General features: G+C 40.2%; 3 protein-coding genes and 4 long non-coding RNA genes across 13 annotated transcripts in view; 4 read left to right on the top strand and 3 right to left on the bottom strand.

Moving 5' to 3' along the window:
* The window catches only part of LOC111263835 (malonyl-CoA decarboxylase, mitochondrial), a 10,067-nt gene extending 8,656 nt beyond the window's left edge, over positions 1-1,411 (bottom strand). Inside the window, exon 1 of one of the 3 annotated variants that reach the window (XM_022839247.2) lies at positions 1,273-1,411. The gene's annotated coding sequence lies outside the window, so the exon portion shown is untranslated. Of the gene's footprint in view, positions 372-1,272 lie in introns of those variants that run through there. The other 2 variants (XM_086969822.1, XM_022839244.1) reach the window with 2 other exon arrangements.
* Positions 537-13,761, top strand: Sec6 (Exocyst complex component Sec6). 4 transcript variants are annotated; one of them, XM_022839240.1, is made up of 13 exons: positions 537-618; positions 2,223-2,494; positions 4,253-4,459; positions 5,041-5,370; positions 5,602-5,805; positions 6,078-6,239; positions 6,410-6,665; positions 6,963-7,149; positions 10,076-10,159; positions 11,536-11,777; positions 12,199-12,392; positions 12,654-12,796; positions 13,040-13,761. In XM_022839240.1, exons 2-13 carry the CDS (start codon positions 2,399-2,401, stop codon positions 13,197-13,199), a joined length of 2,265 nt encoding a protein of 754 aa, XP_022694975.1. In that variant the 5' UTR covers positions 537-618; positions 2,223-2,398; the 3' UTR covers positions 13,200-13,761. The 4 variants fall into 4 exon arrangements, with proteins under 4 accessions (XP_022694975.1, XP_022694977.1, XP_022694978.1 ...); XM_022839242.1 differs by lacking the exon at positions 10,076-10,159; XM_022839241.2 differs by lacking the exons at positions 537-618; positions 2,223-2,494 and adding an exon at positions 2,995-3,124.
* A 21,879-nt stretch (positions 13,762-35,640) lies between these two features.
* LOC111263831 (uncharacterized) lies at positions 35,641-41,563 on the top strand. Its single transcript, XM_022839232.2, has 6 exons — positions 35,641-35,888; positions 36,082-36,137; positions 37,566-37,783; positions 38,413-38,445; positions 39,312-39,461; positions 40,907-41,563. Exons 2-6 carry the CDS (start codon positions 36,116-36,118, stop codon positions 40,955-40,957), a joined length of 474 nt encoding a protein of 157 aa, XP_022694967.1. The 5' UTR covers positions 35,641-35,888; positions 36,082-36,115; the 3' UTR covers positions 40,958-41,563.
* A 39,066-nt stretch (positions 41,564-80,629) lies between these two features.
* LOC111263851 (uncharacterized) lies at positions 80,630-106,942 on the bottom strand. 2 transcript variants are annotated; one of them, XR_015312460.1, is made up of 4 exons: positions 106,081-106,942; positions 105,838-105,948; positions 82,220-82,460; positions 80,630-81,164 (listed from the first exon to the last, which is right to left on the bottom strand). It is a non-coding gene; the product is annotated as an uncharacterized LOC111263851 (long non-coding RNA). The 2 variants fall into 2 exon arrangements; XR_002682505.2 differs by lacking the exons at positions 105,838-105,948; positions 106,081-106,942 and adding an exon at positions 82,736-83,111.
* Positions 106,943-110,944: 4,002 nt separating this feature from the next.
* LOC147753032 (uncharacterized) lies at positions 110,945-124,117 on the bottom strand. Its single transcript, XR_015312459.1, has 3 exons — positions 123,881-124,117; positions 111,525-111,580; positions 110,945-111,346 (listed from the first exon to the last, which is right to left on the bottom strand). It is a non-coding gene; the product is annotated as an uncharacterized LOC147753032 (long non-coding RNA).
* On the top strand, positions 120,886-122,899 carry LOC111263849 (uncharacterized). Its single transcript, XR_002682503.2, has 3 exons — positions 120,886-121,102; positions 121,276-121,341; positions 122,133-122,899. It is a non-coding gene; the product is annotated as an uncharacterized LOC111263849 (long non-coding RNA).
* Positions 124,112-128,478, top strand: LOC111263850 (uncharacterized). Its single transcript, XR_002682504.2, has 2 exons — positions 124,112-124,861; positions 128,289-128,478. It is a non-coding gene; the product is annotated as an uncharacterized LOC111263850 (long non-coding RNA).
* The last annotated feature ends 15,701 nt before the right edge of the window (positions 128,479-144,179 follow it).

Raw genomic sequence — 144,179 nt, 5'->3', positions numbered from 1 at the left:
ACACCCGCGCGCGCATATGCACACGCAAAAACTGAGTGAAACTTTTTGGCGCGCTCTAGTTGACGGATTTTTTTTCAGGCTGATAGAATGGCCAGGTGCTATACGTCAAACTTTGAAGTTGCACACTTTGTTTTAATTACGTTGAGCACTGCGATATAAGACTTACGACAGATGGAAGCAACAAGTCGAAAGAACTTTCGCAAACACCTAAGTTGGCGCGTATAAGGACTTATTTTGTCATATAGCAACCAGATCACAGACAGCGACTATGGTAGGTCTATTTATCTATTTGCTATCCCAAATGACTCTTTTTCACTTAGCTTAATTTATCTGCGCCCTTATACCCAGCAGCACCATTCACCGCAATCAGCTGTGCGAGAGGTGAGTAGTGAGGCCGGCATGTGTGCTCACGACCACCGCTACAGCAGCCACAAGCGGGCAGGCGGTTGTGTAGCCGTGGCATTCTTGTATTGGATTGGGGATCTCGCCAGCAGCCCAGCCGTATTGAACGCGGCCGGCGTACATAACAATCATCACAACAGACGAAATGTCTGGTCGCCATCGAAGGTACTAGGCGGTGTTAGTTGAACTCAATGATCTGGTAACGAAACATTTGAGGTAAAAGATTCAAAACTTTATTTGTTTCTCAAAAGTATGATATAGTGAATGTATTCTAATATCTATTTGCCGCACCAATCATCGAGTTGTTTTCTTTTGCAGCTTTCACATGATGCAAACAAATCGTGAATTTATGAAATAATATATATATATATATATATATATATATATATATTGAACTAGTCATACTGAAATGTGTAGTACTCAGCATAGTTTAGCTTTAACAAACTACAAGGTTAAAACTTCGTGCCACTCGTAACATTCAGTTGAATTTTCATCACTATGCTTAGTATCTGTACGCAGTCAATCTTTTGGGCTACGGGTTTTGTCCAGGCTTGTTAGCTCCTTTTAGCTCTGGGGAGCCTTGGATTCATTGAAATATTTTGATTTTAGGTGTTACGAAGGTGACATATTGGGTATTTCCCTTGTTTATCTACGATGCTTTAGATCTTTTGCATTTTTGGATTAGCTGACAATAATTGACGAAGGTTTTGAAAGTCGAAACACAAAACGATTGTAAATCTATCAAATGTTGCGTAGATATTGCATATGTGGTACACTTACGTTCCCTTTTTCGTTCGGTTTAAAAACATATTAGGATAACGAGGAGGATTATTCTCACGCTTCTAAACACTTTTCAAAGTTCTTGCTCACCTGATTGTCTTTTGTGAGTTCTGCTAGCAAGAAAGAATACGTGAACGTCGGTAACTCGTAGGGGGTAACATTACTGCTAAGCTGGACAAGTACTAGCAGTATTGTTGCACGAGGACTTGATAACAAGATATTTCAATAGTTTAGTAGTAACTATCACTGCAACAGTAGATGTCGTTTGGATGCCTGCCCAGAGAGTTAGATCATACAGACAGATGGAACCTGACTAGTTAGCTTGCTAATCTGAATGACTGTAATTCTGGAGGCAGCTGCCTTGAACCTCTTTCCTAACCAGCGTTGTCCAAGGTCTGAGCTAATCATCTGAGAACTTGCTATTCATAAAAACAATATAATTATAATAGTCACGATGATATTGGTATTATAAACCGTTGCTTTTTGTTGAGATACCTTGGCATCAAGCTTTATTCAAGTGGGTCAAATTAGAATAAAGGGCTTTTTGCAACATGCTATCTACTGTAGGCAAATAACTGAAGGGTTGAAAATGTTTTTTGTGTTGTTTCGATCTTCGCTTGAGAAAGGGATGGAGACGAATAGAAAGTGAGGTAGTCGCCTGGAAAACCAACAATAATGGTCAAATTATAATTTGTCGAAATTAAATTATCCCTTATTAATGAAATTCAGATTTACTGGTATTTGTTTAACAATGTTACATTGATATACCCACCGCTTATAATGTATCACCGATAGTAAACCAGTAGAGCAATGCTGTCTAGATCTTTTTGTCTGGAATAAGAATATGCTATATCGAACCTAAACGTGACTCCCAAATTGGCATGTAACATCGGTTCTGTTGAACTTTTATAGCTAGCCACCTAAAATTTCTACAGGTATGCGGTGATGAACAATATCTCGCCATTACATAGACCTACAGTTTACAAGGAAAACATTATTGAAATACATTCTATTCATATTGAATTCAATTGATCTTTCAGGCGATCGTTTGCTCTGTATCGAGTCGATCTCAAAAACAAAGACTGCAGTATATACGCAGGAAGCTCTCAGCAGAGTGCTGCATCAGACTGCTATAGACGCGCTAGTACTGTCCATTTAGCAAGGAAACTGTGGCATTGCAATATAGGCAGAGCTAGATTTGGTCGCTTATTTCACAATGATCTTCGATATAATGAAGCAGCAAGAAGAGGCTAAGGCTGCGGCCCTGAAACACGTAGTTACGATGCTCCAAATACCTGATCAACTTGACAAAGTACGTACAGAAAGTAAAAAGCTTATTTTTTATTGTTGTCAACATATGACGAGGTTTTATTATTCCGCTCAACATCTCTAAGCATAGACACCGAGTACGGCTCTAATGCCTCATTTTAATCGTGCTCTATTAGTTTAAAATTAATCTATACATTGTAGAGAATAGAAATGGAACATTAATGTAACCGAATGGTAGGTAGAGCTATGTTGAGGTTTGCCATTATGCGCTGCTTACAAACACGTCCAGCGAAGGATCGCATTAAAGTCACCATATAAACCGGGCTTTTTCCTGTTCCTGGTGATATTCGTTCATGAATTTAGTTTCATATTTTTATGTGAAATATTGAAAAACCAGCTACGGCATGATTGGCCTGGATTTTTGCTAAAAGCAATAACGCCATGATTCATACACATGATTTATTAGCTGAAATGTATCTAGCAACGTAACCATACTAATAGCGCGTCACCTATGAATTATATAAACAAAAGGAAAGGTTCGTTACGACTTACGAAAGCAACAGAAAAGGCGCCGATGTGAATGTGCTAATAGACATCATAGGCACGAAACATCGCTTGGGGTCATCTTGAAGATTAAATGGACAGCGGTCACGAAGGCGACGATGATTCATTCGTGAGTATCTGTGGGGCTGTCAGTCACTATGACGCAACGTTTGTTATGTTTTGTGTACCATTAGCGTCACCACTGTTTTTGGCATCCTAATAAACTTAATGACCAGAGCAAATAATCTATGCACTTACTGTGTACACATTCACACCGCTAAGTTGTAACTAGTAAATTATTGTGGTCGATTTGATACGAACTGACTTCTCGATATAAGTAGATTAGGAATCGAAAAAAGACCGTGTCGCTGGGATAACAGATTATTCACCAGTTTGTTTACGAAGCTAGCCTGGATCGGTATAATATTGAGTAACAGGGAAAACCCCCCGAATCGTTGTTAGAATCTCATTTGCTAACTATTTTACGTAAATACTAAAGATATCATGCACTAAACCAATAGTGTCATTCTATGCACGTCCATAGAATATTTCGTGCAGGTGACTTAATAACTTTCTAATTATTACTGACGGCTGTCGGAAAAAAACAGTTTAGTGCTCAGCTTTTTCGTCAATTTCTGTATGTGCTGTATAGCTTTGGAAAGCTCTAATCTAAAAGACAACGTTTTATTTAGGTCATAAAATATTCCTTTAAGTTCTTCTCTACCCTAAAAAGAGGAGTACATGAGTTAAAAAAAAGAGAAAATTTGCAATAACTATTTTTGCCGATGTTGGAATGCCGCCGAAGCAACCTAGGACGTTCATTTCTGCAACAAAGATAATTCTACAGTTATGAATGCTCATCTAGAAGCGGAACCCATCGAAGTTTAATAGCGATTTTGTCAGCAAATCACTTCTGAGTGGCACTCTCAGCTAGAGAATCCTTGTTTTACTCAAAGCCGGTCGATACCCTTTTCTTTAGTGGAAGATCAAACATAAAAGAGGTCAAAAATACATTTTTTTTGCTACCAGACCTAGCGGGTATCGAGATTTAGCTTGAAATTGATTAAAAATTGTGATACATCGTGATAAAAGAATCATGATTGTCTTGCTACCTGAACGTATTTAAGGAAACAAAAGCTTATTCTGTTTTCATACTGAAGCTGAGGGGACGGTGCCGTGTGATCATCTAAATGTTTTTTTTATTAGAGATGGTATATACTTAATTATTAATTATGTTGAATTGTTTGGCTATGAACAGGTAGAGCAGCACCGAAAACGAGTTCAGCGTAAAAAAGCGTCCGTAGAAGCGATGCTCAAGACAGCGGTCCAATCACAGTTGGAGGGTGTACGAACAGGCATTCTGCTACTGGCAGCTGCCAGAGATGATGTAAACGATATACAGAAAAAGCTCGATGAAGCCGATACTATTTACCAAGACCTCTCCAAACTGGCCGTCCAATTACAGGTCAGTGCGTTTCCTTTAATGTCATGTTGTGTTTTAACATCGCTATCAATCAAAAACCTACTAGTAATGATCTGTACATTTATTTCTAGTTATAGTTCTTCATTGCACAGATACGTTCTACAGACACATTAGCACTTGTTCTGACTGTTTCTTGTTCTAAACTGGGTTTCTCTAATTCGCGCAAGCAAGCACCTTTGTTCAGCAATTCAATAAATATTTTAATAAGTATTTTGCTTAAATAGGATTTTAGTAAGAAACTATTCTAGCAAAACATATCGTTTTAGCGTGGCAGTCGTGAAACGTACTAGTTACCCATGGGATATAAGAACGAACGTCACAAACGTTTTCCAGACGACCAAGACTCGTAAGCAAAATACAACTGTGGGGCTCTCTTATAGACAACGTCGTTGAATTCCTTTCATGATTTTTTTGTGACTTCCAGCATTAATGTTGTTTTGCAGGTCAGACTAAACATATGCAGCTAATTATTTCTTTAAGGATTATCCTAAATTGGACTCTTATGATTAAAAAATCGTTTGACAGTGCTTAAACTGCGAAAAACATTTTTTTGTATTGGTCAGGACGTTCGCGAAGAGAGTTTTCGGCATTCACAAACAGGTACCCTAATGGAACATCTGAAACACATCTTCAATGTTCCTGGATCTATAACTCGAACCCAGGATCTAATTCAGGATGGCAACTTACTTCTCGCCCATAAAGCGTTGTCGGATCTCGAATGTTCTCGTGATGAGCTTCTTTACGAACTGCATAAACAGGCTAATAATCAGGCCAGCGACCGAGCGATGCTCAAGCAGTATTTCGCGGATGTGGAAAGGCTCAGTGACGAGTTAGCAAAACAGTTGTGGTTAATTCTAAAGCGCACGCTTAATACAGTGCGTAAAGAACCGCAGGTTTGTTATTCCTTTTTGAAGATCTGATTATTCACGTAAAATAAATGTAGAAAAGTAAAATGCAACGTAAATTTCCAATTCGTAAAAATTTGTAAATCGCATAGCTACACTAATATATTAGCCAAAGTATAATACACCATGAGCATCGAGACAAAAAAATCTTGACTTGGCCTAAATCCTACATTTATGAATCTGGCTTATGCATAATCGGCCTTGTGAATGATTTAATAGGTGATCGTGACCGCCCTACGACTTATCATGCGTGAGGAATGGGCTGATGAAGCTGCGCTGAAGCGCCAACAATCTACAGGATTCTTGCCGCCAGGACGACCTAAATTGTGGCGGAAGAAGGCAATCGAAACGTTGGAACAAAGTGTTGCTGAAAGGCTAGAAGGGAATCAGATTGAAGTGCGCAGCGAAAACAACATGTGGCTGGTATGAAGAACCTCTAAAGAGTCTGTAGTCCAATCAAATCGGTTCATTTATACGAGTTCTTAAAATGGATGTATTAGACAACAAGAACGTCGTTTATACTACTGGTAAAAAGCAAATAATATACATTTTTTTTGGCTAAAAGTAACTAGACAGTACCATGTGGGTTCCAACGTTATGCAAACAGTGGCATAAAGTCGCCTCATGCGACGATAACAAAAAATAAATCGTCTATTTTCTAACTTTTTTTTTGTAAAAAACTTAATGCTTGACAGGTGCGCCATCTTGAGGTAACTCGTCAGCTCATCATCGAAGATTTGAAGACGGTAAAGCACCACTGCACGCCATGTTTCCCTCCGTGTTTCGATATCTTCAATGAATGGGTCCGAATGACGCACAACTGTCTGTCACAACGTCTACAGACAATAATATCGCAGGTAAGGCTTGTTGAAGAGGTTAGCGTTACATATAAAGAGTATCTAGTACTTCTCTCAGCCCTACATGAAGTACTGAATTCACAACTATTCATCAAGCCATAGAATGTAGCTTAAGCTGCCAACGTGGCTTTTAGCTATTCTGAATGCTATTCTTAAGTATTACATTTCAGGGCCTAGTGGACAGTGAATACATTCATGTGCTGCAATGGCTTAATACCTACAACTCGAGAGACCTTATGGGCCACCCGGATCTTCACGTGGACGTATCTCGCTATGAGGCGCTTCTTCCAGACTCAACCATTGAACGCCTAATGGAGCGTTATTTGGCTGGGTTGAGAACAAAGTTTGAGGAGTGGCTTCGCAATGCTTTGTCTACCGATCATAAGGACTGGCAAAAGAATGAAATGCCCGAGCAGGACTCTAACGGTGTTAACGATTTGATATCCATACTGTAGTTCATAGTTTTGCTCCTACTTTCAGTATAAAAAAGTTTCCAATGTTTCAGAGTTACTGTACACTTCAGTTTAGTTCCTAGAACCAGAGTTGAGCTAAAGGTCTGGCCATTCCAGCTTCAAAATTATTTGGTACGATGACTCTTATATCAATCATGAAATTTCCAGGATAGCAGAGTTACTAATTTTCTTTAGATTGAGAAGTTCCTAATATTAGCCTAATAATACGCACCTGTTATATTAACGATTGTGAACGTTCTATTTATTATAGGATACTATCGCACAGAAACTCCAATGTTAATATACCAGATGATCACTCAGCATGTTGAAGTGGCGCGAACCGTGTCACTGGACTTGGTTTCTCGAGTCCTAAGACTTGCAATGAACCGGATGGATTATTTTCTCAGTCAGTATAATCAGCTTGTAACAGACTACAAAACAAAGAACTTTGAAGACCGGTGAGTATTCAATCCACTCATCCAGTTTTATTTATTCACCTTTGCTGGAAGCAGTCAAAAACTTAGTAAATACAGATCAGCAAAAGAATACTCCAATATTAGAGAGGGCATGTAGGACAGTTTGCATCGTATGGGTTATACGAGTCTTGTTGAGTTTGCAAAACTAATTGGAGCGATTTGCCTGTTGTGCTAGAGGTGGTCCTAAAGGCGAGCGGCACGATATCCGTCACAATTATCCCCGCATCTGGAGCATTTACATGTACCATGCATCTCGTAGAAACCTAATTTTTTACAAAGTCTATGGTGGAGTACATGTACGCTAAAGTGACGATATGTCTGTTTAACCGATTTGGCCCCTTCCACTCATAGTTCCTCATCCAGGAGTGGCGAGCTGATTAGGAGATGTGTGAGGCAATTTCGGGTTACTACTTGTAGTCCCACTGCTCCATTGAGGAAAGAGACTTTAACACGGTCTGAGTGTTCAACGTCCTCCGCTGTGAAATTTTATCAAATGACTGATATCTTATACGTTACAATCGGAACTACGTTGAGGTCGAACAAGCTGAGAGCGGTTGCAAGGGAAAAGCGATGAGGGATTTGCTAGGCCGACACAACCTTCCCACATCTTTCCGTGACGTGCGCAGCGCATTTTTGCCGTTCGTAGAGAAGAGCAACCCCAAATACGGAAATATGTTTAAGTATGCGAGAGGTCGCTGTTTTGTCTTCCTTATTGGACTTCATCGTCTCCATTTTATGGTCAAGTTTACGGTCATTCCCAAATTTGTGACTGCCGCGTGGAGCCAACCTAGAACTTGTTGCACTTGGAACCTCTTTGGCCCGTATATTACTAAATCACTACATACAAGATGGTTTCGACTAATTTTCTCGGCTTTCTTATTTGATCAGGAAAGTAACAACAAGATGGGGAGCAGGAGTGGGCTTAGGTCGCTCCTACGAGCCAGACAAGCTGTCTGTGTGAAAAGCGGCTGCGATGCCACTTCGTCGTCGACGATTATTCTGTTGTCCCGTATAATCGCAGCGAGAAACTTAAGCACATTCATAGGGACATCGAGCTCAGCCAACGTGAGCATGATTTTATTTTTGCACGCCAAGCCAAAGATTGCCTTGAAGTCAACGAATACCACGTCTTGCGCAGCGTGGCCAGTGCTTTCTTGATGTCAACCATCATGATCCTGCATCTTGTTTTTGTAAAGTACCCTCTTTGGAACCCGTTGAGATAGCGTGTACCCTTTTTAAGCAGCTGTCCAGGTTCTTAATCAGCAAACCAGTGAGCAGCTTATAACAAACATTTTTCTTCGCCATTCTTTGTCATGATGACGGCGCTGATTTACTGTCTTTCTGTATAAGGATCACTAGCTGGGTAACCTCTCTTTTACTGCGCTGGAAGTGTACCACTATATAAACATTTAATAAATAGTGCCGTCCAGATACTCGTTGCATACCCTACCTCAACCAGCGGCTTTCTTATTGCGTAGGCTTCTAAGAGACTGTACCATTATCTTGTTGAAAAATATCGCGCTGCATTCGGATTTCCTCTCCTCACATTGCAGCGAAAACTGCAGGGCACCGTGCGTGACATCGTCGACAAGTGATTCATGAGATGAGGGTTTAATATGGTAAAGCGCCGAACTGTCGTGATGCGTTAGTGACTCGTATAACTGACGTTTTGAATCAAACAAGTTTCCAGCCGTTCAAACTATTATTGCCTTTGTAATGCATATGCTTTTCGATAGATAGCCTGAAAAATGGGGGCTGAAGGGTAGAATTCGAAACGTTAGGCACAGGGAAAACTTTGTGGATGTGGTCTAGGAGCTAGTCTGCATCTAAGTTGGCGTTTGACGGTCCGCGCAGGTGGAATGTAGACAGCGAGATCTATTATCATAGGTATGTGAGCACGATTGCTTGCTTCCTGTGACAGGAAATGATATTCGCCCTGAAACTTTCTTTAACCCTGGCTACACTCGTCGGAAATATTTCGGTGACCGAATTTCCTGCATATCATAGGAAAGTCGGTGTTAAGGTAGGATTAAGGTCCCAGCAAGCCCGCGAACATGTCTAGAAGGGCGTAGTATGGTTCGAGTTCGTCTGGTTGACGCGGATGTTAAGGTCACCGGTAATAAGCAACGAAGAGGTAGAATGGGGAGACAGCGCTTCCAGACCAGTGGCGAATTTTTCTAGTGCTGTGTCCGTTCAGTCCGAATCAGTCTATCGGACATAGGTTTATGCAAGACGTAATCGCTGGTCACGCGAAATAATCACGCTACTCTCTACTAGGCGTGAAATCGCTTGTACTATGATCGTAGGAAGCTCATCCTAAAATGATCCACTAGGGCCGCCTGGCTCGTTGCTTTTCGTTGCAAGGCAGTGCACAGAATAGAAACGGAGTAAGCAAGAAGGCTAATTGCCCAAGTCTTCGTTTGTACAAAATTATCTACACAGTCCAGAGGTTCCGACGAGAAAAGCGCCAGAATTACAGCCCCCTCACAGTTCCACTGTGTAAGTCTTAGCGTCTAGGTCTGATCTCGCTGCGAGTTCCGTGATCGACTTCGCAAGCGACTGCGGTGATTCGCGGTATCGCGTACAGGAATTGGCTTTCTAGTCGTTGATGCTGCTAGCACTTGGCTTATGAAGTCCTCGACGCGTCGGCTGTAGTCCAGCTGTTCGGCTTGATACTTTCTTTCTAAACAACGGTTCTTCAACGGTGAGTTTGCTTGGTGGTGACTTGCTCTTTCGAGGTAGACTCAACTGCTGGAACGTTTGGCTCTAAGAGTCCGGTTGAGCTGGTTGGGTTTGCTGCTTAAGCCCCCTCGCACTGATCTCATCGATGGTCTTTGGGTGAACATCTTGTTTCTCATGACTCTCTCGGTTGTCAGGATTGTCACGCCTAACTTTTTTCTCATGGCAGTGTTGCAGGCAATCTTCTCGGCCACTTCACTTCTATAGCTGTACCGATCACGCTCAACGACCGGGCGCTGTTATACAGAGAGCGGTAAAGCCGAAAATTTCGTATATTCTTGACCTGCTTTTTTCGCAATAATATAACTTGCCGCTTTGCAGTCCTAGCCTAAGAAGCGAACAGAAAGCACACGAACTTCTGACTCGGAAGTTGAGGTGATTAACACCTTTGAAAAACTCTCCACCTTGCCGACATGTCTGTCCTTTTCAAATTCCATGCATTCATAATAACCAGTCTGTAAAAACACTGCAACTGACTCATCGTTGCTTATAATATACTTCTCTGCTTCACACGCTACATTGTCGATAACGATTTTTAGCGCCATACGAGTAGTCACTAACGATTTCTAAGGAAGAATCCTTCTCAGAGCGGGCCCGATAGGCTGCACAAGGTTGTCGCCCATTACTAGCGCCGTTTTTTTGTGGCGAAGGAGGGGTCGGGTTGTTCGAAGGTCTGTCGGATATGTATTGTTCTATTTCACTCTTAGCCACCGTTCCCAGTGCTAAATTTTTTTGTTTCGCTTGAAAATTTGAGATTTGATTTATCATTTATGTGAAATAGAAAAGCCAAAAGACTTAATGATTTATTCTTCAGCGCACATGTCTGAGCATTTCAGAATCCCGTTAATCAGTCTGATGTTAGCACTAAGCATACTCTACAACGCTATTTCCTAGACAAGTCGATTGTTGTTGTCGACAAGCCTCATCACTAGCCTTAGAGGCTGCATGTCTTACTCAGTTACATTTTGAACAGCACACATAAACGTTGTGTACACTTTTGCATTTCGCTCAAACGTTCACACTGCCTAGCCGCGATGAATGCGATGGGGAAAGTGGCCTTTTTCGAGAATTTGAGAGACATCGGCAAACGTAGACTGTATATCGCCGATTGCTTCTCTTGTTGTTTTTAAATTTAAAGGACCATCTGTACATCTGGCTTGCATTTGTTGGTTCTGATAATGTTACACCTGAGGTGACGCGATATCAGTTCTCATCAATATAATAGCTGAAACTTTCATTATGTGATAGAGTAAAGGAAAAGGGTATATTTGCAGTGGAAATTACATAGTGTTGTAATCATGAGACGGGTGTGAGTTTAAAGATATTTTTACTTTTCTAAGACACTCCATGATGCTCTTGATGGCGCGCCTTATGATGTTTGACATATTTGCTCCCCATACAAAAGATTCATAAGCAGAATCCGTGATCACAGTTTTTTTTTTCAAAAATTGATACATATCTTGCACAAACCTCAGAAACAAATCAGAAATTGCGATTTGGCTTAGTGTCTTCATAAGATGATTTCTTTTTTGGTAGTTAATGTCAAATCATTTATTAACACTTTAGACGGAGATTATACGTTACGCGTACGTACATTTACGTTATATAAATGCGTTATCGGTTTAATAGGTCCCTCTTTCAGTCTTACACTGCGTACATGATCGCCATCGCCAATAATGCAGTTAACATGGAAACGCTACTGACGAAGTTGAGTGACGGTGAGCCGCTAGGAATGGGTCTGGCGGACAAGTTGCGCGAGCTAAAGGATAACTCTCTCGACTATCTATGCGAAGAAGTGCTCACTGATATAAAGGTTCTTATGCCGGATATTATGACACGTAAATGGCTCACAAGGGAAGCGCAAACAATAGGTAAACTATCTGATACATTAACGAACTTGTATCTGTTTTATTATGGCGGTCTATTTGCCATATATTTTATTGCTTTATTGAGCGAATGGTCTGCTGCATTATGCCGGATATCTAGGTAACTGCCGGATATAACTTATTTTTGTTATGTTTCTGTATTCGGCAGCTCAAATTTCTATTCCTTTAAATACTTTTTATTCCTTTAAATATGCAGTGAAAGCGAGCAGCGATTACGATCCTAGAATAGATAGAAGCATCATCATAGACAATACAAATTTAGCTTCCTTAAATTGGTTGGGACAACTTAACCAATTTAGTCCAAAAGAGTCCAGTTTTATTATTCAAGTTATTTTCTATGTCACTAATTAGTTTCAAAGGTGCGGCCATAATAGGTTTTTGTGCATGGTTTGGATAAATTTTTCAGAAACGGTAACGGTAACGTTGGCGGATTATGGAGGCGACTATACGGCGTTAATTGAATATCATACACTTATCGGCAAGATAGAAAAAGAGGTCGCCGCAAGTTATGTAAAGGCAATTTGCGAAAAGAGAATGTCATTCCGAAACTATGAAGAACGAAGAGCTGCTGCAGAGCTGATTCTGAGTGATACCGAAAAGGTTCGTTAACCTGAATCATTTGGTTCGATAAACCATCACATTTTGGTTGAAAAATCTGACATCATCAAGTGAAAGCCATGCTTCGACTAACAGCTCATTAATAGAAGATAAGTGGACCACTCATTTATCTACAATTTCAGTATATAATATTAGTAAAAAGAAACATATATTGAGGCAAACAATAGGGCAATAGTAACTTGAGTGCTCTGTTAGGATAGAAAATCGTATGCAAAATCAAGGTGACGTTTTTTTGGTTTGCAGCTTAAAAAACAGTTTGCAGATTTATATAAAAAAAAGCCCTTAGGGGAAGAAAAGGAAGAGGAGTCAAAATTGGACGTTTTGAAGCTTATGGCTGAAGTTCTCAAGATGAAGGACAGCTCACTCCTATCACTAGAAATGAACGGGTACGGTATCATAGTTAGAAGTGGTCAAGTATTTATGGATAGAAAAATATACATTCATTGAGAACTCATACCTGCAGTGATCTGACCACCTTTGTTTATAAAAAAACAGAATCATTACTGATATAGCTTACTTCCTCATTATGGAGTAAACGGTGATCTCTAAATGTACGTAATAGAACACAGAGGCTTTATAACTATGTTACTTAGATCTAATTTCTATGTTCAATTCCGTTTCTACTACAGATTGGTTAAGAAATTCCCCGAAGTATCTGCTGATGAACTGCTGTCTCTGTTGGACCTACGTGGTGACATTTCGAGAGTCGATGCTCGCCAGCTTATCATCGACCTTAAGCCGGGTGCGGCAACAGACCGAAATATATTTTCCAACCTTTTGCCTCTTTAAGCGTCATGCATATGTAGCATTGTTACAAAAATCGGCCAATTTTTCTAATGGAAAGTGCTAGCTAAAACTAACCTACCTAAAATTTGATTGATCCGAATATGCAAATTTATCCAATTTGATGGAAACAAGCTGTTTTTTTGATAAATAACCATCGAGTTCGAACTGCGCGACAAGCGGCAATTACTAAAACAGACCAAAAGGAGTTTAAACCCATGGATTTAGTTATTACAATTTTGTCATTACTTCTGTCTTTAAGTAACTGTCTTTAAGTGCGACTTTGTATTTCGGAAGCTTTCTTTATAGGCTAGAGGACTGTACCAGATCTGTCAGAAGAAAAACACGAAAGCGGTGAACGAAAGAGCTACCCCTTTTTAATACGCTCTTCTCGTTCAGTTCATGTACCGCGACATTAAAACAATTTTGCTATGTGAAAGGCTTTACGCCAAAAGAAATTACGTCACTTGTGGTAATTTAATAATATATGATGTAATCCATAACCGTAGTAGGTCAGGTATTCTAATGCTGATGTCAAGTCTAAATAAAAGCTTTCACTGAAGTTTAATCACTTGCTTTTTATTGGGTGAAAGCGGGGCACATTGGGTGAACCTTTATTCCAACTATGTGTAATACAATGGTTGATATCTCCTAAACTAACGAATGCTAAGTGAATATATATCTGTGTTTATACGATATGACTTTAATACTATAAATCATAATAGGCAACGCTGTTTGCGAGCCTACATACGCTCGGATCTGGTTTCATCTGTAAAAACTTTTTATTTCGTCACTGATCGTCCTCGCTGTAATCGACGCAACTACAGATTGCCGTAGTAAAATCAGTATAAACAATTGTTACTACTTGAAAGGATGCAAGCACTATATAGATTAATTTCAACCGAACTTTTGTTAGCATAGCTGGTATCGCTGTTCATGTTTCAGTAATTTCGGGCTGAATTGATCTTTCCTTTATCTATCCAAAAAAAAAGAGTAATGTCTATCTAAAATCTAGGCTTTCGGCTCTGCTCTGAGACATAACATTATCACGAATATTATGAATATAAGTGATGCACTATACTAAAGGCAATTTATGACAAGATATATATCTCGATGGCTCAATAAAATCTACAACATTTCTGAAAAAGTAGGCTTTATTTCTTGTGTGTTTCCGCGTCTACGATAATTCACTTAGTCTGTCTACATCTGGCGCAGTTTGTAAAAGTAAACCGCTATATTATTATTGCGTTTTGAAAAAGTTGATAAAAGTCGGTGTGCACCGCTCTTTTTCGATCTGAAATTAATGAGGATGTTGTAATTTAGTTGCAACCAAATGCACTAGCGGACCTCGCCGCAGACTTATTAGTTTAAGAACTATGGAATGAAGGACTTAACGTAAAAGGAACGGTATATGATTGAGTACAATATGAGTTCAGCGAGAGAGAGAGAGGGGGGGGGGGAGCAGAGATTAAGAAGCGGCAGATCTAATGCAGACTCGCGTAACTTATGTACATTGCTACCAGATATAGAACGTATGAGTGATGACTGGACTGATGTTGAGCGCTACTGTTAATTCGGCGTATGTTTTCTAGAAAACTACTGAGGTACTGAACCGATATCATCAAAAGGAGGTTGTGAATACCATACAGTACATGTCTATTAGCTCTATAGAACCGAGCTACCTGAGCGTAACACATTTCGCAGGTAGAACTTTGTATCACGCTAGACCACTAAAGGTTTAGATTTTTGCGACCAGATTATACGATGTGGGCACCAGTGCTGAAGCAAGGACTGCAAGTGAAATTCGGCCACAAAGGAGTAGTATCGGCTAAAGGAACGCTAAGCGGCAATAAAAGCCAAATGTATGCTGTACAGGAAGCAAGCGGCCATACAGTTTGAAGTCGCGTGAGCCGGGCCGTAGAGATCTCATTAAGAGCATCCGACGACGGACGAGAGGGGCAAAGGTATGAAAACTGTTGGTGGCCAGAGACCTCGGTACGCAGTCGTTGGAGGGGGGTGCCCAAGCCGAACATTTGCAAATTTGTATCTAGTAACGTGAACTTTCAATTAAATTTTGTAACCAGTTATTAACAAACTATTGAATGGTCGAAGTCGCACAAAACTGAATATTTGTGAGAGTGAGGTAAATGATTACTTATTAGTTCAACAATACGCACTACAACGTTTCCTTTTTCTCTAGCCTGATCCTTATTGGAGCAACAACGATCACACTCCAATTATATACACACGTAATACTGTCGCCTTCGCACGAACGTTCGAAAAATGTCTGTAAAAGTTTCCGCGTCATTCTAATTTTCTAACAAAGTTCTAATTATCGATTACCAAAATAGATTTTCGTTGTCACTGCTCGACTGAATAGCTTTAACCAAGTCTCGACATTATTAATGATATCGAAATTTCGCTTTTAAGAAGATTCATTATTACCTGTATCTGTTGCTAGTTCACTACTTTACGTATTATTCCTGTGTGCCATGCCTACAATGAACTCTTTAATAAAGTAGATAAATAAATTAGACCCATTATTTTCTCGCCAACATTATATCATTAAAAGTACAACAATAACTATTGTTGCACCACTAAAAGCCTGGGTTTTTGTTAATTACTGATTTCTTGCGCTTGCCTTCAAATAGTGTCATCTCGTAGTATCGTTTTTTTGCACGCTTGATGTCGAGGTCCCTTGGACTATGCACGGAGCTCACAGGCCAGCCCTAGCGAGCGTCCCATTTGGTTACTTGGGTGCCTCCACAATATAAGCAAGGCGAATTTAGACATTTGGGCCGTCAGCTATGAGAGAAGGGGAGTTTTTTTTACTTCTCTTGCTATTTATAAGCACATCTGAGAGAACTGTGAAATCTCTTGAGAAAAGCCTTTGCCTCTCCTATCGAAAAAATGGGGAGATAATGAAAACACAAATGACGGTTTGGCGATGTCTAGACTTATTACCGGGCCAATCGTTTGGAAATAAAAGCATATGTGCATACTAAATTTTCAGGCTAGTGCAGTATGCGCAAAAGTATACAGGTATAAAAAGATGATGCCTGAAGCCATGTGGAAAACTTGTTAATTCCAGAAGGAAATTATCGAAGCAAGATGCAAATCCAGACTTTGAAGTGCGGCTGTAGTATGAAAAACGGGAACAGTTTTAAATTGCTTTGGTTAATCGATTGGTTTAGGTCTTGAAGGTAAAAATACGAACAGAAGATGTTTTGTATGCATAGGTCTTTCTCTTTTCCTTAAGGTCCCCAACATTTGTCAATGTGTATTTGTTAAGCTTTACCTTTGCGTTATTAATGCCTGTACCAATAGAGCACGAACTCACTGTTAGGAATAGTGTGGTTCGATTTCTTATTTATTGCGCTAGTTATATATTCTATCAAAGGATAACCAGGTGCCCCTGAAATATGAAAATCGGCTAGGTCGAATTTCGCAATTATTTGTAAGGTCTTACTCATGCCCGAAGTAGGCTGTAGGCAGAAAGATTAGTTTAAGTTAAAGAAGACGGTGCTTTATGTAGATTGCCCTTGTCATGTCTCGTAGATACAAATAAGAATTTTAAGCATACAAAGCAATAGTTTTTAGTTATTTGTAATGATAAAGTAAGTGCGGATAAATTAATAGAACTCAAGTTCAATCCTGTCAAGCGTTACCTTTTAAACGACTCTGAGACTTTTTTTTTATTTTGTGCGAAACTGTAGTACATCGCATAACGTTCCTCGTAAATGGCCAATCTATTTCGGCCACAGGGTTAAACTACTTCCTAAGATAAGGCATTTTCGACATAGTGTGCCGTAAGGTCTTTCCTACCTTAATTACTCAAATCCTTCAGTAATTTGCTGTTGTCGGTTTTAACGCGCGTATCTCGCGGCAAGTGAGGCATCAGCTGGCTGCGAAACATTAAAGGGTAAGCATTGGAAATCTGTCATGCTGGATGTAACCAGCAGAGCGCTTGACTAGAGATAAAGTGATGCTTGGGATCCCGTAAACATGGTCCGCGCGGTGAACAAGTTATTTCTGCAAATGCTGATTGACCTAAGTGTCTCTTAATAAAGCAGATATTAAAGCAAATATCCTCCAACAATAGAGCTAATTACTCGTCTTACAAAAAAAGGAATAGCAACCCTTTGGAATATTCATGTTCCATATCCATTGGTTTTCAAAGCTGTGACCAGCTGAACTTCTATTTTGTGCGATAATAAAGCTTTGAAGGGAAGAAATCAACTGAGCCGAAGCTAAGAGATAACATTTCATTTGACTCGTTTTCTTTCCTTTTGTTCGAGCCGATTTGTGTTATTTTGGCATAAAAGGCTATTTCAAGTAGTAACATTTCGAAAAGCTTTGCTTTTATGTACCAGCGATGGCCATATTTACTCAAAATTAGTACATTACCAAACAAACATCATCTAAATTTGCACCTTAATACTCGGAGGTACCACTGGTGTTGAAAGGCAGCTGTGTGCATTGAAGGACGTTCGTGGATCGGAACAACCCTCCAGAGAAAAACGACGACGTTGACTGGCCACAATGTAACGTAATCCGCAAAAATTCGAGTAAAAGCTAGTGTTTTCCTAAATAATATGTTGCTAAAATCCTGGAAGTGACCATTAGTAAAACAAACACGATAAGACTCAATTATGATGCATTCAGCGGAGAAGAGATTTACTGCTTATAGACACCTTCAAGTTAACTTCGCTTTCGAACCTGTGACCGCTGTTGCTAGATAATATAGCAATCGGTTTTCACGCAGACATACACAGGTCACCGTGTTCGTCATTCGGTGTGACTGTGCATAGTCTAGTTTCGTCAGGTTTACTTGCCTGTTACCGAATTCTATTTCATAGTCTAAATAATGCGAGTGTATCGTCGTTTTTTTAACAATTATCGCAACATCCGTCCGAGTCACAGCTGTAAATTTTACTAGACGATTCCAGGGTACGCTTGAATTCAATTGTTTCACGTCCAAAGTTACAGAGTCATGATATGGGTTTTATGTATCTAGCTTGTAATGGAATAAATACATAATACAGGATATTGATTGCCACAATTAGAGCAAACTGTTCTCGAGATAAGAGAGAAAGCTGAATGGAGGAGGTAGAAAAAGCAAACTGCACAGGCGTTTAGTTTATGTAATATTATTCTTTTGATCAATCTGTTGTTTATTATATGCATTACATCTAGTGATATGTTGCGGACTATTTCAAATTTCAAAGGTAACCAACTTTGTTTCAATCTACTGTTAATAGTAAATGCCGCTTTTATATACAAAGAGAAAGAACTACCAGCAAGAAACAAATGCTCATGGCTGAGGAAATAATAACTGAAACCAACGAGTGCATCTGAGTATATTTTCACTAAATGATTTTTAAAGTCATCGAAATATTGATCGCTTTATATTGATTAACGATTGAGCTCATTTTGCTATCCGGAAAACCTACATCTCCAACACGCCAGCAGATTATTAATTATTATCTTGTGAAACTTATTTTATATTCACATCGTATTGTTCTTATGATGCGCCGACCTTGAGAGATAAACACAAACGTATAAAGGAAAGACACCCAACATAAGGCATCGTAAATGACAGTCAAATTTAAATAGATGATGTCTTTTTATTTTGAAATGGTGAGTAAACTTGACTAAGGAGCAGCAGTCATCTGTAAAGGCAAAGCTCGCCGTTGTCACTTATTTTCCTCGAACCGAATTGTGATCTTCAAGAAATTGGTAAGCTTTCTGGCTCGAAGGGACAGACAGATCGTGGAATGGTTGGTGATAAAACCGATAAAAGCATTTGACGGTTTAAATTAATAGAACTGGTTCACTCTGAGAAAAAAGTCGTCCCCAATATGGGAAGTGCCGCTCCCAAAATCGGCAATTCGCAAATTTGCCACCACGTTACTTCGCGAACGCTGGGCGAGACCGTTGTGGAAGATCCATCGACAAACACTACTGATTGTACCGGTTATTTGAGCTACTTTAAAACACTTGTGCTTTGTTTGATTGTGGTGATCCTGCACCGAAAAGGCTACGACTCTGCTCTAGTCAAAATTTCAACGTAGCGAATGGTAAGACATCGGCATAGAAATACAGCGCATATGCCACTTAGTAGAAGGCCTTTTTCAGCTTATTCCCAGTGCTCCCAGGTCTCTTCCTCGCTTATTAGTATCCGGTTCATCAATAATTAAAAATCGTCCCAGGATAAACCAGCGCAAAGCGCTTATCGCATCTAAGTAGGAACTGAACTTGGCTATTTTAATCGTCCCGTATTTTTCATCTTCGTATTGTGTCGTACTAGTAAAGATGTTTTCTAGAAATTTCTGACTCAATTTGATTGCATTATTTGTAAGCATAATAAGGTAATTCAGTGGAACAAAAATACGAACTCAAGCTGTAATTGTGCCATTTTAAAACTAGTAAATTCAGACTGCTTTGGTCGATTGGGGTTGACGTAGCTTCAAAGGCGGAAACTTGAAAATGATGTCCTGAAGGATCATCGAGCTTAATCTAAAATTTAGGCGAGAAATTGATGTTCTGAATAGATCGGCGAGAAACGAACTAGTAAAGTTATGCGACTAACACACAAACTTCAATCGATTCAAAGTTGGATGCTGTTGAATATCGCTTGGTGATGAGCTATCTACCAGTTGTGCCTAGTTAGCCTCCTGCACGTTCAAGCACACGCGATCGCACAGGGCTTGTCAAAGCAATTTGTGCGGGACGAAGAACAGCCAGATATTTGTATTCGTTACCTGTTTGTCCACGCGTTTGATTAGTTGTCCCCATTGTTTGAACAATTTGAATGCCCATAACAAACGCCATCACAATTACACTGTTGCCATATTCTCTTAAGACAAAGGTAATAGCAGACGATTTTCGAAGAAACGGCACCAGGTATAACATCAAGTATGTGTACTAATTATAATAATATAGAATTGCAAGTAATATAGAGAGAACTCGTTAGAACTTCACAAATGATAAAATGTGACGATAATAACATAAACGATATCTGGAAGCACCAAAGTATTGAAGCAATTTAGAGCGACCTTCATTGAGAGGCTAACTGTTCAAATGAAATCTCAATGTGTCTTTTTTTGCGATATAAACTGAAGATTTCTATGAAAATGAGTCTATTGCATTGAGATATATAATTCGAAGTAACCGAAGCGAATACTTTCACACGCATATATATATGTATATATATATGTATATATATATATATATATGTATATATATATACATATGTATATATATAAATGTATATATATGTATATAGAAAATTTGTTAATTCTTCAACGCGAGCTTCTGACTGCAAGTCAATCGTTCTGGAGTACGCAAAAAGTTTATCTGACGTGAAAAAGCATTCGAGGCTTGTCTTTTGTGCATTTATTATGAATGTGTTTAATTCTCTTTATTTGTTAGATTTATTTTCTCTTGTTCTACGAAATGTGCTGTGTAATATTGTTGTACTATTCTATTTTATAGAGGTAAAATTATTAGAGGTTTTTCTAGTCTATTTCTGTTGAAATAATGATTTTAGAAAATGTTACCTTCTACTTAGGTAGTCATTTCGGGTGAGATCCAGAACCACACCTGTCGTAAACGTGAGTATTTTAAAGTGCAAGCACATGATCTAAGGTCATTCTTGCTTAACAATGAAAATACACTGGTATTTTTCATTACTTCAAAGTTCATATCCCAGCTACTGACTCAGAAAATGAGTGACATTAAACGGGTCTGTCGTATAAAAGCAACAAGTACAGTGAACTCTCTCTGCCTCGCGACGGTGCACGCTTTTTTTGTGGTCGAGGTTGAACTCGAAGGACAACTTAGGACGTTTGACGATACCTCTGTTGAAGGTTACGTTTTGGTTCTTAATCGCTGCTTTGAGATAGTACTCTTTTGCCCGTTATCTGAAGTTGATGAACTAGATGTTGTCGTCTGGGTAAACAAGCTCAGACGCGATGTGAATAGCACATTAAGTTACTAGCATACAGCAGACTTTGGTCAATTAAAATATCTATATATAGCGCTCTCTTTACCCTTCTATTTTACTACAAATTTTAGATACTGACCAAATAAAAAACAGTAGAAAGACTAACGAAAGAGATGACTAAGACACGACGTAGTTGTACCTGTTTTTCCAGACAGGTGTAATTTAGAGCTATGGCCAGTGAACGACCTGAAAGTTTGACGTTCATCAACATTTGCTATCACCATTGTTAGTGAACCAATTGCTTTGCTTATATTTGATACTGCCTAACCTGTTTAAGTGCGAGAAGTAGCTACGAAAAACCCAGTGCCCAGTTCAAATGGACTTTATTCTTGGATTGAACCTATTTATAGGAAACGCGTGCGTTAATATGTGACAGTTTGACTGGGTATGCAAATTCGAAATAAAATATCACGTTGCGGGAACCTGTATTTTTTAATAGGACATCCAATGACCATTAGAGTCAAGAAGTTGAAAAACCTATAAGATCATCATGTTAACTTATTTAACTTAATTATACTAAACTGCATAATAACGTTTCGACATAAGAGTGCAATATGAATTGTGCTCTAATCGATGACCGTCGCCGCTGTGGTTGCGTGAATTGGTGTCATGTTGATAATACTTTCAATGCTAATGCTTTCCATGGCCGTGGCCAAAGGCTCTGTCGTTATGGCCGGCGAAAGGCTGCTAATTTTAGTTGTTAACGTTGCTACTGTTTCTCCTGTTGTTTTTCTATTGGAATACGTTATTGTGTTGGTTATGTAACGAGACAAGTTTTTCATAGGTTTGTCATTTCTATTGAAATGTTATTGCTTTCCGCTGAATAAGATTTTACTTTAAAGAAGGTCGAGCCTCTCTCATCGACAGGTTCGAAATCGGAGTTGGAGGAAATTGGCCTGCTGACGATGATACGTTACTATCTGCATTGAAATGATACGTTGCATTTGTACGGTGCAGAAATTCGATTGCGTACTCCAGTAGTATATGGCCTGAACACCGATTCGTCTATCGGTATCTTATCTATATGCGAACAGATTCTTAGTTTAAAAAGTATCGGCGGTGCAATGAGCTGCTTGGTATTAATTTCGATCGCGGCGTCATTTTTCTGCTTAAAAGTTCTATGGGAAGACCAGCTTCCCTGACCCAGATGCGATACGTGTATGAAGCTGCTGACGGGCGTGGAAATGTCGTTTCTAGGAAATAATCGATGTTGTTCGCGGCAGTTGAAGTGATAGGTGATATGTATCTTTGAGATATCGCCATATAACTTTACTAAAGCTTTCTTTAAATGTGTCAGTTTAAAATACACATTATTTTCATCACTTTGAGCTACTCTGTATACAGTACAACAGCTGTAGCTATACAGGGAAAGATACCGAGGAACCGAGAAATATGGCAGTGCTAGTGTATTTGTATCGATACTTGAACGCGATAACCTGTCATTCATTCACGCTAAGGGGAAACTAGGTGCCTCGTCTCTTTTAGTACATAAAAGGTCTACATAAAGTTTAGCACATAAAGGGTTATCAACATAAATCATTGCTCAATGATGTAACGTGCCTATTGGTTGCCTATATCCAATTCAGTAAAATTAACTATTAATCAACATTACGTGCCGCTGTCAACTATGTTACTTTTGTTTGAAACATTTCTATAAAATGAATCTTTTGCCTATTTCCAACAATTAAAATCGAATCTAGACAAAATGATGTTGATGATTAAAGTGATACCTTTAATATTATAATTCCACCAGCAAGTTAGTGTATATGTATATATAGCGTTTCAAAAAAAGTGTACATTGTTTTCTACGCTATGAATATCTTCCCTAGATAGATCCTTCCTATTTTAGAGACAGCATGAAAGCCGGCAACGATATAGAGCGTCAATTCTGAGCAAAAAAAAAAATATGTAATTAGTCCCGTCGATGCTTGGGGTCCTATGGGAAATATCTGACCTTCGAAAACGTCACACCGTTTTCGGTTATAATAGTTTGGTGTTAGAAGAAAAAAAAACCATGTCTTTTTGGCATCGGCAGTGACGGATCAAAGTACGCCCTCTACAATAACAGCCCGCCAAAGGTTATCTAAATTTAAACGCTACAATCTGCATACGCGTAACTATGGCTTAAGTCTGTCTGTACGTGTGTAATTCGTCTTAGGCTTAGACAGTTTCATCTTGAGATGCGCTGCGCCGTTACATTCGGAAACGGATCATTCCCCCATACAGCATCGTTAAAATCTGGGAAATTTGTTAAATAACAGCCGACAGTTTCTGACAAGTTTCAAATAGAAAATTTTCTTTTGCCGTTTTACTAAATACGGACATAACTGATTTTCAAAAAAAGTATCCGCTTCTTCTATGGGTCACAAGAGTAAAATGGTCTTTGCCTACGAACGTTTTCGAAAATTTGTCGATATGGAAGTTGGAAAAAATAGGATTTGCTAAGTGCCGCAGAGTATTGGGTTTAAAATTACACGTTCCAAGAATAGAAAGATTGTTTATTGAAAGGTTCGCGCGAGAGAGGTCCGTACGTAAAGCAGAATTTGCATCAGATAATATTTCAACAACACTGCAGGTTGACTTTATATGTAGGGCTAAAGTAAATTTGTGTACGCTTATGTAACAGAGACTAGCTTCTATAAGGGGAACAGTATATATGCACTGTGAGAAAGGATTGATTAGAACGAGAGGACGGGACCGTGGGAATACGAGGGTAGGCTAAATACAACAAAATAAGTAAACGATTGAAATGTTTCAATAGAAAGCGAGCTGCTTGCTAGCACCGAGCTAAAGGTTAGGCTGAACATGACCAATAAATGAAACTTGGTAGCCGAATAGACAATGGGGTTACGGAAGCAAAGCGGTACAACCAGATTAACCGAGAAAAATATAATTACTGAAACCTGCAATACAATACCTTCAAACGAGTAATTAGACTATAGTTCGTATTATATATTAACTATAGTTTGCAGCATAAATAAAATTTGTCAGTACTAAAAAAAAAGGAAGCATTTATTAGAACACCCGCTAGGGGTTATTGGTCACCGATGGCGCAGTGGCGAATCTATAGTTATGGAAGTACGAAATAATTGACACAGCCTTATTGGCATATTCAGTTTACGGTAATTGAGTGGGTGAAGCATGAAAATTAAACAATTAAAACAATACGATCGGACTGCTACAATGAAGTAACGTAACAAAAGAACGTAGTAAAAGCGTGTTTGCTAAAATAGGATAACGTTACGACTGTAACAGAGCAGCAATTGCAGAACTTTGGTTCAAGTTGAATAAGCTCGAACTCTCTTAGAAATCAATTAAAACAAGTAATAAGACCGAGTTTATGTCGGATGTACATCCGTATCGCAGATCATGTACGAGAAGCAGATCTATCATGTTCAACATAAAACAACAAAACAAACACGAGCGAACGCCGCTTTTGTAGGATGCTAACACACGGGTCGAATGGCGAAAGCCAACTGGCAGGAGTCTAAAAATGATCTTAAAATTTTCTAACGGGCCGTACTAAGCGCCTAAATAGAGAGAGAAAAGGCTACACACGAAGAAAGTATGTTAAATTCAACTTGACGTCAATATGGATTTATTAGTAAATTTCTCGATAATTATTCTAGTATAATTCGTGTAATAAATTTTAGTAACAAAAGTAGGTCCCACCAATAGGTGTGCTACACATTTATTAAGTTCTAAATTGAACACGGAATTCGAAAAGCGCGCCTGTTTATTAACTCAAAATAGCTTCAGCTTTCCTGAAATATGGCTCCTGTGTATCTTACACTTCCCGAATAAACAGCTCACATACTGTTCGAGCCACAATTTTCTACAGGACTTCCGCGTGTACGATTCTGCGGCAGCTGAGAAAGTATGCGGAGAATCTTAGAAATTTGGTTTACTTAATTTTCTTCTAATATACCGCTTACGTTTTCTCGTTACTATTACTATATTATGTTTTGGTATGTGCTTGTAGATGTGACATTGAATTTGCGTAAAAGAAACGGGATTTTGGGGTACATTTCCTCGTAAGAGCTAGTTAGAGTAGCTCACAAATGGATTTTATGTCACTCGCTCTGCTTAAATGTCGACTTTCATGAATATGACATTTCAGAAATCTGCAAGTTTCGCGTAGATAGGAAGGTATATTGCTCAAATTTATAGCAGAGTCTACACGTATCAGCCAGTATTGCCTAGCCGGTAGTCGGGTATTTCCGTTTGCACCTCCAGCTGTCGGCTGGATATTAAAAAATACTAAAACAAGGAATGGTAGGGTCCACTGTGAAATCTTTTGTCTTCCTAATTTTCACAGCAGCCCTCCATCCGTCTATAGCATTTTGGCCCAATTTATAAGAAGCAATTTTTTCTTATGATACGAAATAACTGCATGAAGACACCCATTCTGGCTGCGTAAAACGAAAGCGCCCATGCAGCCGTAAAAAAATACTTAAACAATATAGACAAAGAACGTAGTCTGAATTTTCTATACGCTAACGTCTCTCTGTCAAGTCACGCATTATCAAGATCAAAGTCAGTTCCCGAAAACCGCGATAGTCTAGTCGATGCAGAACTCAACGGGGTAGGTACACAGACGAGATATAGTAGTCGTGGGGTAGTGTTTGACATTATCCTGTTGCACATGTGCAAGAAAATTCACCAACTAGATTGTACAACATCCATCCTTTGAAAATCCTAGTTATTCAGAAACTGGTCTACGATCCGACCTCTCTGAGTTACTAAACGCTTTTTCCTAGCGACGGGTTCACCAGGGAAAGTTTGCTTTCGAAGCAAGGTAACAAATTACCAACAGACATAGTCGTTCACATAATTAGGATTGAGTAATCGCGTTTCACGAAAACACTTGTGTGTCCCAAATCGTCAAGCCGTTTGGATCGTGTTCGAGACATAGAGTTATCACGAAGATGTTGGGTTTCCATTCGTGTGAAACGTCGTTAAGATGAGCACAGAGCAGCTCCTTTGACCATGGTCCAAATGTCTCCTTCTACTACAGGCTATACGTCAATTATAGGAATAAATACGCTGGCCGTCTTTCATCTTCTGACACTATGATTTGATGATGGCAACGGTGATTTGGCAGACGATTTTGAAAATCAGGATTGGTCTAACGCTGATGTCTACGATTGACTTAGCGGCATCCTACATCGTATAATCTTAGTTCCGTTAAAATATTCCAACTAAAAGTTGTGTCAAGATGGTCGCAACAAATCACGCTTACCACTCGTTCTCCGTCGTAGAGTGTAAACTTTTTTTTAAAATATTTCATTCGGCGAGCTTACTGCGGTAAACCAACTAATCTGCATGAGAACTAACATGTTTTGCTTTTTTCACATGATGGCTGATCTGTCATTAGATAGGTTGACTTGGTGTTAATGAAAGGAGAAGACGTTACGCTGTGTTAATCCTACTGCACTTTCTTTTACTAAGGCCTTTCGTGGACAATAGTCACAATTAATTTGACATTACCCTTAGTTCTAGTGCAGATTTGCCGAAGGAAAGAGCTTCTTCTTCTAGAACATGGCCTATTTATTGGATTTGATTCAGGAGAAAAATATAGATCGTATTGTTAGATCGATTGTTTCATTTACTCTAGACCTGTTGTAGGACAGACCTGTACTATAGAAGACAATTATTATAATAAAAAAAATAAATGCTGTCGTGAGATCCGCTTATATTTGAACATGTCGAAGCCTCTTAGGTATTTCGATTGTAGCATGCAATAATAGAGTAATTGCTCTTAAATAGTCAACCAATTATACTGAAAAGGGCATTTTTTACTCCTATGAGGCTATTTGAAAATGCATTGCGAAGACTACATTCTGCTTGGACACCTGCAATAGTTGAAAATAAACAGGCGAAATACTGGTGATAAATATAACGTAACTTGCTAACTTGTAGAAGAAGAAGAAATAAACATTCTGCGATAGAGGACATCTCAAGCGATTCGAATTAAGAATCAAAAATATTATAACACGTTATGAATATAATTAGATACTTTTGACTATTTATGCAGAAGTTCAATTTTAATATAGTAAATATCCTCTGGAAATTAATTTATAAACGGGGTTGCCACAGTGGATGAAGAGCATATATAGATGGGATTGAATCTAAATATATATTCATCGCGCCTTGTTAGTTTACCAAACCTCATCTTGGGATCAGCTACGGCGCTTCACTGAAACACAGTGAAAAGACAAATACATGCCTATGAGGATATCAGTTGTTTCGCTCGAGGTTCACGCAAATTGTGTTGTTTCAATTGTTTATAGGCTCAGCAGAGTCATTATATACATGGACCATCCAACACTACAGATCGACTGGACAAAAACTCTACGATGGGCGTAGGGACGAAAGATAAACAATTCAGGATCTTTCCCGAGCTTGAGTTTCAATACCATTTCAAAGAACAATATAAAATACAGTTCTATATCTTCTTGAAAACGCATTTCGTCCTTCGGTGTTCGCTATTTTATTATATAGAATTTACTGTAACACTTTCGCCGTATTTTGGTATGTTTGCGTACTTCCTTGAGCACATGTTTCCTGCAATATATTTCTCACAAAGAAAAGAAGCCCTTTTTGCTCTGAAGAATAATGGTCTAATGACGTGGCTATCATGAGAAAAAATACTTGCAGGCCTTGACGTTTACGCTGCTTTTTTTACGGCCAACAGAGAAATGTTTTGCAAACAGCTTTGGAACCAGCCAAGTGAACAAGGTAGTAAAGCAGGCCAAGCTGCGAGTGAAACCAGCGATAAAAAGTAAACCGATCGGTGCATTCATCATTGTTGCAAATGATACTTTTCATGTAATAACAAAGTTCAGGTTTATCAGATATTTAGAAAATAGGACAAGTAAACATAGATATACGACTAACTTTTCTAAAGAAATTGAAACCTAAATTCTGTGAAATTCCTCATATAAAGTTCTCGTCTCAACCACAGACGTAGCGAACTTACACAAAAGGTACTAGAATGGCGTAGCTGACAGCGCATTGAAGACAGCTGAATAAACGTTGCTGACGATAATTGAAACAATTTATTGACTTGCAACAAACAAATACAATTACCTTAAAAGATTCACTAGAGACACATGTGATCACAAAATGGTGGATATTATACATCATTGAATTGATTTCTATATTGGTATAGCTGCACTGAGGCCAACTGTATTGGCTTAACGGGTTTGGACTAAAAATTGCTCTGGAGCTCTTAAATTAAATAAGCAAACAATACGCATTGTCAAGTCGGAAACTATCGTCTTCCGATACGGCAACGTAAAGAGGGTGTATATGATAAATAGAGAAATGTATATATACCTAACAGTAATACAATAAAAAATACAGTTTGATTTAAGCTTTAGTAAATGTAATGATAAAAAAGGGTGCTTAAAATCAGACAACGTCATGTTATGCTTATTACACTGTGCTTTTTTGTCACAGTGAAATCGAACGTCTGAATCATACATAGACCATATCTTGAAACCACGATGACCAACTACAATCTACCTCGCTTACATACAGCTTAACGGGCTTCCGCGAAAACAGTAGAGGCCTTTTAGTAGCAGTTGTATGCGGCTGCTTTCTACGCTGTAAAGCGTCGCCTTGTCCTTCTTTTTAAGACTCCTTCTTTTCCAGGCTACTTCGCTGCTGGCAACATATCCAAGAACAAAATACATGACAATAAACAAACAAGCTGAAGCTAAGAAGGGATCTAAGCAACGATAAAAAAAAGAAAAAGAAAAAAAGCTTTCTTCTTCACAGCCTCTTTTTCAGCAGTCAGCGCCTATGAACGAGCCAGCAACTGCGAGAACGGGCTAACGCCAGCGTCAACAAAAAAAACCCCTCAAGAGAAACGCACACAGATCGACAGACGGAGAGAGCAAGAGAGAGTTCGGCGAAACACACAAGTTGCCGCGTTTGACGTCCGTAAATAAAAAGGTGAAGATGCGCGAGACACATTATTCCGGTCACGTCACGTTGTCTCAACAACAACCTTCGTAGCCCTGGCAACAACGACGACAACAGAAGAAGAACGAAGCGTTCTGGCTAAGGAGACTTTCCGTCTGTTGAACAAGAAAAGCAGGGCGTGTTTGCGCAATTGGCGCCGGAAGAGAACACCACCGAGCGATGACGGCAGCAATACGGGTGGCAGCGACGCTTGTGGCGACTCTACTGGGGTTGGCACTACGCTGTGGTAGTAACAGCATTTGAAAATGAGGGAGGCGAGGCGCAGGACAGGAACAATGAGCTGAGGTCTATCTATGGTAGTCCCAAACAGAACACGATGAAGTCCGAAGCGACAGAGATATCCGAAACGATACTGAAGGTGGAGTCTAGAAGAAGCTACGACTTTTGTTAGGGAAGATCATGACAACCTCTGATTATCAACTTTCACAATGTGCTGTCGTTCTCTGAGAGTCGAACAGAAAAGAACCCGAACAAACACAAGCACATGCAACGAAACTCACTGCCACGAAGTAATCAGCCGACAAAAAGCCACCACCAAGCAATGTTCGTTGCCCCGGGGCATAAGCAATAACAATCAAACCACGGAAATAGCAGCAACGCGAAAAGCATGGATGAGCCAGGACTTTACCAAAGAAAAGCGTGGAACCAGATGAAAACTGAGCAGGTGGAGGAACTAGATGACAGAGTGACGCAGTTAAAGGCGTTGTTATAACAGGCGCAAACCAATTGCGAAAGGAAGAATAAAGAAGACAAGGAGACACACAAACTGGTAAGGAACACATAGTGGCACATTGAAATCAACTGCCAAGACGAGACCTGAAGAGATGCCTAACCACAACAAGAATGATATGACGTTTCCGAAGTAGACGATTTAAGTGGGTAAAAATGAAATGTGGCATATAGCAAATCATCACAATAGATGTGAGAGCGTCATATTCGGACCGGCCACGTATGTTGCAAACGGGTCATAACCCATTTTAGTGAGCCATGCCAAGTACAATATGATGCATAGCAGTTAGGCAGCGATTATTACTTAAACTGAAAAGCTACACGAAATAGAAACGTTTAAAAAGACATAAAAAGAGTAATATAACGATTCTTTTTTACATATTATGTTTTCTTTCAAATTTTCAGTGTTTGTATTGTCAGTGACAAAGAAACCACACTTATGGGTGTGACGTAACAAATAACGTTGACTGTTCAGGTTCAGCGAATGCAATTTATTCTAGCCACATTCAAAATCCAATGCACGTGTCCTTCCTTGACTTATCCGTACTCGTCAATGTGCAATAGGTCCTGCCGCATACTTCGGCCTCAAGTAGTATTTCAACGTCGACGCACGTACTGGCTACTCATCGGACGTTTCTCTGTTTTCATTTCGTCATCCCTTGACAGACTTTCTGACTTCCTAGCCAGTTGAGAAGCCCTCAGGACAACCAAGAGACAATTTGCATACGATGAACGTGGGAGGCACTACTTTGCAAGCCAGCTTCGACATTAGTCAATCAGGATAGGAAAAGTGGTTGGTTGCTGAGGCCTATGCGCAAGTGACAAATTGGAAGCGACTAGTCTTCAGGGAGGTTCTCGCGGAATGCGACCCAGACATTACAATGGCAAACGTGTGAAGGCGCTAAGAGGTTCTTTCACAGAGGCATAGAAGTAGCTTCATTAGCTGCAGTCGGTGACGACCCACAAAATCCGAAGGGTACACGCCCATAGATGTTACTTTATAGAGTAGTCGTACAGGGCTAGAAAATGTTTGATAGGTGTCTTCTGCCTAGGAAATCAGGTGAGCGAGAATCGCTTGTACCACTCATAACGTCATGAAGAACAAAAGTAACTTTGTAGATCTTGTTTTCAATCACTTGACCGACCAAGAGACTAGATTCTCAGTTCCTAAGGCCTACAAAAAATGTGATATCAAAACTGTCTCTTAGTACTGCTCATGTACATATGTTGAATAGCGTATAAAATTGCCCTAAACACTTTTCGAAAAACGAACGTTAACAAGAATAATAATCAAAGTACAATGTAGTGATAAACGTGGAACATGAAGCTTCTTTTAGTTACCTTGTATATTTAAAATATGTTCGGATATTTTTCAGCGTCGGCCGATGTGCATTAAGGCCACACGATGACCTGAGTCATAGCTAAGATTCAACGACACGTACTATGACAGCTCAAAACTCCAACTTACAAACTCACCTATCTACGTACCTTTATTCGAACAGATCTGGAGCCGAACCCAGTGAGCCTAGCTTCCAATTTGACACTATTAATGCAGTTAAAAGAAAATCAACCTTTTATATTTAAATAGGGTTTATAAGCTTGTATACTTATATGTTCTAATAGCATATAGTATCTGAATATATGTCTTTAGTAATAATAAAATGCTTACTTAGGCAAATAGTTGCTGTTTTATATCACTGGTTGCCGAAATAGTAATTTGCTGTCGAACCCATTTTTACCTTATTATAAACGTCAGTCCCATAAGCTCAAAGCTCATTCTCTGTTCGTACAGACTATCTAATTTTAGTGACAGCATTATAACAGGACACGATGCAGTAATAAAAAATAATTGGAAACTATCCAATATGAATGATCAAGTGTCCCGAAAAAGAAATCACTTATGTTAACCGTTGAACTACAACCAAAAAATATTCCCTTTCGCGATTGGAAGGCACAGCCTTTGACCTAATCCTCGCAAGGCATCGGAATTACGCCGGACGATGCAAATGACTATTGAGATGGCATCATTGCATGCCTGTTGATCGTCACAGAGGAGAACACGGCAGATTGCCCAGTGAAACCGTGTGAGAAGGAAATGGGCGTACACGGTCGGATAAACATATTATTCTACCGATACATGTTTACTTTACAAGCCGACCTGCTAGCGTAAATAAATTATATTGTGTTTTCAGCGTCCTCTACCATATTAGATCCTACCGCCAAAAAGAAGGAGTCCTAACGGAAATGCACAAATTCATTTGAAATTGGTCTGTCCAACGACGCGCGCAGACGGTGCCATTTTAACCGCGCAGGTATACTCCAGTTTCGGGAATGAAGCGTTTAGGCCATGAGCAAGGTTGGAATCGTTCATAAAATAACAAAGGAGAAATAGATACGCATATTTTGGGGGCCAATCAGCGCGGTTTCCAGGGTGAATAGCTAGTGATTACAGGGGTTCTCTGGCAACAACTGTCACCCATACTGAGCAGCACTCGAATGTGGAGAATCATATGCTTCTCAACATTGGCCCATTCTGGTCATCTTAATAAAAATTTCAATAATCGTACTACGCCATATTTAACGCCACCTTCATGGCCGTTACTTTGGGATATAGGAACGGCGAGCCGAAATGAAAGTCTGTAAGCTGCGATTCTTTGCGCACAACGCCATTTCCGTCTGCACTAGCCATTTGTTGTTTATCCAAATCTGATAGAGGATAACTAGCGCTGCAAAGTGCCCGACCGTTGTTAGCGGACGTTTTGGCGTTACATGAACTGACTACTAACTACTGCGAGCAGACGCTCTAAATTGCATGTTGTGTAGTACGTTGGCTTTGAGGGTTTCAAGCTATAGCCTTGGTATATTCTGTGCAGTGACGCCAGCAAAATAGATACTTTGCAACGATAGCTGCTATTCTTTAGCATTCGCTTAAGCTAGAATAACAGGTAGAAAAAACCTTGCGAATGTTGTCGACCCGCATGGCCAATTAATTAAATAACAGAAAGCGGGCAAAAAAGATGAAGCCAGAATGTCGTGGTGTCACACGAACAATACGAGGCAGTTTCCTTAGAACCAGCTAGAGGCAGCCGCACAGCGTTTTATGCATGACCTCATCATATCATAGCCGGCGACAACAAAGAGATTATTAACGAAACAAGACATTACCAAACAAGGACATTACCAAACAAGATAGGGCGGCTCGACGGAAGAACCTGGTCTGCCTAAATCGTTGAGAACGCCATTGTCACACGAACAACTGCGACGCACCGATCAATAGGAAGGCTCCTTCGCTTGAAGGTCATCGTCGCCAAAGCAAAACATGTAGTCGAAAGCAGCTAAGAAGAAAAGAATCCCTAGGCTTAAAGAAAAACATATACGAGCCACACACAAAGAGATACAGTTACATCGCAGCGTACACAGACCCACATTCGCAGCGTCACGCAAAAACTTGAAACGCTCGTACACGACACTCGGTGTTTAAGGGAGAAAACAAATCTACATCGGCCTTATACTATTGATCTTCTCACGGGCGGCCTCAAGGCATTATATCGGTATCGCCTTATACAAGCACACGAGAACGTCGAGTAATCAATATTACTTTGCAATATACAGACGGTAAGCTTTGGTGAAGGGAATAATAATTCGATACTATTGTGCAAAATGGTTTTCAATATTATCGTACTTCTAAGGTCCTTTAGTGTATCTCACAACTTTCAGCCTTGAATTCTCTTTGAACACGGTTATGGAAGCTTCTACTGTACTATCGAAGTTTTACAATGAATAGTAACTATATGGCGCACATTATATATAGAGGAAAAAAACATTCTTAATACAAAGCTGTGTCGCCAATGAACAAATCAACACAAAATATACATACAGTATGAAACTATATGATATTGAAGTGAAGAAGGGGGCACATGTCATAAAGGAGACTATCAGAGCCATAGCGCGGCTCATTGACACAGCACATAATGAACACTGATCGTTTAGCTTTGTTAATTACTCTATTTGTTTATATAATACTATAGAAACAGAGCTTTTTTTTTTTTCGATAAACACTAGGTTCTAAATGCACACGTCGACTAGACACACATGTAGTGAATTTCCATGTTATTAATATGATTACATTGTCTCATTTTTTTAGTTTCAACTCACGATGGCTGTTTGAAGGAATCTTACTTGATTCAGGGATGCTTCGATATATTAACCAATCTATTTGCCATTTTTAAATGTATTGCTTTTGTACGTAACAAGCTTCTCTATACTTCTGAATATGGTCTAGGATGTAAGCACTTTCTTTACTCAACTTGTTTTTACTTTATTTAAAAAAAAAAGCTGGCTAGCTCGCCGATGTGAACTTCTTAAATTAAAAAGTTTGGCGCCTAGACGTAGGCGAATCTGTACATCATATGATGTTTACTATATCCGTTAATGAGGCCGTCGGAGCAGCTTCAAAAGTATGTAGAGGATTGCTCAATGATGTTGAGCTGCTTATTTTTTGCTTGAATGAAAATAATTTTCTACAGCGAAATTTTAATTGTAGAAATGCAGCGTTTCACGTTCTCTGAGATTGGTGGTTCTTCGTAGATCGATATTAGATACGAAGTTATTAGATCACCTAGCTCGGACTATACTTTCCCTAAGCATTATCAGCGGTCTTCTTATCTGCTAAATTTTTGTATTCCCCGTTTTCGTTGTCCACTGAGGAAATGCGTCACATATCCGACTGAAGCACGGCAATCAAAAACATTGGATGCAGCCATAAAAATCCACAGATCTTGCAAGCTGCACTGCAAGGGGTCGACCATTTGACGGTACCCGACCGGACCGAAGCCCCTGGGCTGGTTATAATATATAGATTATGGCTTGTAACTCCTTTATGTCGCCACACTCGTCAAATGCCGATAAAATTGGATAACTTTACCGCTTGGATTCAAAGGGATGTGAAACATGTGTTGCTCTATCGTATATACCGGGAGCGGTGCTATACGATCGGGTGCTAGCTTACCTAATAGATAGTAAATGGACAATTAGAATCTGAGTTCATGGTTTGTCATTTTATCGAGGTCTGCTAGCTGACATAATCGATAATCGATGGTGGACATACGGGCCCGCAACTTGAGATTTGATTAGCTTCTTTAAATTCTAAGTTAACATTCGTTGCTCTCGTCTAGAAAGCATTCGATGCTGATCTGATAGTTGTAATTTTCTACATGTTATCTACGTACAGGTAAAAGTCGTCCTTACCATGGGAAAGATGGCCTGACACGAAGCAAATTGTTGCGGTTGAGTTAAAATTCAATTTTAATTTTCAGAGAAGAGAATCCGCCAGCTTGCCACCGCTTACCCCCTTATGGCCCCACACTTCTTAATCTTCGCGCACGAGAGAATTTACACCGAATAGCATTATGGGTTTTGTGCGTATGTCCATGTCGTATGTTACGCTTACGGTATGCGTGCGAGTTAGCCGTTACCCATCTAGTGCTTGCCTCGCACGTAACGGCTAGTTCCCCCTTCATTGTCGATTGCTGTGGTGATGGTAATAGTGCTGCCATTGGTTCAGTTCACCACCGACCGAAATCTCGCATATCTTCACGTGCACCGAATATATACAGAACGTTCTGAACCTACAAAGAGCGTAAAACTCTGCGCCCCTGGCCACGCTTGGCGTCATCTCAGCAATGGGCACAGCTGGCACAAGTTGATTCGGGTGCGGCTAGGGACCAACGAGGGTGCCGAGAGCTTGTGGACCATGCACTCAATAAATCTCTGTGCTTGCCAGCGCGCTCACGACGTGCGGGATTAAAAACGTACTCCTCTGTACAAGCTGAGGTAGCCCTCTGCATCATATGTAGGAACGGACCGAGTGGTACTACGGAGGTCTCGCAGACTGAGGTCCCGCAGAAGGTTGTCGAAATGGACAGGAGCGAAGGTGAAAAGGCGCTGCTGTGTTAACGTGCGACAAGGTACGGTACTCAATAAACTAGACGTTCGCTGCGAACTAATTATAATTCAAGTTTAAAAGGAAGCTTTTTATCAAAATGCTGCTGGCTATAGGCATGACTGCGTCCGTGTGTGTGAGCGTGCGTGTCTGTGTCTCGCGTGCGGCGTCTGCCGCTGTGAAACGCTAAAAGTTTGGTTTGAATATGATTTTTCTAGGGTTTGATGAGCTTCTCGACAGAAAACGACGACGATGGTTAGACTAAGCTATTGTGGTAAGTGTCACTATATATTACACCCCTGTTAACAGCACAGTCTTCATGTTCCATGGAAAGTCCAAGAAAAACCGTGTAGCATAAGAAAATATATCAATGTTGTTTTTCGGAGCAAACAATTATTGGATTAATCATATCACTTCTTTGAGCTGTATTACATATGCTTAGCATCCGTCTTTTGCGCCTACCTTCCTAGGAAGACATGTTTTGCATAACAAACATCCTATACAGTTAGCTTTATCGTTCCTTGCTATTTCTAGACCTTTCCGGTAAGGTGTCTTAAGTTGAAAACATTAAACAGCGCACTAGCTATATTAGAGCTATATCAACTGCAAAAATTACCTATTGCATGTAACAGTATTCGTCTCCGTAGCAGAGGATTCACGTTCGTTGTTACATCTGGATACTTTTAGCATCAACAGAGGCGCAAACGACTGTATAGGTTATGTTAGGAGATGTTGTTTACACATTAGCACAAATATGGCACGGTTCCTACACAAATTCTATGCCACTCACCTTGTAAGAATATGTAGTGATCTATACAGTGTGTCAACAAGCGGATAAGCTTCAATTGTGAGCGAGAGAACCTTTCAAAAAATCACAAACATGCATAATCCGAAAGCGTTTGTAACGTTCTTTAGTCTAAATATCTCCTATTGCTTTGTCAAAGTGATTTGGCCCACAAATCTGCATCCTGTAAAATCTAACCCGTTTTGAAAATCGGTGATCTTAGCAGCTTCTCTTCATCCCTTTGTTGGCACCAGTCACTCGTCGTAAATGAAAGCCAGAGCTCAACACTAACGAACTGTTCATCTTTTAACGATTGCTTTGTCCAGTGATAGCTCAATTACGAATCCTTTGCCCCGTGACGCGCCCGCTCCAATATAACCCGGTAAAATGCTCATTAAACGTTAAAATCCTTTGTTGGGATAGAATAAAATTTGCCATGGAAATATCCACACATGACATCTATTAGACATTTCCATAGAATAAAATGTCCTATGGGAACTCATGTCAATATGGAAGGTTCGTTGACGTTTGCTTCGTTTCCTCTTTAATTATATCGATCTCTGTGACTGTCATGACAAATTACTGTCTGAGCCCTTTGACTAACTGCAGCTAATTTTCTCTAATTGCTATACTTTTTCACAGAGATTAAACAAAAATTTGATGAGTTAGCTGTAGTAACAATATCAAGCCAATGGAGTCATGATTGATAAAGTATAAGTGTTAAAGAGATGCGTAGGCGTCACTCTCTCAGCAAATTTACTAATAGTTCCCACGAGTGTATGTCGATATATGAGCACAGCTATCTAATTATCTTTACCGTACCGTTCGTTGGCTCATCCGTTACAAAACGTTGTCGGATAATTTGTATACTTAGCTTAGGTGCAGATTTTACGAGTACGATACCCGAATTCGTTTCAGGTCATATCGGTGGTAGGCGTGTGAAGACGTTTTGGTTTTTGCGCGTTCTATCACTCTCGCTTATCTTTCCGCTACCTAGTCCGGTGTCGTCGAACGTGCAGACAAAAATTACTCTGCTCAATTGCATTTCGCAGGAGCTGCCCGCCACCGTATCGCCTCGCTTTCAGGAATGTATAGAATCGGCGCGAACGTCAGGCACTGTCTACCGCTTTATAATTGTATGGCCAATATAATCATAATTATACCTTTGAAAGGACAGAGAAATTCAGTGAGTCGCGTCGGCTATCCGTAGAACATATAAAACCATGTCACCGCTGGCTGTAAAAGCTATGTATCATAGTCCGACCCGTCTGACTATACCGGCATTAATGGTTCTTTTTTAATCTTTAGCTTCGTTGAGCTCTGGCTGCTTTCTTAACTACATTCTCAGTTAAAACCGTATAAGCCTAGAAATAAGGTCGAAAAGCTAACGAAGTTCCCTCAATATTCGCCCTGGATTCCTGCGGCTCGTACGTATTGGGCCTGGGTGCGAGATATGCTTTCAGTGATCCGCTCAGATTCATTGGTCCGGGACGTTGTACAGCATAACGGCCCTGTATTGCGTGATCAGAATGTAGTAATAAAGCAGAAGTCGCTTTACAAGAAAATAAATATTATTATGATGGCTTAGTGAAGTTCTACGAAGTGCTTGTCTTTCGGTATCTCTTGATGCACTTGTTATTGATGTCCTGCGTTTTCGTCAAGACAAATTATAATATTTCAAAACTGACATGTGAAGATTCGATAAACATAGATTTCTGCAAATACCATACCATAATAAAAATAATTATATATCGTTTGCGGACAGGGTTTCGAGTGCATCCTTCGACTCGCTAACGCGGTAAGTAAGGCTCGATTGATTTTCAAAATCATCGCATAGAGCGCAATATCATCAAGACGATAATGGCTATAGATCACGTAGCTGCACGTGCATAGTTTCCGACGATAGCAAGGCCATTGAGGACATATAATATACTTATCACTTCATTCATTATACAAGCCTTTCATCATCTGCACACTAGAATATCGCATGGTAAGGTCTAAAGATATGGATGAGTTTGAGAGTGTAGTTCATTACCTAGCATTCTAGGTATCACTGGTATTGTCGCTGTCATAATTATTCCGCTGTTTGTTTTGATGTACTTCACACAGCTCCACGAGACTGGCTAGGATAATTTATTTGGCGCATAGTTGCACTGAGCCAACCTAGGTTATTTTATTCATGTCCCTAAAAAAAAGGCTTGCCCGAAGGAAGGTTCTGTGGCGGATTTTGATCAGCCTTTAGTGGTCTGCGTTTGTCACAGATCGAAGCATTCCTGTAACTTAGTCCCTGAGGGCATATTACTCCATTTCCTGCAGGTCGTATTAACAGGAGCTTAAGGCTCACTTAAGCTGACTAATTCAAAATGTCTCTGTTGCCTAGACAACTGCGGTCGAACTCTTCATTCAGTGGTAATTAAAGTCGTACTTTTATAAGCGACGATCTCGGGAATTGAAAAATCATAAAATTTTATGTGCTTGTACACCTTCCGTTCCCCATGAGTAATTTTCTTCTGTGTAAATAGTGGAACCTCACGGTTCTGGAGCGCCCAGATTGACCAATATTACTTGTGACAATAGTGTCCAAATAAAGAGGATAGTAATATTATATAAATTGTTAGTAAAGATCTTGGTGTCTTCTCCTACAACCTTTTGGAGGTTTCGTAGATCCGACCGGACCGTAGCGTGAACGTGGGCACGCTATTTACGGCTGTGGGAGACTTTAAAGGAACACGGTTCGAGAAAGCAGCGTTAGAGTGTCAGGCCCCACTGCCCGCCATGAAGTTCACGATTTGTATGTTAGAACACTTCCGAAAGGTAATTTATTTCGTGCCCAACATACCATTGACTCTTAAAAATTTACGTTAACATTCGACATCTTATGAATTAACTTCTAGTGGGTTCCTTCTAATCTTTGATGACTGTCTTTTGGTTTCGCAATACAAGTTGCCCTGTAAAGAAATAAATATTAAGCTACATATACTAAACACGTATGAGAAATATAACAATTTTAAAAAGTTCCCTTAGTTTACGCCATGTTTTTTAACACTGTCTACCGCCGTAGTCTAGGCGTCATCAGCGTGTAATTTTAAATAGGCTCTATTTCAACTGATGAGATGACATTGGCCGCAGTGTATGTTTATAGGGTCTGACGGTCACACATTGCGAAGTCAAGGGAGACGTCTCCAAGTTGCTATCTTACTGACTTTGCATATAAGAAAAATTACGAATTAAGGCACCTGATGAATTCTTCTAAATTATTTACGGGGAAGAAGTCAGTATCAATGGCGCGCGGCCAGCTACAAGTTAATCTAGAAACAAATTGTTAGCCTCGTACGTAACATGTGTGCAAAACTCTTGCCCGCGTTCAAATGCTAAACCTGAGATCGAGCCCTGTTAAAGGTCAATGGACCTGAGCATTTAAAGCTGAGGTCGGTATGTCGTCAGACCATGTATCGTTCTACCCAAAAGCAGTCTTGCATTAAATCACGGTCTTTGTTAAAGCACTGGATAAATAAAAACTGGCCGCAGGGATCTTCGCTGCCAAACGAGCCTATCCCTACCGAGAGCGTCGAGTGCAAACTCTGCTAATGAAGTCCTAACACGCATATCGAGCAGAAACGTCATGTGAATGACGTCGTGTTCACTGGGTGCTGTATTTCTTACTGGGCAATTTGAAAACGATGAAGTCTCCATTTCGTCAGCAAAACTTCTTCTTTGATTTAAGACAATGAAAGCTACACTCCAGTAATATCTTATCCTTAGACATATCCTTAAGGTAAAAAAAAAAGTCGACCTTACTCTCATTAATGACAAATGAAACAAGCATTCTAATAGGCCGGCCCCTGATGCTGAGCAGACGTCCAATCCAGAGAGTATATAGAAAAGTCAACGCTCTTATGCGATTATAGGCTGTATAGTGTAGGTGGCACGAGAAATTTGCCTATATGTAATCATAGTGAGCCGAGTATTGCTAAATTATCAATAGAGAAATGAGTAAGTAGGACTCGCATCTATGGCATAATGCAAGAAGGGTCAGCTATGTGAAAAATAGTTTTCAATCAATCAATCAATCCAGTCGTCTTCAACCCCGCCACCGAACCCCCTTATCGTTCTGAGACTAAAATATGCCCCCTGATTTAATCACGTCGATCATGTTGATTTTTTTTATACAGATTAAATTCGATTTTATAGCCTGATCTTTTAAATTAGGTTTTAGCATACATCTATACTTATTTTTTCTTGTCTTATTAAATTGATAGCTCTGCAGGAACCGCATAAGAACTCATCGACCTTCGTTGAAGTCTGGATAACAAGGACCGATTTCGAACTCCACGGCTACAACTGGAACGCCGCCTAGAAAGAAGATGCAAATGGAGACTAGGGTAGGCTAACGGTCACAATGTGAAAAGTAAAAGTAAACGTTCGATTACCCTGTTCGTGGTCGGAATTCGATCAGTGATGAAGTGGGCAAATTGAAAATGCCATGCTAGTATAGCTAATGAGGTTCGTGCGTTATCGAAGCGAGTTAATCGTTGAACTATACGCATGTTACTAAGGATTTTTACATTGCTATAATTTGTTGCTAGATGAGTTAGTAGCTGCTTGTATAGGGAGAATGCGTAATGCACAATATAGTATTATATTAATCCTGGCCTACCAATCCAAGCAAAGAACGTAATTAAATAAGTCAAAGGACATCTATGGATATCAGCGACAATACTGAAATGTAACGGCATCTAGCTGGAAGCAACAATCTGGTTAGCTGCGACCGATAGCCCATTCGAAATATATCGTTACTAATACGCACCCTAGTAAGAGTCATGCACAGATACAGGGAATACCAAGGCCACCCTGAAAAACTACTATTCAATTGTTATGCACGGGCCCCAGTATTGAATAAATTATTTTGAAGCATATGATCATGTCAGTATGTTCTTTATCGTTGGTAATAAAGACGGGAGACGGGATTAAGACTTGAAGTTTAGCCACCTTAACGTAATTTGGCAAATACTAGGTTAAAATAGGATAGTGAATGATTAACTTTTGTTGCTTGGATAGATCAGGGGTTGCTCGACGTGCTCCTGCTGGATCAGCCCCACTAGCGTTGCCTCTGATCGCTAACCAACTGAAACGCGTTAACGCTTATACTGTCCGTGACAAGTGTTATTCTAAACATTTGCCTAAAACGAAGGACGGTCGCCAGAACATACATTTCTGTTTGATATTTACGATTAGTGCATGAGAACCCGGCTAGCAGGAAAATTGTATTCAGCAAGTTGAAATTTCCGCGTCGTCTTTACTAAGATGCTGTACTTCGAGAAATATCTAAGTACGAGGTAGGACATCCGCAAGTGGCGATTGCTCGAATCATACCTTTGTAGATTTTCAAAAATATATTTAGCTTAAGCTACGAAATGACAGTTAGCCTTGCCATCTCATGATCGTCGTTTCTTCTGTCACGCATAGCAGTGGACCAGCCTTCATATCTTAATATGCAGGAGCCCAATAAGACTTTTCCTATCCAATATAGGTAGCTCTGTAAGGGTCGATGTCTTAGCTTTGCAAACCAACCTTTTTTTTCCGTTAGGTTTTGGCTTGCAGGCTATATTGTCCACACAGAGGCCCCATAGGGAGGCATGGGCCCCGCCACTGTACATTTTGGTAAGTCAATCATCTGGTTATGAGCACGTTACCTTCAAATGGCCTAAGGTGTGAAAGAAATACGATGCTTTACCACGTCACCCTCGAAAGCCAGCTAGTAACCTCTTACTAGGAGGTAGCTGATTTCTTTATTCACTATTTGTAGCCACGACCTCCTTGTAAGTCACCTGTCTCGTTGCTAGACATGCTCAAAAGGCCTTTACATAGGACGACGCGACGCTTTAAAGCCAAACGACGAAAACAACATTCCATACAAACATCGAGTCGGCGATAGCCCATAATTGTACTTTGCCATTAAGTGATCGCATCTGGTTTCTGCAACTCGACTTCAATTACCTATTTAGTACTGGTAAAACTCCTCTGTGCAAAACTTTATACTGTTCCATGGCCTCCTGTGTTCCTATGCTTCTTTGGAGGCTCTTAGCTTTTAAGTGTTTGTTCTATTCATTCTCGATTTTCATTTTCAGTATAGTATTGCGCGGTTGACGCCGTGATCAAGGCTATAAATCCTAATAGGCGGCCATCACTACGCGATATGCCAGAAAAATAATTTGTTCCTGTTTTGTTCGCATTCAGAAATTATACCATTAACTCGGTGTGTGCAGCTTCAGTTTCTGGGAGACGGTGACGAGGCTGGCGATTGTCGCCGTCGTAATGATGGGTCTATGCTAAATCGGCGAGACAGGAGGACCGGAAGCAGTGGTTGTGGCTGTGGCTAGAGAAAGGCCCGCGACGCGTGGATCAGTTATGACTACTGGCGCCGTTTGGCTTCGGCGCTTGTTTAACGTTAATTGGATTCAAGTGCACCCTTCCGTACAATATCGCCTATGAACAAGCAACTGGTACGCAGTGCTACGAGGCCTGTTTTGCATATGCATCTAATTCTGACGGAATAGTTGGAGTGAGAAAGTCCTGAGAGCACGCAACATGGCGATGCGTAAACAACGTCTCGACTTAGCTGCGCTTGGATTTTTTATGCAATATAGTATATAGTCGTTAGGTGTATACCGCCCCAGTTAGGTTAAGGTGGCTGCGTGCTAAAACATACTTGACAAACTATTGGATAAGCTCAGCTAGATCGATTACAGCCATTTTTACACTATATTACTTCTAATGGTTCTATAAATAAATGACAATCCCTAATTGATTCGCGCTCAAGGAAACTGAGACAGTCTAAAAATGATGTGCTTAAGAGAATCTACCTCGACACATTCTAGTCTTAGCAAGCCATCCGAAACACCCTGAACCCTTTCAGTTTAAGACACTCTATGAAACACACGTCTATGATTCTGTATTTAGTTCGACGGCGCGGGCTCGCACAACGAGTCCCGTCACTAACGTATTCGTCGGAAATAGATATCTGTTCTATTACAAATGAGAGTGGTTGAAGCCTTTATTTATACGAATCTCTCTTCAACCGTTTCTCTCGGTTGGAATGATCGTTTTGGGCTTTTGGGTCTATTGTGCAGTTTTTGCTGAAATGTTAGATTCGTGCTGATAGATCTACCCAAAATGCTAGATTACATTCAACAATGTCCCATCACAGCGTTAATATCAATATCAATAATGATGAATGATAAGTGATCAACACAAATACGTTCTATGTACGTTAAGTTGCGAACTTTGCTATAGCACCACTGTACGCGAAGTCGCCATTACTAGGTTACTGATAAGAGTACAGCAGTCATCTGCTAATAAATCTGAATTGTGTTTTATTATTCATTAGGTATTATCTAAACAAATATGATTGTAGGGCAAGGGTATTTTGAAGGACGTATCGTAATCTGCCTGATATCACAGATTCGAACGACTTTGTGCAATTCACCTAATGAAGACAACATGATCGACCAACGAGGACCTAATGGACATGATCCATGAAGATATCACTGGCCAACCGAACTAGGCTTCAGTTGGTGAGATTTTGAAGAATTCTAAGAAATGAACGCATAAATATAAGCACTGCGTTGCTAAAAACGTTGTCAAGCATCTGAAAATGATGTATTGTGTGATGCTGTACGAGTAGAATCTGGGGGAAGCGACCTTCAGGCTAACCGACACGAGTTCTTGTAGGACTAGGCCATTTCAATGTTAAGTATTCTTCTTACACCGTTTAGCATTGGCACTCGAATATCCGAGCCGTTCAACTAGCGGAATTTGTTGTTAACCTACTTAAGTGGCCTAAAGGCGATCCTTGTATGGATATATGTATGGAGACCATATATGGATCCTGCTTACTTTTTCGGAGTTTGGATGTAACTGTTACGTAAACGCTACCAGAATGCCAGTAATGCCGGAAAACGCATACGAACTTTGCGGAGTTGCAAAACTAGATGTGAAAATAATAACTTGTATTATATTGTCCTTAGTTCTGAAGATCTTGGAAGCTCAGAAAGATTTCAGGCTAAGGGTTGAGGGCGAAGGATCGCCTTCAAGATAATTTACTTTTTAGAAAATTCAGTGTCACCAGTCGTCCTTGAATATAATGAAATATCAATCAATTATCACAGCGTATGTTCCTTGCCGTAATTTGGTAGGTCGCGCGATCTCGAACAGCGATGCAGTCTGTAGCCTAGTTAACTGGTGAATCTCGGTACACCCTTCTTTTCCCTTCTTTAATGATATTATCCGCGAGGAAGCTTCATACTCGTTACGAAAGCAGTGTTTCGTGGTTAAAAATTACGTACCGTCTCGTTATTGCCAGGTAAACTTGCACATGATTTGATTTAGTAATAAACAAGTACGCTATAAGCTGACTATTCAAGTCAATCGCTTTCTTCCCGAATAAATCTGGCTGTTCAATGATGCTTAAAATAGCACCTTTATTTTAGACGTTCCGATGCTCGCCAGTCGAAGGTCAAATGCGTAAACCTGATGGCCGACATTCTATTATATAGCGGACACATTTGGCTCAATTTTCGGAGGTGGATGGCGTTAGGGGTATCTAAAACTGAATGGGTCATTGAGCTACATACTCGAACAATGGAGGCTTGACCAAACAAACAAAACGTTGCCTCCCCTCAACGTTTCGTTCGATGACTATTGTTAAAATATGGGGTTTGGCATATTTCATTAACTGCACGCTGAGCTTTGTTTACGACCGTTTTGAAATAAGCACGCTAAAATGCACATGGACTTTAAAATTTGGTACTTTCCGTTGTGCGTCAGCCTTCACTATTCGGAACGATTGACTCAAGAGGCGAGTCGCATTTATTGTGCTCAGTATAGTCGAAGAGAGGCTCATACTGATTAAAATGTTCCATTTTCCCCATTCAAACGCTTCTCGAAAATGGCTGGATCGTTTTTATGACTGACTTCTGTGACTTCCCCAATAACAGACATTCAACGGTGCTCATACGGAGACGCACAACATAAGCCTGTATAAACGCTGAATTTAAACGATATATTGCAGACGTGTCTCAGCTGTTGTAGCGTGAGTCTGTTTCTGTTAGTAGACGCTCGTATTCTTTCAGTGTCCAAAATGAGTTGCGTTTATGCAAATAGCATTGTTTACGTAATACACCAAGCCATTATGAAATCAACGGGATATGCCAGCAAACAATGCATTTTCGTGAGGCGTTTAAGTTATCTAAATAATAACAAATGGCTTTGAAAGTGGACATATGTTCATGGTGTCATTTTTTTTTAAAATTTTGTTTCCGATTAAAAAGGAGACAATTATTGCCGATGTGGCAACAGCTGTTCCCGTTCTGTTTGGTACTGTATCGTGTACAATGATAACATGCGTTACAATTAGAGAGACAATCCGGGTACAGTGATTCGTCTATCCGTTTACCTGCTGAGAGTTGGCTTTATTTGAAACTGATTCAAATCTCTTAATAGCTTGCATGCTATTTAGTTAGTTTAAGTATGACTTTTAATCAGCACACAGACGGAAAATGAGTCTCAATTTAACCCTCTTTTAAGTCTACTAGCGACTGTTTCTGTTCTCAGAAAGAACAATTCGAAGACAAACGGTGTCTTGTTAGTAGTTGTAGCAGTTCCGGTTGTGCGACGATACCTGTTTTGCCACTGGTGAATTCAACGGGCGTTATTTTTCTGAAGATCTTTATCGGTCGACTCATCTAATGTAACTTTACAGCGTTTCATTCGTAGCGCGGCTTTTTGTCTTTTGCAGGGCCGAGGCGTCAATACACTCGTCTCTGGCCTAAGTTGAATGTTGACGATTCGCGCTCCCTAACGCCCTTAGCGAGCCGTTATGGAAAGATCTTCTTTTCGAATTGCTACCCCACCAGAACAGTAGCAGTGCACACATCATTCCAGGTAGTAAAAATAGGATCTAGACGACCCAAGCCAGGGCAGAATATTTCCGACTCGTTTGTTTTCTCACTAAACCACCGACTCCGCCATTGTCCTTAGCAAAATGCGTTTGCGTCCATTAGCACACAGCGAGAAATATAGGGAAAGTGAAGAGTCTACGAAGAACTAAAGCGCTGCATTATTATCACTGTATTCTGACCAAAGTATACGGGGAGCGTAAACCGATTACCGCTGCCATTTGAATGTCACGGGACTCACAATGCTCACATTGGTTATGTGTCGTATGCGTTATATGCTATATAATTTACTCTAACGTAACTTCTATATTGTTGCGCGATAAACTTATTCATCTATCAAAAAAAAAACCACACGTTTATAGTGCTGACGACTTGATTCGTATAGAGGTAAAGCGACTTTGGTATCTTCCATGAACTTGTTTTACAGTTGACTATCTCATTTGAAAATTTTCCTGTCATTAAGTACCGTGTCTTGAGAAATTCATCAGCGCTATGGGTAGTATGCCGACTGCACGTCATCACGAAGAGTAAATGTAAGTTCAGTGCACAAATCACAAATAAATGTTACGTTTCCTGTGCTAAGGTCCTAAGCTACGAACGAGGCTCAGTGTTTCTATATTCGTTAACTCCTTCGCTACGCCAATTTTAGCCAGACTGAACTTTTGGTTAAATTAAGCTGCATGGTTGATCCGCTAACAAGGAGTGCTTGATATCTATACGTCTACCCGCTGTTTATCTGCTGCTATTCATGGACAAAGTTTCTTAAAAGCCATGAGTAAGGGCTACAATTAAAGATTTATTAGATTAGCCATTTATTGCACCGGTTACCTCCTACTAAATGCTGCTATGCCACAAGATATGCTTGTTCTATATCATGGTAGTTAGACTATCCATAAGGAACTTCCTCCGCCATGTCCTGTTGACACTTGTGTTTTTCGGAAACTTGTCCACAAATGTATACCGAAAAAGTCGCTCTGAGGCGCTGCATAAAACTAATTTATTATGCGGCAGGTATATCCTCATGACTAGAAATTTGGCGGACTAAAGCTTAATGCTCATTGAATCTAGTAAACTTGTTTTCATTTCCCCGTCTCGCCACTCTGTCCGTACTTCTCATAGCATGCCTTTTGCAGTGACCGAAGGTTTAACGACAAAAGGAATTACTTTATAGTATCGTACCTACAACGAGTTATCTACCAGCATGACTTTCATATGAAACACAGGGTAGTACACATACAGGTCATCGCTACTTGTTCCCAAACGAGCCGCTTTATGGTCACGATCGAACGCTATTATTTACACACACGCCGTTTATTGCCTTGGTTTAGAACAATGCCTAGGCCGTTCGCCTACTATGTTAACGGTTTGACACTCACGTTCTTGCAGACGTCCGCCATACCTATTACGAAAAGTAATATAGTACGTATTCTATTGGGTGTGTGTTCGGGCAGCTTATCTCTAGATGAAGTGGGTTGACCCGAATCCCTCAGTCGACCAGTATTTTGTTTATTTACATAGTACAGTTTAAATTTAATTGTATGTTGGTAAAGTCTAACAATTCTTTACCGGAAATCACAATCTTTCTTTATGCTCAGTTGTCGATAAATAAACGATAGCCTCGCTTTAAACCTTACGTGCATTTGTAAAGAAAGTTAAGAAGTATTTTCTTAGCTTTCTACGCACTGTGTGTTTCCCAGAACGAAACGTATTTCGAGTTTTCGAGCTTGTCCTATTTGGCTTAGTAGAAAAGCAGTAACTTAGAAGTAGAATTAACATCAACGAAAATAGCCTTGTAGTTCGCCTCTATATCAAGATCCAATACTGAAAAAGCTTTTTATTTCCTCGTATATGTACTAATGAACTTTAGTGCCTGTAAAAATCAGGCTCAAACGCAGCGAAGGACAGGGTGGGGTCGAGGTGACGCTCTGAACTTCTAGTACTTGATAGAAATTTATTCGTATCGTTTTTTTCTTCCAAAAGATTATGTTAAAATATATTCTGAAATATAACGAAACCTTCGAGCGAAGTGTTACTATAAAGATTTGTTCCTTCAAACAGGCCACAGTTCTTAATCGCTTTGCTGCAAATAACCGTGCAGTTCTAGTTTGTACCCAAGCCCAAGTGAGAAGTCAATGAATCCGTAAATGTCAGCCAGCCTTCTTGACGGCTGTCTGACATATTATAACTATCATCGAAGAACATAAAATCGGCATTCGGCGACGACTAACACCTACCCTAAGTGGTGATGGTTATTCCGATATCCACGATCTGTCGATACCGTGACAGAGCGCAACGAAAATGGTGTGGATATATTTGCATCGAGGCTTATGCTAGCGTTCTGCCTGTGAGGGGCAACGGATAGCAGTCTGATGGGTGACGTCCAACGGACAACGAACGCAGGCTTCTGTTTGGCCAGCTGAATAACGGAACATTTAGGTTCAAGATCGAGCACTGATTTGAGGGGCGATGGATTTCTTGCAGCTCAATTACGCGAGTTATCTCTGTTTCTGTGATACATTCAAATGATGTTTCCGACATCTATAGGGAAGAATAGACGCTTTTTCGAGCGATAAAGGCCGGCAGGACATAGAACGTCTTATAAACAGTATAGAAATGATTTCTTGACACGTTTAAGACATTCATAGAATTTGGCGAAATGCGTGAAATAAATGCTCGGCATGGCCTTACATCTTGCTGACTTTTTCCTTCGCTGTTTTATCGATTAAATGTCTTACTTTCTGTCATCTTCCGTGACAATTACTATTGCGTAGCTATTTCCCATATGCCTATTTAGTAACTATGCGTGTTATAGTTTCCAGGAAGGCGTTTGTGTTTTTATGCTAATCTCTATTTTAATTTATAAGCAGATTACGTAAGAGAACGCACGGCTTTAGTGGACCACCGTAGCCTCGCTTACCCTCCATGATCCGCTCTGGTAAGCATATGCTAGGCAATGTGTCTTTGACCTTCAACGATTGTTTACGCTCATGAATAAAATTATCATTTATGAACTATAGCAACATTACTCATATAAGCACTGACCACTATTTTCTTGTTTTGGCATCGAGTAATACTTTTCTGTTTTGTGTGGGCAGCGTTCCAGAGCGGCTGTTTGCGCTACCTTCGAAGTTGGTACTGTTCAGCATTGTAAATAGAGGTGTGTTAAAGTAAATCTCGTGGGCTCGCTGCGTTAAGGCCTGCCTTCATCCTGCAGTGTCACTCGACGATCCGGTTACAGCGTGAACTGTTTTGTTGTAGCGGGTGTTTTGAAAATGCTCACGCAGCAGTATATAGCGATTATATGATACAACACCTACGCGATTTGCTACTGAACCAATCGATTTACTTCTACAAGAATTCTCTGCAACAAAGAACACTTCTTTTTGGATGCAATCTATGTTTCTGTTACATTTATATTCTGTCAAAAAAAAAATACTCGTAATTTTTTTGGTAAGGCTTTTAGTAAACACTGAAGCATTCGAAAAAAGCGTTGTCTACTGGCGAGCAGATCCGGATACTTTCATCACATCATCGGACACGCCAGAATCTGTTGCACGATTGAATTATGTTCTTTACAAATATCATTTAGATTAGTCAAATAGATTGGTTTGTACCCGTTTTATATCGAGGCTCAATTCCGAATCACTAGCATACCGAAACACAATTACCTCTCCCCGTTTACACACAGGAAAGAATTTTAGGCTATATTTTCTGTGAAACATCATTGAGGGCTTTTTTCTTCCGACCAAATGGCGTCGAATATTTAAATTGTAATCTAAATGGGGAGAATCACCTTTAGTGCAGATGGAAAGTTTGGGATATGCTAAATTACGCCGGACTTCATATTTCCATAGTAAATTGATACTGATGGTTGAAAACTCCGGTCGAAAGCTAGACACACAGCGCTTTGTGTAAAGGTAATAGGTTTTGATGTTAATCCTTTTTCCTCTCCTTTTTGAGAGGAATTTTCCGTGTGACGGCATCGTAATAGCCCGTTTGCCTATTAACCAGGAAAATGCACACTTCGTTTTGTACACGCAGTGCGACGAAACGTTTACTCGACGTAAATAAGTTGAACAAATATGCGATTACCTTTCACATTTCTAAAACAGATATTCTTAAGTTATAAGAGCAACACTGTCTAAGGCTCGGAGTAGACAAGGTGTACCCGTCCAGGGTCGACCCAATTCTTGCATTAAAAAGTGGTCAACACCGACTTAAATTACAGGTGTCGTCAATGCGTTGGTCGGCTCAAGGCAGGGTCGGAGTACTCATACCGGTACCCAAAGGCGAAATCGAGTTACTCACGTCCATTAGGTGGTCCATTAGTGATTAATTACAGGCTTATTGACAGCCCAACCAACGTCTAGATTACCCGGCAGTGTTTCGGCACCCTGGGTGTCAGTCGACCCGTTTCTCTGTTCTTGAGACATTGTGAGATAAGCCGACATACTTGATCCGGTTCAACTACGTCCCGGGGACAGAATCAACATGTCAGCCGAAACTCACAGCAAGCAATTGATGTTCAATATCTACTGTGCTATGCGAAGACCTACTTTAGATTTTTTACCACTTAAACTAAAAAAGACGTCTTTCACAGGGTGGAAACTATTCTAATTACAGCTGTCGATCATGAATCTGGGGCATTGCACTAACCTAAAGAAACTTCTAGAGGTTTGTTATTGACGTTAATTCATCGGCTTGTTTGTGCTTCCTAATGAGCAGATGATAGGGGGATGCAACGACAATACAACAATGCTTGGAAGCAATGTTGTGCTACAATAGCGACTTTCTTCTAATAAATCCGTTGAAAAGATAGCGTTCCATTTGGCCAGAATGTGTGCTAGGGTGCATGCGAAAAATTTCCACTGTCAACCCCGTACACAGCCGAAACAATAAATATAAAACGGCTACATATTAGCACGTTTCAATCGTACGAAATTAACGATGCCACAAAACAAAAGGAAATCATGTTTTGCTCGACAATTCTCAGCTTTTTATATTCAGTGGCTACAAAAACATACGGTCCCATGTGATTTAACGTGCTATAATCTTTATTATGCACCTTAGATGAAAGAATGACTTTCTTTATTTCCACAAACCCATTCCTTTGCTTTCATTTTCCTGATCTTTTCTGAAATTCCTGCTGTGCTCTTTCTGTTTAAGAAAAACTATGCTTCGGACAATTGAAAAACTTCAAATGAAAGACATCGCAGTTTGTCTCCTCTTCGTTAAAGTTATTTAACTTTTCTTGTAGGGGCCTGAAACCTTTCAGCATCGATATTGTCACAATTGACAATAATACGTGTGGTACAATGAATAATAAATGAGATTTACGGTCGTTGAATATAACAACTGCAAGATAAGATCAAATTTAAGAGTTTAAATGACTTGGAAAGTCATTGAAATTTCGCTAGGGATACGACCGGAAATCTCGTGATACTGAGCTTGCCGCCAATCTGCTTCGCTATCACAATTGTCAAGTATCATGTCATATTTAGCGATGTCTTGGCGTCGTCATGTACGATGCTACAATTCAAGATGCTCTCTTAGTACTGTAGACTTAAAAAAAAAAAAAAAAAACAATTTCTATTTATGTTGCTAAATATTGAATTGAATTGAGTTAATCAAGGAATATGGTTTTGGCAACGCGAGGAAACCGCCCTGAGTGCCTCTATTATGAACAGTCATGCATGAATGATTTCTGCAAAGCCTGTTCACTACCAAAAGGAGTACACGCGTGCATGTATCGGAGTCTTGCGTAATGAATGGGCCTTGTTGAGTACAATGGAGTAATAATTTTAACCCTAGCTCATAAGCTAATAACCCTAGCGCATAGAATGAATGCGGAATTGAACCTAGTTGCGAGCGATTAGGTAGTGCTTTTCAACATATATTTCATAGTCCTGTAGCCACGAGGCCAAGCGAGCGTCTCACGGCGTTCGTAAGAGCCGGAACTCGCAAGACACTCCAAGCGGAAAACATTGCTCCTTTATTGAGTTATTTTCAGTACATTACAGGGCACCGATCAATGAAAATAACCTACGTGACTGAATGTAAGAATTCGTCCTCTGTGCGGTACAGCAAGTAAAAGATCTCGGCATGCCAATGCGAAACGAACGAAATAATTTCTAACAATAAGATCCGTTTATTCTGAGATGATAAATTAAAGCGAAGGTATAGGTGGGAAATATGGCGAACTTTGGCGGTTCAATTTAAATTGTGAAATAGTCTGGACTGGAAATGTCCATAAAAAGCACAAAGTTTCTTCATGTAAATTCTCTTCAGTGGCTTTCCTTTATGAAAGCTACTTAGTTTAAATATCGCGCTATGCTAATAACAGCACATCATAATACCCTTATAGAAAACAGCGAGGTACAGAGGTTTGACATGAATTATAAACATTTTCGTAAGTTAAAAACGAGGCCTGTTATTAGTTACTCGCTAGCAAAAGCGGGAGAAGTTTCAAAATAATAGCTGCACGCTCTTAGATAATTTTTCAAATGTCGAGTGACCCCAGAAAGCGTTGTGTCGTCGTCGTCGCCGTCGTCGTCCCCCTCCAGAAAAGGAATTGTCGATTGTCGTAATGGATAAGGCCTGCACCATTCGCGGAGAAGTATTTTGTTGAACGACGTACTCGTGCTGTACGTTAGAACGAACATGATAAATATTTTTTAAATAAAATTCTCTATATCTTGCTCTATTAAACCATAATGCTGAATTTCCGAACTTATTGTATTTAAAGGAGTCGCAAAGTAAATCCAGCCAACAACACCTGAGTGTGTATTCCGTTGATTTAAGTTAATCAATGCAGATTTATAACAAACTGTGTACTTTACTCTTATATTGTTTTGTATTTTGAGCGATTAAATGAAGAACGTCTCTTTTTGGTCGGTGTAAAATATTATAGGTATACACTTGCTTACGACCATGAGCGTACGTCTCGAAAAACGACAATTTATACCTTTGTCACTCGTACTTAATTGCGTAGTGACACTTTTTTTGCCTTCATCTATATTTTTTCGTTATACCTATGAGTCCAAACAACAATATAGTTTTTCTGCAAACATTCTTATTAAGGAAGCGACATCTTCTGACGTGCTCGCTTCAAACGAAGCTCAGTATTTTCCGGAGTAGCACGCTGATATCGTTGGCCCTAGTTTTGGCTAGCGTTGACTAAGGATCGCTTCTCCTAAACTGACAATGAAAATTTCCAATAGCTGCGTATCATTGGCTTAGAGCTAAATCTGCTAATGACGGGTTAGAAAACGGCATTTTGAGGCAGCAAGAGTAAGGCTGAATATCTTAGATTCGAATTTTATCAATGATGAAAGCAACGTATTAGCGTACATCTAGTGATAATTATATTCTATACTATCCGGGGTGTTTTCCAGTACTGCGGAGCATATGGTGCATAGTATATGTAAAAAAAAATTAAAGAATAGACTAACAATACTGGCGAATACTGTTAGTCTATTCTTTAATTAACACACGGTCTTCTATCCCAGGGCCCGCAGTTCATTTACGGTCAAATGCTTTCCCACGTATAAATCAATTTTCAGATTGTCTTTAATATTAGCGGAAATCATCTTTTCGGCAGAGTCGATGAAAGCCTTTTATCAAACACAACCAAAATAAAGTATTTCTTAAATAAACAAGTATAAATTTAACCGGAAAGGTTGGATGTTTCGTCATTCGTGATTCTTAATCATTGTAAGATGGTAATGCTTGTATATACAGTATTCATACTACCGAAAGGCATTTTCGGAGCCCCGTCGTCATGCGAAGATGCAGGGCTCCATTTCGGTTGCAGGAAGTTAGAACTCAGCAGTCCGTTTGCTGTATGTGTCTCACTGGGGAACGTACGTTTCCCTACCTGAGGTGGACAGTGCATCTCAAGACGTTTGTGTTAAAAAATTGAACATGCTCACATAGAGTAAGGTAAGGGTCACCGTCTTAATTACAAAGCACATCATCAACCATGATACTTCGATAATGAATCCGCGTTCATTAGCGCTGCATTTACTCTACCTGTGAATGTTAAATCTTCTACAGGGACTTCCAGGAACGATGTCAATTTGTCTAGTTGCCCTCAAAATGGAAACGAGCCATGCGTCAATTGCATTTTCCCTAGGACTAAAAAAGCAAATACATTTCCTAAAATAGGTACCCCGAATCTATTCGACATACGAGCGTAATGGACTATAAACATGTCTACTGATGTTCCCTACATTAGCTCGGTGCCTTGATAAGGGTATTATGAAACGTTTTTAGGTCAACGGTCTCCTAATAGGGCCGTGCGCAAGTGTACTTATTTTTAATATGTGTTTGGTAGTATCTTTGAAAAAGGAGAGACGAAGCATCGTTCGTGGGAAAAAATTACTTTGGAACCTCTCATAGTACTACCTACATTTCGCCGTACTGAAGTTGAGCAACAATCGGCAAATTGATGCATAATGGACTTTCGGAGGAGATAGCGGTAATCTTTTGGTCACGTCTTTCAAACGTTACTGTAACAGTCGTTTATAATTTGCACGAGTGCAGAATATAGCTGTTCAAAAGTCCTTTGGAAAATAACCACTAATATTTTCGAACGGCCTCCGCATCATTTCGTTTAGCCCAAATTCCTTGTGCTAGTATAGTATTGGTGTCCTGATTGTATCACTACATGTCCTTCCGGTGACCAGCCCCTTTTACAGGACCGGTTCAGAGTTATTCTATGCGTTTCGCCCATTATGTGCAAATCTCCACTGCTAGCTGCCGCTAACCGAGTCAGAAATTTTGGCTTTTAATAAGAATTATAGAGATGGCAGTGCCCTGATTATATGCAAAAAATATATTTTTTGGAAAGGCTTAAACAATAGCTTAAAATTTAGTCTAAAATAGAAGAAGGTACCGGCCTATTATTTTACGATATCTTTCTTTGCTTTTTTCTTTTTTGTTATTTTTATTTCCGATTGATTCGTTTATCAGAAACCGTAGCTAGCACCCTACATAATGAATACAATATTGATGGATATTTCTGGCTAACGATTAACAACGGGGTTTGTTGGATCACGACTCTCACGGCATAACATGTTGCCTAGGAAAAAGAACCTCTATTATAGGCAAATTAATTGTTCTTTTTGTCAAGTCCGTGAATTTGTTTGTCCACATCATATTTTTAGCAATGTCTGAGTGAATGATATCTGATCAGAAATTATTGTATTTAGTAGAACTATTAGAGAAAATTACAAGGAACATTTATCACTTGAGTTATAAAGTTATCTTCTATCGGCAATTTCCAGTCAACTGCAAGGTAGTAGCAAGATGGTAAAACAAGTACGACGAAGAATGTTGTAAGCTTGAAATGATATACGGTCCTATATGCGATTCCACTGCAAATAGTGCCGTTGTCAGGTCGTAATAGCTGATAAATATCGTCAGGCTCATATTACTGTGTACAGACACCGACCTGTTGTTCTGGTCCTAAAATGCTTTACTGCGAAAGCTGTCCGGCTTCAGATAAATCGACATGCTGTAAGGACAACAATAACGATGAGTTAAAAATACATCTATAAAGTCAAAAATTGTTTACTATAGAGAATTTTTTAATTTTTTAAGGCACATTCCTAGTCTCTCCATGTACAGCCGAGTCGGCTGAACGTTCGCAGGGACTTCGCGAAGAATCGCGCATTCGTCGCAATGGCGATAAACAGCGGGGCCAACGTTTAACTATAACAGATTGCAGTCAGTCGATTAAAATCAAAAAACAAATGATTTCAAGCGTCGTATCATCGACAAACGAAAACATTCTACAGCTGCTGAGAAAATGGCCTCGATAATCAACAGACAAGTTTAGAACGTTCCGACACTTTGGATAGAGAAAGCTGCAGCTTGATTAGTTTTATAGGACCGGCTCTGTATTGTGAAGTACATATAGAGCACGAAATCCAAGTTAGTATCAGAAAGGTCCATACATGCCTGCTAGATTTGTCTCACTGTCGAGCCTGCTGTCGACTATTTCACACGTTTAATGTGCCTCTGATAGCGTTTACGTCCACGTATTGAAACCTAGCCATGCATACTCATCCATTATTATGATCCGATTGAAAAATAAAATACATCTGGACAGATCGTCAGAGGCCTTATCTAGACAGCGTTGGGTAGACTCACGATGCTCACTGGGCGCTCGCACTCCGTCGCCCTAGACCTTGATTGACAGTAGCATTGCTTAAGGGCAGCAGCTTAAAAGAGCGCCACAGCAGCTGTTTATTTAGGTGTTATTATTCCGCTGATACATTGGAACACGACCGGTGCGTAATACGCCGAGGAAATCTTATTTAATTCCACACTGCATATAACGATGTAGGTTGTTTTTTGTTGAACAAAACTACGTAATACAGTTGTACAGAATACAAATGGGAAGCATTCAACAAATATCAAACTGCTCGACCGATCTAAATGGTCGAATGAACATGAAAGGTAAGATGGCAGTGAGTTGCTAATATTGCTTTTCTATACTTCTGTTAGGTTTTCACAACTAAATTTACGGCGACCAGCATAGGCCGAATCGAACGCTTGTCGCTCGTAAATGTTGCTAAAGTAATTTATTGTAACCAAGCTACTTTTCTATTTTATACTTCTTTCGACAGCAGCTTAGACACAATGCTTAAGAAAACTATTCAGCAGAAAATCCATCACAAAAGGTCAACACTTAATGCATATCATTAACCTTGCTAAAGATTGTTGTTAACAACAATAGTGTTTGAACACAAATGGGCAACTCTCCCCTCTTGTAAGCTACTTGAGCTTTTAAATGAATTAGTGTGATATGAAATGTCGTTAGTGTAAAGGAAGTTGCGCCAGCTTGAATAAGTCTTATATTTATGGGAGATGCAGTTGTGTTAACTCGAAAGAACAACTTCCAGTAGAATCTGCAAGTTCCCCGTGTGAACCAGATATGCTCAGGTAGAGAATACCTAGGAAAACTTCTCCGCTAGATTTTGTGGAACTTAATAAACGCTTTAAATGATTCGAAGAGAGGGCAAAACAGGCGAGGTATTTAAACGCAACCCGTAGTGTAAAAACACGAATAAGCAGCGGAAAAAAAGGAAGACAACTATGAACACTCTACTTCATTTCGTAATACGTGTGCAAGGCTAGCACGTCTTCTGGTTGACACGTTCGCATCTCGGTGTTCTCAACATCGACAAATCGACGATGTTTGCCGTGTGAGACAGCAGCGGCAGCAATAGCTCAGTGAAAAGGTGATCACTGCGGTGTCTAGAACGCTATGGATGGTTTTCCCTATTTCCAAATTCAAAACGTGTGGGGAACAACGCGGATTATGTCGGCTGGGGTTAGAGTGGATGCATTGGACTCGTAAGGGCAGCATATGCACCCCTGCAAAGGCAAACATACAGGTTTTGGTAATGCAGAGTGGATGCGGCCATAAAGACAACCTAGATCTTCTTGAACTTCTAGATAACTGACATCTTCTAGACTGACCATCCTCCAAAGGCACGTTTTCTATGGGAATTGGAGTCAATTTCGCAAGAAACGCGGTTTACGTTTTCCGACAACATCATGTTTATCAAGAAGTAAGCTAGCCAGTACAAAATAATGCTTTTAAAAAAGGGAAAAATTCAAGAGGGATAACCGTTAAGGAAAACGCTAAGATGCTATTTTCATAGAAAGCGGTTAACAGAGCCTAGCCTTCTCCTGATAATCAGGATTTTTCGTATTTATTCGAGAAGCAGAATGAGACTTAACCAAAAAAAGAGTCGATTATTCCCACAGTGACGCCGCACTCAGGCATTATTTCGAAAAACACAAGCTTGTGTGCAATATTTTGGTCTAACGAGTCATTGGCGTTTGTCGACTCCTTCCTTATTAATCAGACTGCGGCGTGCTATAGTTCTAACAAAAATCGACTTGAAAGCAAAGCGTATAGTTGTTGCAGCGTCCAAAGCAACCCGATCTGATCCCAGATTGCTGCTGGTGCTCAGACCCTTATCGGTACAGCGGGAGATAGATTGAACGCGAAGTCTCAATTGGAGACGAGATAGTATGAAACAGACAGTACGAAGGATAGCATGAATACGCTTCTACGACATCGCGGTTATAGTAGAAAAGAATGAAACCGACTTCCTGCTCTGCCCTCTCTAGACTACCCTCACCATTGTTCCCTGTCAATCTCTCTGTTTGGTCCACGTTTCCTTTGGCAATTCAGACATAGGAAACTAATGTCGGAATACGTAAAAACCCCAGTTTCTTTCCTGTTCTGATTAGCATTTTAGAGCTTCTATCTTTCTACAGCAGGCTCAGAAAGCGATTATGGTGCACAGGGGCCGGTTTGGCCTAAAATGATAGTAAAAATCAGGCTGCGGCCTTTTTTCTTGAGAAATGTACTACAGTGTTCCAGAGGATTGATCATCCCCTCTTTTTGGAACGAGTTTTGTATAAAAGGTATTATATATGAGACCCACGATGTACATGGGTATGCATACGATTGACATAATTAACACTAGTTATTCACTGACTGGGGCAATTGTATTGTATTTTAAGCACAAACCACTGTCCAGTAGTATATATTTGTTAAGCCGTACTAAATAAGGTAAGGAGAACGATATTGAACAACAGCGAATAATGGTATTTTACAGTTTCATGCCATAAAGGTGTTGTCCCTTTGGAAAAAACTTGGATACTAAATGACTCGTTTGTTTCTTTTTGCGTAAGAGGAAATAAACAACCACGACTTCCCCAAAGAAGTTCCCGTTTCCTTAAAAAGCTTTAGAAACAAAAAAGAAGGTCAGTTGATGGAGTTTTGACATTCATAATTATTTATGAACTTCAACCCTAGCGTTACCCTGGACCGTGCTTAGAAAAATTGAGAAATCTGCTCTGGAAAAAAAATCTACTCCTTCCAGAGTAGAATTGTCTTTTTTTTAAGGTACAGTTGAGGCTTGTGTCTGGACTCAAGCTAGTGAATAAACAGCAATATATAATATTTAATTTGACTAGTGGGAGCTCATGTCTGTTCTCATTGCAAACAGATCGGCTTACATTGAAAATATAAAGATAGATTACCGGTAAACTGTGACTGTGCAGATTCAGGGTGGTGTACTACATTTCCGTAATACGTTCTGACAACCCTTCTCTAGCGTTTAACGCTAACTGAATATGCAAAATCCTAAAAACAGCAAGCGTACTTCAGATATCCGCCTGACTGGGTACCTAGTAAAAAAAAAACGTGTCCAAAAAATTTACGTACGACTACTATAAAATTGAATAACTATTTTTGGTCATCTTTTGCTTTGATGAGATTAGTCGTCTACGGACGAGGTTGTAGAAATCCTCGTCTGCCATACTGTGTCATTTAGTCAGTGCTGCATATTAAACGCCAGAGAGCTTACGGCCAATGGAAAAGCCTTTTTTGGTTTCTGTTTCCGTTCCACGGCATACAGTTTTTTGGGCTCTTTGGAGAACCCCTATAATTTGTACCTATTTCTAAGGTATCCGAGTTCTTGGTTTGCTGTTCTCTTAGGCTGCGTAGCGAGTCTGTGTTTGAATCAAGTGGACGAGACTTTGAAAAATTTTGAACAAAAAAGTCCTCGGTAAGCCGTACGGTTATTGCAAACAAAAAGCATTAAAAGGGAAGAACGTTCCACTTGGGTGGATCCTGCTTAAAATGGACTATTAACTTGATGAAAAATAGAAATATTGTTTTATGAAAGGGAAATATAGCAAGATATCGGAGCTTTCTTCATTCGTAGACACTCCATTTACATCTACGTCAAATCAAAGAATCTCCAGTTTTCAGATGCGTCCTTACAAAGTTGGGATTCAACTATCCGAAGATCTAGCGTGTGATAATATGTTTCGTGTGTTAATCACAAAAGAAGCAGGACAACTCTGATTCTATTTTTAATAACATCAGCTGCATAGGTATGCTCGTTCATCTTTGTTTTATGAGCGGATAAGTTAAAGGTATTTATTAATTTTCTATAATGTTTTTAATTAATTAATAAATTTTGCCATTTTGATGGAAACCGAAGCTTCTCTAAGCAAAAAAATTGTGAGACGTCAGTCTGAGTTTTGTCTGATATTTTCAAGAGTATTATCGGCTCTCTAACTCTATACCAGCGGCAGGGCCCTTTTATTTCTGCTGCGTGGAGACGTTCAGACCAACGTCGGCAAAGAAAGCTCTTGCTCTTTTCGTAGAGGTATTTTAATCACGTAAGACGCATTGATTTTCGTCAGGCACTCATGGCCATCTTGGGGACCATTTGCCCTTCCCTGTACTTACACAGTAAAGAAACGCAAGTAAGCTAGCAGATGGGTTGGCACATTTTTCGAGTGCATGAACCTTCTGGTTTTAGTCGCTGAAAAAGTCAACGATTAACGCGATGCAAAGCTTCAGTCATTACGAGGTCTAGAACGTCAAGCCTGGATGTGTTAAATCTTTTCGAGGCTACGACTCCTGGCAGGATTAGAATTTTTGGACCCCAGAGAATAAATGTAAATCCTCTCTTAATCAATGTTAACCAGTGCCGCGGCTTTATTGTGTCTATAAAGGGATTGCGGATATCATTGTACATTCTAATTTAATATTGCACATAAACAAATGATAAATGTGTTTCAGTATTTGTATTGGCGAGCATTTCCCATTATTGAGATCTCCCTATCCATACTAAGTAGTATTTCGATCCTTTGCGTCTATAAGCCATCTAGGGGTAAGCAAATACCTCAATAAATTACAACCCCACAGGTGACGCACATAGTCGTCTCCTTATGTTAAAAAAATTGGTTAATTGTTTATTAGATCATGAGGTAAGTTTTAATGTGATAGAAAAGGATTATAATAAGAACTGCAACGATGATTTCCGATTTGCCTAACGTTAGTCTAAGGACCTAAAACGCTATTTTACCTATATAATACATGTCCCGCTGGCGAAAAGCGATCTATAGAATTGGTATCAGCTGCGAGATAGTTCAACCTAGCATATATTACTTCTGATTTAAAAAATCCCATTATAGCATTGTAGCTAAACTTTCCATTCGAGCCTGAGTTCTAAGATGTATCTTCTAATCAAGCCTTCTCGTTTTTGTCCTAAGGCTATCATTGCGTGTCCTTACTTAAGCGCTTCAGATAGTTCTAGAGGGGTAGCTCTGTTTGCAGAGCAGCGTATGCATTCTGGTACTCAAAGGAGATGGTTTCCACTGACCCTAACATCGATGACACGTACACGAAACCTCATTTTAACTTCCAGAAAAAATTCAATACGCATAGCAAAAGTATCTCGCACAAGTGCGTCTACATGTATGTATAATATGATAATTGCTGCGAACTAACACTGCTTTTTTTTTTAGCTGAAAGAACGAACCTTGCCGAAAACGATATTGTAAAATTTCTGCAACATTTATTCACTTGATTAGATCTAATTTCGTATCTCCGCTCGCCTGATGTCACCACAATCGTCAAGTCTACAGCCCGACATAGAAAAGCAATACCATTTGTTTACTTGCTTGTGGGCTTGATGTTATTGACACAGATTTGGCACACGCGCGAGCATGGCAGGCCCAGAGCTGCAACCTTCACTAACCAGGTATTCCCTTCGAGTCAGCGGGGCACATGGAAATCAAGTTTATTCTCCGGAACGGCTTATCAGGAAGTCCAGGGCGGACGGGAAGGTGGACATACGAGGGCTTTTAGTTCCGTCATGTTCCACCATTTCTCATTTGCCTGACAGGCATGCATCGCCAACACACAGAAAAAACGTTGAATAATAAATCCGTTATATATCTAGTTAATTTCGTTTTCGACGATTTTGCCTTCTATTGTATCTAACCCTTTCCACATCGTCCATTTGTATTCTCATCTCGAACTTTAAAGCTTTAGTGCAAGTAACTAGCGCGAGGGTAGTCATTCTCTTATTCACGTTTGCTGTACCACGCTCATAAAGATAAGTTATGGTGGGAGGTATCACAAGTACTGCGAGATTCCGTTGGCACACAGTGTACTTAGGCTCGCCTTCGCGCGGTTTAGTCGCGTTAGGGTCGCAGAGTAAGCATTTACATTTCACCTGTGCGTTAGCACGAATTAGGTAGATACAATATGGAAAGTTACATAGCGGACGAACCCTTTACACATCGCATTGTCCGACATATAGCCAACAACTATTGACCAGGCGTTCGTGTCTGAAGCCTAAGCCAGTTCAGATGCTAGCACAGCATGAGTTACAACGAGTGGTACGATGGTAGAACATGGCGACAGCCTATGCTGCCGGAGGATGTGGCATGCATGATATAGGGTTATTTTGTTAGGTAACTACCGATGGGAGGACGAAGGCTATTGTCGACCTTCGGGTGCATCAGAGCGGTCGAAGACGAGAGGATAATGCCAGTAAGTATAGGGATCCTGGTATCAGAAGGGCGCGGGTCGAGAGCGAGAGCATAATGGTTGTTGAGATGGGAGAGGCAAGTGGAGACGGCACAAATAGCAAGAAAGAAGTGAGCCATCTCTAAGTAGACTCAGGCTTAGATCTGAAAGCTGGGAAAGGAATGAACTGGTGAAATCAATAAGGGCTGATTTGTTTACGTGAGACAGTATGCCAGCAAGTGAAAGGGACTAAAGGCATCCTTTCTAGGGCAGGCAGAAGAAGTCGAGTGTGATGACGCATCTACTTTTTAAAAGCAGGCAAAGAACAAAATATAGTAGAACGTTTAATTAAATATGTCGTGTCCAAAGTTTTGTCACTAAAGGTACGAGGGGCGAAATGAACACGCAAGGGCAATTGACACAAAATACAGCGCCTTTAACTGTGGCTGTTATATTTACGCAGTTTGAATGGGTGTATAGTGTAAATTTCAACAACTCTTGTCGGCCTTCAGACTAGGATTCAGATTGAAAGCATACAATTTGGCAACAACTAAAGTGATCTTTTTTCGAAATGAAGGAATAAAGTATGCGCTTTGATACCACAAATGATAAGTCGCTGGTTACTAACAAACGCTTTTGTTGAAGTGCTCCCGTATAGCTGTTAAGTGGCTTGCGGATCAATAAATAGATCTTAAGTACATGAAGCTAACTAAAATGATTCTATCAAGCCAATATTACACTTAGCTTAAAGTTGAAAACCAACTTATATAAAAATATGTGTGTCGCAGGACATCATTGACAATGGAGTTAGGTTTTTTAAATTGCCGTGTTTGTACTGTTAAAATAATTGAATAATACAATATTGTTATACAAATCATTGCCAATGTGTCCGGTGCTATTTTGAGGTGCAAGCGTTTGCTAGACCTCATTTATTACTTACAAAACGGCTTTTACCGAACAGTTTTTAACCAGAGATTAGTAATGTGTATTTTTCTTCTGATATAATAAAGCATATTGTTAATATGGAGAAAGGTGTGCCTAAAATTCAGCATTGTGTTGTTTCGTGAAGTGAAACATCGCTGTAAGTGAAGCTATTTCGTAAAACTACTGTTCCCAAAAAGACGCTAAGTGAAGAAGGGGTGGCCATAAGGCCAAGCGTTTGCGCCTCACGCCACCTCTGGTCCTGAGATTTTCAAGGGCCAGAAGCTGAGAGACACCTTTGACATAAGAGGGCTGAAGCTAAATGTTGGTTTTGTTAATTTAAAAATGATGATTTCGACGTTAAAGGCAATAGTTCAGATGATATGCTTTATTTAGTGGCATATGAAAAATATTATACATTATCAATTAATTTTCCGATTTCTAAACAACGTATATTATGTCGTGAGAGATGCATGACTCAAGGGTGTCCTGTACAGACAAAAGCAAGGTGCCGTTTTTTCGCCTAAAGTCAACTTTTATCACAAAAGTGGGAGCAGGCCACGGCCCTCGTGGAATTTTAAGTTATATATTTTGTTCATATAAAAAACCCCCCGTAGAAATTAATGTACTAACATTTAATTTCTACATCAATCCTCCATGTTACTGAAAGAAGAACGTATTTATAAATCAATATAATCCTACGTAACTATCATAAAATATTGAATTATTTATTATGCTGTGATCTGCTAATATTTGTATTGTTTAGTTATCAAGCAGAGTTGCGCATTGCGTTTCTTTATCAGTGGGACTTTTGCAACGTTTCATCTGGGAACTGTTGGGTGTGAATAAATTTCTTCGTTATCCTTCCTTTTCTCGCTGCCAGCCGGCCATATGAATGCCATTAACGTCGCTCCAAGGATACCAGTGCTGCTAGCGAGGTTTGTATCTCTTTCCCGCCTCGTTAAACTGTGTTAGCACTAACTCATTTGGAACGCAGGACGTGAGAGAAGTGAAGGCCTTAATTTCGAAGCGCGATGGATTGAAGGAAATTCTTGATAGCCAACGGGCTTTCAGAAAATTTACACCTGTCTCGAATACTCTATAAATCTTACAGTGAATTATTTGCTTCCAACTGGATAACTTCGGAACTGCGTTCACTCTAACGGAAAGGCACTAAGCGCATATCTCATATTTTTTTCACTGCCGTATAGGAACTGGGGAAACACTATGTATTTACTATGAGTTCGTATATACACGAAGAGAATTATGGACCTATAGCATATCGGCTATACGAAACCGTTCGAGGCATCTAGCTATTCTACGTGTAAGCTCTTCCATTAATTAAATGGTAATCAGATGTTTGAAACACCGTTGATTTCAAACAGATGCAGCAACATTGAACAACCTGCATGACACAATGTTCTTCTTTTTTTTTTTTAAATGTTTAATTATATACGGGCTAAAACGGTTGAGCTACTTCCTATTCCGAAGTAAACAACTGGGACCACACTTTTAAAGCTTTCTCAGGTGACCGTATTTAAAATTTCTGGGTTATACTAGACGCGGACCACACAACCTGAGAATAGTTTCACACGGGGGTATCGTTCAAAGCTATCGCACCTCACTGTTAAAGACAATGTTTCTAACGCCCGTAAAAAGGGTGGTATCGAATAGGCTTTTAGTAAATTTAACGTCAAACATTTGGAACAAAATTGTTTGCCGACGTTTAGATATGCAGCGATACTCCGTTTAGATACAGCGATATAAAAGTTCGATCTCATTTTTCAGAATTGTGTGGATCGCTGCATTTTTTTTTTCAGCTGATGCATCAGGTTCAAACATCACGAAGAACGCAACATACGTAGGTCCAATATATAATGTTCTTGTACTGGACTTTTCTGAAGACCTGTTGATGTCCTTGGCCGCACGCACTCATATCGATCAGTATTTACGAACTCTACACTTTTGTAAGGCTAATGCATATCGCTCGAGGGATATTTAATTCAGGTAACAAGCAACAAACGAAAATGAAGTGGTATATACAACGCAGTCGATCACTCGTTGGACCAAAATGCCTATTGATGGGAACTAAGCGGAGGCCATTTCCGAACTTTGTCGACAGGTCGTAGTCGGCTACCATATCATCATAATAGGATATTGAATAGAGCTTATCTATATCCACAGAGGTGGTGATTTCGTTCCATAAGATCCAGTCAATTCCACGCGACGTGTTACTGCTAAGACAAATATTGGCAAGAAATTGTGCGGTAATAAAATCTCCCAAATACAAGGTGTTTATTTGTAGTCAGTTGCTATGGTGGTTGGGTATTTAAACGACAAGCAGCTGACCCCGATGGTAAAGGTGGAATGTGGACAACCTTGGCATTCAACACCGTTCTTCTATTGGCCTTATTTACTTACTGACTTAAGGATAGATATGAGACGACCGTACAGATTATTGTGTTGGCAAAAAGGCCGAAACATATCAATACAGCTTGAAGATCAACAATATCTGTAGATGCTGTGCATAGGCTTGCTAAACAAAATACGTTACACGTAATGGTTGGGAATTATGCTCCATTTAGGATTCTGCTTTTTATTCTTATTTCAAATGGGCGTTTATCGATTATTGTTGTTGACGTATTGGCTAAAGGTGTATCTTATGGCGAACCTTTTCAAAATCTGTGATGCTATTCCTCTTATAAGATATATCCAACGTCGACGCGAGAGTATCTTCAGTAATCTACCGGATTCTAAAACAAATTCTCCAGATACGAATGGTTCAAGCAAATACCGGGCCCGGCTACTTTCTGGCCAGCATTTTCGCACGATGTGTTAGATGCAATCCTCTACAAGTTAGCGTAGTAATTTCCTGTTTCGGGGTTAAATATGAACAGCGAGACTTTCTACTCATCTCCGCAGAAGTTAACACACCAAACGTAACCGACGTGGAATGCAACTTTAGGCGTGGTAAGTAATGCATCCTATGGCTTGCTCTGCTGCCTGGTGCCGTAGCCCGTAAATAACTGCAATGGTGGAACAATGGACCTTCAATAGCGATGATGCTATTGCCCACTAATTAATTCCTGTATTCTGTTGAAAAGTAAAACCCAGTATTTGCGAACTATAGTCCGTTCGATAACCCGTAATCTGTACTGGGATATTTAGGCACAGACAACACACGGGCATGCATATTTGCATCGACGTGCCCTCGCATGTGATGAAAATGATCCTTGATGATCAACCGCAAGCCATCATCCCGTAATCGGCCCTGTTGTCACGCTGCTTCATTGTCATCTAGACTACAATGCCATTTTTCAATGAATATTTTTTTGTTGCGTGTATATGCGGTCCTCCTGTTAGCACTTTTCTATAACAGGTTTGAAAATTTCCATCTATTTGTCCTATTTTGGCTTACCTATTTTTCACAATTCAGCGGCTGAATGAAAACACATGTTACTGTGTAGTGTGTCACGAATGATCTCACTGCTTATGTACTCTGAGCGAAGAAGCACTCTTACACTAAAAAACAAGCCAGAACAAATTATATATTGTCCATTTGTCACTTAGGATAAGGTCATAGGCATTTGTATAAACTGTGACATAGGAGCACCTTGATGATAATGAATGTGAGTATGGTTCTTTTTTTTTTGACGTTCGAGAATCCCTATCGGTTTGTTAAACGATTCGGCAACAAGCCCCAAAATGAAAGGTTGCTTCGGGCGGTGCTGGGGTGTTGATGTTGACTTACTGATAAGCTTGACCTGCTCAGTTACCATCGGATAACTATACTGGTACGTACACAAATAAAAAGATGCGAATTAAAGCTGAATGTACACATACACGCATGCACACCTACGTGCACAGTAGGTTGCTGCATGAACCACGGTTCAGCCGAACTGTGAACAGCTCAGTCCTGTACAATTCGAGTATTATGAGGGTAAACGTATTCCTGTAGCGTCGGTTCGAACAGGAACGATCGAAGTCTTTCAGCCTGAATAACCGTATGCATATGTTTATCGTTTCATAGAGTTGCCTTATTTAAGAGTATGCGCCTTTAATGGCGATGTACAAATTATGAGCATCGAACAATGTAAGGATAGATAACTTCTGATTAAGACAATCTGCTTGCATAAAAAGTGCAGAGGGCTATTTTAAATAGGCAGTGGGATTTGGGAAGATGACATGTGAGAACTTAATGCTTTAACTTATCGACTCCAATATTCCTTAAAGAACTTTCATTGCAAGCCATGGCTACTTAAGCAAGTGAAGGCACGATGCATGCCCATTTAAATGGCAATACGGAAACGACTAGTCTACGTGCTTCGGATAGCGGAGTCTTTCATGCTGTGTTCACACAAATCTTACAAACAGGCTTACGTATGCAATGGCACGTCTCACTTAGAGAATAAGCTAACTTCAAAAAAACTCTTTACTTATCTATTGAATCTCACTTTATTATCTGACTGATCATGCAGACAGTAATTAATAACACAAATATGGATTCCCATGGAACTGAGTATCGAAAATTTAAGTGCGGTAACAAGTTTTGCCCTTACTACAAAACTTTTAGCTAGTACAGTGGCGTGACATTAATTTATGGTGAGATAAGCCATTTTCATCTATTTTCTAGTATCAATGTCAATCCAGTAAGGCTTTGTTAGCATTAAAGACAACGAGCATGCCTACTTTTGCTGTCTACCTCTTTTAATATACTTTTGGTATCACCTGTTCCTTGTTGGAAGTTCCGATTTAAGTACAGGCACAAGTTGATCATTTATGCAGAGCTAACAGGCAGATCCTGCTTCGCTCATTCTCAGAAACATTTTCAAACTCTACACAGTATTGTACAGAAGAATAGGATTATATGGAGTCGTGTGAACGACTACGAGTTTTACATTCAAGGCCGTTTTAGGCCCAAAGTCAGTACTTCCTCAAAGTAGTTAGTATGTAAATCCGGGTCTCACTTTTTAATATATTCTACGGTACTGTACAGTTTTGGCGAACGTACCACTACTAAATTCATAGCTTCCACTTACTTCAGTAGTGGGTCGGAAATAATTTTAATATTACCTCGACTTCAGGAGAATCCTGAAGTCAACTATAAGCCTTTACGCGTGCCTATCCATGTACTATCAAGTTCAATTGATTATCATGCAGAAACGATCCGATGGCGACAATCTCAAAAATGGATTTTCACTTAACTTCAAGTGAATAATTATTGCCGCAGAAAAAAATATGCGTTTAACCAGCAATCGTTAACTTTTTTTCTAATCGAACCAAGAGTGACGCCAACAATATATCTTTTCAAACAATTTCAAGCCATCTAAAACGACCGAAACTATTGCAGTCGACACTTACTTGTTCCATAAATTTATTATTATTTTAGAATAGAAAAATATTTAGTATTCTTCATATGATGAACAGATCTAGCAATGATTTAACAATTTACCTTCACGAACGAAGGGAATTGGTGATCGATAAAAACCCTATACCGTACCGTTCCGTTATCTTCCCCTCTTCAGCGCTCATATCCGCTTCCTAGCTTCGCCTGCGCGAACTCCTTATACAAAAGAACAGGCGTTAGTATCAATGATAAACGACCGACACGGCCGCGAAACCTTTTGGTGCCTTAACTGACAAATCCGAATTAGAAAGATGACCGGATTTGCAAGTCATATCAGAGCTGAAACTAGTTCCGTATTTCTGCCATGAAAGAAGAATAAATACATATAACCTAGTGCTTACAAGGTGCATATGAATATACCCTTCTGAATGAATATTCATTTTTACAAAGGGTTCAGTTTTTGGGATGAGGATCAATGCATGGGGTCGTTGTACTAAATCAGTACATCGCATTTCCTTACCGTAGCTTGACTTCAATGGAACCGACATACTGTATGAGCTGCAGATCTAACCTCTGTAAGTAGAATTTGCTGACACCCTATTAACATTACTTTTACAATAACTACCATGAAAATGTTTTTGAAGTCGTCATTGTGTACAAATTACACAGCAGGTCGTTACTCTAGTGAAGCTCCGCTGCGGTAATATACTATATCATTCTTATGACTCTAATCTATATAGTTATGCCCATTGGCGTTACAGTCGTTTATTTCATTGTTTCTTATTGCATTTGAATCCGAGTCTTATTCCTTATCGTTAACATTTAAATTATTTTTAGTCAGTCGGCCCAACAGGAGATGGGGTCATACGTATAAGCCATAGGCAGTGGCAGCTTACCTATTTAAAGGTACAAGCGTATCTATACCCGCACATTCTGGTTCTGATTACAGTGTATATTTGGCAAATACCCCCGTTGAGAGAGACCTTCCACTTCTGTCGATACAACCCTTTCTTTTTTCCTCCCTCGAGCCTCGGTACTATGTGGTTTGAAGTCCTAACGGACACCCGGAACATTACCTGAGCCTCACTGGTCGCCCGACAGAAACGCATACGGCACTGGATATTTATTAGCAGCTACAAGAAGATAACAGCAAAGGCAAAGTGGTTTACAATAGTATTCGTCCACTGAAAGAGCGCGAAACGTGACAGAACCCGGCGAAAAGGTCTGCAGTGTCGCCCTTCGTCTCAGCTTTACGCGTTGTCGCCTTCCGCTTCTGCTGCTCGTTCCATGTGGCTAGGGCAACGTATTGGAAAAAATGTTTAGAAGCTATAATAAACAAGATAGCAGTTCGATCAGAAAACAGCAAAGATATTCTACAGCAGTAGCACACTTGACCCGTGCCGCCCCAACAAAGGCGTTAGTATTTCTTTCAATATTCCCGAACTTTACATTCGGAACCACGGTTAAGCATAACATAATACGGTTCCACACAAGCCCTATGTATACCCATGATCTCTAACATACACCTTACATTTTTTTTACCATTTATTGAGGTTTCTATTGAATCAGACAACATCGGCATAAAGTTCAAAATTAGAAACACTGAATCACTGTCTGTGTACCAGAAAAACGGGCGAGGAAGAGGGGTGAAAAAGGAAAGGGAGATAAAGGATTACGTAGCGGGTCGTAGGATGCGCTTGCATTTTGCAAAATACAATCATGCAAATACGTAAGTGTTTCAATTTACGTACACCACATTTACTTTATTAATATTGGTCAATATACCAATCAAGAGTAAATCAATTTCTGTTTTGTGAGAGAATTATCTTGAAATGTGTAAAAAATATGTGTGAATTCAAGATAGCTCTAGCCGCTAGCTTGGCTATGCTATAAAGCATTTAGCCACTAACTTATACATTGTCCGTTTTCAACAAGCTGTTTTTTTTGTATATACGGCGTAAAGTAGATTTGCACACAGAAACCAGTATAGAGTGGATGTATATGTGCAATGCAAAAACAAACGTGGATGGTGGGGTATCATGTGTTTGTGTATGTCTGTGTGAGTGGATATCGAGGTATACGCGAGTATGGCCCGATAATCGATGAGCAATTCTACAAGCGTTCTTTTCCAGATTCTCGGCATCTTTCCGATTCGCTTGCGAGTGTATCCACTGAAAACGGTACTTGAAATAGCAGTAAACTACATCCTCCCGCCAATAAAGGAACCAGTGTTCCCATGACTATTCGAATCATGCAATAGTGATAGATTGTCGAACCACAGGAGTCCGACAAACGTTTTGACGTATCAGTTCCTCTGACCTAGCATGCGAGCCGCCGCAATGTAAAGAAAATACACCACTGGCGAAGTGTGGATATCTACAGCGTCATCAATATGGAGCAACGGGTACATGCTCGTAAAGTTTAGCCCGTAAAAAATTACCGCCCATTTACAAAAATATTCTGAAGAAGAGTTTGGTAATACCACTGCTGCGCACTGGTACCTTATTCTAGTTTCTTCATCCCGTCGCGACTGGAATCGCAAGGTGGGATTGTGTGCTGATCAAGATAGATATGGGTGAGTCTATCTGGTTGATGGAAGGACAATGGAGGCCTTTTGAGGAGGCCGGCTCTTGAGAGACCCGCCGTCACCGAGAGAACAAGAAAGACCCCGTTCGTTAATGCCAACACAATCTCAGGGTCGATATAGGTGCAACAAAAAATAGCTCACAATATTTCCGTACATCCGTGGTCATAACGCTGTACGCAGTTCATGACACAGGTGGAACCGGAGAACCACTTAGCACGCAATCCGATTGCAATCTGGTGGAATGGTAGGTCGTTTGAAGTGTTACGTACGTCCGTGCTTCTGCCCGTGATAACGTAATAAACCCAACGAACTCCCAACAGCCCATCGGTAGTGATTAGAAGGCGAATATTGTGAACCATAAGTTTTTCCAGGTCCCGGAATGTTCGCTAGCAATTGCTAGCTAACAATTGCTCTTTAGGCCCGTCGTCGATTTCAACGTAAACCAGTTTTAGAACAAACAACAGGACAAACACCCGCATGACCAGCAATGGGGCGAACCACCCCCAGATCGTGTGAGTACACTAACGGCTTAGCGATCTCCGTCGACCGGGTAGAGATAGGGATTGCGTCGCCTTAGAGCACTTAAGAATTTTAGAAAATTTTGAGTACGAACGGGTCATCGGCCAATGGTCGGACATCTTCTGGTCCTCCTCATATCAGGCTTGCTATATGAACCACCGTTCAAATCTATTGTTTACATACGTTTAGTATGTACGAATTTTGATACTCGCTGTAAAGCGAGTTACTACAAATTTCCCGAAGCAGCCCCGGTTAGGTGATAAACCAAATTATAACTCGCACGCTTCTTTGACGTCCCTTAAGAGCCTTAAAGCCTTACGAAAAAGAGGAAGAAAAAGGCTTTAAGCGGCATACGGCAGCCGTAAGCGGTCCGTCAGAAGAAGTTTCAAACTCATATAAAAACCCCTGAGAGTACTTAGCGGATTGTACGCTACCTCTTCTGCAAAAACTGGAAAATGGTGTCCACGTTGCTGCGGTCGTCTCGAATGCCGCCTACCCAATGATCGTACCGATCCATGGTCTTGCTAATGATGCTGGCAGGATTTGGCGGAGAAGAGGGTATTCAGTTTAAATTATGTGGTTCAACTGTAGAATTCATTTGTCGGATGCCGTGCAGACTGACTGCGACAGCTTGGGTGAAGGCACTAGTGCTGGATCAACCTTATTAATGTTCGCAGAGATACGAAAGACAGAAGTCGGTCGACGCGCTACTCCCCTCACAAGCGAGTTGAACATTGTCGTATCGCTGGGTTAGCTTTATTCTCCGGCATTCGATCCGCTACCGTTGCCATCACAATTCGATGTATAATGGGCTTTCTACTTGTCAATTGTGCAATATTTGACCTTATGCAACCCCTTATACACAGATCTGGGTCGCTTTTACTTAGGAATTGTAATATTATTAATGTCCGCAACCCACAAACATATACACATATATATATATATAAGGAAAGGTGGGACTATGTGTAGGCTATTCCGTGCCTACTTTACCAAAAAAGCGTTGATTTCATGTTTTAATACTATTGAAATTCCCAGGACTTCTAAGAGGCACAGACACATTCACGTTACTGGATTTTTTTCCGGCTAAATTTAATGAACTGGGACCACATAGGTCAGCTAATTATTTTTTTGATATTTCATTGCACTTTGGTTGAACGATAGAGAAACAGTATATCACCTCGTGTTCCTATCACAGTTTTCCCTGTCCTAAAGCTACATTCTGAAAGCAAATTAAAATCAAGTTGCGTCACTTAAAATCAAGGCTAACTTTGAAGGCTGTATGAGTTAGGGTGAAATCGGCCCAGAAAGGCAGTACATTTAGAGGACGACATCGGATGCCATCGATGCTAATTTTACATAGAAACTAAAACAACAAAGTAATGTCAGCTTAGTAGGAATCCGTATATGTGTACATATGGAAAGTTAAATCAAGGTATCGTAGTTTTGCACCCGTTGTACGACATATCGATGATTTCAATAACTACGTGCTACGTGTAATCACTTACAAAAGAAATTTTAGCTACTCAGTTGAGGTAACGCTCCATTTGGATAAAAAAATATGGTCGACATATACTCCACAACGGATCATAAATCATAATCATAAAATAGTGCTCGCTATGGATAATTATTTACACGGAATCATATATAAGCGTGGTAGTTGTACAAATGGGACGAGTTGGCTTTGTACAGCAAAGCGCCTAATGATGCCTAGGCAGGTTAGAAGCCGGCTTCACAGCGCCCAATTTAACTTCATGTGGATCCGTGACAGAGAAATTCTAATTTTTTTACTCTGCCTAGCTCGGCGGGAGATGATTATCGAGCGTAAGTTTAATATCTATTGTCACAATCCTTTCTATGAGAAAATGTATTTTCCTTTTAGTTTTGTCGAATGACTGATTTAGTCGCACAATATCATTCGCGGCCCACGTAGCCCGATTGTCGACCTATACGGACCAACAAAGTAAGTGTCCTCAATTAGTATTTGCTCAAAAATGAATAAATTATAATGAGCCTATTTGAATCAAACCGAAGAGGAGCCTTTAATTAATGTGCTAGTTTTTTCTCCATTTTCTCTAGCGGTAAGTAAATTGCTTTACCTTTCTCAGTATATTTATGTATCTCTATGAGGATTTCATTTATATCTGTTTTCTATATAATGGTCGTGTAGTGGTTTGAAAGATTCATCTTCTGAAAGAAGAGATACATCTTCTTCTGCAATTGCCACAACTAGTTAGAACTTTATTTCGAATGGATTCTATGTCATTTCTATCCTCTTCTTGTTATTATAACGGAGAGAACGTTTGACCTCAATATTAAACATATACAACCTCTAAGCGATGCGTGATTATATTCGTAAAATTTACCAAGTGCCACCCATAACACTATAGATATCGTCTTCTTTATAGGACATTTCTGCTCCGACGGTGACATCGTCCCCTTTTCTAAATTTATCACGCATTCGTTATTATTATTTACACATTTAGTTACATTAAATGCGCTAGTTTGGTGTTTTTTTGAAGTAGAAAGATTATTTTTACGTAGGTAATCAACGACGTTCACCACGACGAATCAACGAATTCACCGAGCTTGCATCGCGGAAGGAAACTAAATTTTTTTAATTGTTTGAAGAAGAAAATATTTACTGAAGTGTTTAGTACGGTGATATCTGCATCGCGCAATATTTAAATTTATCCCATCAGTGGCTATTTTTTGGCTGCAGACGCCCGCTGCAACTTAACTAAGCCATAAAGATAAAGTGAGTCAGCTAGCAGACCTGTTCGATAGAGCACCGAAATGGCTTACGTTAAGGAAACTGCTACCCGTACGATTGGCTAAGTGGACGGTACAAGAAAGCGAAGTGAAGGTGGTGGTAAACAGAGCTTCGACAACCGGTAGCGGCCAGCAATTACTCGCCACTAACGATCGAACAGTCCCGCATCCACTTGTCGAACGTATAGACTATTGAAATACAAATATAGATGTACTTAGAAGCGGGAAACGATCACCCGCATGACAAGGATCCGTGCAAACTTCTAATACGACAATTCATGTGCTATTTAAAATCCTTCAATGGTAACCCTAGTCATCTTAATTAGGGTTGGATAAAAATCCGAAAGGGAAGCAGCTCAGTACTTCATTGATGTACTAATCAATCAATTTTGGGAATGTTTTTTCTGTCACTAAAAAGTGCTCTGTGGGCTGATTGTTATTCTAGTAGATATCTTACCACCCAGACCAGAGTACTCAACAAGGTTTACGCCCCAGATTAATTGGTTTGGTTTTTCGTTATAGAACAAACAGGTAAATGCGGACGTCGTCTCGAACAACGCGTATGTCTGTCTTTGGGGGCAAGCGTATTTCGTTAAGCAAATATAATATACGTATAGGCTGGATCCGACTAGACACCAATTAGGCAATCAGAGTTTGTTTAAAGGGCGACAGAAGAGAAGGTGCGGAAATTAAGGTTATTCAGGACAAGTATGGAGCATAACAGGTTTAGCATTTATGGAGCTCGTATTTATATAAGCTTCATTTAAGAACCGCGATAGCTGAATTGTTGAATAGGTAAATGTGAAGGTTGTTTTCGATCGCTTCATCATGACCTAAAATAACGTATAGCATAAAGTGCTATGCAGGGATGCTGCAATTTATTATCTCTCTAAATAGCCCGAACGGTAGTATTTGCGCGTTCCACCTTTAGAATGCAGCTGCCACGAAACGTAATATTTCCGTCTTCCTGAAGGTGCCAATCGTGTCCATTCCAGAAGACGTCATGACATATCGCTTGGAGTCCGTGGTACTGTCAGGTACCTCGACGATACAAACGCGTTATCCCAGGGGTGCATTCCCAGTGGTGTCAAAGACGTCTTACGTCGCCGATTCCTATTATCTCTTCTCAAACAAAGCTTCGTAACCTTAACATTGTTAAATCTTGATTATGTATAATTCTTTTTTTCGTCTATTAAGAATACCCGCATACTGTAAACTTGAACTACTAAAGAATACCCTTGTTAGTGTGAGCAAAGAAGAGAAAACATACTCTTGTTTAATTATTAATGTGCTGAATTTCGTTGCCCCCATAGAGCTTCAGGGTCAGCTCGTGTAAGCATACCTTTTAATTAAATTATACAGCATTTGCCACTTCCTCAATTGGGTCCGAATACCGCATCTGTGGCACATACATGGGGGTCGTCCGTATTATACTTAATTGTCCCTAACTGTGAATATTTTTCAAGAGAAATACGAATTTTTCATAGTAGAACTCAATATATGCGACGGTGCTTTTCGTTTGTTAGGCGTTAAAGCACATAGTCTGTTCTTACGTTTGTTGCCAATATGTTGATTAGTGAGCAACGATCTGCGACAGGTTCTTCTCAGGTCACTTACCTTGACCGCTATGATATACTCATATTGACCATTGATCTTTCCATACTCATATTGACGCCGAATCTATATAATAGGCCGTTATTAACAGAGGAACAAGAGATAAACTACATACTGCTACTTGCACTCAGTTGCTAGGCATGAATATATACTAACACGTTGATGCGTTAACTTAACTATCTGGGCCTATCATAATTCTTTTTATATAACGCAGACCCGCAAATTCAATGCCACCATGCTGAATTTTTGCATCTTTTTCAAACGTTTCTATATTCTAAAATTTCAGCATTTCTTATGTTCTGAACTATCCATCTGAAGAATCCAACAACCTCCACAACTGAATAGCTTTTGAACTACTTAAGTTAGAATAACTATTTTATTAGGAAAATTTATGCATGTATCTATAGTTCTCTACCTGTGGCTTCTTGAAATGAATCAATGTCAACACTTGCATTTTTTCATCTAATCACATGAGTTTAGATCGGGAGAATAAGTAACTTAGAGTGAATGTTGGTCTAAATCGAAAAAGGCTGTGGGGTCTGGCCTCGTCAAGAAACCAGAGAGAGTACTTTTGATTGCTATGGCAACAATATATGATGAGTCTTCTCACGAACTTAACATAGCAAGTTACATATATTGTCTCGCAAGTATTTTATATAGCAAGTGTACCTGATACCCACTATGAGTGCTACTATCACGTTATGTCCAAATTTACTCGATCCTGACACCGAATTTTATTTCTCTTCAGAGAGACGTTATTCTCTCGCCTGACCACTCTCCAGCCGGCGATAGAAATTGAACCATGCCTCGCCTATTATGATCGTTACCTGGTTTTTTTTTGGTTTTCTGTTGATTAAAGTTTGCAATTTGTACGTGAAATATACAATTGCATTTCTAACTGGCCTGGGATCGATTCATGGGGGAGCCATTTCTCTACTCTCTTTCCGCACGTTCAGTATTCGGTTCATAATGCTATAACAGGTTACATGGAAAATTCTAATTTTGACCGATAGAAAGCCCTTGGACCTCAAGTTCTGCGTTCGTAAAAGACCTCCTCGATTGTGACAGTGTGTTTTTGTCTTTCGGGTCGGGACGCCTGCTAACTTTTTTCTAGGTTTTCGACATTTCAATTTCTGCTCTTCAAACGGTGCACCATTGACGTACTGTGCTCTTGTTTGAGACCTTTCTACCTAATATTCTAGCAAATATTTTCGCAGTAAGAATTTCCGCAATACTGTGGTTTCAGAGATCAGAAGCTGAGCGTTGATTTCCAAAACTAAAAGATGTTTTTTCTTTTTAAAGTCATTTCTTCGAGAATAGATTCAATCGGTTTTCATTGGAGACTTTTAAGAAGACTGGGGAAAGAGTATTTACCAGCCAAATTTCGTTTCGCAAAGCAAACGTTATTATTCTATTCCAAGGCCTATTGGATTCGTGTGCAATAACCTATTATGATCATACGTCAGTCTTTGCCGTCAGAAAACTACAATCTGGCCACCTAACTTCAAGCTACCTTCCTTAAAAATGCACTCGATATGAAACGTACTCTCTACTAGACCAATATGGCTGTCAAAACCCGAATGGCCGGGAAAAGAGAAAATGTCATTATTGCGGAAGTTATGAGTCGAAAAATATTTCTCTTGTAATACTTATCGTATAGCTGCACGGTCACGGCGTTGAGGTTGTGCCTCTTTTGAAGAAAATTGATGTCTCATCAAAACTAGCTACAGATTAATTCAGCTGTTGGCTAAGTTACGCTTCTGCGTATAACAGCAGTCACAACGAAAGGTTGCTTTTACATCCATAAATGTACAACAATAGACTGTAATGATCTATACAAACAGAGATTTCGTCGCAACCCTTACCCGACGTTAATTTCCGTATGAATGAAGGCATGTCCTCCTTGTCTTATTCCTCTTTCTTTTGTGCAAGCCTATTCACGTTTGTTTCTACTAGTGTTGATGCTGCCGTTGTTATTATTGCTGCTGCTGCTCCGTACTTTGTTTCTGTCTTTTGGCCTTCCTTTCAGTCTCGTAGCTAATGTCTTGCCCCAGCACAGGTATTTCCCGTCGTATCGGTTTGTCCTTCCAGTGCTATTGCAAATGGACGAAGATATCAGCTTCTGTTCCTTCCTTCATTATCTATTTCTATTTGTGTATGCAACGGCCACCATCTTCGCAGACGGACTGGTTGTGATGTGCACCATTGTTATCGTACCGCTATGGTGCGCTACCCCCCCTGGAACGCTACCAGCAAAATATCTAAGCAAGCAAGTTAGCGATAGACTACATGAAAACTGTGTATGATTTCGCTGTGCTACCCGACTCGCGCGCGTGGCCGCCTGGAAACTAATGGATGTCGAAAGAGAAATAGTGGGTGATCTATTCCTCGGAGGTCTAGAGAGGTTACGGAGATGGGGTGAAAATAGACGGAAATTGCTATTCTCACCAATTGGAGCAATTGTAAAACCAACGACAGCAGCAGGGACATCAACAGCGAAGATAGCAATGGAAGCAGCATCACCTTATGTTGTTTCGATAGTAAAGATGGCATTAACAATCTAATAACAGCCCATCACTTTCCTCTGTCTGTTTCGACCTAAAACAGTTGATAATGTACGTCCTTTATACGTTTAACCTTTACAATAGCTGAAACAATAAATGGCTGGAAGTGATGTTATCATAGCAAGATGGTGGACAGGAAGCCGGGTTACAGCGTATTGGTAGCAAAGAAGCCAGGGGGGCAGCGTGGATGGAAAACATTTTTATCGGCTGCTTGTGAGACAATTACAGGGATTCCCAGGCGGATTCTACTGTCGGCTGTTTAAACAATAAAATTCTTTAGCTTTTGATATACATGGGGTTCGATACTTTATCTGATCGTTTATGTCTTCATAGATTGTGTTGTTAAAATTGTTTCGGAATAGAAGGTGTATAACCAGCGGATGCGTGACAAAATAACAACAAGCACAACACGGTGCCATATGATCACTAGAATATACAAATACAGACATAATGGGAACAAGTGCTAGCTTTGTAAATCAGAATATTCTGCGTGTTGCAACGTTTTTAATTTTTGATTAGGTAGTTTTTTTTTTTCTCTAAATTTGTAGTTATAATATGAGAATTTTATTATTCAGGTATTGCGAATATAACCTGCAAAATTTTACCCAAATTTAAATCAAATTCTCATTTGAGTCTTTAAGGTGACTGGCCTCTTCAAGGCATAATTGGGTATCTATGGAATTTTCTGCGTGTGCATACCCTGTTAGATATCAGAATAAGGTCTACAATGCTATATCTGTAAATATTTAATTAAATTAGATAGTGCTGCGTTTTTTCTAGACTCGTTACGGTAGACGAGAAAGCTTAACCTGCGTTTTTGAACAGGCAGACTACAGGCCACCTGCTGTGCAAATGGCGCAAAAGTAGACACAGAATATTTAACGCCTGGTTTGGTGACAAGGGCTGAATTCTTATAAGCGAAATAGGAAAGCCTTTTAATCGTATGCTGTCGTCACATATAGCAACGGACAAAATGCCGTTCGCTGATACTTCAGTCCCAACCGTAAATTTCACCAAGTTGCTTGTGACGGTTGTTTCGGCAAGAAGCCAACAAAGCCGTTACTATACTTGTAAAGAGCTACTCCTTCGAGGTACGCGTAAATGAAAAAGAAAAAAACAAAAACAAAAACAAACGTATTTTGGACTATGGACGCTAAGTACACCTAGGCACACCGACGAGGCGATTACTTTACAAAGCTCTTCTTTGGATCAGATCGGCAACAAATCAATGTTTACATAATAAATATAATTATTATATATAATAATAATATTATATATATTTTAGAATTATAAATGTATATATGAATAAATAAAAGAGTAGCGATGGGCTTTTGTTTCTCACAAGGCTGGGAATGCTCTTTTCTTTTTATTGTAGGAAGGCCGCCAGATAGAATAGCCGGGCAATTGTTCTATTCAGTTACCTATTATTTTTCACACCCCAGCGCAGATAATACCTCTACTATAATGTAATACATTAGTTAAACTGGGTGCCCATCTACCAGTATCAAACTAAACAAATGTCCATTTAGTTCGTGACAAATTATACTGGCCACTAATAAATTGTGCCTACTTGTAAAGCCACTATGATCATTCGTCATCTCTGTTAAAGCCGATCAGTTGATCCTGATATAAAGGATTGAATAACGAGCAGGCGTATACGTATACGTACGCATCCCGGACCTTTTTGAAAATCGGCGAGCGCCTATATAATCAAACGCATTTCGATCACTCTATTGTCAATTCAATCAATCCTACCAGTAACACCAACAAAAAGCAGAGTACGACTTTTTCTCGCGCGGTTTGTGCAGCTTCGATAGTCGTCCCGTCCCGTTTTTTCGTTCCTCGACATCTGATTTTCCAGTATTCTGCCTCTTAAGCTGAAACGTCCAGAGGGATAAAAAGGTCCCAGAAGGAAGTCGAAACTGTATATCGTCGCTAATAAGTAAGTTATAACATCATAACAACAACGTACGGGCGGCAGTTACGATGGTCGCAACTCGGATGTAGATGGCGGCGCCCGCAGGAGCTAAAAATCTGCTTTTGAATTTTGAAATTGCAGCGCGAATTTACACAAGCGTTGTGCAGCTATCGGCACGACGCATAGGGACAACATGCTTAATTTTTAGTCCTCTACTACCATATATTCAAACATTTTCCAAGATCACAAAAACACGACGCAATTTTCTACTTATATCCTTTCACCGCCGTCCCCATTATATGTATAATACCACGCTCAAGCAGCCAAACAGTTACGTATCATACGACTGTCTAATGAGAACGCTAGTTCTCGCGGCCTTCATTACCCCACTTGTTACTTACCATTCATCTGCAGGACTTTCGGACCGTTGTTAGTTATATGATTGTAGCTATTAAAACGAGGCTTAGCCCGACCGGCAGCGTAAATTGTTTCAATGTACATTGTGATACTCTGTACATTTTTACGTGTAGCTATACAATAAATGTCCCAATATTTCAACTATGATACACATATAAAGAATAGTTGTCGTTCAAAGTAGAACCCCTATTGGGGTATCGATAGCTCGATAAACTGTAGCAGTTCTACATATATAATTGCCCACTCGATTGCACTAAAATCTGTATAGCTATCATTCTTAGTCATGGTGCTTATCTGTAATCGCAATATTGTTTTTGTCCAAACAATGTCAATTTTTTCGCATTTTATACATTGCTGACAAAAACGATATGTGGTACAACGAGTGCAAAAAACACGAAATATATATATTTATATGATATCAAATTGAAATATATACATATATACGGATTCGTACTATTCGTTCAAGTTATTCTTCTCTGAGAATTAGAACAGGTGGCCAATGTTTCGCTATAGGCTCGAAATGCGGCCGCCCATATAGCTCTAAAAGTGGTCTAAGTAATGCAACACTACGTAATGAATTTGTAAAAAGTAACTTACTTGACAATGTGACTGTGGAAGAAACGAAATTGCAGGTAGAAAAACGAACTTGCTTTTTCCCTTTGTCGCTCCGCCAAGGTTCGACCAAATGTGATGAATATGCTTAACTTCTTCGTACAGCCCATTTTTTGAAATTTGGTCAGAGAAAGAAGCCACTAACGTAACTTGCACTAAACCCCTGTGCATTTCAGGAGCCCAAAAAGTTTGATAGTGTTAAAACTTCAAACCAACGTTTCTTTGCCTGGAAAACGGGTAAAAAGAGATATTCCAGTTATTTAAAAAGATTTTTTTTTTAATAGAAAAATAATTTAAGGATGAATCCGAAAACTCCTAATGTAGTGATTAGGCCGCATTTAGAACCATACCAGATCTTTTTAGAAACTAAAAAGTTATAAATCATGCTTGTATCGTTTTGAACAGCTCTCTATCTATATTTTAGGGGGAACAATGATGGTATGACAACGAACTCATCACGCAGTTTCCTGGAGCAGATTTTCACGAAAGTCGTCAACATACCCGGTGCGAGGCATAGAAGGGAATATAATATGAAGCGAGGGGAAGTTACGTCCCATCTTAGCGTTCGTGCACACTCGCATGCATGAAGTCGCAATATGCGAGGAATAAACAATTCGGGTCCGGACGATCCCTCAACGACGATAGAACTAACATATTGGAGAAACGAAAACAGAGCGTGAAATTGCAAAAATAGTGTATTGCTCAATATGAAATGCTTTGAAAAAAGTCGCTTTGAACCCTACTAGAGGTATGGCATTTATAAAACGGCAGTAGAAACACCGCAGCAAACGCACGACGCTTCATGATGGTCCAACAGATCGGACTCTATCATTTCGATTCATCGGCGGACAGAGCTACTGGAAAACTCGTGTTTTGAAGCGCATTCACGGCCGCGGTAGTTATTCTTAGAAGCGACTGATATGGCCCGTATATTATATATTTCTCTCCAAGAGTTCAATACCGGTGCCTTCATCAACGCAAGCACGTACAATAACAAGTGCTCTTTCCAAAATAAATGGCAGCGAAGCAACTAGGAGATGTAACAGCGCGGGTCAATTCCAGAACCCAAGCAAAATTCAGCACAGATGTACTTATCTAGTTAGACACCATTGACTGCCTGCCCCAAACGAAATTCAGACTGCCGTCACTATCACTGCTAAAAGTCTCAGTAAAACGCCACGGGCTCGCCAGTGCGAAGTCTATCTGAAACGAACAATGAGTGATCTGAAAGCCCATGATTATTGAAGAAGCTTGTTAGCTATAGCATAAGAGGATAGGCCGCGCCTAAACTCGCCATTTTTAGGTTGGCCCTGCAGACATATTGGCGTCACAGCAAATCTCTATCTTTTTCAAGTAGTAGTTAATCTCAATGATACTTGAGCAAGCATAATATATCTAAGCATGTGGTATGATCGGTGGAAATAACAGTCTATAAAAACATCAAGCAAAGCGCAGTATTAAATATAAACGGTTCAATATAGCGGCCAAACGTGTTAGCAGCGACTGCTGATTTTCATATAGCTCTTTGTTATGACTGCATTGCTATTATAGGATCAAACAGGTCATAGATAGAAACGTTATAATATACCTCAAAATTTCTATCGGTCCTTTTTCTAGGGTTATTATTTTTATTCATTATTATCTGTATCGCTTGCATAGTGTTAGTGTTTACTTCAGTTAAATAAATAAGTATCTATGATACTGCACGTTGACTTTTCGAGGTGAGACAGTAATTTACCGTAAATTTTTGAAAAAATCTGCAACTTATTTCTACGGAATTAATGATTAACTATTTTTCTAACTTATAGAACTCACAAAACATGTAAGTTTTACAGGTTGCAAAACAGATTTACTATTCGAAATTTTCGAGTGAACGTCAGTTTACATACCCCTTTAAATTTGCTTTGATCATTCTTTCAGACATAATTCCGGAGCAAAAACATCGATTCCGGATAAGTTGGTTCGTTTCAATAAAAAAGCATGAGTACTTTATTTATAAGAGTTATGAATAGTACAATTTTGCTTCGCAACAGGTTTATTCCACAGGCTACAGAACATTAGCCCGCTTGTAAACGAGACCCATTCCACTTACGATTTTCCCAGACGTCAGTCATAACCCACGTGTATTGGGTCCATTTCGAAAGTTCCAGGCACTCAATAACATGAACCCCGGGGCATCACGGCGTAGCAAAGAATGTGTATCGGTGTATTTATTGAATCCTTCGTCAATTTTTCCTAGAAATACATATCTTTTTGCCTATTGTATTGGTCCGTTGATGCCCTTATCGACACTAACAATACACACACGCTCGGCATGGGCGTTACGAACGATTGGTGTTTTATCAGTTGGATGAATGAATTATTAGGTTTAATCGTTGCGGAAGAAAATAATAGACATGGGAGTAAATCTGACTGTGGATGCCCTTGTTTAGATTGTGTTAAGATCTGTGTTTGCATTCATTTCTATACTGTATATGTGCGTTTAAGAAGATTGTAGTGACGCTAAATCTTGTTTAGGTTGAAAGATAGTACACTTCCTACGCAATAGCCTTACACTCCTGGAAGGGCCATCCGAGCGGTCTATATAATTAGAAATGTGACGAATTGTGAAACGTGCCTTTTTTACGTTTTGTACTTCGCCGAAAAAGTTCCGCTAATTAGAAAAGTTCCTAACCGCTGGTTAGATATAACTATGCGGTTGAGCCAGAACCGTCCCCATTCACCTGTTGGGAATCCCATAGTTCCCATTCGTTCTTGTGACTAGTGTTGACTACGGAGCATTGTTAGAGAGTTAGAAGTAATAGTTACAGTTAGATTTCATGTAGCCCTTTCTGCGACCTCGAAGTGCTCAGGCCATGTTCTCGATGAGACCCAAAAAGGCCTCTAAAAAGAGATGTATCACTTGGTGACCAATGCTCGGTTCGGCTGCGTACCAACTTGGATAGCTGGCCGAATGTAACGGTAGAGTAATAACAGTTACGTATGTTGTCAGACACAAATACAATTATTTGGCAAAATATTATTATTGGCAATAATTATTATTACAAAAGAAAGCGCATCTCAATATACGTAGCGTGACTACCCGCTAAAAGCTATTCGTTGTCGGCAAAATGAAGTTACTTTTTTAAAAACCTGTCGTTTATGGGCTTATTTCATAGAAACAGGAAATAGCATAAAAAAGATCATTGTGACTAGATGTCTGGCGCTTGCCCTCTATGAGACTCTACATGCTAGTGAATGATATCTGCTATTAATTTGCTCCGCATACCGTCGGTACGAGCTTACAATTAGCCTTGGGCGTATAGCGAAATTTTCGTGTTCGTGTAGAGTTCGCCATTGAATCCATGCCACGTTAAGCTGATTTCTGCTTTCTTGATGGCCTGCGTACGAAGCCAAGTCTTATCTATAATACACTTATAGGCAAACTCGAATTTTCTCTATTTGTTGAAAAATCACAACCCATGTGTTCAAATTTCACTGCCGGTGTTCTTCTCTAATAAACTATTGTGTGAGCAGTGTCGCTCTCTATAAAATCTGTGTTATTGGGCCAGTGCTTTGAGGGTACACTCAAGCTGTCACTTCAGTTTAGCAAAATGTCCACTTTTTCTTCTTTCGATTAATCCGGTGGAAAGTTTTCGATGGATACTGTCGTTTTTCTTTCAGACTGCTTCGTATCTTTGCTAAAATGTTTTGTTCTTGATTTATTCCGAAATGTCTCGTTGCAAGAGTGCAAATTGAGTTTTGGCTCCCGCAACGAAGTACATTTCGTCCTAACATACCGGCTTTTTTAATCTCTTCAACTTTATTTTCCTGCTTATCGCTACGAGTGGCTCTTTTGATTTGTCGCTTATAAGGGCAACTATAGATCCATTCCCGAAGATCTGAAGAGTTTCCCCACAATGTACTTTGCCAAAAACCTTTTTAAACCGACGAAAGCGGAGGGTACTAAGCGCTTATGTCGATAGATTTATTGCACGAGATTCCGTATTGTCTGTACGTATAAACGCCTTGATAAGGGGCGTGCTTGCTGGCACTTAGATTTCAGTCGTAGAAAAGTTTCCATCTTTGCCATTTTCGTAAAAGATGAACCTTAACGTAGCATATCCAGTACCTGTTGGGATCTCGGTCATTAGTCCTATGGATACCGGAGTTAGAAGCTGATTATTCTGAAACTCCTTGGTACCCTTGTACATGGAATTGTACCAATCCATTTTATCGTTGGCTTCATGGTAAAATGTATATGTTGAATGTGTTCTAATAGCATTGTTATAGCTGTAATGGTACTAGTAGCAGGATTCGAACGACAGCAAGCCTTACTGTGCTCATGGATCGCCTCTTTTTCCTGTGTTCAGTTGTTTTGCGTATTAACAGCTTTGTTGCCGCACATACCAAAATGGCCTAATTTCAAAATGTCTAAAGAAGCTAAACTATTATTTTTCGTGCTTAACTTTGACTGGGTAGGTCTCATCTTGCTCTGCCAGGCTATGCTGTTATAGATCCCCAGTGGGATGAAAGTGATCCAGGCGTTTGGTGTAGTCCTTTGCTTTGGTTCCGTACCTAGAGTCCATGCGCAGTAGAAGTGTGCGTAAAAGATAGGCGTGACTACCATGAGCAAGTGGCTGCGCCCTCTGTTGCCATCTTAAAGTACCCTTCGGAGTATATGTACCATGTGGTCGCAGGTTACAGTCAATAGAACCTAGTCGAGTTCCTGTAGTAAATATAGGCATCCTAAACTTCGAACGTGGTATAATTGTCTCCATTTAGACGTACGCATTTCCGCTGCTGCATTTTTCTCTTTATAATTAATCGGCTACCTTTAGCGTGTATTGAAAAAGTTTCTGTAAGCAGAATTACATCAGCCTCGAAACAACTATGTGTTTTCCATGCTGAGATAAGCTTTAGGTCTCTCTTTAAGAAAATATGAACTAGGATTGCCTCTTTGTACTTGTTATAGACCGGTCTTTGTGTTGCTTCTACCTGTTCGTATTTCTTTATGTTTTAGTTTCCCGCCCTCGTAAGATCTTTATAGATGCGGTACTCACCGAATGGTGAAATGTTCGACCAAATCAACCGCTAAAAACGTTAGTCATGTGTACAACGGAATGCCCTTAATTTGATTTTGAGTGCCAATGCCGTGCAACGCTAGTTATATAAATTCTATTAGGAATTTAAATATTCTTACCAGCTACATGGTACATGAAAACTCGCTGACTTCGCGCGTATTCATTTTGCCAAAATGGTATACATAACATGGGGGTAAGTATACCAAGGTCACATTTAACAACAAGATGTGCTTTGAGATCACATGCTTTACGGCTCGGAAACGAACCGGATGGTCACGGATATTTACGTGAATCGAAAGCGAGAATCACACTAATCAATTACCGATAATTGACGCTGACCAGTTAATAGCTACGAGAGGGATTTGTGAGACAGGATTTTGTATGCAACTTGTACACGCTCGTGCAATGGTAGAGCTTAACAAACAACTTCGATTTATCGATAATTCTATGCGTGTAGTCGTCGCCACTACTTTCCTTCGGATTACATGTTCAGTGCACAATTGTGCCGACGTAATGAAGGAAACGTCTGTGCAACAGAGAGAGAGGACTGTGTTCCTCGAAAGAGCACAGCGTTTATTTTGGATTACAACCCAAATGCCGCGAACGCCAAAGACTGACGTCGCACCAGCTGGGGCACCGCTCATCAATACCACTAGCAACAAGATTGTTGTTCCACTCAGCTCGACGCCGAAAAATAGCTTTTAGAAATTAATACCTGCACCCAAATGTGCAACACAACCCGTTAGTATAAGATGCTCACGAACTTGTCGTGTGTTTTTGATATAGGAAAACACGGAAAAATTTTCAAATAGAAGGCCTTATTATTAGTGCAATTGGTTTTAACCATAGACATAAAGCAACGTAAAGCGATGTATGCAATTTCGTAGAGAATTTTTATCTAGACACAAATCTACAATTTTTATTAAATTCTACCTGAGACTATTCCAGATAATAACTTTCAAGACTACTCACATTGGTTTATAAGCTAAACAACATTTACTCGAAATGCATTCAAAAATGCAACCCTAAGCTGACTTTTTTTTCTAGCGCCTCCTAGCAATTCCAAGCGTGATTTCCAACCCTTTGAGGGTTCTATAATTGCAATGGTTAGCCTTATGAAAAACGAAAATACAAAATGGTACAGATAGAAAAGACACTACTAGACCGCATTGCGATACACGTTAATAATAGCCGTTACCAGCCATCTTATTGGCTTAAAGGTCATTATGTGCATTGTTCTGTTGCCGACTCGCCCATCGCTAAAGCGGGTTTCATAGGACTTAGTGCCGCCTGCTGGTTTAGCGACTGTCGAAGTTCGTTATACTCGGTCCGGCATATGAAAGAAAGCCGAGAGAAAACACTCAGAAGCAGCCCAACCCAGACGACGCAAGGCCACATGCGATGGCCAACCGCTGACCTTAAATAACGCTCGCAAATTTCGGCGGAATCGTTAGGGAATTTCGACCTAACGCGTCCATCTAGCATCATCGCGCTTTTAAAGCCGCTTTCCGACCCATTGCTGCTTACCGTTTCGTCCATCCCGCCCATCTTTATCGTAACTGTAACCGTAAAACTACAAAGACTACCTTTTATCAACAGAGTAATTTCTAAACGACAATGAGACGTTGCATTACCTATATAGATAAATGACTTTACAGATATATTACAGAGATGTTATTACGGAGATTTATATATAGCTAATTCGAGATTCGTACAACACAGAACGTTGCCATTATCTATCTTGTTCATGCGGAGACTGCTGACCTAAAAATCATCATCTAGAGGTGACTTAGAAATCAGAATCAAACTGGGACAATCCTGTCATCTTTTCGACTTCGCGATCACAAAGTCACTGCCACATGACCACTTCTTTTCCAGAAGTCTTGCACTGATGGGAAAAAAGTGTGGGAACGACATCGTCAACCCACTTTGCCCCGATTAAAATTGGTTTTTTGGCGTCGGTTGCCTTGCAAAGCGGAGCATATATCTGAGAAATAAGAACAGCAGCTAAATTACAGATGTCGCATGGTTAGCCCCCCTTGTAAGCCACACCGACAGCATGTTATTAGTTAATCCTCTTGCAAAGAACACATTTTCACAAAGAAAAATTGGGCGAAACGAGAATTGATCAGCGTACGACCCGATTACGATTAGCAGCTAGCCTTAGTCAACCGTACTCCTGACTCATTACTATCTACCTTCTGATCCGCCTATTGCTGATTTTGGTGTCGTCGATAAGCGAGCAAAACCCGTATAGTTGTGGAAGACAAATATGCATAGATAAAGCGAGCTCATAAACTGCCAAAATATTGGCCTTTACCAATATAGAAATATTTTTAGCAACATCGTTACATACGTGAATCGCACGTAGCAGTGTAGTCAATGCGTGATCAAGAAAGGGTACAATTGCATTTCGTCTGTAGAGATGATTTTCAAGATTCGAAAACTTAGTTGATCTAAAAGAAAGTGAGTACGATACGTGGTACGCGTGATTACCGCGCGTGTTTCCCCAACGTTCCGACGACTAATTTCAGACACAGATGCACAAAAACAAAATCCAGCGATTAAAATCGGCTTCAAAGATGGTTGCTGTGCTTCCGCTAAAATTTCCGCTATGCTGTTATGTTGTTTTACTTACTGTTATCTTGTACAAGAGCGCACGGCTATGCTTTGACCGTGTTTCTGCACTGTACAAAAAGAATTTCTTTTCAGAACTAAGGCTGTTTGCGTCTACAAGGCAATTACTTAGGTTATGGGTCTGACCCTCAAAGGAAAAGACAGTGAGAATGTGAAGACTCTACGTACTGATAAGCTACTGGTGTTACAAAGGCCATATGGTAATGTAGGAAACCATATCTGTCGACAATACAAAACTGCGCTACCAAGTTGGTCGAAATCAGTAGTCACAATAAGGTTTGTTTTTTCGACCGTGCTGAGCGTTCGCCACAATGGGAGTTTCTGTGCATATTACTCTTTACCTAATAGCCTCCTCAGGCTATTACAGTGACTTTCTTCCCAAAATGTAGTTTAGCGTTACATTAGAAGTACCAGGCCGCTGGTGGGAGACTGGGAATGTATCGGCTACCGGCTAGGACTTGTTTTCATTTTGAGGCTTTTTCTGGGACAAGTGTGCAGCTTGTCGTCCAGGCCTAAGCTGAAGGTATTGCCTGTCTGTATGTGTTTCTTATGGGTCTAGGCCAACCAAAGCCGTAATGGTCCTTGAAGACGTGCGGAAGTCCATGAACGAAGTGGCTTTCCCCTAACAAATTGACCTTCTGTATGTTAATATTGAAATCCATACCCCCTCGGTTGAAACGCACCACTAACAAGATACCTAACGTTTTTTCCTAACCAGAAATTATGCTAAAAGAAAAAAAGACTATGCACCTCTACTCGAACGCTTTAGTCTCTCAATCGTAATTAATAAAAAAAAAATAAATTTTCCTTGCTTCAGTTTAAAAGTCAAGCTAAGCTATGACGATGACAGAGTGACGAACATCGGAGATATCGATAATTGTATCTAGAGAGAACTTGCTACTACGAGAATAGATGAGGGAACCTGTTCGGCTTGCATGAGATTGTAGTGTTGACCGTTGTCCGAATAAGGGGAGCATTGAATTTATGATCCGTTATTAAACTCCAGTCAGGATAACTATGTAAGCTGATTGCTTATAGCAGTTCCTCTCTAATTATTCGTAAGGCTGTTCCATAACAGACTTCAAAAATGCGCGATGACGGAGTTACGGAATTGGTTTGCAAAGACGTAACATCTCTAGCCATCCAATCCATTACGGTTGTAAGCATCAGAGCTAGAGCTGCACAACAGTAGTGCAATCTTCCATATATTATAATCTTTACACTAAGTTAATTTCGTAGAACTTACTTCGGGGATACCGAAAACAACGAGGCAGTTTTGAATTAAAATTGAGCCTTAGATTATCAGGTACAACAATGAAAATACGAAAAAAAAATCTGTTTCGAACACTAATTAGAGCTTGCAAAAGCTTTTTTTTCTGCCATACCGATAGACAGAGTCGATAGATAATACGGTAGCTAGAGATTGGGGTGGTACATTGGGGTCGATCGAATCGATCAACACTAACCCAGATATATTCCTAGAACATTATAATTTATGCAAAATATGTGATAGAAGTAATGATCTAGCTATGTTAGCATACAGAGTCAGGTAGCTATCGTCGCACGGATGAGAGATCTAATTAGAAAGTTAGCTGCTTGTTTTTGCAGTGAACGTAGAAAATGAGCGAGAAGATTTGTTTGTTGTGCTAGACTTTGCTTGTTAGAAATTGGCTGAGTCGCGTAAGGTACTAATCTAGCTACACATGCATGCACACACATACATACATACGTATATATACATGCACAGAGGTGAGGTTTCGAAAAGGCGGCCGCTTCTGCATTCGGCTTGCCCCGTTTTGGACCAATGCCTTTTCAGTGCTTCGTTTTTTGCACGTAACGACCCTCTTATTGTCACCGAACGAAAGCATTTGCGATTATTCCAAAGAAATTTAATAGCAAAAAAATGCCCATTCATCGTTTAGCAATTTAACCATATTAGAACAGTTGAATCCGTCTAACCCAAACTACTTATAACAGGAAAATGTCAAAAAGACGATGAGTACCGCAACGTAACCCTGTTTAAAAGTAAAAAACTTATATTGAAAAAGAGTAAAAAATATTCAAATACAAAGGTTGGCTAGTTTATCATTAGTCCACAATAGGTCCTGTTATGAATCCTAAAAATGCAATTAAAATTAATTTCGGTGACGTTTGTACAGTATAACGTTTGACACGTTCTGGACGTATTGTATTCAAATGAATTAATTTAAAAAACTTGGTAATCGCCAATATTTTATCCAGGAAAATTGTACTATATAGGTTAAACGCAAGCACAAATTACACTAATTCAAAACGCAGCCTAACTATTATATATTGATTCGATGTATTCAATATAAACCAGCTTCGACATGTATATGTAAACTTTCCTACCGAGTTTAGTAGAATTTGGTAGGAATTTTTGCCCGAGCAGATTTGCAGCCTCTTCGTCCAGAGGCTTTTTTTCACACATTACGCTTTCTACATTTACGCCATCGCCATTGTAAACATCTTCCGTGACAAAGTAAAAATACATTTCAATTAAAATAGGTTACCCAGTAAGCTACGAAACTCGGCGTCTAATTACGATTGATGCCGGCCTCCCTGTATGGGGATAGACCGCTTAAATCATGCCATTGGTATTTTTTAAATTATTATATTATAGAAATTGCAGTTACGTTATTCTCTTGCTATTTAGCTTTGTAAACGTTTACTCTATGGGCTTTGTGCGAAAGTCTATAGGAGAAGCCTTTCTGGGCTATAGCGAAAGCCACACGAACGACTCAATAGAATGAAACGATCCATGGGAGTCAAAAAACCAAAATGAGGCTATCGTATAACTGCTTGGAAACATTTCGAGCTTTGATTTTCATCATTCAGCCGCTTTCATTGATATGGAAAAACAAAAAGAAAAAAAAAAGATGTGTAACTTCACCACCTGCGCACCGCTAATCGTTCATCGGAAATACTTCCCGGATTACGTGTGCGTGTAGTCATGAAACAAATCCGTAATGAAATAGAAATGATTAACGCTAAATACGTTCTCCGAGTATCACTTTCCCATCTAATGGCCGAACTCAGCCGACCAGGATTATAACTGCCGCTGACTTTCTGCATGACTTTGCAGTTACCTACGGGACAAGGCCAACGTTAGGCCGAGCATTCTCTACTTGGCTCATGCATGAGACCGATCAAAGGGTGAACATTGACTTGGCAATCGTGCAGTCATATAAAAATAGATAGCGAAGCCAACGGCCAAGTCAAACGGTCACACCAGCCGCTTCTTATGGCCTCCTCATATTGTTTAACAGTAGCGACTATATCATATGATTGCAATTGAATGAGCCTTACTTATAAACCCTAGTAACCGATCAGCGACAGGAGCACCTCGTTTGACTTAGATAGAATCTAAATCATTATTATTATCAAGAAATTTATAAAGATTACTGCTCTGGTCCAAATCCGTATGTCTCAAGGTCGATTCGTCAGCGTTCTTGTTCCCATTTAAATAAAAAAAAACGTAAATTATACGAGCAGTGTATATGTGTACGCGCATTTCCTTCAAACCTCAGTGTTCTCAAGATAAGCAAATAAAACAATTCTGAATTTGAGTAATAAAACAGATGGTGTGTAAAGCACTAAGCATTTTATAACTAAAAAAATGTAGATGGAGACTCGAGCATTGTACGTTTTCACCCATGCCCGGCCAACAAATACGATCGTTGTGAACCCACACCGGATTGCCTTTCTCTGCCCGTTTGAACTGGCCGTTTGTATATCAACAGCTAATTTAAAGTGGGTAAATTCTGAAGGGATTTTAGAACTATTAAGACATTACGCGCTTGCTCTTTACTTCAAATCAGTATTCATATTATTGCCTAATTTTATTTTTTCGACGACGTTGTTTTTTAAATAGGGCATCCAAAAATCATACATAATCGGACTATTACGGATCTGTTCTACTGGCGTGAACGTACTCATATGGCATGTTATAACCATTTGTCTTAGGATTCGGCTTCTTTGCGCCGCTTCCGAGTGCCATGGAAGCCTGGTGCGGATCAGAGATTTGATGTGGCGGCGCACCACGAAGCCCAACGCGTAACTATTCTTCTACCCATATTAGCATTTCGTTCTTTTTTTTTTTCACGCGGACACTAACTTACCGTGAGACAGACTACGGTAATTTTGCGATGGCGGCACAGTTAGCGAAGCTCATATATTATTTTGACTCATTATGAAATGGAATGGAAACAGGCGCCCAGTAATACTGGGGTGCTTTTCGCTTTCTCTCATGCCTACGTCCCACAAGTCAGCGCTAACGGCCAGTGCACAGCTCACTTGCTTCGTTAGTCAGAGTCAGCCGTTCACTATTAAGGCATGTACTAATAACATTCCTTGGCTTCGTCTCGTCCGCGTTTGTGTTTCCACCGAATTCATTAAAACTTTTCAAATTCTACCAAACATAGCTCAGGCTTTATTCGTTCTACCGGTGGCTCTCGGTATTGCTGCGTACACGACTAATTTCATGAAAACTATTCTTCTCACAGCGAACTCGTAACAACCGACTATAACGCCGTTGTTTATTGACTGGCTTCATCGTTAGGACGTCCTGCTTCGGCCGGTCGCGTGTTTTCCGCGACTGTTTTTCCCCCATCTTTGTTCAGGAACTGACGCAAGCCAAACAGAACATTTAGCATAGGAACGTGATCGGGTGGTATCATGGATAACAAAAAAATAATAACCGGATGCAAGGAATAAACAAGGAGGTCGCGTTTTCTTAGCCATATATAATGGATTATATTGATCTAACAAAAAAAGTACTGACCGTTTTTCTAGTTGGATGCCTTTTGAGTCACATACCCCCAAATCATACGAGTCACGTCAGGTCGGCATTCGTGTTATTTAAAATCTGAGATTTGGTGGTAAAGAGTGCTGTTTTTGTCTGTTCTCTTGAAATATTTCTATATTAAAGTTGTTATTGTGCTAACCTCTATTCAGACTTAAAATAAAAACAAGGGAAAATTCCATAAGAACTCGCTGTATTTTACAATTAAGACAAAATGGTTATTAGGAAAATAAAATATTTCTAAAGTTAGATTTTCGAAAATAAAATTATCTCAAGGAAGAAAAGTCTGTAAGCGAACGGTTAGCTAATAATAAAATTATGTTATTCAGGTCCATAAAAAAAGTTCCGCTGTTTGTGATTAAGGCGCATTGTTAGAAGAAAAGTTACTGCCAAGCTTGAGCACGATGGATGCGTGAGTAGGCACCGTATTGCCATCCGTTACCAACCAGTTTTCAACCCAAGGAAGTTGGCTCCCAAAAGAAGTTCGAAATTTAAATACCGCACCAACTGACGAGAAGGAATTGCTCGATCATCGATGAATCTCTACAGAAAGGCAAAACAATCAAATCGCAAATGATAAAAAGTGGTACAAATAAAATAATATGCTTCAAAACCCAGGGAAGGTTATGCCTATGTTTAGTAGGATTTATAAGGAATCGTGCATTATGAATTGCTGCCACTTAAAAAACAACAATTATTTTTTCTGCTATCGACAGTTACCACGATTATAATAAGCGGTCAAAAAAGTCGAACGGAGCTTGCGCATACACATACATACTCAGCTGTCCGGCAAAAATTGAAAGAACGCGAACTGGAATTTCTAATGTACTTGCTATATAGCCCAAATCTTGTATCATTAAACCTGTTTCGGTCTTTATAATACCCTCTAGATAATGTTTCAATAAAAAAGTGTGAAAATCTTTTTTGCCAAGACATTATGGTGTCATTATAGAAATGGTGAAGGATCATTGACTAAAGTGACGCATATTTAGTATTTTAGGCTATCAAAAATACTTGCTTTAATTTTGTATAAAAGCGGTCAATACATTTTCAACAGCCTAGAATGGATGTCGTAGAGAAGCAAACTTGAAAGGGGTATCTGGGCTTCGACCCCACTAACTACGATACGTAAGAGAGTATACATCTGTCGATATGCTCACTCACGTAATTATAGAGCTTTTTCAAGAAAAAAATAAAAACGTGATCATTTTTCTTCGTTAAATGACATTAGAATGGTGTCTCTGGTTTCCTTCGTCTAAGCGACCTTGGATAATTAATTTATTATTATTTAGAGCATGTTTAAACCTTGCGGTTTTGTAGGATTTAAATAAATACCTAATGTCTGTTATTATACTGAGCAGAATGCGTAAAATGCCTTTTCGCGTGGCTGTTGAAATCATATGTGCGACCAAATGAGCTTTTTAGCGAAATCTCTATGGCGCGCATAGCTTCTACTACCGGTAGAGGCGTCTCAATGCAATCCCCACAAAACGCAATTTTTATAACCCACTATTTTTTTGAATATGCAACAGCTTCAGCAAACAGGAAAAGCATCCATCGCTTCTGAAGTCGGACGAAATCAGGGTTTCGCAAACATTTTTTTAAGTAATGTCAACAAGTCGGTTTATCTGAGGTGAAAGCTACGTAGTGAACCTGCACGTTCAAACGACAAACGGAACAAAGTTTCATGAATTCATAGCTACATGTAAATAGAATTCAGCGTGGTTTAGCCTGGCATGCGGGAAACTTAGGAAAATTTCAAAAAAAACATATGTCGTTCAAGGTGTACCGGAAAAACGTCTACAAATGGAAGCGCAGACTACAAAAATAAAGCATGCTTGTTCGACCATATCGTGTTGTGCAAGCATCTACGAATATTATAGGACTCTCAATGTATTAACACAATCCTGAAAAGATATCCTCAGCGAGTAAGAAGAGTTAGCAGCAGCGTGTTAATCTAGTAAGTGTCCCCGTGGCGAGCTCGTGATCATGCAGTGAGCACTTGGAAGACGTCCTGTATGTACTACCATGTTTAGCAAACCTGTATAATGGATGCATTCATAGTGGTTGCATCCGCCCTGGTTGGAGTAAAGCTTTAAAGATAAAACGAAGCCAACGATGTTCATCTTCTGGAGAGATATTATTAATAAAAGGACACATTAAAAACATATTACCTCAAGGTCATCGAGAGACTTGAAAGAGTATCTTAAATGAGCAGTATGGTTTCAGGATCGGCCGCTTATCATCTGCCCGATTGCTTGATGTTAATTGACTAAATACGGCCTGCTATGCAAGGTCAGGCGTTTCTATATGAAGGTATTTAATGTTATTCGAGCTTCGGTTCTGCTTCAAGAGGTGGAATACGGCTGAAACTTATTCGGGACGCGCTATTTCATCGTTGCAATCCTTTGCTGCAAAAACTCGAGTTCGATGAATGTTATTGAATATGAGGCCTTTCTACAAGCAGCAGAGCGTGCTCAGGAAGATAACCTGGGTTGAATACTCTTATATTGGCAGAGACTTCGGCTTATATAGGTTAACGATGTTTAAATAAATCGATGCCGATAACGTTGTCATATTCTCCTAAAACATCTAGGCTTCAGAGACAACAAGCGGTCGCTAAGTTGCTACCTTATTAGCATTAGTTAGGCCCTGAGATTAGGCTAGAATAAACGACATCAATAAAGTCCTATCGAAGAGATCGTATTGGTGTCATAGATAATCTGCAACTTTACCCAGTTGATCTATAAATGTATAAGGAATTTCGAATCACTTCTGTTTAATAATTAGTACGATATTATTGCACCAATTAACAAATGGTCCTTCAAGAAGGTAGAGGATGTTTTCGTGGCAGTGTCTGAAATTCCCCCTTTCCTTTGATTCAACTTTCAGCCTCATATAGTGAATAAATAATCTGGTATAATTTCTAACAAATCAAGTTTATAATCTGGACGGAATAAAGCCCGTGTACTGTAAGCGGCTTCTGCATTTACGCATGTTACGATGTTACAGGACGAGGTATCTCCTCAGCTTACGCCATTCAAGTCATAGGATACGATGGCTAACATAGATCCAACTTTCCACGAAACTAAGGCTATAACGTATAGTATCGGAAGAAACTCATACCGCACAAATCTCTACGCTATCACCCGTTTCGCCGTTTATGAATTTCATTGCGACATACATCGGACTGCGCGTGCAGGATAACACGTGCTAGGCTATTTTCGCCACCAAATCATATTTGATTTCCTCTTAATATTATGCGCTGTAGCATTAAGGAAGGATATTTCACAGAAAAGCAATATGAAAAAATAGACCAGACAAAAATAATCTATTTGGTCTGTCACAAAGGACCACGTTTGTTCAAAGGGTCGAAGCAGACAAAGTGTCGAATACTATCTGCGTTGCTTATTTAACTACTATATATACATAATTAGAGCATTGGTAAGGCTACATTGGCCACTAACGATTTTGTGCGAACGAATCGGATTTTCAATATAGCTAATAAGAAAATTATATAGAAAAGGTTATGATTAAGGTCAAGGAAGATGCTACAGTCCTGATGCGTAATGTAAAGCTGAGTACCGAATGACTGACGTACGCAAAGGTGAGTTACGTTGCGTTTGAAGGGTGAAGGTCTAAAAACAACTTAACCATACTGAAGTCTGCAAAACATTCATAACTTCAAAATAATTATCTAACTATGGTAAATTTTAATCCATGATCTTGATTATCCACGACGGAAAGCATATGTCAACAATACCGTTTTGTTGCTTGAACGATGCGTTATGCCGATAGAGTCATCGATACATTTCTATCAACCTGCAACACGACGTTGACAGCTACGACGTGTGAAATTAATTTGTAAGCTTAGCTGAATCTTCGGGAATTTTCTCATTGAATAGCTTCGACGGTATCCGATACCATTGCAACAATTTATGATGCATTTGTGTGTGTGTGTGTGTGTATGTATATCTAAAAAAAAATCAGAAAGTTGAACTGTATTATAATTTGAAATCAACGTATACTTGCTAGAGAAAAGTAATGGATCATCTAGTTTTACCTTCCCCTGTGTGTGTACATGTATATATATATGTGACTGAAATATTGTCGAATGAATTGGACCGAGGCAACTTCTTCATTCGCTCAAATCTTTTTTTACTTTCGTTACATTCCAACTCGCCTCATTGAATCTTGTTTCCGAAAAGCTTTCCTTAGGGTGACAGACGTACACTATTCTTCCGTGATCTCTTTGACGGTAGATCGCTCGGCTCTGGCACGGTAGGAAGTACCGGTTCTGTTTTGGTCCTGCTTCCCCTCTGACAGGGTTTCCTTTTTGCTTTTATTAGTCGTTACTGTGGCTTTTTTTTTCTGTCCCTTCATCGTCTTGGCGTTTAGTTGAGGTACCGGCTCGCTAGCCAACTAGACATTAGACCACTTAGTCAACCCTTAACTAGGAGTTACACTGCCTATCCAAATCCTCAGCTAGATTCCATGATCTCTCTTCCACACGAGCACTACTGTGCCTTTTCCATCTCCCACCGCCGTCCTGTTCACTATGTGGGATTTCCTTGGCGATCAGGCGGAACCAATCGCTACCCAACTACCCCCCGGTTCTTGCTTCCCGAATGGCCATAAACTGTCCAACCTTAAGGCATCATACCCTACTGTTCTACGGTATAGTCTAGATCGAGAACACAAATGCGAAAAAGCGAACGGAATAATGAGAGTAGATAGTATTAGGATGATAAATCGGATGGTAGGGGGCGACTTGCCTCAGACGCCTTTCGTCGCTAGTCGACCACCCCGCGGCCATAACATCTTCCTGTAGATCGCACCGTTAATGTACAATAGATGAGAGACGCCATGTTTTCCAGTCACGCGTTGACGTAGCCTGTCAAGACTTCAGGCGGCAGCACCTCGAGTTACGCCAGGTCGTATCGTGCGCCGCAGCTTCCCAGAAGGTTGAATAATCGACGTAATTCTCTTTTCGCTACCCTTGTTACCGCAAGCAGCAGTGGCGTAGCAACAAAAACAGTTTTTAATATACAGTGAAGGGCGACGTCTTAGCGGTCAGCGAGCTACCACCGGCTATCTTACAGGGTAGAGCTAGAAATGTTATGTTTAGCGAACGAACGGAACCACTAGCCGATTGCTCACATTATCCGATTTATTATACATTTATTATTTTCAATTTTAAGAAGTAGTTTACACGTTTTCGATCGGATATAATAGACACATAGGAAAAATAGATAAAGCAAATAGGCTCTGGAAGAACGTGGTTCAGTTTTACATAGATGTATATAGATGATTGAATGGAACCGCCAAGGTTCCATTCAAAGGGCTTCTAAACGACGAGAAATTCTAAATAAATTTATAATTAGACAAATTAGAATTTTAATTCTTTCCAACGCGTTTCCTCCGAAGATATCGCTGTTAACGGTGTTTTCAAGTCGTTGTTCGGTTGATCACCGACTGGAAATTGATTTTTTCCGCTGTTTTCAGCCAGACGTTCTCCACTGCATGCTTTTACCTGGCATGTTATATCTAGAGTGGGAAAAATTTGCACCTAACTCACTCTGCAACACTATTTATTCATCCATATCCTCACAGGGAGCATAGTTCGTTTTCTATATAAACGGCTCGCGCAGCCATGTTGTGTAGGGCGTCTGAAACTAACGGCGTACACGGTACATAGTAAACGAACGGAATGGTGTTAACAATTTAAAAGAACCAAACAATTTTATGACGCTCCATCAGATCAATAGGACCGTTTACTGATTCACACAGATGTCCGCAGTAATGGTATAGAGGGTGGGTCTATTGCACGCGTCCCATTCTAGTTAAACTGGCCTATTGAGGGCAGACCCTCCGTTTAAACAACGAAGCGTACGGGCCGGTCATAACAATCGTCTCCGTGACTAACAGTGGACGTGTGCCTATAGTTGTCTTGCAGCCCCAATCTGTCTGCAGCCTGAAGAGCTTTTCGCGTCTGTCTCTAACCGCCACTGGCCATCCAATGATATCATAGTGAAAAGGGCACATTTGCTTGAAATTGCCGATTCCCTAGAAACATCCGAGAAAATAACTTGTTCGCTCGAAATATTGAAATACACAGTGCAAAACGAATTGATCGGTCTGTATGATTACGACTCTGCATGCTGCCAGAACCACTTATCCGTCACTTGATCCGTTCCTAGTAACAGCAAGAGTAGTGGAACTTTTTTTATTTGCATCGATGCTGGAAATACTGCTTATTGGTACCGTGTTGGCATGTTTCGCTAACACAAAAATGTTAATATAACAAAAATTCGCCCATATATATATTATAGGCGCTATTCTCAATTGGTCTGTTCGTTCAGATTAACCCAACACCTGAAGCCGAGCCCGCTGGCCTGATTGGCACACAGGTGGTTCTGGTGGCCACTAATCAGAGAAGGCTAACTCTAGCTATAGGTAGCGCGAAGGCGGAAACTAGGTCACGCCATGGGCCTGATCTGTTTTGGCCCATGCTCTGTCGACAGCTGCCGAAGCCAGCGTATGATGTGACCAGTTCCCCGGAACTGTGCTTGCAGTGTGGACGCGGAAAAATTGTGACAACGAAATATCGCACCGATGACGCGTCACGGATATCTAAATCAAAGATGGCTACCCATAAGGAGACATTACAAGATCAAGATGCAGACTGACCTGTAATTATTTAGAAAGCACTAGCGTTGCATCAGGCAGCCAGCCTACGAATGGATACGCGATATGCGTCGCGCGCCTTTAGTACCTACAACAAAACAGCACTTCTATTACTACTACGAGACGTCTGTAAATAGAGTAAGCTAACGGATGCCATATATAACGGACAACGGTCAATGTTTCAGTAGCACGATACCGATGCGCGTATTAGCTTTGTATCACAGTCTGCACACATACGAATGCGTAGACGTACCGTACAATAATATTACGTATAGGTATAATAATTACTATGGATCTCTAGCTGGAATGGGTCGACCTTTTACCACAATTGCATCATCAGCATGATCAGTATTTAGCAAGAAAAAAAAATGGCAAGGCGTACTGTATCATGTACAGTATACTAATATATACAAGTAGTTATAGGTACGTGTAATCAGTAACTAAAAAGGAAAAACACGGTAAATAAGTTACGCACGTAGCGGCCACTTCAGAATAAGCCAATGGTGTTGAGTAATCAGCCGCATACAATGTACGTATGTGGTTACAAGCTATAGGCATTGCGTATTTTCCTCAGTAAACTATAAAGCAGGTGAACGCCAATAGATATTTCGCCGTCACGCTATTACCATATGCCTCGCCTTTAACGTAAGCCAGATACATCTAACTGTGATCCGTGAATAACATTCTAAGGTAGAATGGACAACTGATGCGCGCGTCCTCGGCGTTTGGAAGGCATTAGATCGTATTTGTGGATTCATTTTACCGTAATTATTGATCTGGCTGCCAGTTACGCGAAGGTAATCTGAATATATATTGGTAGATCACAGACAAAATAGAGTTTTTTTACTTGCGTTTGTTCCGCATTTCATACCACATATTATACGTATCTGCTAAGCACGCCTTTTGCCCGTCACAGAATGTTTAGAAGGTCGCACAGTCTTGTCGGAACTTGATCAACATTTAAATTATACCGTGACTGCTATCTAAATGCAATTTTGCAGAAATGGCATGAGTAAAACGTTTTTACATAAGGAAAAAACGTCCACAATGGAGACCGCTTATATTCTATTGACATGTAGACCTCCTAAAATCGGGGAAGGGTGAAGAAGCTAAGGTGTACCCCCCTGTTCACAAATCATACGGAAAACGGTTTTAAAAATGATGCCCCCAGCCAATGAGACGAAATTTTATAGAATCCTGACGCGAAACTATAAAATGTTTCGTAGAAGAAAAAATGCAGCTTACGTCAGCCAAAAGGACACATGTGGAAAATACGTGGCTATGAAGTTGAGCCCTCACATGGCCAGTAGCCATGTTTTGGAAGTACTAAGGGCTTTAAAAGTTGGCTGAAATCTTCAATGGTTAATGCGACTTCAATTGAAATTCAATGTGCTGTAACGTATGTTTTTTTTCGCTTTTTTTATATTGTAACATTTGATTTTTTGCTTTGAATAAAAAGCCACCTTTTAATAGAACGAAAAATTAGAATAGATTTCACCTATGTTTGCTCTAGCAATCGTCAAACTTAGATATATTTGCCTTTATACTTCGCAGCTCCCTGACAGCGGTCGGTAGTAAGTAAGAAGTTGATTTAGAATAAGCAGCTATGACAACAGGTTCATTTAATGAATGCGTCATTAAGAAATGATGTATCTCGAACCACAGGATCTGGTCGCTAAAAATGTTTCCGAGGCGGCGATTTAATCAGGCAATCTCTATAAGTGGCATCGGGTGATGGTAAAAACTTACTAATCTCGCGTTTGCTCCAGAGTGCATTAGCAATTAGGAAAATTTCGAATATAAGCATTGATGTTCGTTGGGGGCAACTTTGACCCGTACCTATTCTAGCTGCGGTGACGAAAAGCACTGGCGAAAATATTCTACCGCATCTCTGTAACGTGGTAAGATTGTTTGCAATGTCAACGTTTCGCTTAAACTGATAAACTTAAGTTAAAAAATCAATCACTAAACACGTCGTCTAGTAAGTCTTCAGCGTTCAATTCAATGAAGAACTTGCACGATCATTTCCACTGATTTAATTTGGGCATCTATATAAATGTAGCACCCAACGTCGAGAGGGTTTTTCAATAGTATTCTAAGTCAGTAAAGCTTATGAACATACCGGAATCTTCCTGGTTCTTCGCCTTTTCAAATAGTGATCTTTACGTGTTTTCGGTTCTCATAGTTACCGTTTTCTGCTATTACTACACTGCTATGGTTTACCGATAAGTTTGCAAATACTTTTTTGTGTGAAACCATTACTACGATTGGTACATTAGTTCCCTTGTTTCTATACGGCACTCTACTACTCTACTTCGTACCCTTTTTCTTACTGCCTGGCAACATTTATTTACTTTTGAAGCAAATAAAGTCTATGCATAAACAGTTAAGGGGCATCGACGGCCTGTTGCTGCAACTTGTAAGCTGGCAAGACTTCTTTCCGTCTGCGGTTTGAGAGCATCATTTACATTGCATTCTTTTTACTACCGTATGTACATGGTCGGAGCGCTTCGGCTTAATACAAATGCTTTAAGTGTGCTATTTCTCAGTTCGACTCTATGGGCCGTGATGTTTCAGCATAAAAACCTAGGCAGAGTCTAGGTTCTCGGCTGTTATTAGTAGTCATATTTTTACATTTTTCGACACAGCCTACAATACTTCTAGATTTTTCGCCGACCTGTTTAGTCTGATCGGGTAAAAGCACCATTACTTTTTTTCTAGCAAACAACTGACTGAAAGTACGTGCGATAGCAGAGACATCCCGTATTTTGCCTAAACTTAATTTGTTGTTTTTTTTTTTTATTTTTCTCATGGAGGTCATATGTATTTTTTTTAGCCTAATTTTCTATGATGTAATGACTTATTTTTTGCGAATCTAAAACCTTTTTTTCGCAGTTTTTCTTTGCAGTCGGCTAAAAACACGAACGCAGTGGCAGTATGCGATAGGCTCAAAATTTTACTAGTCTCCCCAAAGGACAAAACACAGATGTAGACATAAATTAGTAAGGGAAACTATCATACGACAGAACGAATATAATAAGAATAAGAATCTGAGCATGTCGGGCTAACTCCTTTACAAGAATGTTGTCTGAAGAATAATTTCTTCACACATCTTGCGACTAATACACTATCTGTATGTGCAGTCAAATTGAAATGAACCAAACAACTATAATAAGCTTTTAGCTCAAGTATTTACTGAATATCTTCCCGACACTCCACTTTCGTACTATTGATGCTGTTTTTGCTAGAAGCAAAACGAGCAGAATACGGTCAAAAGCATTAGTAGGTACATACGATACCGTTTTCAGTACGCAGAATTTGTGCAAAAAATGAAAACGATATTTGAGCGCTGTTATCTCAGTGAGGATCGATGTAAACATTGGAGTCAAGTCGTATGACCATTTTCTCGAAGGAAAACACGGGCGTCAGTTTAGGGTTAATGATCAAAGAACGCTTCATATGAAAACCCGAAAGGAAGTTCTGAAAACCACTATATCTGCTTGAGCATCAACGCCCAATGTTGATATGATGCGTAGCCCATTGAACTGAGGCGGTCGCCCGTCCTGACCGCGTAAGAATTCTCTATTGATACGCGGAAGAGCCTAAACATTAATAAGAGTCGGTGTCCTGCTGGAAGGCACATTAGCTAGCGTGTTGGGTTCACTCGTTCTCTTAGTCATTTCCTGTAAGGGCTATCCTGGACCTTTTATATCAGTGATTTTTTTAGCACTGGTCGTTGTCTGCTAGGTGACACGGTAAAAGCTATCGACGGGCCGGACGAAAGGCTCATTCACAATCTATTATGCATACTAGAATATCAAAACGTCTGCCATTTACGCGAGTCGTATTGCAACCATATACATGACCCAAGCCCTGAATGTCGTACATATATATATGTACGCTTGCTGGCAATTGATTCGCAAGAATTGTAGCTATAGAAGGTACGATGAAGCTAATATCCCTCTCATTCTATAAACATAATTGGTTAAATTCAAAGGTATTGAGTTTTTTCGATAATAGAGCTAATCAAGTTTATATATACATGAACCCCTTTTCATACTTTAACCATTTTTCAAGAATGTTTATGCTGCAAATTTCAGCTAGATATTTTATCAGATAATCGTATCCATAATAAGAAGTAATAGATATATATATAATGCAAAAGGAGCAAAACATTGAATTTTCGTGCTGTCTATCACCCTTTATGTGCATCATCCTGTCCCCTGCAAAGGTATGTGTTACCAATACATATAAAACACAGCGCCATGGAACTTTCGTTATTATGTAAACTAAACTAATTGGTTACGGATAAGGAATCGGTGTTTGATTCGTGATCGGCACTTCATTTTTACCTTCGGTCGTTTACAATTTATTCTGAAGGTGCGAATTCTTACAAAATGATGCTTTATGGACATCGTTCGCTCCTGCCGTGCGCATTCTCCATTGTTTCTTGTTATATTGCATCCCGTGCGTTCCATGGCGAATCTGCAGTTAGGACTTCCCGACTGAAATCATATTGCGTTGATCTTGTGTAAGAATAGAAAAAAATTCATTTGTCGTTCCCGAAAATCAAACACGAATTTTGACAACAAACGTTGGTGAAAGCTGACATCCACGTGTACGCGTTTGATACGTACCATTTTTCATAGCGATTTCGCACGACGCACCCGACGGCGGTCTCTCAGCAACAGTACAAAATACGTGTTTGTATTTATGCGACGCCGCTACAAGAGAAGCAGCTGTTTCATGAGACCTACGTGCTTACAACACTGACATCAAACATGCCGAAACATGTGTTTGTTTTTCTATGGAAAAACAACAAGCAAAAACGCAATTATTATAATGAACTGTATGCCGACGCATATATATCATCTCAGCAGCTTTAACGACATTGGAAGCAATATCAAAAGGCGATCCTGAAAATGTATGCAACTAAATTGTAGTTCAGGATCAGCCAAGGCAATTTTACTTGGCCCTAGACAAGCAACTGCTACGATTATATAGCAGTTATATAATATATACACGATTCGAATCCAACAAGATCTACCTGAACTATTTGCCCCTACGGATTGTCAGAGAATATTAAATAACTTCCAGGAGACTAATTAATGATTTCCATGCCAACTTTTATGTGGCCTTACATTCTAGGTATGGCACCGTACATAAAAACAAGAGATGACCAACTAGAAAAATGATAGATGACTAGCTAGCTATAAACAGGGTCTGGTTGTAAGCCTCAGCAAGAATATTTCCAGTGTTTAGTCGTACGAAGGGTCTCCCATATCTGTTAGGCATTTATGTGGGTCGGCAGCAGCAGCTTTCATAAACGTAAGATCGACGTTTCTGTTAGCTTCTTTTCGGGGTCATTGTTTATTACAACTGGCGTTGCTCCCTCTCATTTCATATTTTCCTGCCCTTCCCGCGCCTTTCTCATTGGTTGTAAATGGCCAACAATGCACCTGGCGACAATACAGATTTGCGATTCTGGAATGATGGCCATCGAGACTGCGAAGCGAATCGGATCGGATCAGATGTTAGCGAAGCCGATCGTAAATGCATTCCTGAATATATCCCCAGGACGTTTCAATGCGTTCGTTCTAAGTTATACCGTTGGTCTATTAATTGTAAGCGATTGTTCATTCAAATATCCTTTAGTATCTATAGTTTGGTATCTGGTAGCCTATATTGATAGCGATAGACTGCGTTGTGTACGAGTCGAACGACCTAAATACAGTATGGCATTATTATATGTGAAAGACATCACTGGATTCAATTAGCCATATTGTATATTAATCTGCTAATCAGACAAATTAACTTATCCAAAGATTTCCTCGGTCTACACATACGATAACGCTTACTTGTTAGCTAATGCATTTTACGTTTAGCCGGATATGCTAGATCTGAAGATCGTCGTAGGTACTAAACGATCCACAATATCAAAATTAGAAACGCCTAAGGCAGGTAACTTACTTAAATTCAAGTGGTTCGTACTTGTTTATCGCACGACGAACGGAGAATCGGGCGTTCCATCTTGATCTGACCAGAAATCGTTCAGTATATATTGCTAAAAAAAAAAAACTACGTTAATAAAATATCTGATGAAAAACCAGAAATAAAATGTACAGATATTAGGTAGAAGCGCTACAGCTAGTGCAAGCTTTGCTCTAAGCAGTACCCAATCACGTACAACACCTGCAAGAAACGTTTAGTTACATGACCACACCGTCGGACGTCGTGTCAAAGTGAGGAGAAAAGTACGCTATTGCTTCTAGAATAACGTATACATAAGTTGTTAGGTAAAATTCGGACTAAATTAGCACGGACAGTCCGAACTTACTGAGTTCCCCTGCGTCGACGATTCTATGTCTGCCTCACATCTATATATGAGATAGCTAACCAACATCTGGCTTTATAATTTTCGTCAACGAGTTTTTTTTTTTTGCTGGGATCGCCCACCAGAAAATGATCACGTGCGCTTCTAGCAAGCGACATATTTGTGAATACGAGCAGAGTACAGTAAGCGAAACAGCTTACTGTGTAAACTTTTCTGTCGGTAAAGGATCGAACGTGAGTATCGTGGAAGACTTTATGGAAAGGTTAATGACTAAGCAAGCTAAACCGTACCCAGTACCAAAGTGTGTCCACGTTCGAAACTGGACTCAGACCACCACGTGTCCCTCAAGTTTCACTACAGCATCAGCGGGATCAGATCTGTAGTAAAACCCGACCTCTTTCAATGTTTTCGGGTGTTAGCATTCGGGTTTGATGTACATAGAAACGGTACACTTGCCTAATTCGGTAAAAATAATACGATAAATACATCTTGGTTTGGGGGAGCTTTTAAGACGAAGGCGTAAAGACGTTAGCTCTTCTTATGTTACTTCTGATTTGTGATGAAATAATAGCAGACGATCATATTTGCGATTATATCTGCGAAGGGATGCAATTGAACCTGAAGAGCACCATTTTGGAAGGCTGTATAGTTGATGGTGGCTGCTTGGTAGTCTGGGAGAGGTGTTATCCACCACAGCTTCGTGGGGCTGACTTTGTCGAACCATACAAACTATGCAAAGACTATTGTATATATACATATATATACAATAGGATAATAAAAAAGTCAGCTTTCTTTTGTTTTGATAGCTTCAATAGAGGTTTAGAATTATCAGCTCACTATATGATTGACCATAATTGCGCATGAGAGCTTTAATTGTACGCGAAAGAAAAACCTTGTTTGATGAAGGCAAATCGTACGTTCACAGGCCAACGCCAATAAGATACCTAAATTAGTTAGATTACCTAGAATTTTGTTCAAATATAGGTAACCAAAGTTTCTCTTGTCTCACTGCTCACATTTGGACAACTGCGTTCAATCCAACAGTCCCATGCTCGACACGCTATTATGTTGAGCGCACGTATTTTCTTCGTTGGTACTTACCCAGCAAACAAGGATGTATTTCTCTCAAAACTAATCAGTAGGATATGAGTCCTCCTATTAAATCCACTGTCACATCAGAGTTGTTGGGAACTCGCTGTAACGGATACGTAGGTGTTTTTTTTTTCTTTTTGAAAAGGTCACAGCTTTCGATTTATTTGACTCGTAGGATATATCGATGCGACGCACGATTTCACTATTGTAGAACTGCAGGTCTTTCGTTGGTATCCGAATTCATATCATGCCTGTTAAACTTCAACGCGCCTTCGGTTGTAAACATTAGGTATAAATCGCTAAGGTTTTCTCACTGAATTTTATAGCAGCGGGTAACACAAGCGCGGGCTCCCGTTCGATTTGATAATGCCGAAGATGTTACATAAAAGTCAATTGTAACCAGTCGCAGGAAGCGTTTTTCGTTCAGAAAAAAAAACACCGTAATATAGCGTCTTTGGTAAAAATATATAAGGTAGCGCAATGTTTATGTTTGCTAAGAACTTGGTGGTCATGACAACAAATTTTACTATGTCGCAACTATATCCATTGCCTGTAAGGTTGAAGTACTGAGAGTGACGCGTTTCCCTGCTAAGTTTCCGGACCGGAAAGCGGTTTGCAAAACCGGAATCGAAGTACTATTCAAATAATAACTGCGCAGAAAAAACGTCACTTCAGAAGGTATTGCAATTAAAAAATGATATCGACTACCCCTTAAAAGTAGGCCACATGAACGCCTTAATATGAAGGCTTGAAATCTGGCGTAAACACAATCTGTTCCGCGTTGGGAACGAGCAGTGTCAAGCGATTAGACGGAGCACTTATTGGACGCTGGTGTCTCGTAGAACATATGTCACTATAAGCGATCACAATGATAGGACAAGAAACAGTAAACAAAAGGTCCCGTTGGCACGTACTACATCAAAGTAGCATAGTAACCTTCATCGACTAATACGTTTTTAAACTACTCTTTTCTCTATTGTAAAACCTCTCATTTCATTGTTTATGCTTTATTACCTCCCTTATAACATTCTCTACGTAATACTACGTTTTTATAATTTTTGAATTACGCACGTTTTTATAATTTTTGAAACCTCTCACCACGAACGATGCCGCAATGGGCATCACTTCCTGAAGTATAACAGCCATCAGTTTCGAATATATTACCGGCAGGGGCTATAATTCCGTGACAATTTTTAGACCTGTTTCTAATTACTACGCCCGCCCTGCTACCAGAAGAGCATGAGCCACACCTACTACTGTATAGGTTATTAGGGTATCCCTTTGCACTTTTCTACTTGAACTTCCGTAAGCCGCTAGTTGCGTTGCGTGCAGCTTTTGCTTGCGTTTCCCATACTCGGCAATAGGAAGTCTCTTTTCTTTTTCCTAAGTTTCTTAAATGGAAGTAGTGAATACGCTCCAATAGCCAACCATTTGTCATCGATTTGACGCGAGCACGGACCAATTCTCGAACGTTTGTTTGTCGACTCTGCAATTTTGCAGATTCCTCACTCGAATTACTAACGGATGAACGGATATTCCCTACCAAACGTACCAGCGGTGCGTTCACCCTTATAAGCAGCTTAGTTGGCAAAATCCCCTCAGTTCGCTACGGCGATGCTACTGTGACTAGCAACGTCCTGATCCAGAACGATTCCCTATCACGACGCGTGTACCGTTAGTGGAACTAATCAGACATTTTATGACCATTTTCAACTGTTGCTTCCTATAAACTTATTCTAAAGGATTATTCGATTCAGAGTAATCCCAGAATATCGATTCAGATTGTTCTTCAATTTAGTGTTTGTCAGAGGTGAGGCAGTAACGTGCCAGCGCAGGGGATGCTGCAGTGAGTATATAACGAAGAATTACCGCACTGATCGTAGACGCCATTATCGACATCAGTAACTAAAGATATCGATAATAATGAAAGGTTCTAGTATTCAAAGTAGAACTGAGGGGCCAAAAAATACGCATGTGTCTTTTATTTTGCTCTACATATATGGCACACTGACTGTAATCACCCGCTCTATATAATGCTCATGTTAGCATTAACGGCCTTCGACTCCATTTCTTTCTTCATGAAGAACCTAACAAGATATATCTATTTTTCACTCAATAGTTATGGGGCTCAACTTGGGGCTTAAGTCCGCTACGCATTGACATGATACTAATCAAAACACGGCTCAGTCTGGATTACGACCCTGTGACCGCCCGGTGAAACCTCATGCGCCAACGAAGTTCTCTTGAGTTGTTTTCTACCTAGGCCTCGCTGTCTCTACCGAACTTTCCGATCCAATCATTTGTCGCTGTCCCAGACCGATATGGGCCATTGGTTATTGAATCTATCTTCTAATCGCATTACATAATGGCGCCGCCCTCCTCACTAGCACCTACCCATCTCCGATTAAGTAATCCTAATAGACAACTAGCTTGATGGGTGGGCCAGCACAAATGTATGCTTGAGCTGTTTAGGCGGGCTGGAAATAGTCAGTTGGTCAAATAGTTAGTAAATTAAGCGGTGATGAAAAAAGTAGCGCTGCTCGTCACCAATACACGGGCACGGTATACATCATAACTAGTGACGTATATGTATATGTCTGTCTTGATATAGAATTACGAAGTATGACTGTACTTTAATGAGTAAGTGTAAATAACCTTGATCTGACGTAGGCAAAGCTTGCTTGATGAAGGCATGCTTGATCTGTTGAGGTCTGAAATCGTTATAATTTTCGTTATAGACTTTCGTGAGGTAAACGTACTTCGAAACTTCTCTTGCTACTATTCAATGCGTATGTTTGGCCTCATTTAATTGAACCTAAGTATAAATAAATAACCAACCTGGAAATACGGTGTTCCCCGCTGTCGGCTAGCCCTTGGTAATAGTTCTCGGATAGTGCATTATAGAAACTGAAGATTGGTCCGTTTAACAGAGAATGACTTCAAAACTGATCCGAGTAGTCTTCGTATACTCACTATGACTGATATTGAATATGAGTGAATATGATAAATTGTACAGTACCTACCGCGCCACTATGTCAATTATCATCGATTTCTGGCACAAATACCTACATCGTAGGTTGAGTCCTTTTTGTGTTGTGTCAACGAGTTCTAATTAAATTATTATTTAACACGTTCAAGTTAAAACTGTTATTAATAAATATTATAGATAGAGAATAATATTCGGTCATTAGATTTCATCAGCATCGCACTGAAGTCCTCAGCTGCTTGGCGAATCCACGTTATCAGATTTATGATCAGACTACTCATTGAACGAATACATATAAAAAAAAAAAAGAGAGATTTTCTAGAACTGCCTTCCTTGACTTGTCCGTCTTTCAATACTAACAACGGTTTTTACATCTCCCTTTTGAAGTTCTTATTACATTTATAATTCTCCCCTGAGAGACTTTACGTCTCATGACGAGCACTTTGACTTATTTCTTGGGCTAGATTTGACCTAATCCAAGTATCTGGTCCTTGACAGGTTCTCTAGATTCGGCGCGAGATGTCCTTCTTTTACGCGTATCAAGAGCGTCCTTGATCGGGCCTCTAGCCAGCTGCTGAGAGTTAGAGTGCTCTCTGAGACACACAGCAAACAAGGCAGTGCGGATGGCTAGTGAGAAAGAGAAACGAAAAGAGGCATGCTGACGCTTAGGGGTTAGAAGGAAAAGATAGGACAGGTAGCAGCAGCAGCAGTCGTCCAAAAGCGCGTAAGCGTGAGATAAAATCTCTCCTTCTGAGGAAAGCTCCGCCGCTTCGTTACGCGCGAGACCAACGTTTGCAATGTGCGGTCGTAAGGAGATCTGTAGCTTTGACTAGTTCGGCACAGTCAGTGCCCAGTCATCTCAGGTTTGCTACTTGTAGAGATGATGGCGTTTCGAGGGCAACTGCCACGAAGCAATTTCCTACAAGACCTTTTGCTTGCCCGACCAGCCGGAACGCCGGAGGCGGTCTCTTCTGATGCTACTCTCACGGAAGCCACTGCTGCCGTCCTTAGAAGTGTTTTTTGTCGCTGGTTGTCTCTTTGATTGCTTCTTGCTGACGGTCTTCACGGTGGTGCACCAGCGAAAGGCGAGGACGAATAGAGTACGAAGTGAAAAGAAACTTCGGAAAAAAACTGCCGTTATGCCGGGTTGACGTCGGCAGCCCCCGAAACAGGATCGAAATCTATCTGGACAAAAAGACACAGCGAAGTAAGCTAGAGTATCACGCTAAGAATTTAGAGGGAATACGAGAGAGAGAGAGAGAGAGAGACCGCACGTAGCGTGTGAAGGTCAAAAGCCATCAGAGCTGCTTTAGCTGCATGCTAAGATGGCCATGGAGCGCGGTTCTGAATGGACACCTAACATAGATGACGGGAAGCAACTTTTTCGGACTTGACTACGTTTGCTAGGTGAAATCTTTGTACGTAAGAGTATATTCTAGCATCGCAATTCGTATTTGTAAGCTAATATTGAATTAGGTACTGATACCAAAAAGGTCCCCTGATCGTAGGAACGAGCAATACGACGTTTATTTCGTCTAAAAGTTGTATTACACTAATGCCAAAAGACGTTCCCAAGCCACACGTTACGACACAGTGACATAGCACGATAATAGGGTTTGGATAGGTTTCTGAAATACTTTGCCACTGCTATTGCTTGGTTATCAGAACGTCCAAGGGCACATTTATTAGATTGCTAGAATATCTGGCATATTTGTCAAAATGATCGGATAACATACACTCTGAAAAGGTTTTTATTTATTTATTTTTTTTTATTGAATGCTTGACCGTAGTCTATGTGTATTTTCGAGCTGGAAAGATTGTTAAATTACTAGTACGCTTTAGAATCAGGCAGGAAGCCTTTTTAGGTTTTAAAATTTAACAAAACCTACCTAGGCAGAAACATTCTGCCTAGCTGGGTAGTGAGGTCTCTTCCATGGAGGAGATTCCTACACTCTGCTTTAAAAACTGTTATTTTAGGACAGAGTTTGACGACGTCACCCAACGGAGCAGTCCTCCAGTTATAGAGTAGCTTTCCCATCATCGTAGAAAATTCTTTTCGAAATAACAAAATTCCTTCCACTTTAATGACTTGGAACGGTGCTACAAAATTATAGCCTTGTTTGGGTTCCTGTATAATCTGCGGCACATTTTGTCGCGGAAGTGCGAGCCTGAAGAGATAAACTGTCCTTACTCGTTGAATACTTTTCTCAGCAATGATTCATTTCATGTATCTGAGTGGAAATACGGTTTGCTTATAGCCTACTGGCTGGCGAGTGTACTGATAGGCCAGCAAGGTTTATTGTGTAGCTATGGCCGTTATTACAGTCGACGGTACGCTTATTGGCTGTATGGAAACATAGTGCAAACTGACCACCATGATACCCCGAACGAGTTATTCTCTGAGAAACTACAAGCCTTTAACCGGAACGAGAAGTGGCCTTTGTGGGCAACTGGCATCGCGGCAAGATTCTAGCGGATATTAAAAAAATCTTCAAGAAGGTATTCTTGCGAACCACATGAAGGGACGACATCCCGCCTCGACGGACAGATGCTCGCGCCATGCACTGCGTCTGTACTTCTGTTTGCTGAACAAAAAAAGGACCATTATCAGCGAAAAACAAATAGCAATAGCCTACCAAGAGTTGTTGTTTAGAGTATTACGCAGAGTAGATGCATTAGGCGGCTTTTCGTCCTAGTACAAAAGGCACTGGAGCCGAGTAAGGAGGAGAGGTGAGCGATGGGGGCTGCCAACGAAACTACAACTGGAGGGAAAATTGGCCAACACGAAACAGAAATGAAGAGACAATCAAGTGTACACCTTCTGCGACATTTTAGACACCGTTTCACTAACAGCATCTTCGGCGCTTAGTTTAATGAATGTATCATACATTAAAGTTAAGAACAGCGCAGGACAGTGTGTTTGTAAAATGCTAAAGAATTGTTTTGAGTTTCAAGTCCGGTTCTGCCCTGAAGCGTCCCTTCAGACGACAAAACCACCTCGCATATTCAAACAATGCCGTCATCTTTGAAATCGTAGTGCCAAATTAAGCTACGACACGATACAATTAGAGCATACATAAGAACTGAATATGGCTAATGAAGACCGAGTGATGTCAAATAGCGAAATCAGCTGCTCCTTTCTACATCTATGTTTGATTATGAGCAAAATGAGAAAATACATAAGTGCGCTGCCTAAAGAGTATTTGGGGTTTCGCTGCTGGTTAGCTGAGGGTGCCATTGACTGCCCATATTACTGATTAAAGAACAGCACAACGGTCTTCTAACTTAAACTATTCTCTTATTTAACTGAAAGCAAATTAACAGTAATTATTCTACAGAATACTTCGAAATGTGTTATGTCTTTATGTAGAATTGATTTGTATATTCTAAATTCCTCCATAAGTAATGAAAGTCTGTGAAGTTGACTTTGGAATTCAGGTTTTTCATGCAAAATAGGCTTACGCTTTATGCTAAGCCATCTAACAATAATGATGATGCTAGCATATGGCTATCAACGGATTTTTATAAAGGCTGCAAGATCGATTTACAAAAGGCTTGATTCGAACGGATCTTGCCAAGGTGGACTTCCTGATGACTGGCACCCTTTTCATGACCAGTATAACAATGCAGAAGGCAGTACACGTTAAGTATCATTCATACATAGCTACACGTACGTACACTGCTTACATACTTAACGGTCACAAAAAAACTTCAGCAACATAACAATTCTACTTTTCATTTCTGTTATCTGTTTCATTAGCAGTTGATAATTCTAGAGAAATGCATCGAATCTTAAGGAGTGCCGTTGTTTCTCATGAAAAAAGCAAACAATACAAACGGCAATCATTTGCTAGGCGTCAAACGGATTGAGTAGCTATGTTGAAAAAAGCCCAATGCTGTGGAACATGTCATTGAAATCCGTTACCCCTATGACGCTTTTCCTCACTTTAGTGTGGCATTCCGCTGAGCTTGAGAAGCAAGATAAAAATTTTAAAATGAGATCATTTTTCTATTAGTCCTCTGTTTGTTTGCTGACAATATCTGAGGAAGCGTAAAAGGTACTTACTTTTATTTAGATTTGGATTTCACGTCCAGTGCTGCTTCTGTTAATCTTTGTCTGAACTGATTGGCCTCAAACACAAAGAAAAGCTAGTCAACTCTAGGCTTAGAAGCTAAACCATCTCACGGGTTCTATACAAGCACTTTAGCATTACACACCGATGGAGCCACTATATATGACACTTCTACGGTTTCTAATAATCACGGTACTTTACCGCGTGTGCTCAAAAATATAAATTACTTCAATGAAAAGCGCAAATCGAGGGTACGGGGTAAAGCCTGTACGTTTTTGACGTTGTCTTCCGTAGTTGAATAAGAAGCAATTTTTTAGCGTTATCCTTTTGGCACCTGTTTTTTTTTTCTAAAAATGAATTGCTTTGAATAAAAATTCAAATCTTTATCAAATGTGTGCAGAAATCTTCTGCTGCGGAAAGATCGTCAAATTGATACAAGCAATTAATGCGCATTAGTTTTTTTTTCATTAACGTGCTAACTAAAGGCATATTGATAGATATAAACAACTTAAAGAGGGTTGATGTACAACGGATCAGCTGATGGTCATGGCTTTCATGTTTTAAGGGTGTTGACAAGAAGGTGTGCACAGAGAACTATAGTTTTTTTTTATAGAAGCGAACTGATAAGGTTCATTGAACTAACTGGCTAATTGGTAAATAGGTTGTAATCATGTTACGTGGCTAAATAGGGATACTGCACCCTAACGATCGCTTTTCTTTTAAAATTAGCTCACCTACATTACGTGGCACCTTAACCGAAATCGTAAAAGTTGAGATTTGAATCGATTTATATTTTCCATTTACGGCTTATTTTTGAGTTCACAGTGAAGCCCTAAGGTGTCATCTCGTATTTGGCGGATTTTGTCTTTGTACAGTCTATTGAGCGGTAAAAAAAGGGCCAAATCTTCTTACAGCAAGATTGTGTATGAGGAAAAAACAAGAGAACCTTCATGAAGGAGTGTTTGCATAAGCACAGACTTAGTTGCTAGCGAGAAACGATAAGAAAGTTAGAGAAGAACCAAGTGGCTGGCTCGACTGAATGCATGCATTCATTGCTACTGAAGAACACCACAAAGGTTTCGAAATAGAGAAAATTATCAAAGTTACTTCCAATGTCGCCAAAACGATTAGATGACGTCTTACCTTTGGGCGCTTTCAAACGCCAGCATGCACTTATCAGGTATGGGCTGTTAACACTCAGCTAGGGGGCCAAGGTTATCGACGATAAACTTGCAGTATTTCGAAAATCTTCGATGGACTGACTCGGATATTGCGCAACGCTGGTTTCTCCTGCGCCCAAGCTTTGCTGGACCAAACAGAAGATATACGTGCCAGTAATGTCTCACGTCCGCAAACCCTACAAGGATTATTATTTGCACCACATATCTAATGTAAATTAAACTTGATTGTCAGGTAACACCTAACACTATCAGCTGCAGCCAACTTGAACGCTGTAGAAGTTGTCGGCTTCAACTTATAGGCTGTATTTGCCGATATTCGAAAATTGTTTGTTGCGCAAACATAGGCTCGATAACATAGCGCAGCTAGATTAACATCGGTCTGCGATAACTGCAGAACTATGAAATAACAGGCTGCAGTATCGATTCAATGTTCAACATATTGAGCTATTAATGAATAGTAACTGAGTTAAAAAGGAAAAATCAAATTTTTTTGACAAGGACGTGTTGAGAATCGATAATATCAGCTGATAACTTGCAGCCATCCTCTCGAGTGGGGTGCGATATACCTGCAACGCATACATTGAATTTGCAGGTAAAAAACATTCCTGACCGCGTATTGTGTAGCGAGCAAATCGATTCAGGATCGAATCTAAAAGAAATGCTTGCCTTTTGTGGACAGCGTCATCAAAGCAGAGGAAGTCACCAAAGCAGAAGTAAAAAATCGTCGAAAATCATCAGCCACTAGCGACTGTGAGGTAAAAGCATTGGATAATATGTGCCGGACATTTGCCTGCGTTATATCCGCAACAATAAATATAGTAGATATGGTCTAACGATAGGTGATGAGAGACTATCGATGTACTGTAAGATTAAATCAATAGTTTCCCTTTTTTAATACTTACTCTTCTCCATAGAAGCCAATAGATATTATAGGAAAATTAAACATTTTCGTTAACGCAATCTTTGTAAAATAAAACTGGTAGCTTATATTTCTTGTGGTAAACTCGTTTTGACCGCACGCACGGATCGGCTTAGTACAAGTGTGGCCTATGTTTTCGAGTAAAGGTTTATGCAGATGTTTCTGGCAGACCGTAGCCAAAGACAGATTTTATATGGGCATTTTAAGATATCGTTGCCCGTTTTCGAGACATATCTTTTGACTGCTGTTTTTCACTAAATATATAGGCTTGAGCCATCTGGTTCCCTCAAGTTCCCTCTACAGGCAGCTATCCAGGCCCTGATTTGCAGGTACCTGTCTAGGATCGTGTTCAGGCGAATTGTTCTCCGAAACAAATGTCAAACCATGGCGGCTGAATTTTTCGTTATCTTTTAACAACACATGTTACATATCACGTATCAGTTAGGCTACAGGACGATAAAGACGATGATTGCTTAGAAGCTTAAATTACTATAGCCGTATCGATCGATACATGTTTGTACCTGGCATTTTCCGTGTAGTATTATCTGGATTCTATAAAACCCAAACGGGTATCACACGCAGATATTAAAGCTATCGAAAACCACCACGAAAACACATCTGGCTAACTATAAATACAGAGAATAGCAATTTTAAAGTTTTTTTTTTTTCTAATTCAGAAACTATTTTGAAAACATGGAGATTTATACTAATACAGTTGCTACAGACTTCTTTTTCCTCCTTCTCTTATCAGCAACGGTAGTTAATTGCTTAAAACGTTACTGGATATATGTAGCAAGTGGTGTCCCTAATAATTCTACTTCAGTGTTCCGTAGTTTTGATGATTTGAGCGAAAACCCCATCACAAATATATCCCACCCAACTTTCAATTCCTTTATAAATAGCTTGGTCCACACCCTTCAGACTTTCACGTTTGACAGCTATGATATACCGACAACTGGTCCAAAGCTTAAATGGCTCCGACCAGCCGGGCAGCTATAGCAACGATGAAAATGAACATCCTAGCCCACCACGAAAAAAAATTACATTTCTCGTCATTTTGACCGCCTTTTCTTGGCCAGAAGGAAGAAAAAGAAAGTGAAAGGCTATGCTTCGAAAATAAATTTTTTAAGGGTTTCTTCGACCGTCACACACCATATCAGGCCAATGAAAGGTTTCAACTAGCTCTGTAAGCAATTCAATCTGAAGTTGATCCGATATATATACGTGTATACCTACATAGACTATGCAGACATAGGCTGACCAATCAGGTCAATTCTGCTTTGGCGTTTGTGACTTAATGCACAAAATTCAAAATCAAGAGTCAATTTAATTAACGAGTCATACTAATACGGTTTAGTTGGAAATGATTACCAAGTAAAAAAAACACTATTGCCATATTATCTCAGAAGTATGCCTTTCCATTAAAATGAGCTGTATTCAGCCATTGTTTAATAGGTAAAGTATGTCTAAAAAAAAATGTCTAAAATAGCGATTCGAGAGATAATCGGCAGAAATATTGGGCTAGCAATTTGCACCATCCAAAGCATTGCTATACGAAAATAAGATTTATTATTGTTAAGATAAGGCATGGGCACTACGTATGTTTACTACGTTCTCTTACATTTGTTTGTAAAAGCTTCGTTCATTTTTATCAACGTCATTTTTATAGAGCGGTACGCTTGCCTGATCTCTTCGAACGGCCAGACAAATGGCGTCGCGGGCCGGTAAGAGCTTTCTAAATTTGCCCTTACACAACGCGAGTCCTTGCTTACCCAGAACAATGTATTATTTTGCATTGACACACGGTTCGACCACACACGAAGTCACTATCGTAAATACTAGGAGGCTACGTTGACTTAGGAGTGAAATCCTAGCTTATCAGATTCGTATACAAACTTCGAATAAAAGCGCTGCTTGCTATTGAATCGGGGCGCTCTAGACAAAGATTCCAGGTAACGTCGAGCGTGTGAATGATAAATCATCATTTGCTTTATCTGTGGGTAAATAGAAGGTCGCACTACGGAAGCATAGTAATTTACTTATACGTACGTTGAGTTACCTAGCTTCACCGTAAACATTATACAATACGTGAAAAATAATTACTCCGTTTTTAGCAGACGCCTATTGTTTCTTCTGCAACGTATTTATTTTCTATTCGTTCACATTATAGAAGTTGAAAGGCGCTAGAGAATAATACATTTTATAAGAGCCAGTTTATAAGAATCACAAGCGTATCGATCGAAGATAATGTCATCCAAGGGTTTGTCCTGCCTCTTGACCGCGACTGTATCATTTAATTTGGGTACGTGCGGCATCGAATTTGTACTGGAGAAGTATTTCAAAGGGAGAAGGCGAGGAATTGTAAATCAGCCATCAAGCAGCTGGCCCGACCCCTGTCGATATTCAAACACCGTGCTCTGACACTCGATAATCGTAATAGCTCGAGCCGTAATGAAACTCTATTCTGTATAATTTTCGAAAAAACAACCCCCTCGATGCGGCAATATATCTAGGTCTGCCCGTAGCAGTGCAATGAATTATAGACTTTCGACCATGCTTGCGAAAATCATTGTTTTTCCAACAATGCCAAACGATTTCCGCAAATTACAATTTGTATTTGTTAGAAAAAAACCACGTTGCATAAACAAAAGTATCTGGGGCAATTTTGTCCCTTGTTAATTTATTAATTATAGCGACTATAGAAAGGGTCGTTCGTTGTGTTTAGATAACGGGTTGTGTCGAAATGTTTAGATAACTTGTTTGTATTGCATGATAAATTACAATTGTGAATTGTTTGACAGTAGCTCAGTTGATAGCAAGCCTACCAAACGAGAACATTCAAAATGGGAGTAGTAATAGGATATAATAATTCCGTTCAGCATAAACGTATACATATATCTATCTATTTTGTCTAATCTACCTGCCTACCTATATATGTACCTAGGATTTGTGCTGGTATTAGCAGAATTTTAGCCTGTAAATAGGGACTAGTCATAGTTGAATACGAGTCGTTGCCACCAACTGTTAATTAGAATTCGCGGCGTCTACAAGGTTCAACTTATTCATCTCCGCAAGTAATTTGTCGTTGAACAAATGCCCAGCATGACTTATACACAGATTTAGATATGTTTCTATTAAATATTTGCTTCTTCTTACATCTGCTTCTTATTATGTGTATATATATATATATAGTGTATGGAGCTTATTAAGAGACCAAGAATTTATTAACTAGAACAACGCTTTATAGGTACTGTGATGCGAAGGCGCGAATAGGAGCAAAATGAAACCAGCACCATAGGCTCGTCGATAAGTTGTAAGTAACTTAAATCGCATTGTTGGTAGTTGTGCTACTATAGTCGCTTGTCGCTGCAAAGATCGCAGTGTTTGACGCTGCTACTGTCAAATAATAACGATGTGATCTAGCAGCGACTGAAGATTTTTTTTACCTTATGGCGCCTCTTTATGCACTAGATGCAGTATCGTCAGCTGACTTTGGCGGCCACCACCGCGCCCTGTTTACGGCCCTAGCGATGTATAACGCTTAATTAGGTGGCGTTTAGGTGGCGTGAGCTTTCGCACAGTGACGGAGTACTAGATGCAGCTGGCTAAGCGAACGTCGCATAGTGTTTGGCTTGGCCGCAATAGGTTGCAGTGACAGCGTCTTCGAGGCTCATGCACACATGCGTCGCACAGGCGCATAAGCTCGCTTGCCAGCCAGCCAGCCAGCCAGCTAGCCAGCTAGCTAGCTACCGATGAAGGCAACTCTGTCAAATAGTTTGGCAATACCACGTGTGTTCGTAATTTACAACGAACGACGAGATTGCAGTGGATCGGCAGGCTTGCTCTTTTCTCCTCTCGCGTTTTTGCCAAAACAAAGGCCAAGGTATCGGTAGCACTGGCTGAAAGGGTGTCGAGGACGAATTTAGATATTCCAGGCCATTTGCAAGCCTTCGTAGTAGAGCTGGACGGGCGGATGAACAAGCGAGAATATGAGAGAAGAGTTAGGTGACTGGTTAACTCCCACAACTTTTAGCGGTAAGTGTTCACGTTTCGCTTGCTTCTTTCTCGTCCGCTTTGTCGCCCCTTTGCTAACATATAGTATAGTATGTTTTCCAGAAAGCGGACGGTGGCAATAGGCGAACAGCGCAGTAGCTGCTGCTACTACTGAGTTGTTCGTCGAACTAGTCAGCTGGACTGAGGCAACTAGAAGGCCAACTAACTAGACGGGCCTGGATCTCTCTCTCTCTCTCTCCCTATCTCTCAGTTCGGCCTTGTCCGACCAGACTCGCGTCATACAAAAGGTCGGCAACGCGCGATTTCGGGAGCGTTGCTCGATCAAGCAAACTTAACGACATCACTCACAGACTCGGAACCGGCCGGTGTCAATGCAGTCGGCGACGGCATCATGCGACCAGAACGTCCAACCACAGAGTGAAACGGGAAAAAAGGCAGAGAGCAAATCTTTCAGTTTAGTCGGACACTTTAATCTTGCAACGGAGTAGACAGAGTCAGACGAGAATGAGTCATTGGGTTTTCCAACAACACACAAGCCATTATTCTGGTAAATGGCATGGATTACCAGCCCTCCGATATACCCTTGTCAAGTGTTTGTTCATGTCTTTTTCATTGTTATTGCTCGCTACAAGTCTGTGTGTATGTATATGTACTACGGATACAATGGGTATCTTTACCAGAGTTTATCAGATACTTGACACCTGACCTATAGCGCTGTGATTATATCAAGGATAATTGGAACCGCGGTATTAATAATAAAGCGGAATTCTAATTTATTGTTTACAGTGTACAAACAACAACTAACAAAGCTAAACGAAATAAACCGAATGGCTCTGATACGAAGCGAGCACAGTGTTTCTAAGCCTCGAAGACTTGCCTGTTTGTAGGCAGGTTCTCCTACAAAGTTTACGCCGTATGGTTTTTATTTCTATTGGGTGATTGCTTTTGGAAATAATTTCGATTTTGTATAATACGATATACTACTGCGGAGCACGATCTGTGCTTTGTTAATGTACGTACCATACGGTATAAAGAAACTGCTGAATCCCTTTTTCTCTTGGATCCTCGTATGGGGAAACGCAGTCTTTTCACGTTCATTAACCGGTATTGAATACAACTCTTAATCTGCTCATTAAGCTAAAATTCGTTCGAGTGATGATGGTATCCGAACAGCATTTGACACCGTGCACATGTTAGAAAGATCAAAGCAATGCGGAATACAAGGAGAATCTAGGCCGAGGTATCCAAGCAGGCTCAGAGGCCACTGACGAGTGACAAAAGAATGTACAGGCCAAAGCGTCATGAATCCTTTTGCGCCTGCGTGCACAGTTAGGACTTACCTTCGGAAGGAAATGACCGTCATAAGCAATGTTTAATGCAAGTTTCGGGCTGTGACATGCCCTTACCTAGAAAAATAAAGAAGTCGCACACGTGACAAGGATCCATTAGGACTGGTCTATAACAATCGGGTGCAGTACCCAAAGTAATTTCTTTCGGAAAAAGTCTTCTTCAACATAATTCGAACAGCAGGCCCATTAAGCGCTCCGTCGGGCTAATGAAAAAAAAATGATTCATCGAATATAGTGTGATTGCTTGTCAACCTCAAACCTACCTAGTTTGGAGCTCGCTTGAACCGTATGGAAAAACCCTGTATACAAACCCAATCCAGTTAAACAATTAGCATCGTATTACGTTTGATGTTACTGAGAAATGGTCGCGGTATTTATTGTGTTGTGACACTGGCGTTAGTAATGGCTGAGTCTGATATCTGAGGGTTCTTACAACAAGTTCTCGCTTTCGGTGTAGTTTATGTATTGCTAAATGTAAAGATGAATTACCTTTATGTACTTATGGAAGCAGTAGCTTTCGAGTTATGTGCGTTCGTACTTCATACATAAGATACAGGTTTGCGAGGGCCATATAAGGCGTTGTAACCTCCCAGACCGCATCTCGGTGTCTCCACAGCCTTTGACACGAAACACTGTACAGCGTAGTGGAAATTTTCAGCGGATAAAAGTGAGCATCGCGATCATCTCTTCTATGCAGCGGTATTTGTCCATTCCTGCTCATTAATGTCGTCCAGCAGCCGTCACACTACAATGGTGCCAGATGTCCTCTTGAAGGCTCTCTATGTTCTGATTTTGGATATTGAGCTATTGTATGATGTTGCCTATATGTTCTCGTCTGTCTCTGAGCTGCTGCGTCCCTTTATCATTTCGTCTTATCCCCCTCCCCCTCCCCCCATCGTGCTGTTCTTGAATTCGAGCAAAGATAATCGTTGGTAGGGTATCACATGCTCTTGACAAAGTATGGTTTCTCACCGACTGTGGCACTGTTTCTAAAAACACTATTTCCGTTGTGTATTGCTTAGAATTTGAGGGAAGAGCCAGAGGAAGCCCAGGCAGCACAAGCCGAGCGGAAGGATACGGCCGTTAGTTCGCGTCCTTGTCTTAGTGGTCTGATGCAACCGCGACGATAATTTGGAAGTGACAAGCTAAACGGGCGCATGGGAACAGTCGATCAATCGAGTCACTTATAGCAGTGATCCTTGCTGTTGCCATTTAAGTCGTTGATTCAAAGCTACCCTAGTAACGAAGTGTCGTCGGATTCGGTGGTAAGCGTCGGCGATATCGCCGGAACAGTGGCGCCTCGATCCTATATCGTTTTGCCTCCTTCAGTTGTCGTTGCGGCTCCGTTTTAGCTTCATTCGTGCTTAGTGTTCGCGTTCATTCGATTTCGTGTCTTGTTCCAAACAGAACAGAATATTCTCGATCTAAATTTCAGCTGTGGCCAATCAGAAGACCGAGGCCAAAACAAAGGTAAAAGCGGTGGTCAATTTAGCTCGTTTGTTGGAAGTAAACTAACTTGATTCTTTTTTTTATCTAAAGAAGTGTTCACACATTGTGTTGCCTTTATCGCACTACAATACGAGCATTCAACCAATTAAGTCATTTGAGTGAAAAAAGCTACTGACATTAATGAGCTTCTCTGGAATAGCACCAGTATCGCGTCTATTTATTCAATGAGACATTACCCACCTATCAATTAAGTAGCTATATAGTTAGCTACTATTTTAATTGAACGTACCCAAATTAAGGATAATGCAAAACTATGTATTGGCTAAAGCGAGTGACACGTTCAGTTCTTGATTCTATGCAACAAGGCACGTGTGAAGTGAAACAGCTGAATCATCGGTGGCGCAACAATCGATAGCAGCTTAACAGAAACAAACTCCATTTCTCAAGTCACCTTTTTAAACTTTCAAGTTTCCAAAGTAACCCTTAAAAAAACCTCTACGTACATAAGCATTAATTTCGCTTATTTTTTGGCCTTCGAATCTAGCTTGTTTACAATCGAGGCTTAGTTCTCTTCTGCTCTGTACGACTACTATCAACAACAGCTCTGTCCAGGATAGCTCTGATTGGCAAAAGTTAAGTTCTCGCTCCCTCAAGCAATTCTAATCTTCTTTTGTTAGTATATACAGTTGAAACATCAAAGCAATCTGAAGGTTGATGAACATGCTAGACGGCTGGCTAACGATTAATCAAATATAGTATAGCGAGAGAGAACAAAATATTAGGAACCTCTGTTATGGTCCACAAATGGACATCTTGAAGGAATAACTATGGCAGGACCTCAACAGAGAGCAGAGCACATTTGAAAATGTAAGCCGGCCTCTTAATGAGTAAATAAGTATACAATCTTCTCACTGGCTGTCCCGATCAATGGGACTAGGCACTTCAATAGACAAAAGGGATGCGTTGTCTTAAAAAACGGCACACACCTTGACATATCGATCCTTCATAGGGAGGCCGTGTTGCATAATACCAAAGATACTGGCTGACAGATATTGTGAAGCTGTTCTACGCGATCAATAACTATCAGCTTAAACCCGACCTGTGGCGGATCGTCTTCCTAAGCGTCGGTTGCGATCACGTACTCGAAGGTTTTACTTTTTCAGTGAAAAAGTGTGCTCTTCTTTTTTCCTTTTTGCTCAAATTTTGGCTTGATGCCTGTTGACGTGGCCTCACTTTGTCCTTTTAGAAACAATGGCAGCAAATGTCGCTGCTACAAGCCGCATCTTTGAGATGTGTGCACTAGCTAGATCTAAGACAAACAGTATCAGACGACGGCCGCGAGCGAGGCGGTGAGTGCATTCATGTACCGTGTGGATCGGCATAATCAGGAAACCTCCACGCTTTTCAGCGTAGACATGTACTTGCTATAGGATCGTGTTTGGGCCCTCTGGAGGTATCATTTGCTTGTTTGAAGTCTTCGTACCCAGCTTAGTTCAATTATAACGGTTGAATGAAATGCAAAACATCTATGGTACGGATAAGTACGGTTTATACTCAAGATGAATCCTAGAAAAAGTTGAGAATCTATACGCACGTTGTTAGTAAGTAATAGCTTAACATTTTCGGTCGGGTGACTGGAAACGTTAGTATATGACCATCAGTTACTGTATAACGCCTATATTCGTCAATCCCTTTGGTTAAATACACTGCACTTGATCAAGTGGGACCAATATTATTTAATTCGGTCAACATATACCTACCTTCGGTGCAGCAAACATGGGTCAGGGCGCGATACCGTCCATTTACAATATCTCTACACTCTCCAAATGCTACAATATCAACCTTCCTTTCTAATATACATTTGTCTGTACTAATAATTTGCAATCACTAGAAAATAGACCAGCTCTGTTGCCGTATGCCAGTCCGTAGTAATAATCATCTTTTCACTAAACTTAAAAAAAGACACGTGAGGCGCTCTAGATTCGAAATCAGCCGTAGACGCAATTCGTCTTCTGCTGAGGGCCAGCCGTCTGAAGCAGCGCTTAAGGGGAATTTGACCTGGAGGAAAAACACAGTACTATCTCGCTGAGCTCGAAACGAGCCGCTTGAGCACGCGTGTTTTCCACGTTTGCTCGCTGTCTTCGAATCAGAGTGGTCGGATATAACAAGGTTGCTGTTATGGTAATAGTAAGTTACTTATCATAATTAAGTTTTCATGCTCTGCAACAAAGGCACACAAATTCAAAACTGAATAGTGGATTATTCGTGGTAGGGAAGCGTTTTCAAGCCTAAAATTAATGAAGAGACTTGTCTTTTGGGGAGTTCATTAATTAACTTTGTTTCAGACGTCTCACCCATTAGAAGCTTGGATGCACTTGGGTCGGTGAGGAAGTGTCTGTAAGTGTAACCATTTACTCGTTCTGCTTTTGATCACTCAAGGCACGTAATACATCGGAGAAAATTTTTAATATCTCAAAAATCGCAGCTTTACGGTTGACAGGATGCCTTCGTGTACTGTGATCACTCGATAGAAGCGACAGTTATACTTTCAGTATCCGAATGGAATATTTTCATTGGGGGTATATTGGGGGTTCACAGTACTCCTTTACAGCTAGTAGGGGAGGGCGGGTCAAAAATACTATTGTGCTTTTTCATGTGCAGTTCGTCGAAAAAGTAGGCTTATAATTATTCATATACAGCAACAGAACGGGTTTACAGCTTCATAGTGATGGCGTTAATCAAGTGATTACTCGTCATTGATTAACGAGGAACAAGTAGTCGGTAATTGGGTCGGAATTTTTGGTTATGATCGTTTGCCCTCGTATGCTATCAGTTTGTCCAAAAAATCTACATCCTTACGGATATCCGTTTTGGTCGAGGTTTTCAGCCGTTGGGGCTGCAACACGTGATATTCGTGAACATAAATCGACTTAACGTACATCCACGCTATGATATTCATGTATCACGCACGTAGTCGCTTATCTTACGCACGTTGAACGATAGGTTTCGTAGCTTCAGAATTGGCCCAAGATGAAAGTGTAAACGAGACGAAAGTAAATAGAACACGGGAAAAGGACCACTTTCGTGCTCTACATATAGTTAAGATTGTAGAGAGAAGAGTAGAAAATCCTATAGACGGAGAGCTATCATAATAAAGCCCCTAGAAATAACAGTTGTAGCCAAATTCTAGTACTATCTCACATAATGCGGTTTCAACAGCATCATTGAATTTCTCAAAAGCTGCTTACTTTAGGTTTACACCTTAGCATAATATTTTGGTAAAGGTCCTGTAGCTTCGGCAAAGATACTTTGATTTCATCACACTATTTCCTATATACATATATATCTGACACAGTTAGACGGAATATTTACAATGCTCTAACAAAATCTTACACACGAACCTTCCTACGATATTATTGACTGTCTTATCATATCGTGGAACTTCCAGTTAAGAGCTTTAATCCGCGATGTAAACACTCTTCCTTAATCTACGGGTCAGACAGAGATCGCCCTTTCACCAGCGTGGCTGCGTTCATCCGATTAAGCTATCCAGTTTGCCCTGACGTTCGTTACCTGCAGACCGATTCAGACATTGGTACGAAATGCTGAAAATAAAATTACAATGGCTACCAAATCTTCTACTTGCCTATTACTTCAGATTAATTCGCCTAAATGGATATAACAGGCACCAGTTGATTAATATGACATTTCAAATAAGCGATTGTTGTGTATTTAATTTAGTAAAAAAAAAGAACTAATTAAACACTGATTTAAGATAGACAGCGGAATTATTTAGAGGGCCCATTTCTTTTTCTACAATACACACAACATAATGACCCAATTACATATATAGAGATCTTACGTAAACAGCGGCTGGGTGGTTGATTGTCGCAGTGTTAGTGCATTTCTTGGTATTCCAGAGCGCGCCAATTTCAAAAAAAGGGGCAAAGCAACTGACGAAATTTTCGGAAAATTAATGTAGCGAATGTCATTACGGTAAATACAAGACAAGCTTTTGCGATAATGTGATTATTCGCTTTCAACAAGGGAAGCATCGGCAAAGTAGCGAGGATATTAGCCACTTCAAGTTCTAACCATGCAAGACAAGAAGTTCGTGAAAATTGTCAAGGATGGAGGCATACGAGACCGCAAAGCCTTGAACGGATCGAGCCATAATGATCGATTGGCTTGAATTAAGCTTTGGGTATTCGTGAGAAAGTCAAATAGATTGCTGAACGTCAAATTCTGCACACGAAAGTCTCAGAAGCTTCCCTCAAGGCCATACGGTCCTATTTTAAGATCATGGAAGTTAATGTCTGTAGAAAAATTTGAGTTCCTCGTTTCATTTTTCCATAGTGCCTCAGACTTTAATCTGGGTCAAGTGATCGAGATCGTTCTTTCCATTGGGAAAGCACGCTGTGCCATGTTTGTGGGAAGTATAAGCCGTTCGTTGCCAACGACTCGGCGATTCACAGAGCTTTCGATTTCTGATAGTACACCTTACCTCTTGTGCTGCCGACGCCGTCATAAATGATATCCCTGCGTTTGGCTCAATGACTTTTTATTGTTATACAGGCGCACTATGAGCTTTTCGAAAGCTTCGTCAGTTAATTTTACGTTTGTTCCTTCGATATAAATTGCGTGAGACATAAAAAAAAAACTGTCTTCTATCACAGGTATACATTATGGCGGGTTCAGTTTTTTACTCAACTAATATATATTCATTACGGTAACAATAACGCATTATTATAATTCAATTAAATTGACGTAGGTTACCGCGGTGATCAGGCTTTCTTGATCGCCACAGTAGCTGTGTATTGCACCCATTTCTATATCAGTCGTTGTAATCAGTTAAGCGTTGGTTCTTCTTAGATCTTCATTTTGGTCGCTGTCAGGTACTCCCTACTCAACCGTCTGCACTGCATGCTGTACATATGTAGTTTGTGCAAGAGTAATTATATTAGGCTGCACAAACCAGGTATCCTTACAGTGAAATATATTTGGCAGAAAAGTTGAGTTTCGCCATTTCTCCCTATCTACACTCTCGAATGAGCACCATGGAAAAGAAAGCGACGCTATTGTTTCTGTCAGCTCAAGGCACCGATGCAATTCCATGGCATTCGTTGATGCCAAAGTGCTTCAACGATCCCTAGGTTGGTTTACGTGTATGCGGGTGCACGTGTTTCGACGCTCGTTCAAGACACGCGCTAAACCCAAATTCATCTTAGGTAGGTGGCCATTTGGGTTAAATGGCTGAAAAGTTGAATAGCTGTCTCTTGTCAGCCATTACGCAACGACCCGTCGGCGTGCAAGATAGGTTGTCTCCGATGACCAACGGTTGATGAGCTTGACTTTTTGCTTGAGCTGCAATACTGCGGCTACCTATGCCGTACAGTGATCTTGGGTTTCTCTAGGGCTATAGATTAACTGTAGAGACGACTGAGCAATTAACCAGGGGATGCCTAAACGTGCTTATGCAACGTATAGCATAGCCTGTTAAGGCCTAAGCTTCCTACGCAAGCCCAAATTTTAAGGCTCGTGGATTTGAAACAGAATTTGGAATTTGATAGAGATCTTTGATAGGTTCTATGTTGTTCCGTGCGAACTTACTATAGTATGTGATCTGTTACAAATCGATCATGTTTATCCGGCGAGACGTCTTCATCCCGCGACCTCTATCCTCAGCATCCAATGAAATTAATTCCACATCGTGCTACCCGGATCTCGTCACGACCTTTTAGCAAATTGTGAAATTGTCGCTTAAACGCGCAGCTGAATTATACAAATTTCGGCGTCCGACGCCGTCGAAGGCGTCCTAGAGTCATAACGGCCCCGTTCGTCATGATGCGTACTTTGTTGTCATGAGCGCATTTTTAGCGATAACGTCTACCCGCCATACTCAATAAGGTTGACGCTTACGTATTTCCCGCGGAAGATTAACAGATCTAGGATAGAAAAAAAGGCCTTCTTCTGGAGACATCACAGCCACTATACGTTCGCATGCGTTACAGCCTAAATTGTCCTGTTCGGTCAATACTGTGTTTTCAATGACACTTTCCTTTTGCTCGGGAATATAAATCGTTATCTCTTTTGACTGGAACGGTATAGGATGATTTGCTTATAAACTTCTCGTAGTACATTGATCACTGATACCCATTGATGGGTTTGCCGCTCGATGCTCCGTCACACCATTTTTGAGCGATGCTATCGTGATTGCCGTAGAGACGGCAAGTTATATCCCATGTATCTGACTTAGCTCCTGGCCGGGTTCACCTGTTTAAAACAGGTTATCATCAATAACGTTCGTAAGTTCTCCATTGCGACTTAAAATATTCCCTGTACCCTCACACCTCAGTATGTGCTGACAAAACTAAAAATACAATTCAGTACGGATTTAGTAATGCTCTGCGTGTTTAAGTATAGTGATAACAATGAAACCTCAGCATTTAGAAAGCTTTCCTGCTAGTTGTAGGCCACCCCTGACAATGATCTACAAATAATAATTGTTTTTTTTTATCGGTGAATTGATGTCCCTTGAAAACAATAAGGGTTGTTATTGCTGTGACTGATTTATCCAAGCATAGTAAGCACGCTATATGATACGAACAGCTAAAGACGACCGACAGGGTCGATATATACACGCGAGACGAAACATCGCTGATGGTTATAGGTTACCTCACAAGTTACTTTACGACTATTTGTGGACGATGAAGTTTTCAGTTTATAACGGTTTATATCTCAGAGGTGAGCTTGTTTACTTGTCAAAGCAAAGAAGTTCCGATAAGCGACAGTGTGGCTCCCTTGTCGACCTGACGCCCAAAGGGAATTTTCTTATAGTAATAGTAATTATTAACTATTATAATCTGTCGGTAATATTCGACACTGCTATCCAGGCGCCAGCGAATTACACTTTTTTTTTGCACTTATTTTGTGCACACATTTGCACTTAAATTGAGAATGGAGATAAAATCGTAGTTTTGTCGTAATACAGCTCGTACTAGTCATTACTAGTCTTATACGTCACATACTGAGGATGGGGCACACGTTTTAAATCTAAAGCTGGATTCAATTTGCCGCTCATTAGTTTCGTAGCATCAACGAAAAAAAATATATATATATTAAAGCTTTCCGAAGATTTAGGTGAAGGGGTAATTTAACGCGCTAGTAGAACCACGTGGAGCGTTTGTGCTCGCGTAGTGGGCTGCGTGTTTGGCTACTAAAGCAGAGGAATACGTGGTAGTCTAGGTTCGAATCCGGGTATGGGTACCTTTCGTGTCATACTAAAAATCGGCCCTCTGAGCGCTTAATGGCATTACGGTTTGTATAACTCGAAATATTTAGGTACATATAGAAATCCCGAGTCTTTGCTTAGTTCAGTGTCCATGCTCTTTTTTTTAGAACTCTATTTATTCATTGTATAAACCAAAAGGCATCAGAAAGCGTGAAAATTCCAGATGCCAGCTGGGAAGTCCTAACGAGCCCTCCTATTTCCTTGCTGCAATTATTACAGTCAGCCACCTAACCTAAACAGTCTCGCAATATGTAACGAATTACTCAAATAATCGCGACATCGACTGATCGTCTCGTCTGGTCTTGTCAGTCACCAGCTTGAAGTTCTAAGCTTTAGCACTGTATAAGCCGAAGCAGCTGTTAGCTCAGGGCCATCGAAAAATCCCAACTGCAACGGTCGCTGTAGCTGTAGCTGAAGCAGTGAAACTTCCATTGAAATCGACTCAAGAGGAAACGACGTAGAAGTTTGTCTATCTGAACTCGACTGTCTGCCTACGTGCCTCGTCAGCAGAACCTAACCGATTTCACTAACGCAGACGCGAGGCCACTGCTGAAAAGGTGGCATGGAAAAAGTGCTGGTCCGACAGCTTCACTACCTATTCATCTTGGAGAGCGCACGTCCTATCCACGCATTCCTACCACCGAATCAGCTTTCGACTTTTCTATTATTGAGTCGGGTCTGTTTCGTCTCGTGCCGTAGCAAGATTCCAACTAATTACTTCTGGACGCTCTCGCCCAGACATTATAACCTGGCCATGTATTTAGCCTCGGTCCTAATTAGAACAAAATTAGTCTTGACACCATCAAACATGAGTATACAGGCAAATATCCTCCTGCATAAATCAGTCATCATAATTATTTGGATAATTCGAAATCAACAAAACCTAGAATAGTTACTGTTCAGGCACGGTTTCCCCTCGTCCGTACAGGCAGAATTATTCAGGACCCCTATATATCAATGGATCGACGGTCAAATTGCGATACTTTTGGTGGGTGTTTCATTGTGGCCGTTCACCCCATTGCATTATAGAAATGCATAGATTTGAAAAGAACTATCCAAAGAACCTTTTTGACGGCAATCTATGAGAGTGTTCAATTTATAAATCGAGTGTGATACTGAATATTTCGGCCAATTGCTCTAATTGTCCTTCAATGGACAAACAATTATTGATTAACAAAATTATTATAAGGCACCATACGTTTCTAATAATGTTCCTATTATTTTTGTTATTAATCGGACTTTCCAGTTCATCGTACAATGGCTTATTTTTATTAGAATTTAGCTTTCAGTATTTAACGGAACAGTTCAGCCGAACGCGAAGTATGTGGTAAAGCGCTTTGAGTTCTACTTCTTAAATATCATTGTGGACGGCATATGCTGTTTAATAGATTCATATTTTCACCAGAGAAACAAGTCAGTATCAACTATTTGCGAAAGTACTATTTTGTACCACAAATTCTCTTTCAAGCAGAACTAAGGCTTTGTTCCATAACGACTTAGCGGCATGGGATTCACCCTGACAGGCCCAGGTTGAACATATACTTAACCCGTATTAGAAAAAATTAGCATAAAAATAGGTTGCGTAGCAAAATTCCCACAGGGTAATAAAAGGAAATTCGCAGGCAGATCTCAGCCGTCAGTATAAAAAGGACATATAGAAAAAAGTATCCAGCTGACGGGAAAACCGTCAACGTCTTTAGGTCTGGGAAGTTAGTGAAATCAAGAAAAAAATAAACGCCTTTTTTCGTCAAATGACCATTGGCGAACTGTCTTAATTTCACGACGATATCGTACGTGTTTGCAATAATGTGCCAATAAATGGAATAGTGTTTTGTATAGTAGCGGGATGTCGCTCTTCGGTAGAGTATATTTAGGCCTTTTGCTCTTCACCTACGGCCCCAAGCAGCGTCCAGATGCATATCTGTCTACCTATAATTTCGGAACGGGCTTCAATACAGAACTAGCTTTAGACACATATTGCCCTTTTTAAGGAATGAGATTTAAGAGATGATTTAGAGCTATAGCGAAAGGGTTAAGACTTGCGGGGCCGCCTACAGCAAACGCTTTCTTGGTGCTCATAATGGTTACCTCCATTGTATTTGACTAAATGAAGCCCTACCAATACCCTGAATGTGCCTGGTGCGACGGTGACGAGTTCGAATAGAAGACTCGTAAGGAAAGAGTTGATACCTAACCTTAAATTGTATAACCAGTTCTAGTTATTCCGGTATAGATTCGAGCACGACTCTGCACGCTGAGATTTACTCGATGAAAATCTCAGCGTGCAGAGTCGTGATGATCTTCTAACGACTATTGTAGTGTTCTCTATCCCAAAATGGAAGCTTTGACGCGCAGTTCCTATGGAAGTTCGAAAGGGGTCCATCAATGACTAATAATTATTAGTTTCTGTTTCACGCTAACATCGGATTTGGTATGCTATTGTGTGTTGTTAGTGGCAATCTAATTTCACATCGTTTTATTTTTTTCTCGAGATTGACGGTTTTCTCAATTTACGTAGACTAGTATTGCGGGCCTTTCGACAGTGGTTGAACTTTATTCTAAAGTTCAACCACTGTCGACCCAGATCTCTGGTTTCCAGTACTACGCGTCAACAGGAGACATGGTAGATGCATGTCAGATCAAATAGCCGGGGTCACTCTGTGTTCTCTACCACACTAGACGAGCTGTATCCTTACATCTATGAGCCTATTCTAGTTGTAGCATTGTCTGTTTGCAGCTCTCTGGCCCTTCTTAGTTGGCTTAGCCGTTCTTTCTTTCTTTCTTTCTGAAACCCTCGAAGGCTGCCGAAGCCCAAAAATGGCCTATCTGCCTGTTGTGTCGCAAATGAATTTAGCAGTTTTAACCTATCGTTTGGCATATCCCGCGGGCCTTGGTTTTGGAGTCACCTTCAGGTTACCGCCCCGTTTAAGCCTTCATTCTACCGATGTATCTTGCATCTTCCAACCCATGACATACTAACACCATGCGAACAGCATCCGCGCTAGTGGCAGTGAACGCACGTGTCAGGCGAAACCCAATCTGCGTAGAACTGATTAGAAGTCACTGCGCTCTGGCAGAATTTGAGTGGCCTACCTAGTGCCCAAGATAGTATAACCATATCGTAATCTTCAGTATAAGATCTTTAGGTCCGACCCTGGACTCGTTCGCTTGAGTGGCCGCTCGCTCTGCTTGTTTTATTATCAGAGCTGTGGCTTCTCGTTTTTTTTTACTCCTTTCGGTCCTGCTTTCCGGAGTCTTCGCCTTACTTAGCTTTCACATCCTACGACAAAGCTCTAACTAGGATTAGGGTCGCCGACGTGCCGACTGTTCCATAGGCTTAAAGGACTCGCATAGCCATAGTTCACAGCATTTTCATCATTTTATGAATCCTATTTTTCTGATGTAACTAGTTCGAGCCATATTGGTGAGCCAAAAAGACCTATTAGCTCAGCCGCCAATGTTCAATAGCCTTCTTCTCACCTTTTTAGGACCGTGTTGAGGAGGGTCCTAGCGTTTTTTGCTTTGTTGATTTTACCTTTGCTACCTAGTTGCAGGTTTAGATAGCTAGCCTGTCGATGGCTGTCGAATCCGACAGATGAAGAAGGATGTTTGATAGCTTAGTCAATTCACTCTAGCAGTGTCTTTAGTGCATGCATTGTCTTGTTTATCTATTCGAGATGTATATCTCAATAAACCAATAAAATGCTCACGAGGAACTCATACTTACCCGAAGCCCCGACGTTGTAAGACAGATTTGTTACCTTTGGCACACGGACGGACCACATTTCGCTTCGCATCACAGGAAGTTCAACCCAATTACCAGCTGCCGCCTTACGGAGTGGCTTGATATATAACAAGTCGGTGATGCTCGGTACGTCTCTCCAGAGAGTGCTATGAGAACGCTAACTGAAACCCTTAGGAAACATTTCATACAATAACGAAATTAGTACACCAATCGAATCGTCAACGATCTCGACTTGACCATGTAGCTAAGTAGTGACCTAGAGTACCTTCGTTATACGTATATATATACAGAGGCAATCTTTTGACAGTTGGAGAAGCAATAAAAAAAATCTAAAATGGTCAACACAGTTGACACTCAGCAAAGGAATCCTTATACCATTTATATGTTCCTATTCAGCTATTTTATAAATATATATAGTACAAGGAATATAATTAAATGCATCCTGGATGCAATGCATGCTAATGTTATGGTATTGTCATATAGCATTTGCGGGAGAAATGATATGGGGGTGACAATGTTATAATAAGATTCTATCTTTGTTGCCTCCTGTGACCTGATCAAATATGAAACACTCTCGAACCGTTTGCTCGTTCGAACCAAAGAGATTTTTGCCTTACCATGTGTATATTCTAGTTATACAACTATTATTGTTTATTCTATTTAATACATTTGACCGAAATATTTAACGTCAATCGCAAAACTAGCTAATAAAACTTCAAGGAATTTGGAGTCCTCTAAGCAGACCGCCTAACAACAGGTTGAAAAGATCATCTTGCGTATGGATATTTTAGGCACGCTCGGCCGAGCTGTTGTGAGCATGTCCTTCTTTCTATTCATCCGTTGAAAATGCGTTAATCAAGTTGCTTCGAAGAACCTGTCTTACAAGTACAATTTTATAATACGCTATATAGGCGTCGAGAACGATTCTACGCAGCATCGCGTCCGACATGACGGAAAGACTAATTCAGGCCTGCTGCTATTCGTGAAAATGCGGAAATGGCGAACGCCATTCAATGACGCAACACGTCAATCCGGAGAACGGAATATCCGAGCAATAACTCAGAAACAATCCTGATATTCGGATAGGCCTTTTTCAAGCGCAAAACACGTTCAACGCTACAACTGTCCATACATAATGCCTTAACGATATATTGTTTCTACCATTATCTCCTGCCTTTCCGTTTTGATTCAGTTCTCCAATGCTGGTTATTATCCAAGCTGACTAGAATCATCTTAAATTAACAGATATGCTGTGTTTGACGGGTATGAGAGGGTTTGTAGGCTGTTGACAAATGGCATAGCGACCCACAGAGCGAATATAAGTTGAATGATACGATACGATACGATACAATAAAACTGCATCAACTTCCGTTCCGTCCCGTAGAAATAAGTTGCAGTGCACGCTATTTTATCGTTGATTATATCTGCTATGGCACCATACAAGTGGAATATTCGTAATCAAGGGCAAATTCAGTGTGTTGATTACGCAGAACTGGATGTTAGTGGTAGTAACAGAGTGCTAAATTTATAGCTGTAGTTTGCACAGGGCCGACAACTAGTATATAATACACTAGAATTTTTTATTACGGGTACAATTATCCTCGCGGAGAAGGCTGTCGAAATATCTGAGCTCTTAATAACAGGCTATTAGAGTTGGTAAAATGCGTAAGAGAGAAACAACACATTTTCAGGGCGGCTTCGAGCATTACCTTCAATTTATTTTTCGAGCCCCAACAACCGAAAGCATATGAAAATAGTTGGACTCATTAATCGTTGCTACCATGCTTTTTCTTTGCTAGAACTCAGATGTCGCTCAAATAGTCATATCTACATGGGTGAACATCTTTGTTGTTTGTGTACGTAAGATCTCGAAAACGTTGTCCGATACCTTAGGTGATGCTCTGCTAGCAACAAAAGCTTTTTTTGTTGAAAAAAAAAGCTTTTCTCGAAAAAAAAAAACAAAAAAAGTATTCTCGACGCATCAGCTTCGCTATTATGCATGAAGCCTTTACAGCAGTGCGCAAAGCTTTTATTGCCTACTCATATCTAGAGCAAGATCTATATGAAAATGAATAACGTGTCCCCTGTGCTGTAATTTCGCAATTTTAGGACTTTTATTAGATAAAAAATATATATAGGCAAAACTATACTTGTGCAACAACAACAACGAAGTGATTCAACTAAAATAATTTATGAGGTATGACCGTATTGAACCCCTATAAAGTTTTTACACTTATGCATGAGTTCTAGTACGGACAAATGTGTCAGTTTATTCCTGCGAAGCGCAGAGTTCGCTCTGAAAGTGTGAGAATCCTCCATGGCTCGACTATCGAAACAGGGGGGTTCGTAGTGTTAATGTGTGCTCAGGCGCTGATTAAAGCACCAATAAAGAGCCGTAAGATTTTTTTCTTGTTCTAATTATTTTGGAAAGAATATTTCTACGTCTAGAAAGTCTAAACAAACAGCTTGTTAAATCAATAAGTGCCTCGTCACACGTCTGAAATACTCTACCGAAAATAGCGTTTATCGTCATTTTTAGGCACATCGATCATTATTTGTTGCTTTTGCTAATAAAACGTTCGCAGACGCCTGCTACCCTTTGGTCGCGCTTGGTGTCTAAGATGCATCCGTAAATACGACGATATGTCCATTCGTGACTATACTATAATAGTAGGATATTTCAATGAGATATTTTTTAGTTAGTCTGCCCGCATACCTAAGTATTTTCACGATATAGCAAAGTAATTGGAAGAATTTAGGTTCTCTTTTGGACGAATTTGTTTAGCTTAGTAAGCAAAAAGAAGCAAAAAACCCACCAGGTCAATAGCAGCGAGGCCTATTGCATATTTGTGCATCGAATAAGAACCTTTTCCAGGACTCAGCTTTTTAGTTATTGTCTCCGTGTGAGACAATAGTGTATTAAGCGAAACAGCGTATATCTTCAGTTTATAACGACATTCACAGTTAACTCTATATATAGAGGATATAAGGCTAGTTAGTAAGGCATGTAAAGATTGAATAGGAACAGAGTTGCTTGACTCAATCCAATGATGCTGTTAATATAATCTAATGTTACTATAACCTAAATATTTATTACCGAACTGTTGAAGATCGAAAAAGTAAGTTAACCAAACAAATAGCCAACTTACAGTTAGTTATTTCGATAGATATGTAAACTGCAACTTAAGCGAACGTTCTACCGAAAGCTTTATTTGTTCTCGAATAAAGATTAAACGTTGTTCAAATCTTCTCGTACCTAGTCAAAATGCTATCAGTAATGTGTACGCACATTTGATCTAAGCCTGTGGCTGCATAGCATTGACAGATAGCTTGAAATAGCCACAGATCGCAGACTACAGGTTCCACCATTATACAATGGATAGATGATCCTCGTAAGACCGAGTATCTCGCGTGTTCAACTGTTCTAAATGTACCCCAGTTATGTATTTCACTCATTAAATAGATTTCTTATCCCTCTCCGAAAACAAATGTACAGACATCCTCGACGAGCAAGCGAAGTAGCATAAGCTAGCTACAAAGCGATGCTAGCCCTTAAAAAGGCTTTCTCTGACAGGTAAAACCTATCAGACTTTGATTACGTGCTTACGCAGTATAGGCACGCAGAGCTTTCTCGCATTTTGGGTTAAGCTGCACGTTTATCGTATTCCTAGCCGAGCCCTTTCGGTGAAAGTTTCTTTTTTGCACTAGTCTCGCGTGCATCTATAGATTCACACGTGGACGCATTGGTATCTACAGAGATGTTGAGTTTCGAGTATTGAAAAAGAAGACGAAAATGGCCAAAATCTCACATTGCCCGTCATGTTCGCAACGAAGAAAGAGAAAGGATATGCTGCGCGTTCGTCTGTGCTTCAGTGAGCAAAGCCAGCATCTGAGAAGCTTATACCGGTAGTTTGTCGCAGACGACCAAGTCAAGCGAAAAGTGCAACTTTGGCTTTGCCTGCGCAAGTATTTGAAGTTTGGCGGGGAAAATCCTGAGGCGGAGGAGTAAAAGTTGGTCGGCGCTCGGAAGACTCTGTGCCAAATTCGAAATAGGAATTCGAGGACATAGTGCTTTGAATTAATGAAATACAAGGGAAAACATTGTAGTTATTTATAAAAGACACGAACGAAATTGCAAGTACGTGCTGCAAAACTCAACCATACAGCATATTTGTGGTCAATAGCACATTAGGTTTGCCGTGCCCTGAATCCTTGCTTAGATCGATAGACGTTCAAATATTACAATATTAATTATAGAACATATAAATGATATGAACAGTTATTCATAGGATAGGATAGGAGAACAGGATTCATAGGGCAACTCTTCTAGACTGCGCAGGAAACAGTATTTAGCAGTCCATCAAGTGGAAAGATTGCGTGCATTGTTAGCCTTTTAAGCTTAATTCTTTCGGTCTAGACTTAATCGATATCTCGCAGGAACACCACCATTCCCTAGTGGCCCACCCTTCGCCGTTTTCGGACAGCATCACCGACAGATGCCGTCTATAGGCATCCCTACGCGTCAAAGCGTTCTGCTGTAGATCGCTTCCATGACAAAGCCAGGGAGAAAGCCCCAGTGCCACTCCCTGTTTTCGACCGTCCAGGCTAAGTTGTCCTAGGCTTCGGCTTGATACCGACGGTCATTTCCACGGGAAAGGGGCCAGGGGCCCATTGTTGTTGTAATCAGTAGGATGTGACCCGGCCGGCCAATGGAATGCAGGACGTAACAACGAAGTATATATATATATATATTATACACGGCCCGAAGTGGACTGCTGCGGCTATCCTACGCGTAACTTATCCCACATTTTCGGATAGACGTACATTGGGTCAGAAAATGCTACGCGGGATGCTACTAGCTAACACATGGAACAGCATGATCAGTATCTATGACCACGAAGCTATATGATGCGGGACGGCAGCTTTCTCAACCTCCAAGGAAAGCACGCAGACAGATAGATCGCCGTTGTGTGCTATGTCTGATGATATCTGAACTGGTAAAAGGTCATCGCGCTGCTTGCATTTCTCACAGGCGGTAAACAATACAACATAGTAACAGACTATGTAACGGCAGTTGTCGTATACTTTGTAAGAAGTATAGGTTCTGTAATACTTTATTTATCTATATGGTGCTGCGATGGTAAGGTGTTTGCCTCATGTAACTGGTAGGACCGAAAGGTTTGAATACAGATGCGACACTTTCCCCATAACAAAACCCGGCGAAAACGCTTTCCGCCGACCTCCCCAGACTACTTGTATTGAATTGCGTATTCTAATAGCTCCTTAAAGCAGCACGAAAACATCGGCGGCACAGTTTGTCGCAGAAGGCCTGTTGTCCATACCATTGAGTTTAGCTAAAATGATTTGGATCTGCATAGGTATCTAACAACGGGGATCTCAATAATAAGGGCTTATTATAGGCATGCATTACTGACGCAGGTCGAAGATTAAACAATGCAGCTTGCTATGTCAAGGCTGGTAGCAATGTTTAGGTGCCAGATGGATAAGGAATACCAAAGCGCTTTGCACGTAATCGCACAGCGACTGGTAGTAGTAGTAGCACACGCTGATCTATTGTTCTTGTCAATTGTTTACGCAGGTGAGCGTGCATACAGACGTGCGTAGGTACGTAACAGCAGTCATGCTGCATGCATGCCGCCATTCTTTTACGGAGGTAATTGGGAAGCCAAAAGTGCGATACGCGCAGTTTTGTTCCAGCCGAATGAATATTTCCCGACTTTTCACCAACAGATTGCTCAAATTAAATTGATCCAACAAACCACATGGAACGATTTATAGAAAGTAACGATACTGCAAAAAAAGTGCCGTCTTCAATTGAAAAGAACAGGGCCACTGTTTCGTTACGTGATGACACTGATCGTACGCTTGCAATCGGCAGTTGTTAACATGCGTACATCTGTTTAGTGCACGCACCGAATAGCGTAAGCATCCATATGCAAAATGCAACGCGGATCACAAAAGATTCCTATTTGACAAACTACATCGGACTGGATTTTTTGATGTTTTTTTACAAATCGTACTTTCACTGTTAATACAAATTATAGCTTAGATAAAATCAATTCACAAAACAGTCACTCGAACATTCGTAAAGCTTGTCGAGATCGCAGCGAGCGAATGAGTATTGCGAATCATCGATAAATAATAATATCCTGCACTTACTTAGTGCGAAATTAAAAACGTACTGCCGTAGCCACCTTTAATCCCGTCAGACCATTTATAGATCTTTGTTTCAATATTCTGGTCAGCAGAGTCGTGGGCTTGTTATTAGCACCTTACTCCTAGCACTAGGTTCGGCCTGGTTCGTGTCGGCTTTTGTTTATCAGTGTACGTTCTATTTCCAAATCACGTTCTTCTAAAACATCCCGGCCAGAATATGGGAGACAATATTGCCGTAAAGTTACTTCGTGAATGAACGCCATTCTTGCCCTATGAATTTCGTAAAAAGCTAGAGATTCATACATTGCGTAGATCCTATTGCGTTCTTAATTGTGCAGGCACGCTCGGTAGGCATACACGCTAAATATACTACGGGTAGCCTTAGGTAGTTAGAAACGAATAAAGGTGAACAGCTAAACTAGTAACGTGTCCCGGTTCGGTCGATATCATAGATTAGCAATATCATAAGCATATGTCGCCCGTCAGCGGAATTGTAGTCGGGAACTTCTGCAAGCTTCGGACAATTTTCTATGTTACATATCTAAGCATTACGTACACAAGACGAAGTCGATTTCCATATGAAAATAGATACTTCATTTTCGACCAATCGCAGGAGGTAATACTGTGCTTTCTTTTGAAGGCATGCGTTCAGGTAAAGGTGTACAACAAATTTACCGACTTGGCGCAGTTAAACTTCTATTTTTCGTAATATGTTACGTGTGTTTTATGCAGAATTATTCATATACATTCATGAAATTCTCATGGAACGAATATTTTTAATGCCTCGAAAATACCTTCAACAAAAACCTAAATGTTTTTATTTGTTCTGTAATTCTATTGAATATTGTATTTGGTCTCCATTTTTTAATACTGCTAATAATTTTCTATAGCATTTAATTTTATCATTTCAACACATATTGATATTGCTATATCTAGATGTCTTCTATTACACCATAACGCGCTCAACCATACGCTTGTGAATTGTTTGCTGAAGTATAGTCCGGCGATGAAGATTATCAGATAAAGAAGACAACCTAAAATAAAAGCATGTATCTACGGAAGTCATTACCTTGTTAATCTCGCTAGTAATGAAGAGCGACAACGTGGAGAAGGTCTTGCCAAGAGAGGCGCCATATGTAGCACTTTGTCAAACAGTTTCGGTTGGGCGTCTATACAGCAGCTTACAAACGTCATAGCATATGTCAAACACAGGTCAGGAAACTATCCAGGACGAAGTCCTCTATCGAGGCCCAAGTCTGCGTGTTTAATCGAGTGCGGCAAATTCAATTTTGACATGGGTGGCCTATGGTGGTTCTTTCCCGATCGTCTACAGGCCAAATCAAAGACACGGGAAAAAAAAAAAAGCAGTAAGAAAACAAGACGCGTACAATCGCAGCTAAACGGAAAAAAAAACAGGAACACCAACTTATATTCAAACGTCATTCGACTTCAGCTACGCTTTGGCAATATAGCATCACGTTGCCTATAATAAGAAGCTTCTATATACATCGAACGCCAAGCGGCGGTACCGGAGGTTAGAGTCGAAATGTTTAGTACAAGTCTAGCCATATATGAACGAATTATATATTGAAAAGTAACCTTTTAAAGCAGTTCAATCGTTAACGTTGGATCACCTTGAATGTACGTTTTGCGGAGCATTAGTCGTATACATGTACATTTAGCCAGATCCCTGGACTGCCATTACATTACAGAACATTTAGAAGGCTATGGATACGTTAATTCAGTTTCGAAAACAAACAGATGACGATCATGGAGTACGCGGACTGAAGAGTAGTGAATAATGTAGATGTGCGTAGCGAACTAGTTTTGACAATGATGCTACAGCCGGCAGAGATGTATTTCTTTAAAGCGGGTTCATGATCAGGTAGATAGTTCTTGATCTGTGGGACTTACCTACGCATCTCTCCAGCAGGTCTACGAAACAGCATGGTAACAACGGGATATAGTACGAATTTAGCAACGTTCAAATTTGTGCTAGCGATGGCCGCATGTTTGTGCTTACCATGGAGGTGCCTTCAAAGAGGTACTCATCAGCCACCCATGCTACGCCGTTCCCTGTCAGTGATAAGGTGCTATACAGTCACAAATGAGGGCGGTCGTAAATG

This window comes from Varroa jacobsoni, unplaced genomic scaffold (assembly GCF_002532875.2).
Source record: "Varroa jacobsoni isolate VJ856 unplaced genomic scaffold, vjacob_1.0 scaffold_793, whole genome shotgun sequence".
Lineage (NCBI taxonomy): Eukaryota > Metazoa > Arthropoda > Arachnida > Mesostigmata > Varroidae > Varroa > Varroa jacobsoni.
The sequence above is the reverse complement of the archived record's forward strand: the minus strand, read 5'-3'. Positions and strand labels throughout refer to the sequence as shown.

What these genes read in the sequence shown, in the direction of transcription:
- LOC111263831 (XM_022839232.2), top strand. Translation starts at nt 36,116, where the DNA reads ATGGTTAGACTAAGCTATTGTG. An exon ending in GGTTAGACTAAGCTATTGTG is followed by an intron (nt 36,138 to 37,565) that starts GTAAGTGTCACT and finishes AATTCGTTTCAG; the next exon opens with GTCATATCGGTGGTAGGCGT. An exon ending in TGTTAGAACACTTCCGAAAG is followed by an intron (nt 39,462 to 40,906) that starts GTAATTTATTTC and finishes TTAAATTGATAG; the next exon opens with CTCTGCAGGAACCGCATAAG.
- Sec6 (XM_022839240.1), top strand. Translation starts at nt 2,399, where the DNA reads ATGATCTTCGATATAATGAAGCAGCAAGAAGAGGCTAAGGCTGCGGCC. An exon ending in TTCTGAGTGATACCGAAAAG is followed by an intron (nt 12,393 to 12,653) that starts GTTCGTTAACCT and finishes TTTGGTTTGCAG; the next exon opens with CTTAAAAAACAGTTTGCAGA. An exon ending in CTATCACTAGAAATGAACGG is followed by an intron (nt 12,797 to 13,039) that starts GTACGGTATCAT and finishes TTTCTACTACAG; the next exon opens with ATTGGTTAAGAAATTCCCCG.